We start from the raw sequence: 144,179 nt of genomic DNA on the forward strand, positions 1-144,179 counted from the left end.
CATCGAGCCGCAAGACCATTTTGTTGCAACTAACAAATTTAAAAAAAAAAGAACAAACAAATTACTTTGGTTGCAGCTTGACTTGTATATGTACTGTAGGTTATAATCTTGTGGTCTGCATCCTCCTCTTCTTCTACTCCTTCACTCTCTCCTCCTTTTCCTTCCACTTCTTCTTCTTCTTCATGGATTGTTCCTTTTTTGTTGGTTTTTCTCAATTCTCGCTGCAACGCCAATGGTAGTTAAGATTGGAGGTTGATCGATTTGAGAGTGTTTGTTTTAGGAGATCGAGGAGGTTGTGGTGAAGGAGGAGGAGGAGAAGGAAGATGATGATGAGGAGAAGGAGGTGGAGGAGAAGGGGGAAGGAGTAGAAGAGGAGGAGGAGTAGGACAGGTGTGATGTTTTCTCGGATATTCTAATCGGTCAGACATCCTCCAAGGCAATCATTACTGATCACCGCAGACTTTATCACCTCTTCTCTTCTTCGTCTTCTTCTTCTTCTCCTTCTTCTTCTTCTTCTTTTTCTTCTCCTTCTTCTTCTCCTTTTACTTCTTCTTTCTTCTTTCTTCCTCCCTCAAGACAGGTACAAAACATAGCTTAACAATGATTTCCAAAACTTCTATTTGTTTGAATTTATTTGTGAATGTTTTTTGCTAAATCCTGTTTGAACACACATCAGTTTTTGTCAACAAATAAAATGACATCTGTTTTTGGTGTAAAGGGTAGCTCTAGTATTTCCATCCCTTATACAAATAATGACGATAAGTCTGCCACTTCAGAATTCAGGGTTGTGTTGGGACCTTGATAAGCCCTGAAATGTCTTCAGTTCAGCTCAATTTACCCTTCATCTCCTGAGGGTGAAGCCACATGAACTCTAGGCTTGTGCATGTGTATGATGAAACGGATAATGGTTGAAGATTAATGAGATTGCAGCTTCAAGTGGGCACCGAAGCATCAGTAACTGATTTTCAAAATCATAGGGAGGAAAAATTTGGCAAGAGAAAATAGAATAGATTTTTTTTAATTAGCACCAGTAGCCTACTACTAAAAAATTGTATCCTTTGCCTTTTTCCTAACAGTCCTACATACAATCATAATCGTTTTCTTCCTCAACTTCTTCTTCTTCTTCTTCTTCTTCTTCTTCTTCTTCTTCTTCTTCTTCTTCTTCTTCTTCTTCGTCTCTATTCTTACCAAATTCTCACATCTCAATCATCGTATTCCAATAGAGTTTTTGATTAATAATACATTTTCAAATTTTTGTGTATATTTTATTCAAGTTTTGGTTATCTTCCCATATTTTATAATTTATGCTGATTCCCATTTCTATATATGAATTTCAATGATTCTTGTTTATACTATCCCCACACATGATACAGTATCAACACAATATGATACAGTATCCACTCAACTCGATACAGAACACCATATTTGATAAAAACTTCCAAACTGTGAATGAGATCTACAAACCATGGGATATCTTCTCATGCCACCATTCCTCTATCCATAGTATCATCATAAATGATACAGTATCACCACAATATGATACAGTATCATAACAACTTGATACAGAACACCTATAATTTGATAAATGAAAAACGTCCAAACTGTGAATGAGATCTACAAACCATGGGATATCTTCTTCTGCTACCATTCCTCCATCTATGGTATCACCATAAATGATACAGTATCACCACAATATGATTCAGTATTATCACAACGTGATACACTATCATCAAAACTTGATACACTATAATCACAACTTGATACACAACATCAATAATTTGTTTCAAAACTTCCAGGCTGAATGAATTCTCCATTTAGATCATTTCTCTATCTATGGTGTCACCATGAATGATACCATATCACCACAATATGATACAGTATCATCACAAATTGATACACTATCATTACAACTTGATACACTATCATTAAAACTTGATACACAACATCATTAATCTGATACAAAACTACCAGGCTGAATGAATTATACAAACCATCGGATATTTTCTTCTCTATGGTATAGGTGATATTCTCTGAGGCTGGTCTATTCTTTTAATATTTTCTAGGCTGGTTATGAATTGTGAGAAGGGAAGATACATTTTTTCTCTCAGTTTTGAAGGTGAGCAATCTCACAGGTCTTCGGACACCCGGCATTTTTGATTAAACCAACAGAGAGAATTTTTTTGGCCCTCGCGGTCAAACCAAGGCTATAATTTGGGTAAGGCTGCAATCATCTACAGACTTCTTCAAACAAGTGACGCCATGTTGATTTTGGAGGAGATAAGTGGTTGGTGAGGGGAACATGAGGAGAGAGAGAAGGAGGAGGAGGAGGAGTATGAGGAGGAGAATGAGGAGGAGGAGGAGGAGAGGAGGAGGAGGAGGTGGAGGAGTAGGAGGAGGAGGAGGAGGAGGAGGAGGAGGAGAAGAAGGTGGAGGAGGTGGTGATAAAGGAATAAGTGCAGGAGTAAAAGAAGGTGACGGAGAAAACGTAGAGAATATTTGTCACGATAAAAAAGTATATTTGGACAAGAGAAGAAAATGTGGAATATAACAGAAGGAGTAATAATGATGGAAGATGAATAATGAGTGCCGGTTGCACAAAAGCCGGTTAAATTTTAATCGTGATAAATTCCACAAGTACCAATCAGAGAAACCGTCTCATCAAAGAGGCCTTCTCTGATTGGTTATCGTGGAATTAATCACGGTTGAAATTTAACTGGCCCTATGAAAATTTAACCCTCACCTGATGTGTGAGATTACGTTGAAATTGAACAAATGCTTCTATAGTGAGGTCCACGTTATAATGACAGTATTTGATTAACATTGGTGTTGCTATCCTTGTCTATCATTCGACAAAGCAGGTAGTACTATTCTTTTATAGCTCAGCAACGATGCCAAATCTGTTTTTGGCAATGCAGAAATATAATTAATTAATGCAGAGGCAAGGCAACGCTGTTCTTCTATCTTTATTCACTGCCATGATAACGTGGACCTCACTATAGGTTCAAGATAGGGATAATATGATATAATGTAAATATTATTTCATGCATAACAGGATTTAATATAATGGGAAAAAATTTATAAGTAATAGAGTAAAATAAGTACACTCTTTATAGTGACATTTATCCAAAAAAATTCTCCTCCTTCAGGTAATGGTCGGATTCATTCTTGTCCTTTTCCTTATTTCTCTTCTCTTTCTCTGTTCTTCCTCTTTTCTCTCCTTTTCACTCTTCTTTCCTATTTATTAATCATTCTCCATATTCTACTATCATCATCCCTCCCTTCTCATAATTCATCATCTTGGTATGTTGTATTATTGACCGAGCGAAGTGAGGTCTAAGATTCAAGTCGACGGTTTGGCATTTCTCTTAATGTTCAAATGTTTGAATGTTTAAATGTTTATATGTTGCTCATTTACCTAAAAAATTACCTAGGTATAATTATTGATGAAGGATTCAAATTGAAAAGACACATTGATTATTTGTGTGAGCGATTAAAGTTTGTATCCTATAATTTCTATAAATTGCGGTCCATACTCCGATACCAATGTTAAAAATGGTTTACTTTGCAATTGTACAGTCCCTACTGCAATACGGTTAGTGGTTTGGGGGGGAGCATTCAACACTCATCTATTAGCTCTATTTGTAATACAAAAAATGATTATAAAAACAATACTAAATAGACCCATGATATACCCTTCTATTCAAGCCTTCAATGAAATTAAAGTGATGACAATCCGCCAGCTGTATGTATTGAACGTCTTTAAATACTTTCAGAGTAAAAAAAAATATTTTTTAAAATAAATAATGAACATCAACGAACCAGATACAATATAAATAAATATAAATGTTATGACTCAGATCTGACAATCATCCGTAAGCAGCTTATTTATATAGCACCAAAAATTATCAATAAATTACCTTCAGATCTCATTGTTCCATGTATCAAAACTGTCCCTAATAACATAAGAGATTGGATTTGCCAGAATTTTATTTTGATTTGAATATTTGTGATTTTTTTTCGTATAGGAATTGCGATTTGCCAAGATTTTTCTTTCCAATATTTTTGTGTTTTTTTTTTCTGTAGAAGTATTACGATTTGCCAGAATTTTTATTCAATTTGAATATTTGTTATTTTTTTCGTATGGGAATTACGATTTGCCAGAATTTTTTATTTTCAATTTAATATTTTGTGAATTTTTGTTTTTATAAGAATATTATGATTTTCCCTCTTCCCATTTACCATGAAATGCGTTTTATATACCTGTTTACACTGTATTTATGGATCACTATATGAATAAGAGAGTACCATAGTTATATAGTATATTAAGATACTCGAGAGAATTTTTTAATTTTTTTGTTGTGAATTCTGTTTCGACTCGATTCCTCGTTTCAGAATTTACTATTCTGTAAAAATATTTGCTTCTGTGCTAAATCAATTTAAATCAGGTTAAGCGTATTATAATTTCATCTCCTACTCCCACTGGCGAACAAGAGTCATCTTATGCCAGTGGTTTTTTCACTTACCGTTTATTATTATTACACTTTGGTTGTATTGTATTGTCATGTTGAGCTTTGTTTGATTCATGTACGTATATGTATTTATGAGTGTGGAATAAATAATTTGAAATTTGAAATTTGAATTTTGAAATTTACGGCGAAACGCGGTAATAGATTTTCATGAAATTTGACAGGTATGTTCCTTTTTTAATTGCGCGTCGACGTATATACAAGGTATTTGAAAATTTTGTATTTCAAGGATGATATAAAAGGAAAAAGGAGCCTCCTTCATACGCCAATATTAGAGTAAAAATCAGACTATAGAATTATTCATCATAAATCAGCTGACAAGTGATTAAACAGATGTGTGGGGAAGCCAATCTATTGCTGTATTTCTATAAGGTCTATAGTTTCAATCAGGTGATTGAGAATAACTTGTGGATGAGAATACTGCGTGAGGTCCACTGTTCACAGAACTACTAGTTATGTGTATGACATCACTTTGCAATGAGAAAAGTAAATAGTAAAGATGTATATAACAGATATATAATTATTAGCAAATTACAAAAATTTGTAGGCTATAATAATTGTATATTGTCAAAGGTTTGAAACCAATTCATTTTATCATTCGAGTTCACGTAGCTCATGGAATGTTGAAGATATGATTCTTATTGCCTATCTCTTGCTCTTCTTCTTCATCTTCTTCGTCTTCTTCTCCCTCTCACTCCAGTTATACAAGTACAGCAAGATAATAAACCCATAGGCGGAGCTGTGATATCAGGCAAACACCAATTTTGAGCAGAACTTTTTTCAAATTACAGCCATTAATCTTTCAACCTGTTCAGAATCACTCCTTGTCCAAACAACACCTTTCAATTTTTTTGATTTTCTCCTCCTCCTTTTTCTTCTTCTCCTTCCTCTTCTTCTCCTCGTTATCTTCTTTTTCCTCTTCTTCTTCCAATTCCCAACCCACTCATATCTGAACTTCACCTGCTCTGTTTCTTTTCGAATTCATCTTCATCTTCTTCAATTCCTCTTCTCATGTCTTCTTTTTATTTTTCTTCTTCTTCTCCTTCTTCTCCTTATTCTTATTCTTGTCTTCGATATAATCTTTTTCTAGTACTTTCTCTTGTTGTCCTCCTTCTACATCTTCTCCTCATCCTTATTCTCCTCCTAATTGTATGCTTATTCTTGGTTTTCGTCTTTCATCAATTTCCCCTCCTTCTTCTTTTTCACCATCTTCTTCTTCCTCTTCTTCTTCTTCTTCTCCTCCTTCTTCTCCTCCATTCCACTTCTTCTTCTGCTTTCTCCTTCTACTTCTTCCCCAGCATCTTTATCTCTCTTTATTAGTGGAGATTTCTCTCTTTATCTCACTCTATTTTTAGGAGCCGAATTTATACAGGCCTGTCCAAAGAAACATTTTGATTATATCTCACCATTTTCGAAACTACTAGAAAAGAATGTATTTCATTTTCCATACTTGGTTTTTCTTGATTTTCATCTTCTTTCCTTTTCAACTGTTCATTTCTTCTTCTTTCTTTTTCTCTTTGATGCTTGCCAATATTATTGTTCTTGTCCTGCTATTTCTTCCAGCCGCTTGCCGCCTCTGTTCCGCCTTGCTGTTCCGTGTCGATCACTCTGTCTGCTCGGCCGGATGATAGCGTGGCCGCGCTGAATGTCGGCGATGTCCTCAAGCAGGCGGTCTCCCCATTCCCCGATCAGCTCAAAATCACTCACGTCAACGCCCAATCACTCCTTTGTCACATAGATGAGTTCAGGTGCACTTTTGGTGATTGTGTTTCCGACATTATACTTGTTTCTGAGTCTTGGCTTAAGCCTGCCATCCCAAATCGACTTGTTGCACTTGATGACTACATGCTCATTCGTAATGACCGTTTACACAAAAATGGTGGCGGGGTTGCCGCGTACATTAAACGTGCTCTGCTCCCTGTACATAAACTCTCGTCCGATAATTCTCGTGCATCAAGGCCTGAATATATGTTTTTTGAAATTAAGAGCAATGGCGTCAAAATGTTGATTATCGGCACTTTTAGAGCTGATGGTACCCTATGAACATGTGGCTATCATGGGTGACTTTAATACTGACTTACTTGGACCTGACACTTATGACAAGGTGCAACTGACTACTATGTTCTTTGCGAATGGTATGACCCTGCTGCCTCTCCAAGCTACTCACCATACATCCACCTCGGACACGCTTCTAGATCTCGTAGCCGTCGCTGATAAAAAATCCGCTGTGAGCCATGGGCAGATCCCTTTCCCAGGAATTTCAGCACATGACTTGATCTACCTTGTTTACAACATTAAGCGACCTAAACCTAAACCGAAAATTATTACCTACAGAGATTACAACAATATTAACCTTCCTAATCTATTTAATGATACATTTGATCTTGATTGGCTGAGTATTTTCAATACTAATGATGTAAATCAAATGTCGAACATAATAAATGACAATATCCTCTTCCTTTATGAGAAACACGTCCCTCTTAAGACCCGCAGAGTAACCAGAGACCCAGCTCCATGGCTCACTGAGGAAATACGTCATTCGATGCGTGATCGTGATTATTGGTGTAAGAAGGCTAGGCAGTCTAAGATTCCTGATGATTTTAATCGTTACAAGTGCTTACGAAATTCGTGTAAGCAAATGATCAGGAACGCAAAGGCTGGCTTCTACCAAAATTTGATATCATCTAAGACATCATCAACATCATCATTATGGCGAGTTCTGAGAGGGATTGGAGCCAGCAAAGAGAGGCAGCCACCGACCGTTGCTCACTCACTTGACGCTCTCAATGACTTTTTCACTGATATCCCTGTAGGATAGGACCAAGCCCGTGCTTACTATAATTCCTTACCAAGAATCCAATCAAATGAAGACTTCTACTTTTCTGGAGTTACTGAGCAGGAGGTTTTTCTAGCTATTAGAAGAATTAAAAGTAATGCGGTTGGAGCTTATAGTATCCCTATCAAGTTTTTGAAAATCCTTCTTCCCATGATTCTTCCTTTCCTAACCCATCTAATTAACACCTCACTAATGACTTCAGTTTTTCCTGATGACTGGAAACGCTCTATTGTTATTCCTCTCAACAAAATTCCTAACCCTCTCACTCCCTCAGATTATAGGCCTATCAGCTTATTGCCTGTCCTGTCAAAGGTACTGGAGATTATTGCTCACTCCCAAATGAGTCTGTACATTCATGACTCTGGTTTGATTAGCGATTTCCAGTCGGGGTTCCGTAGTGGTCACAGTACCACCTCGGCCCTGCTGAGAGTTGCTGATGATATCCGCGGGGCTATGGATGGTAGACAGTCAACTGTTCTAGTATTAATTGATTTTAGTAAGGCCTTTGATTCCATTTTTCACCCCACCCTCTTGTATAAACTTTTTAAATTGGGATTTTCAAACACCACTGTAGCATGGGTAAGGTCTTACTTGCAGGGTCGGTGTCAGAGTGTGAGAGTGGAGGGTGTCTCTTCACAGTGGCGCAATGTAGATAGAGGAGTGCCTCAGGGGTCGGTCTTGGGTCCTCTACTGTTCAGCATATACATAAACGACGTGACTAGTTCTCTACTAGCAACCAGATATCATCTATATGCAGATGACCTGCAAATCTATAAACACTGTAATAAAAAAGATTTCAACATGACAGTAGATGAAATGAATGATGAATTTGTACGTTTACTTGATTGGGCAGGTAATAATGGGCTAAAGGTGAACGAGACAAAGTCAAAGGCAATCGTGGTTGGTTATTCGAGACTACTGAACACACTTGACTTGACAGATGGACCGTATATTACAATCAATGGCGTACAATTAGAGTACAGCTCAGACGTGAAAAACTTGGGACTCACTATGACTAAGACCTTGGACTGGACAAACCATGTGACGTTGACATGCAATAGGGTGATTGCTGGGATCAAGACATTGAAGAAGATTTCTGACATTATTCCTTTTTCAACAAAGGTTATGTTGGTGAATACCTTGATTTTCCCGGTTTTCAAATATTGCGACATTGTAACTACTGACATGACTGTTCAACTACAACAGAGGATGCAGCGAGCGCATAACTACTGTGTCCGCTTCATCTTCAACCTCAGACGTGACGACCATGTGACTGAATACTTTGACCGACTTGGACTCATGAAGCTACATGAATGTAGGTCATTTCATGCGGTTCTCTTTCTGCATAAAGTGTTAAAAACTCAGACACCCAGGTACATAGCTGAAGACTTTCACTTCTTGTGTGACATTGGTCGGGGTGGTACCCGGCATGGTTCCCATTTACTGGCTGTCCCAATTCATAGGACAGTCATGTTCAACAAGTCCCTTCTTGTGACGGCTTGTGGATTGTGGAACATATTGCCTGTTGAGCTGAGGCGAATTGAGGAGCCTCGTCGGTTTGGCGCGGCTGTTTTCAGGTGGATCAGGGGTGGTGTGGGTGGCTGGACCTAGCTCATGGTTCATTGGCCAGTTTTTCTTTCTTTTTCTCAAAACAATCAAATATTTATTATTTCTCTTTCTTCCTCTTCTTCTTCTTCTTCTTCTTTTTCTTCTTCTTTTTCTACTTCTACTTCTTCTTTTGTAACATTGTATTATTTTTCAGATTTTATTCTTTAATTTCTATTCATATCTTAATTATAAATTAGGTTTTGTTATTATTTTTTTTTCTCCATTGATTATTTTTTGTATTTCTATAATGTTTATTCACCTTGTTTGTATATATTATATATATTTATTTTCTTAATTTGATTTGTTTAATCTAGCAATTATTTAGCGCTGTATTGGAGGGTTGAGTGTAAGAGAGGGCCGGCTGCGCCCTAACTCCGCCCTCCTAGGTAAAAATAAAGGCAGCCATTCTATTCTATTCTATTCTATTCTATTCTATTCTATTCTATTCTATTCTATTCTATTCTATCCTATTCTATTCTATTCTATTTCTCTTATCTCTCCTTATCTCTCTTTATCTCTCCATCTCTCTTCATCACTCTTTATCTCTCTCCACCTCTCTTCATCTCGCTTTATCTCTATTTATCTCGCTTTTATCTCTCTTCATCGCTCTTTATCTCACTCCATCTCTCTTATCTCTCATTATCTCTCTTCATCTCTCTCCATCTCTCTCCATCTCAGTTCATCTCTATTTATCCCATTTCTATCTCTCTACATCTCTCTTCAATCCTCTTAAACTCTCTTCATCCCTTTTCAACTCACTCCATCTCTCTTATCTCTTTTTATCTCTCCTCCATTCATCTCTTTTATGTCTCTCTATCTCTCTTCATCTCTCTTCATCCCTCTTTAGCTCCCTCCATCTCTCTTAATCTTGCCCTATCTCTGCTTATCTCTCTCCATCTCACTATCTCTATCTCTGTTCACCTGGGACGTGTCCACTCCACCATGGATTGCGGATTGCCCTGTAATTTGAAACCTCGTTTACCGCCACTGAATTATTTGCATAATATTTTAATATTTGAATAAATAATTTCGATGAGATAATAGGCTGCCAAAAAACTGTTTCAAGCACAGGTGTTAGTTTTCGCTAGTAGCTCCAGGGTGGAAGCTTGATTGAAATTTTAAGAGCTTGTCCTTCTCCTTATCCTTCTCCTCCTCCTCCTCCTAATCCTTCTTATCCTCCCTCCTTCCTCTTCTCTTCTTTTACTCTTCCTCCTCACTTCCTTATCATTTCTTTCTCATTGTCATTCTTCAAATCTCCTCCTATTCCTCACCAATATTCTGAATAAAGTTTATACTCTATTTCAAACTCCCTTTTCTGCACTTCTTCCAATTCTACTTACCCCCCCTCCTCCTCCTCCTCCTTCTTCTTCTCCACCTTTTCCTTCTCCACCTCCTCTTCCCCCTCCTCTTCCTTCTACTACAACTCCTCCTCCTCCTCCTTCTACTACAACTCCTCCTCCTCCTCCTCCTTCTACTACAACTCCTCCTCCTCCTCCTCCTTATACTTGTTTCCTTTATCATCTATTTGTTTCCCTCATCCTTTTTGATTGGGTTTTCTATGCTGCTTCAAATTGCTACCTATACTAATTACAACTTTTTATTGGGATAACATTACTCAGGTAAAATTGGTTCTCCAGTATGTTGGAAAATATACATTGCAAATATAAACATAATTACTCATGGGAAATAATAAAGGGATCTATATATATATATAAAAGCGAAATGCCACTCACTGAATGACTGACTCACTCGCAGAACTAAAAATCTACCGGACCAAAAACGTTCAAATTTGGTTGGTATGCTCAGTTGGCCCTTTAGAGGCGCACTAAGAACGGATTTGGAAAAATTTCTAAAGATACGCCCAAAGTCTGCGTTTTTCCAGCGATTTTAAGCGTTTTCACAGCTTTATCGAGAACAATAATGAAGAGAAAATTTGTTACAGAGCTCAGCTGGGGTGTGATAATGTTGTGTTAGGAGGAATTTGAAATAACAACAAAGATACGCCCAAAACTAGCGTTTTCTCAGTTCTTTCATCATTAATAGACAGAAAATTTTCAAATTTTGTACAGCGATTTAGCTAGGGTCTAAAAATTTTGAGATGAGGTGATTTTAATATTTCATCAAAGATACGCCCAAAATCAGCGTTTTTCTCAGCTTTTCTGCGTTTCCTCAGTACTTTGACTTTCTGATGAAAAATGAAGGCGAGCGAAGCGAGCCCGCTGATCTCATTTTTGGACGATCCAGTCGGGGGTCCAGGCTAGACAGATATGGCGATCGAAGCGAGCCTGACGGTTAGTACATAATATTATCAACACGATATTCAAATTAACCATGCGAGTTCTATTCAAACTTCCCAATATACTAATCAGTCAAAAACTTGAAATAGTTGATAAACTCTAGAAAAGAGTTAAAACGAGTCTTTAATGATCCACTGGAATATTTCCATTTGGTTCTGTTTTCAACTCATCCAGATTCTAAATTTCCGGTTTATATATATTCTGAACTAGCCGTCAGGCTCGCTTCGCTTGCCATATCCGTCTAGCAGGGGGGCTCCGCCCCCTGGGCCCCCGACTGGATCGTCCAAAAATGAGATAAGCGGGCTCGCTTCGCTCGCCTGCATGTAGACCTCAGCGGGACCTCTGTACCGAATTTGAACTCGAAAAACACCTGTTACTATATCGGCGTATCTTTGGCGAAGAAAATTCTTCCACCTCAGCTAAACCTGTGTACTGATTTTTTTTAATATATTTCTATCAATTATTGAAAAAGGTGAGGAAACGCAGAAAATCTGAGAAAACGCTAATTTTGGCTAATTGGATAAATTGAGATTTAGGAGGTCCTGGATAAATGCATTCCAATCTTCAACTTGGTGCCAATCTATCAAAGTCAACTCAACTTAATGCCAACCTGACAAAATTTTTAATTTAGTTACCAGAACAACTGTTTCGGAGAGGTACTCTCTCTAGATTATAGTTCTATATTAACATATGGTATGGACATTTTCAATATTATAATTAAGAGATTGGAATAAGAAGAATATACATGCTAAAAGAACATTAAAACTTTAAAAACCACCCTTAGAGTTAAAATATCGCCAAAAGATTCTTAGTGCGCCTCTAAAGGGCCAACTGAACATACCTACCAAATTTGAACGTTTTTGGTCCGGTAGATTTTTAGTTCTGCGAGTGAGTGAGTCAGTCAGTCAGTGAGTGAGTGAGTGCCATTTCGCTTTTATATATAATAGAAGATAGAAGACTACAAACTGGTCAGGAATGATAAGTGCTGATGAAGTTATGAACATAACCTATTTATTTTATACTTCCAACAAAATTTAGGGAAGGAACAGTTCTGGCGCTAAGCCTTTTGTTTCTTTCTCAATAATCCAGAATGAGTTGAGAATGATATTTCATAATTATATGAAAATGTTTTTATTGGCAGAAATTTAAAATAATACATCTTAGAAATACATAATAAGAGCAATACAAATTGAAAGAATAATTAAGACGTTGATGTTGTACCACTGTACCACTTTAATGTATTCGAAACTAATTCATCTTACAGAACAGAGTTTCATACCATACAATCAAATTAATAATCATATTATTGCATTCATGAATATATAAATAAATGGAATTACATTCCATGAAAAACACGAGTTATCAAGGATATTTAAAGCATAAAATAAGTATTTTTTTTATTTAATCTATGTTCCAAGACAATGTTCTTCCACTACCACTATGAATTTTAGAGGTCCGAATAATCAAGGGTTTTCTCCTTAGTATCTTAGAGGGTCCTTGATAGCTTCATGACCCTAATGGACATTAAAGCCTGATAATAGGTTTTGTCTAGCTTTAAAAATCAACTTGATAGCATCATTATCGTCAAGTTAATTGACGGAATGGTACCTCTAATTGACTAATATCTTTTTCGGAGGCTATAAATACAATTCAGGAGACTATTAAGTGCCTAGAATCGTTAAAAAGCTATTAAATCCATCTGACCAATCAAAGTTTATGTTGGTTGACAAATGGCTGAAGGAAAACATTAAGATTAAGGTTAAGATTTTGGGTGACAATGGAATGTATACCTTGGTCCACGTTATAATGGCAGTGGAGAAAGATGGGAGATCAACGTTGCCGATCCTCTGTTTTGTCAATGCCTTCTATAGACGGTAGCTTTATTGATGTAATTGATAGAGCGAATTGAGGTCTAGGATTCTAGTCGTCGGTTTTGCATTTCTCTTTATGTTAATATGTTTATATTTTTGTTTATATGTTCCGCATATACGGCGGAACGCTGTAATAGATTTTCATGAAATTTTACAGGTATGCTCCTTTTTGAATTTTGCGTCCACGTATATATAAGGTTTTTTGAAATCTTGTATTGAGGATAATATAAAAGGAAAAGGAGTCTCCTTCGAACGCCAATATTACCGTAGAAATCAGACTATAGAACTATTGATCATAAATCAGCTGTCGAGTGGATTATTAATTGCATGCAATGACGCAATGACGCATGCAATTAATATCTCAATGTAACTTGGTAAAAGATCAGCTGTCGTGTGATCTATTAATTGTATTCAATGAGACTTGTAATTATTGATAACTTGAAATACCATAGTATTTTATCTCGACTTTTTTCTGCTTTCATTCTTTCAGCTCGGTGAACTTTTAAAGATAGTAGAATAGTTAGTTGTTCACAACAAAATGTTAGCATTGTCGGTACAACAACCCAAACAGCCATTAGTTGTTCTCACGCCAATATCTCGCCGACTCGACAGGACAGGACAGAATTTACTCTGATTAACAGAATTAGAGGAGGCTGTGGTTTATAACTGCGCGAAGCGTACTGTTCACAGAACTAGTAGTATTAATCCTTCATTCTCGTTTAAAATAACCAATTATATTTTATAAAACAATAATTTTTTTATAATTTAATAATGAATTTTCATTGACCTTCACTCTGTCAATTTCAATCTCCGTAAGATCAACATTTTGTATCATCAAGCCGCGCCTCCTTAGGTGTGCTTAGCCTTAGCTTAATCTGATAAACTATATTTTTATGAAAATTATCCAACAATCAGTATTTACATTTATATCTCAATATGTACTTCCTAGGCTATATGCTTAGTTAGTTGCTCAGCAGTTTGTATTTTTAGATATAGTTGATTGCAGCTTGCTGGGAAATTGAATGGTATATCTTCTTGTTGCTTAGTTTTCCGTTCTTATTCTAAATTTACAGCATTTCAAGTTCTACGACCCAAGTTTGGTCGTCGTTCGTACCGCGGCATTATTATTAGAATTGGAATTTTGTGAATCAGTAGAAAGATAATAGAAAAATAGATCCACCGATCTATAACCAATTATATTTTATAAAACAAGATTCTTTTATAATTTAATAATGAATTTTCATTGACCGAGTGAAGTTTGGTCTAAAATTCAAGTCGACAGTTTTGCATTACTCGTTATGTTTATATTTTATGTTCCGCATTTAGAGCGAAACGCGGCACTAGATGAAATTTGACAGGTATTTTTGATTTTTTTTTTAAATTTAACTTATTTTTGAATTTCGTGTCGACTCGTTATATAATCATATTTATGATATAACTACTATTATATAACGATTTTCACGAAATTTGGAGCATATTAGGTTCATGATATAAAAATACGATTGCACTAGGTCTCATCCTTGGGAAAACTCGCTGAACGACATTGAAAGGATAATTTATCCTTGGCTGAAACAGCTGTGAATAGTAAAAAAGTGAGTGAGCGAGTGAGTATGTGAAAAATCAAAATATCGCATCGCCGAAATTCATAAGATGACATATAGCCAGCTGTGAAAAACACGATCATTTAAGATAATTGTGTTCAGTCAAAGACCTTAAAGATGCATAGACTCACATGCAGCACTAGTGTCGTACTTGGAATTGAAATCCGCCATTGAGGGGGCAACCCATAAGATTATTACATACCAATGCCTTTGTGATCTATAGTATTACAAATAAATAGTATATAATACTCGTGCTAAAATACCCCAATGGCGGCCTTCAATTTCAAGTAAGAGCTATCATTGGGAAGGCATAGGCATAGTGGGTCTATATCTCTTTAAGGTCTTTTTGTTCAGTTTATCAATGAAATAAAAATAACTAGCGAAGCTACGTGCCCCGATATTGTAATATTAACTGTTCGTTCTCGCATAGAAAAATCAATTTTATTTTATTAAGCAAGAAATTATATTTTTCAATGATTCCAAAATGAATTTTCATAATATGAGTTGAAATGTTTTGTTAATTAATTATCAATTCTACTTTGTTAGAAGATGATCTGGCAACAGAGCAATGCGAGAAAGAGATAGCGCTATCCGGTTTGTTGAATGATAGACAAGGATAGCATAGCATTGCTGATCAAACACTGCCATTATAATGTGGACCTCACTATAGATGGAGATTCGATGAGTGCTAAAGTTCAAAAATTATTTGTCAGCCCGGGCTGAAGTCTTCAGGATGATTTACAGCATTTAATTTGTATTTTCGTTCAAAAATAATATTAGTATATTATTGACCAAGCGAAGTGAGATCTAAGATTCAAGTCGACGGTTTGGCATTTCTCTTAATGTTTGAATGTTTGAATGTTTAAATGTTTAAATGTTTAAATGTTAAATGTTTAAATGTTTAAATGTTTAAATGTTTAAATGTTTAAATATTTAAATGTTTAAATGTTTAAATGTTAAATGTTAAATGTTAAATGTTTAAATGTTTAAATGTTTAAATGTTTAAATGTTTAAATGTTTAAATGTTTAAATGTTTAAATGTTTAAATGTTAAATGTTTAATGTTTAAATGTTTAATGTTTAAATGTTTAAATGTTTAAATGTTTAAATGTTTAAATGTTAAATGTTTAAATGTTTAAATGTTTAAATGTTTAAATGTTAAATGTTTAAATGTTTAAATGTTTAAATGTTTAAATGTTTAAATGTTTAATGTTTAAATGTTTAAATGTTTAAATGTTTAAATGTTTAAATGTTTAAATGTTTAAATGTTTAAATGTTTAAATGTTTAAATGTTGAATGTTTGAATGTTTGAATGTTTAAATGTTTTAATGTTTAAAGTTTAAATGTTTAAATGTTTAAATGTTTAAATGTTTAATGTTTAAATGTTTAAATGTTTAAATGTTTTAATGTTTAAATGTTTAAATGTTTCAATGTTTAAATGTTTAAATGTTTAAATGTTTAAATGTTTAAATGTTTAAATGTTTAAATGTTTAAATGTTTAAATGTTTAAATGTTTAAATGTTTAAATGTTTAAATGTTTAAATGTTTAAATGTTTAAATGTTTAAATGTTTAAATGTTGAATGTTTAAATGTTTAAATGTTTAAAAGTTTAGATGTTTGAATGTTTAAATGTTTAAATGTTAAATGTTTAAATGTTTAAATGTTTAAATGTTTGAATGTTTAAATGTTTAAATGTTTAAATGTTTAAATGTTTAAATGTTTAAATGTTTGAATGTTTAAATGTTTAAATGTTTAAATGTTTAAATGTTTAAATGTTTAAATGTTTGAATGTTTAAATGTTTAAATGTTCAAATGTTCAAATGTTCAAATGTTCAAATGTTCAAATGTGTTTTTGGGCGCATTTATGGCGAAATGCGGTAATAGATTTTCATGAAATTTGACAGGTATTTTCCTTTTTAAATTGCGCGTCGACGTATATACAAGGTTTTTGGAAATTTTGCATTTCAAGGATAATATAAACGGGAAGAGGAGCCTCCTCCATACGCTAATATTAGTGTAAAAATCAGACTATAGAATTATTCATCATAAATCAGCTGACAAGTGATTACACAGATGTGTGGAGAAGCCAGTCCATGGCTGTATTTCCATAAGGTCTATAGTTTCAATCGGGTACTTGAGGATGAGTACACTGCGTGAGGTCTACTATTCACTGAACTACTAGTTAGTTGCATTTCACACACCTGAAAGGAAGTCAATGTAAATTAGAGAACAACCATAATATAATGCAAATTCCATTGAAAATATCAACTGAGACATAAGTTAGTCAGTAGCCCTACAGTAGCTATGATGAAGGTCAAAAAAAGGAAAAACTCATCAGAGAACAATTACAGGATATGTATATCCTGTAGATATGTAGATATTCATATCAAAATATGCAGTCTCCTGATATATGTATATCCTGTAGGCCGTAGTGTGAAAATAGGAATATCCTGTAAAATTATAGTGTTAACCTTTAGATCCCCCTCTGACCGAAAGGATATCCTCTCCTATTGATAGTAACAACATTTTCAATGCTAGCATAATTATTACCGCTGTATTATAGGAAGGTACCAAATAATTAAATTCAGTTTCGACAGAAAAAATTAATTGATTGTGTGTGTGACATTAAAATACAAGGGATAATTAACTTGATTATGTTTGACATTTTTGTTCAACACGGAAGTATAGTGACATTCACGTTAAAGTCAGTAGAAAAGATAGGAGGGCAGAGTTGCCGATTCTGTTACCACCGCCTTCTATAGGAGGAGAAAAAGAAAAAAGAAGGAGAAATAGAAGAACAAGAAGAGGGTGAGGAGAAGGAAGAGGGAAAAAAAAGATACTTTGGAGTATAGAAAAAGTAGAAGAAAAAGGAGAAGGAAGGAGATAAAGAAGAAGAAGAAAAAATGAAAAGGAGAAGAAGAATAAGAAGAATGTAAAGAAGAAGGAGAAGAACAAAAAGAAGAAGATGGAAAATAAAAAGAAGAAGAAGAATGTAGAGAAGAAGGAGAAGAACAAAAAGAAGAAGACGAAGGAAAACAACAAGGAGAGAAAGAGGAATAGGAAGAAGAGAGAGAACAAGATGTTACTATAGAGTGTAAAATAAGGAGGAGGAATGAGATAAAGAACAAGAAGAGGCTGTAGAAAAAGAAGAAGAAGTGGAAGAAAAAGAAGGGGAAAAAGAAGAAGAAGGAGAAGGATTGATTGATTGATTGATTGAGTACTTTATTTATGTAGATTACAATATATACTGGCTTATACACTTATATACAATAGCTTACAATACAGCAAAGTTATAGATGAATTTACATAATATAGACTAAGAAAATAATTATTGAACTGTATATAATATGAAAAAGTAATTTGTAATATAATAACTATAGATAATCATATTGTTATGCATCTACATAAATTGGCGGAGCTTTGGACATATCAATGTCCATTCTTCGGAAATAATATTAAAAATATCCTCCCCACTAACTCTCTAACAGAGGAGGAGAGGAAGAAGAAGACGAAAAATGAAAAGGAGAAGAAGAATACGAAGAATGTAAAGAAGAAGGAGAAGAACAAAGAGAAGAAGACGAAGGAAAACAACAAGAAGAGAAAAAGGAATAGGAAGAAGAAAAAGAACAAGATGTTACTGTAGAGTGGAAAAAAGGAGGAGGAATGAGATGAAGAACAAGAAGATGCTGTAGAAAAAGAAGAAGAAGTAGAAGAAAAAGAAGGGGGAAAAGAAGAAGAAGAAGAAAAAGAAGGAGAAGGAGGGAGAGGGAAAGAAGCTCGAGTAGGAGAAGTTGAAGCAGGAGGAGGAGTTGAAGGAGAAAATGGAGAATAAGAAGAAGAAGAAGAAGAAGAAGTAGGAGAAGAAGAAGAAGAAGAAGAAGAAGAAGAAGAAGAAGAAGAAGAAAAAGAAGAAGAAAAAGAAGAAGAAGAAGAAGAATGTAGAGAAGAAGGAGAAGAACAAAAAGAAGAAGACGAAGGAAAACAACAAGGAGAGAAAGAGGAATAGGAAGAAGAGAGAGAACAAGATGTTACTATAGAGTGTAAAATAAGGAGGAGGAATGAGATAAAGAACAAGAAGAGGCTGTAGAAAAAGAAGAAGAAGAGAAGAAGAAGAAAAAGAAGGGGGAAAAGAAGAAGAAGGAGAAGGATTGATGATTGATTGATTGAGTACTTTATTTATGTAGATTACAATATATACTGGCTTATACACTTATATACAATAGCTTACAATACAGCAAAGTTATAGATGAATTTACATAATATAGACTAAGAAAATAATTATTGAACTGTATATAATATGAAAAAGTAATTTGTAATATAATAACTATAGATAATCATATTGTTATGCATCTACATAAATTGGCGGAGCTTTGGACATATCAATGTCCATTCTTCGGAAATAATATTAAAAATATCCTCCCCACTAACTCTCTAACAGAGGAGGAGAGGAAGAAGAAGACGAAAAATGAAAAGGAGAAGAAGAATACGAAGAATGTAAAGAAGAAGGAGAAGAACAAAGAGAAGAAGACGAAGGAAAACAACAAGAAGAGAAAAAGGAATAGGAAGAAGAAAAAGAACAAGATGTTACTGTAGAGTGGAAAAAAGGAGGAGGAATGAGATGAAGAACAAGAAGATGCTGTAGAAAAAGAAGAAGAAGTAGAAGAAAAAGAAGGGGGAAAAGAAGAAGAAGAAGAAGAAGTAGGAGAAGAAGAAGAAGAGGAGAAGAAGAAGAAGAAGTAGGAGAAGAAGAAGAAGAAGAGGAGAAGAAGAAGAAGAAGAAGAAGAAGAAGAGAAGAAGAAGAAGAAGTAGGAGAAGAAGAAGAAGAAGAAGAAGAAGAAGAAGAAGAAGAAGAAGAAAAGAAGAAGAAAAAGAAGAAGAAGAAGAAGAAGAAGAAGAAGGAGGAGAAGAAGAAGAAGAAGAAGAAGAAGAAGAAGAAGAAGAAGAAGAAGAAGAAGAAGAAGAAGAAGATAAAGAAGACGAAGAAGAAGAGGGAGTATGGAAAGAGAACAAAATAAAAGAAGAATATACGTTTCTGTGATGAATTATTCCAGCTCACTTGGTAAGGTGTGACTACCTTTTCAAAGCATTATTTTAGAGCTGAGAATGTTGACAACATAAATACAAGGCACAGCTTGAATTATCGATACTGGTAATTATCGATACCTGCGATTATCGATAGTGGTCATTATCGACTGTCAAGAATCGATCTAACTACCTTTCACCATTTTTTGAAAATATGTGTCAAGATAAATTACGGCTTAGAATCTGCTTTGTCTAATCATAGACAAGGATAGCAACACCAATGTTAGTGAAGTGCTGGCTTAATAACCTGAATCTCACTATACTATAGTGAGGTCCACGTTATAATGGCAGTGTTTGATTAGCAATGGTATTGCTATACTTGCCAATCATTCAACAAAGCGGATAGCCCTATCTCACGCTTTGCTCTGTTGTCAGATCGTCTTCTAACAATGTGGATTTATTAATTGAAAAAATATTTCAACTTTATTACTAGTAGTTCTGTGAACAGTAGACCTCGCGCAGTTATAAACCACAGCCTCCTCTTATACTGTCCATCAGAGTAGATCCTGTCTGTACGTCGTGTCGGCGAGATATCGGTGTGAAAACGTCTAATGGCTGTTGGGGTTGATGTACCAAAAATGCTAACATCAAATCTAATCTCCTTCAAGACATACTGACAACAGGACAGCCTGAGTTGAAAGCAGAAAAGGTCGAGAGACAATACTATGTTATTCTTGTTGACCGAGCGAAGTGAGGTCTAAGATTCAAGTCGACGGTTTTGCATTTCTCATCATGTTTATATGACTATATATTTTTGTTTATATTCATGTTGCGCATTTACAGCGGAACGCAGCAATGGATTTTCATTAAATTTGACAGGTATGTTCCTTTTTGAATTTCGCGTCGACGTATACATACGGTTTTTTGAAATTTTGCATTTCAAGGATAATACAAAAGGAAAAGAAGTCTCCTTTGAACGCCAATATCACCGTGAAAAATGAAAATCAGACTTTAGAAATATTCATCATAAATCAGCTGTCTAGTGGACTATAAAGGTGCGTACAGATATATGCGACGCGAACATGAGCAATTCACTTTTAATCAGCTGACTATATCTGTATTTTTACAGAAACGGTAAGATACAGATATAAAAAGCTTGGCATCAGCTGATTAAAAGTGAATTGCTCATGTTCGCGGCGCGTAAATCTGTACGCACCTTAATACTACCCGATCAAAAACATCGAACATCTTGAAAATGTATCTTTACATCAACGTTAGTAGACAGTGATTTCTACTTACTTTGTCTTTCCATAAGCTGAGACCATGATTCTAGTTTGGAGTTTAGAGTTATTGATAGAAAACATTTTTTTCACATTTTCTTTTTTAATCTGATGATAAAAATTACAACAAATATTATTGAAAAGAAATTGATTTCTAAAATCATGAAAAGTGAGAAATGAAATTTGTAGGAAATAAGCATTATGGAAGTTTATTTTTTTAATTTCAACACACCGATTTTTTGCCAACACGACAACACAGATGTTCTCTGATGGGTTGATCAGAATGGCGTATCGACGGCAGCCAGACCTGATAACAGCGCTCACATTCCGGGACTGTAAGTAAGCCCGAAGACTTCAGCCCGGGCTGACAATAAATAATTTTCTCCTACAGTTAACTTGAAAAGTGGCCATTCCTGCACTGATTACAGAACGCAAAGAATCACTTTTCCGCTCTAGTGCGGGAAAAATTTGCAACAACTCCAGATTTTCAACATGGCAAAACAAAATAGTTAGTAGTAAATAGTTGGTAACAGTGAGGTGCACGTTATAATAATAACGATGGACAACGAGGACAGTCACCTTCATTCATTTACTACTACATTATTATTCAATTTTGGAAAATTTAGGTTTTTATTAATAATAAAATTACACAGAAAAACATTTGATGGATTTCAGGGAATTTTACCCAAAATTACCCACTTTTCATATTCAATGGTAACTGTAGGAAAAATTTATTGTGAAATACGTACGCAAAGTTCCTCTGCTGCACTCAAGAAGCCATTCCGCCCTCGCCTACGGCTCGGGCGTAAACGTTTCTTTCGGTGCAGCAAACTGTCACTTTGCGCACTAGTTGCACAAATAATTATTGAATATTAGCGCCCATCGAATTTCCATCTAGATGTTTACCCTGTTGTCAATATTTGCAGTAGCAGAAGTCTTCGGGGTGATTTACAGCATTCAATTTGGATTTTCAATTAATAATAATTATTAATTAATTAGCATTTCAATGAATGCAATATCTCAGTGATTTCCTTTTGTAAATGCAACTATAGTTGGATTCACTTTGTATTGTCAGAATTCCTTATGGGATGATATCAATGCTTCCGATTCCTCCAATACTGACAATATTATCCCTCTGTCTCCATGATGAAATTCACTCGATTCTATCAGTATTACTTATTAACTAGCAGGTAACCCGTGCTCCACAAGGATCCAATTAAAAACTTGATAACCTGAAAACTTGACGTACTAAAATCTTGAAGAATGCAAAATAGGCCAATAACCATCCTCAGTAAATTAAGAATCTATGTGTAAAATTTTAAGTTGAGACGTGAGACGTTGAGACGTAGTTGAGACGTGATGATGCGTCATTCGTTAATTTCCTATCCCCTACTTGTATAAGCCAATTCATTCCTTTATTATATCATAGACTAGCCGTCAGGCTCGCTTCGCTCGCAATATCCGTCTAGCTAGGGGGCTCCGCCCCCTGGACCCCCGACTGGATCGTCCAGAAATGAGGTCAGCGGGCTCGCTACGCTCGCCTGCATTTTTCATTTGAGCATGCTTCATTCCATCAGAAAGTCAAAGTACTGAGAAAACGCAAAAAAACTGAGAAAACGCTGATTTTGGGCGTATCTTTGATGAGATATTAAAGTCACCTCATCACAACATTTTTAGACCCTAGCTTAACCTCTGTCTAAAATTTGGACATTTTCTGTATATTACTTGATGAAAGAACTGAGAAAACGCTAATTTTGGGCGTATCTTTGGCGTAATTTCAAATTCCTTCTCACACAACATTATCAGACCCTAGCTTAGCTTCTGTACTAAATTTGAACATTTTCTGTTCATTTGTTCTCGATAAATCTGAGAAAAAGCAAAAAAAACGCTGGAAGAATGCAGATTTTGGGCGTATCTTTGGAAATTTCTCCAAATCCGTTCTTAGTGCGTCTCTAAAGGGCCAACTGAACATTCCTACCAATTTTGAACGTTTTTGGTCCAGTAGATTTTCAGTTCAGTCAGTGAGTGAGTGAGTGCCATTTCGCTTTTATATATATAGATCACTTATTATATTTTCAAACATCAATTTATTCTGGTGGAGAATATATCATTCTGGTAAGGCATGTACTAAATTGAGCACACTAGAGATAACTGGAGATATCTCAGGGAATCGTAGTCTGAAATTGTTTCAGACATTGTTTCATTGTTTCAGAAGTGGTTTTGACAATATAAATTAGTTTCAATAGAAATTTGGAATTATCATAGATAAAATTGTTATAATTACATTAATATTGTCATTAAAAATTGGCGGAGTTTGAAGATTTTAAAATAGGCCAATAACCATCCTCGGTAAATTAAGAATCTATATGCAAAATTTTAAGTTAATCAGTTGAGTAGTTGAGACGTGATGATGCGTCATTCGTGAATTCCCTATCTCTTACTGTGTATAAGCCGATTCATTCCTTTATTATATTATAGATCACTAATAATTATATTTTCAAACATTAATATATTCTGGTAGAGAATATATCATTATGGTAAGTCATGTACTAAATTAAGCTCACTAGAGATAACTGGAAATATCACTTTTGGTGTAGTTGAGAAGTTGATATTGTGGTAATTTTATTCATATTGAATGAAAAAGACTAAGAAATTGTCAAAAAACCACTGATTTATTGATAATTAGAAAGACCGGTTTCGGTTATTACACCATTGTCAATCTCTGATGAACTAAAACTAAATACAAGAGCGACAGAATTCATACTAAAAACTTTTAGTAGGCGAGTACTGCTATTGGTCGAGGGCATGAACGCCTGCCATTGGCCTGGCTAGACAGTCTCCTCCCACCCAACGGTGTGACAAAATGGCGGCTTAAGCAACAGAATCGCCATGATAATAAAATTTACTTTCAGTACAAAATAAGAACCAAGAAAACAAGTGTGAACTTGGTATTTTACTATCATGGCGATTCTGTTGCTTAAGCCGCCATTTTGTCACACCGTTGAGGGGGAGGAGACTGTCTAGCTAGGCCAATGGCAGGCGTTCATGCCCTCGACCAATAGCAGTACTCGCCTACTAGTATAAATTCTGCTGCTCTTGTAATTAGTTTTAGTTTATCAGAGATTGACAATGGTGTAATATCCGAAACCGGTCTTTCTGATTATCAATAAATCAGTGGTTTTTTGACAATTTCTTTTTCATTCAACTGGAGATATCTCAGGGAATCGGAGTCTGAAATTGTTTAATGGATTAGTGGTTTTGACAATATCAGATAGTTTTAATAGCAATTTGGAATTATCATGGATAATATTGTTATAAACATTAATATTGTCTTTAAGAATTGGCGGAGTTTTGAACATATCAATGCCCATTCTTTGGAAAGAATATTCAAAGTATCTTTCCCAGTAGCTCCCAATATCAAAGGAGAAAGAGAGAAGAAGGAGAAGAGAAAAAAAGAAGAAGCTAGCAACCACAACATGGTGATGAAAACACTTTTGCTTTTCTGAGCTTGAAAACAGATAATTCTCAGAATCCTATAGTGAGGTCCATGTTATAATGGCAGTGGATAAAGATAGGAAAATAGCGATGCCGATTCTCTGCATTAATTAATTATATTTCTACACTGTAAAAAACATAATTGGCATCATTGTGGACCTAGAAAAGGATAGTACCACCGGCTTTGTCGAATGATAGACAAGGATAGCAGAACCAAGGTTGATCAAATACTGTCATTATAACGTGGACCTCACTATAGCAACCACAACATGGTGATGGAAACACTTTTGCTTTTCTGAGCTTGAAAACAGATAATTCTCAGAATCCTAGCTAGAAACATCAGATGTTACTGAAACTATAAAAACATTAGGCGCCAAGGAAACGATTTGAAAAGAAGAAGTAGTAGGTGGTGAAGAAGACGAGAGGCGAGGAAGCAGAAGAAGAAGAAGAAGAAGAAGAAGAGGAATTCTTGAAATGTAAAACAAATGTTTTCGCACAGACCTTCTTGGGAAGCAATACTGTTTTCGACTGGGTGGACCTTTAACTGACCCAAAAAATTTGAGGACCACCCAAAAAGTCTCAAAATTGATCTCTTTCTTTTCTTTTTTGGCGTCTCTCGTCTTCTCTTCCTTTCTACTTTTATTCCGCCTTCCATTTATGCATTTCCTTTCTTTTTTTTTATTTATTTTCCCCCTATGACTCCAATAATAATTTTCCAATTTCATAATCAAGATTAGATTTATTTTATTTTATTATAATTTTTAGAAAGTAGCACTAATGGGAGAGAAAAACTAAGGATACTCCTTGTACTATTTCTCTCCCAAATTTAGATAATATTTTAAATGTCCGAAATAGGGTTATGGTTCCAATTTCCTAAAATTTAGTCCATTTTCACTAAAAAACAACAAAAACTAAGAATTTTAAATTTTAACGGTTAAAAACAGAATAAAAACCAAAAATATCACACTCAAATCACCATTAATTGGAACATTTTTGCGTAATTTGACAAAATTTAGAGCCAGAAAAAGCACAACTCACTTTTCAGAACGGCTAAATTATAAGATTGTCCTATGACTCCAATAGTGATTTTTCTTGAAGTAGCATCACTTTTTCGATAGATAGTTCAAAACTCCATTCCATACCATCCTTTCATATTAAGCGAGCAATTTCTGTATGTATTTATCTATAAAAACTCTTTACTTATATGGGCTATTTTGTACAAATTTATAAAAACAATATAAAAATATTGTAGTACCCTTCATTATGTACCCTTCATATGTAGTACCCAATTGAACGACAATAATTCATTTATTTGTATTTATTTATCTATGTATATATTTATGTTTTTATGTAAGTCCAAGGGATCTCGAACACGGCTCTAACGATTTTCACGGAACATACCAGGTTTATGATATAAAAATATTCGATTGCACATGGTCTCATTCCTGGGAAAACCCGCTGAAGGACAAAAAAGGATAATAATTATTCATCCTTGGAAAAACAGCTGATAATTTTGTCGTCTGTCGATAGAAATGAGTGAGCGAGTGCATGTGTGTGGGACTGAGACAAAATGATGACTCAGCTGTTGAACTATTGCAATCATTCAATCAGTTACTTAGTGCCGGTTGCACCAAAGCGGGTTAAAACTTAATCCTGATTAATTCCAGGAGAACCAATCGGAGAAGCCATCTCTGATCGGTTATCGTGAAATTTTTCACGGTTAAAATTTAACCGGCTTTCGTGCAACCGAGCCTTAGTGAGGGAGATTTTTGCATTCCACTGGGAATTAATCTCAATCCACTATGATTAAATAGAACCTTTCTGTATAAACTATGTATATATATATTATAATTTTCTCTTTCGTAATAAATTTTCTATGATTTTGTACTCCAGTGCGTAGCTCGGTTCCCCGATATTTATTACTAGTAGTTCTGTGAACAGTAGACCTCGCGCTCAGTGAGTTACATTTACCTGTTGTTATGTTTTCTCAAAAATTAATAAATAATTAATTATCAATTAAAAATGTCTAGAAAAAATCCTAAATAAACATAGAGCTTTCTGTCCTATATCGTACCGTGACGTGTCGTCCCGGAATGTGAGTGTGAGCGCTGTTATCAGGTCTGGCTACAACTGTCTACAACTTTGATGGAAAGATACAATTTTCAAGATTTTCGATGTTCTTGAACGGGTAGTATTATAGTCAACTACTGTCTACTAACGTTAATGGAAAGATACATTTTCAAGATGTTCGATGTTTTTGAACGGGTAGTATTATTATAGTCAACTGTCTACTAACGTTAATGGAAAGATACATTTTCAAGATGTTCGATGTTTTTGAACGGGTAGTATTATAGTCCACTAAACAGCTGAATTATGATGAATAATTCTATAGTCTGATTTTTACTTCAATATTGACGTATGAAGGAGGCTCCTTTTTCCTTTTATATTATCCTTGAAATACAAAATTTCCAAAAACCTAGTATATACGTCGACGCGCAATTTAAAAAGGAACATACCTGTCAAATTCCATGAAAATCTATTACCGCGTTTCGCCGTAAATGCAGAACAATAGACATTTAAACATTAAGAGAAATGCCAAACCGTCGACTTGAATCTCAGACCTCACTCCGCTCGGTGAATTATAATCTCATCTTTCGTAATAAATTTCCTATGATTTCTATGATAAATGTTCATTGATTTTCATAGAAATTTTCTATGATAATTTTCATTTTCTATGATAAATTTTCTACTCCAGAGCAAAGCTCGGTCCCCCGATATTCTATTATTAGGAAGAATCAACAATAATTATTGATATTAGATCAGATATACCGGGTGACTCAAATCACAGCTACCTACTCTAGAAGGCCATGTAGATTAAGATAAGATTGGTGAAAAAAGTGACAACAATGCCTCCCAGTCATTTCCACAGAATTTGAAACATGAATCTTACTGTACATGCTCCTGAGATTATTTGCTGCATAATCAGTCAATAAAAATTCTTTATTCTCACTTATATACCCCTCAATTGTCTTACAATCCTTGGGGCTATCATTTTATGGTCTAATTATTCCACCCTTAACACCGTACCTGTTTTATTACTCGGATTTCTTACACTTTTTCCAGTAAATTTCCAATCCTAATGAGGGGAACATCATATTCTTGATTTTATTTTGTGAGGAAGAAGAGTATTAAGAAGGTGAAGGGGAGGAAGAAAATTCACATAAGGAAATGGAGGAGCTGTGTCAGGGAAGGAAAGAAGCGAAGGTGAAAGATGAGGAAGAAGAAGAGGAGGATAAGGTAGCGGAAGAGGTGGAGGAGAATGAGGCTGAGATGGAGGAGGAGGAGGAGTAGGAATTTGAGGGTAGTGGGGGTAGAGAGACAAAGAAGAGAAGAAGTTGGAGGATGGGGAGGAGAAGGATGAGAATGAAAGAGGATGAGGTGGATAAGACGTAGAAGAAAAAGGTGGTGGAATAGCAAGAGTGGGAGAAGAGGACAAAGATGAGAAGGAGGAGTGGGTAGGAAGAGTTGAAGGAGGTGAAGGAGATGGAAGAGGAGGAAGAGGATGAGGTGGAGGATGAGAAGGAGGAGTAAGAGAAGTTGAATGAGAAGATGGAATAGGAAAAGGAGTATGAGCTGGTGGAGGAGGAGTAGAGGAGGGAAAGGATGAGAATGAGGAAAGGAAGGAGATGATGACGAGGAGAAGGAAAATACGAAGCAGTGTAGGAGGAGCAGGAGTAGGAGGAGATGAATGAGTAGGAGAAGGAGATGGAGAAGAAGGAGGAGGAAGAGGAGGATGAGGAGTGAGAGGGGGTGGAGGAGGAAGAGGAGGAGGAAGAGGAAGAGGAGAAGAAGGAATTAAATGATTTGAGGAGGAGGAGAAGGAAGAGTAATAACTTTTCTGAATAATAATTAATAGTCATGAAATGTGTTGACGCTCATGTATAAAATGTCGCCTAAAGGTGTGTCAGAGTTATTGAGCAATTTCAAGCTTCTGTAGCCTACCACATTCATAATGGGGGAGAGATTATAATGAGCTTCACAGGAAGGTATAACAAAAGGAATAGAAAAAGAAGTTTGAGAAGAAGAAGAAGAAAGAGGACAATGTAAAAATAACTATGGTGAGATTCATGTAATGTTAGTATAAATGATAGAAACGCAATGTTGCCACTTCTACATTCCCACCGCCTTTCCATGGTATCTCATTCACGATATACATTGGTGTTTCCAATTTATATTGTAGTTCTGAATTTTTAGTATATTGTTTGGGCACATAAGAGAACCAATTTTTTCCTGCAAAATTTCTTTGTGCTAGATACAGTGGCCCAAAAACCTCTTATTTTCGGTTTATTGTCCAGTTTCCAGCTATTTCAGCCAAATCTAGTAATAGACCAAAAAAATCCGCTCTCGTCTTTTTTTTAGATAAGGGTGCCAAACCATAACGTTGTAAGTGCCAAAATTTCGAAACTTCAGATTTCAACGTCATAACGTTGGAAGTGCCATTTCTCACGTTGTGTATCAACAAGGAATTGATATCAGTGCTCCTAGTGGAGGAATTTGCAACTGAAATTCTAGAAACGCCACAACGTTTCAAGTCCAGTCACATTTTATTTTACTCCTATAGTATCCAAGTAAATAATGTAAATATTTTTTCATATTATTTGAGATGTTTTTGTAATCAATAAAATGTCTTAATACACATTTCCATCTGTTATTTATTCATATGCATCATATCTCTGGAACATATTCCTTGCATGTTGATTACAATGGCTTGTTTCAGTTTTCTGCTTCTCCTGAACTATTTGTTATTTGGCACTTGCAACGTTATGGTTTAGCACCCTTCGATTATGAAACATAAATTGTAGATAGCTGAATTAAAGTTATCGCGGTATAATTATAAGATCCGATATATTTATTATTCCAATTCCAAATTTAATTTCAAGCATGTCAAAAAGTATCGTCCGATTCTAAACAGTTCCTGATGGTTCGGAACCCACCTAAAACTTCACCTGGATTATGAAATTTAAAAACCTCATCTCTCTCATCATCATTAGCCACGCACAAGCCTCATACTCGTGTGGGCATCACCCTCGGCAAAACAGGAAACTAAAATAGCTAAGGAGAAACAAGTCAAGACTCTTCTTTTCAAAACAGAGAATTCCACTTTAGGGAGTTATTTCTGGTATGCGGTATTTAAGTGTATATACCAACTATACTGTACATATATAATAATAGTAGGAACTAAGTTAGTACTAAAGCTTCTATAGCTTCCTTTTGCGTCCGTATACCTGATAGTCATTGGAATACCTGCACGCAAGCATTCACTGCATAGCACCTTGAACAGACATCATTGCAGAAAAGAACACCAATTATCCAATTAGGTTCGGGAAGGGAATTATTCTTTTTTATTCTTCCTTCCTCTTCTTCCTCTTCTTCTTCTTCTTCTTCTTCTCCTCCTCCTTCTTCTACTTCTACTCCTTCTTCTCCCTCGTCCTTCTTCTTCTCTTCTTCTTCTTCTTCTTCTTCTTCTTCTTCTTCTTCTTCTTCTTCTTCTTCTTCTTCTTCTTCTCTTCTTTCTTCTTCTTCTTCTTTCTTCTCTTCTTCTTCTCTTCTTTATTCTTCTTCTTCTTCTTCTTCTTCTTCTTCTCTTCTCTTCTTCTTCTTCTTCTTCTTCTTCTTCTTCTTCTTCTTCTTCTTTTCTCTTCTTCTTCTTTTCTCTTCTTCTTCTTCTTCTTCTTCTTCTTCTTCTTCTTCTTCTTCTTCTTCTTCTTCTTCTTCTTCTTCCTTCTTCTTCTTCTTCTTCTTCTTCTTATTCTTCTTCTTCTTCTTCTTCTTTTCTTTTCTTCTTCTTCTTCTTCTTCTTCTTCTTCTTCTCTCTTCTTCTTCTTCTTCTTCTCTTCTCTTCTTCTTCTTCTTCTTCTTCTTCTTCTTCTTCTTCTTCTCTTCTTCTTCTTCTTCTTCTTCTTCTTTCTTCTCGTCTTCTTCTTCTTCTTCTTTTCTCTTCTTCTTCTTCTTCTCTTCTTCTTCTTCTTCTTCTTCTTCTTCTTTTTTCTTCTTCTTCTTCTTCTCTTCTTCTTCTTCTTCTTCTTCTTCTTCTTCTTACCTTTTCTCCCTCTCCTCCATTTTTTCTTCTCCTCCTTCTTATTCTAATCCTTACTCCTTCTCTCCTGTCTTCTTCTCCTTTTCCTGCTTTCTTCTTCCTTTTCTTGTCCCAACTTCGCCACGACATTGCATGAAAAAGTCATTCTATTTTATTTAATTTTCCTCCTTTCTTCTTCAGCCCGTCCAAGTGAATATTATAGCTCATAAGTATGATATTATTTAATTGTACCAGATACTTTTACTGATACTGATTAGAAATATTGCATCCAGATTCAAAAAAAAAAGACATCGGATTGCCTATTAAATATAGTGTTTACGAACTCCCTATCAATACTCTGAGGAATTGTTCCTCTTTTTTTCTCTGAATTTTTCAAATTCAAAAAACAAAAAGGCGGCCATTACAAATTTTGTTTCCTGAATAACTCAGAAACCGTTGGTCTTACAAAAACTTCACAATGGAAACGTTTTTTAGTAAATCTAATCGCCTATCGATTGGTACTAGATTGTTTCAAAATTCTTCAATAATAACTGAGATATGGCAGCCTTAGTGGTTGGTGACCCATCTTTAGAGGGTTATGCAACGTTATTTTATTGTTTGAAATGACCTAAAATCGCTAAAATCATTAACATGCAATGCAAATAGAGATTGTTGCATCATTGAGGCAACTCTATCAGCATGCCTTGGTTTGCACTGCAACAAACTTTCAGTGGTCACCTATCACTAAGGCTGCCATATCTCAGTAATTAATATTGGCCCAATCTCAACAAATCTGGTACCAATCAATAGGCGATTAAATTCACTAAAAGAACTTGTTCTTGTACTTTTTTTATAAAATAAACGGTTTCCGAGTTATTTAGGGGCCAAACTTCAAATGGCCGCCATTTTGTTTTATGTATTTGAAAAATCATCATAATTTTTTTGTAGTTTTGTCCAGTTGTTGTGAATAATTGTGCGAGGTGTCAAATCCGTATGTTAAACTATTATTTAGAAAAAATTAATAAGTGAAAAAAGCAAATGGCCGCTTTGTGATTTAACTGAAGACTTCCGGACAATTTAAATATGATATTTAGATATGTTTTTTACCCAGGAACAATGCCCTAGAGTATTGGTAGGGAGCTCCTAAACACCCTGTACTATTCAGGTTTATGCTTCATCTAATCAAGAACCCATGATCAAATCAGACCAATCTTATCATGAAGTAAATCTGATAAAAAAATTCTTCATCCAATTTGACTCTACTATTGAAAAGGAAATTCATCCAATTACAGTAGAATACCAAGTTGCTCCCTAACAAATGTTTACCGCTATAATAAATGATGCCCTAACAAAAAGGTACTGTCACTTTTTGGGCTCTAACCCTTCAGGGGTTCTTCCGGGACCTATTGGGGCCAAAATTTTGATTTTGCACCTGTCGTCAGCAGAGGGTGAGAGGCAACCCTTTTTGGTCGTAACGGTACATTTCAGGGCTGTTTTGGAAACTGTTTTTTTCATCCATTTTCATAACCTGACCCTGTTGTGTTTCGAATATAATGAAAGTAGAAATATAATTCAAAAGTGAAATTATCTGTGATGAGATTCATGTTATGAAGTCAGCACCTGATTAACATTTGTTTGCTATCCTTGTCTATCATTAGACAATGCAGATAGCTCTATCCTTCTCCTACTCCGCTATGTTGCCTAATTTTTTGTAGTCAGTGTAGGAATATAATGAATTGCCAAAATATTTCATCTTAATTATTTTAATCATAATTAAATCTTGAAAAGAATAATTTTCCTGCTGAATATAATATATTTGATCATTCTCCTATCATTTTCATTGACTTCTAAACGTTGAAATCACTATTAGGGGATCTTCCAATATTTTCTGTAAAAAAATGTAAGTGGAGGAAAAATGTTGTGTACCTCACGAGTGAAAAATGCTTTTTCTCCCTCAGGGTAATTGTTGCCCTTGGCTTCGCCTCGTGCTTCAAACTTTTCCCCTCAGGGAGAAAAAGTGGTACTTTTCTCTCTAGATATACAAATAACTATTTGTTTGGTGGCGCGTCCACACTGGCCACGAGCAAACATTTTTTGTCATACATAATAAAATTCGTCTAAACTTTTTCAACAAACATGTTTGTCGAACATTCGTTCAGTGTGAACAAGGCTTTAAATCAAAGTCATGTTTACACCAGAGTTGACAAGTGAAATATGATTCTTTTTTTGTCCTTATAAATTCTACCAGATTGAAAGTAACTTGACATACACATGTTGTGCAAAGAATTATGTGTTTATAACACATGTATATGTTATGATATATATGTTAGCAATATATGATCAATCAGATTGAACTTGTAAGGACAGGAAGAGAAACATTTTGTTGACAACTCTGGTTTAAACATCGATTAAGAATTCTCCCCATAAAATTTCTCCCACAGTAATAAATTTCTGCAAATGAAATCGAAGAGTAGTAGCACTAGTTTTACCTTCAAAACTATGAACTACAAAGATTTAGTTTCAAAAGATATTTTCGAAAAAAAATCGGTCAAAAAACAGTTAACCTAGGCCTACCGTCTCCCCCACAAATTAGACCTTTTTTGTAGCTGAAGAAAAAACATTTTTCCAACTCTGAAAAGACCTCATCCCTTCTCATAAGAATAGTTTGTGATGAAAACATTTTGTAATCATGTGTTCCAAAATCCAGACCCTACAGTCAGATTCAATCTATTCTGTCAGTAATAGTTTATTTATCTATTTATTTCATCGACAAAATTAAAAATCATGATTATATAATATGATTGGGAGAAGACAACAGACATAGCCCAAAACTGTCTTCTCCCAAATTTTTAGAAATAAAAGTTTCAAAAAAGAATGAGGTTAAGATTTCACTTTTCAATGGGTGGCACTGTTGTACATTTATGAGGAATACTGACAGCAAAAAATAAACCGTAGACAGTTTTTCTATAGTGAGGTCCACGTTATAATGACAGTGGAGAAAGATAGTCGAACAACGTTGCCGATCCTCTGTCTTGTCAATCAATGCCTTCTATAGACGGTAGCTGATACAGGTTTATTGGTGTAATATCAACTGTTCATTCTTGTTTAAAATAGTCAACTATATTTTATTTAAGCAAGAAAATATATTTTTCAATAATATAATAATTAATTTTAATAATTAAGATGAAATAGTTTGTTAGTTTATTCTACATTGTTAAAAGACGATCGGCTTTATAGGTTAATTGATGCAATACCAGCTGTTCATCCTCGATTAAATAAATCAGTTATATTTTATTAAGCAAGAAATTATATTCTTCAATAATTTCATGTTCAAGATGGAATATTTTGTTAATTAATTATCAATTCTAAACTGTCAAAAGACAATCTGGCAACAAAGCGAGAAAGAGATAGCGCTATCCGTTTTATTGAATAATAAACAAGGATAGCAACACCATTGCTAATCAATAACGTGGACCACACAATTGCTGATACAGGTTCATTGATGTAATATAATCTGTTCATTCTTGGTTAAAATAATCAATTATATCTTATTAATCAAGAAATTATATTTTTCAATGATTTCTTAATCAAGATGAACTATTTTGTTAATGAATAATTATTTCTACATTGTTAATAGACGATCTGACAACGGAGCAATGCGATAAAGAGATAGCGCTATCCGCTTTGTTTGAATGATAGACAATGATAGCAATACCATTGCTAATCAAACACTGCCATTATAACGTGGAACTCACTGTAGGGAAGGCCATATAGTTAGATTCACTTACAACTGTCAGCTTTAGTTGAATGGGTGGCACTGTTGTACTTATATGAGGAATACTGACAGAACGAAGTGAACTGTGAAACGTTTTTTGAGGAAGTTTTTTGGGGTGGGTTTGAAATTTTTTCTGCCTGTTTTCTAGAACCGTTATGGAGCAGAAATATCTCTAGCAGTGATTTCATTTTCTTCCGATCCATTTAATTAATTTATACTTGACGTGGCTCTTGAACAGCAGGTGCCTTCAGAATTGGAAGATATTGTGGTTGAAAAATGGAATCAGGGATACCAACATTTCCTGGTTTGTCTTGTAATTTCCCTTTCATGGTAGAAAATTAACTGTGCCCCATGTAATTCATAATATACTGTATATTTATTGTCTCTCTTCTACTCGTAATATAAATAGAAATAAAAATCTCAGTACCCTCTTTTGAATTATTATTTTATCACAGTATGTTTCAATATTCATGCCATTTTCAAGTGATATCACTTAATGGGATTTGTATTTCTATTTATATAGGTACTGTATATTTATTATATTTGGAGTTATGGAAACTTGTATTGGTATCACTATTCGGTTGATAAATGAAACTGGTGACTCCCTGGGTTGGAGAACTCGCTCAAGAACTGTTGTATTGTAATCTTTGAAACCCGCAGCTTTCAATTATACAGAGTTGATGAAAGCAGCTAAATATTACTTTTCAGAAATTACTCTGTCGCTTCTTTGACCCTCATATGTGTCCAAATTCATTTTTTCAATGAGGAGGTGGTCATGTGATACATTAGTTCCAAGAGAGAATAAATACTCTTCAGTGTTTCTTACCAATTACGAACTGCTTGTTGATGATCACTTTCAAAAATAATACTTCAATTACGACAAAAATAAAATGGCGAAAACCGCACATTGATAACCCGAATCATTTTGTTGATATAAAAGTTGTAAATATGTTGTATATTAACCAGCTGAAATCATGTGTTAGCGCGTGTGTTAGCGCTCACACAGAGAGAGTTTATTGTAATTCTATTCTATTTACATTCTATCCTCTTCCTCACTGGGTTACATTGGGGAAGAATTCAATAGACACAGGTTCAAGAAAAGTTTATTTCCCTGGTTGGTTGATATTGGAGTGGAAAATTGTGAAAATTTAGTTAGACTGTAAATATTGAAACTTTTTTATTCTTCATTCTTCTCTTTACTGTTTTTCATTTTTCTAAAAATAACATTATTTTCTTATTATTATCCTTAATAGAACATCAATATTTATCTACTAATTTCATAATTTTGTTTGTATTATAAATTTTTACTAATTTTATTATAAAAAACTTCAATCCCATATCAGTGAATGAAGTTTGTAAATAGTAATAAATTAATTATAACACGCAATAAGCAACTAATTACTTATACCCCAACACATATAATTTATAGTGGGGTGTATATTTATTCATTGGAATTATCATTTTTTCATTGTTGAAACACCGCTGATTTATGTAGTTACATGATAATACTATATTATCAATATTCTAATGTTGCATTCAATCTTCATTGTAATTAATAAGTTTTCATAATATGTAAAATTTGTTGCATAATTAGCTGTTGTACTGTAATTTATTGTAGATTCGTGTATAAACCAGAATATATTGTAACTTATTTGAATAAGTAAATTTGAATTTGAATTTGATCTCACAAAGAGCCTCAGCTGATGTTATGAATGAATGAATGGGAAAACTGTAGTAATTGCATGCAATGAATTCTTCAGCTGACTAAATTATAAATAACCATAACATTTTATTTTCTCATATACTTCCATTGTTATTTTTAAAAGGACGAATGATTGAGTCAATTTTGTTGTCCAACGAACTTGACCTGTAAAAATGTTTGAAGAATACGTGTTCAAAATTTGAAGCTGATTGATCAATTCTTCTTAAAGTTATTGAAGAACATACAAACAGACGGACAACGACTTTGGAATTCAGTAAGTCAAAAGTGAGAACTCGCCAACGCTCGTTCAGTTAATTGTTGGGTCGAAAAGGAAGTTTAGATGGTACCTATATATAAATCTTATCTGAAATACTGACATAACAAAGTGAATCGACTTCCGAATTTCCTATACTGTAGTAAGATTGACTTTATTCTGTCAGCATCTCTCTCTGAAAACATCAACGTTTCTGTATCAACTAACACTGACATATTATAGTGATCTGACTATACACGTGTGTCTGGCTCGTTCCAATCCACTTCGGTGAAGTTCGGTTAACTTCGGTAATCTTCGGTTATCCTCGGCTATCGCGTGTTTGCTGGAAGACCACGAGACTGGGAGCGTTCATCAGTCGTGGTTCAGACTTCAAAGGGCTAGTACGCACGTGAAAGTTTAGTGAATCACTAAGTTCTTGAAGTTACGACTTCGGTTTCTTGTTGGTTAGGAGTTAAGTTGTTCCAATATTGGTTGAAATTCGGTATGAAATAGATGTGTTTGGAAAGTTTATTCCATATTAGTGCCATTTCGTTAAAAAAATTACTGTGTATGGGATTTTTGAAAATTTGTATATTGTGAGATGTGCTTACTAGGCCTAACACCAAGTAGTTACATGTGTGCTAATTTTGTTAGAAATACCCAAAAAATAAATGTGTAGTTAATCAGTGGTAAATATTCGTGGAATTTGTTGTCTGGAAGAAAATTGATTAATTTTCAACAAAGTGTTAACTTGTAAAATACTTAAATTGTGGTGGACCAATTTGAAATAATATTGCAAATCGAAGTGTGCTAAAAGTGTGGATTATTTTTCGTATTACATTCCTCACATTCTTCGTAAAATATTGAAGAAAGTACAGTATATAAAATTATTAAATGGAATATCTAAAAATTTACTTATCAAGGGACCCATCATTGTGTGACTGACTAATCTTTAAAATACAATCCAGAATTCAATATTTGTGAAACATTTACAAATGTACCATCTTGTGACTAATTTACATGATTTAAACCAACATCTTGTGGTTACCCAATTTTGTGACATATTCCCGATTTTATGACCTATCTTGTGGCAAAATACAGACCAAGTCTTCGTGACCCTATCTTGTGACACATCTTCAATTTGTGAATACTCTTCAACATGCAACCTATATTTTCGTGACATAGATCCATCGTCTGTGACACAATTCCTTCACTATTGTGACCCAAATTTGTGACACATCTTCAACTTGTGACTAATCTATAGAATGGAACCCACAATCTCGTGATATACATCGTTTGTGACACAATTCCTTCACTATTGTGACCCAAATTTGTGACACATCTTCAACTTGTGACATATCTACAACATGCAGCCCACAATCTCGTGACATACATCGTCTGTGACACAATTTTCCCCACAATGGTCACACAGTGTCTGACGGACTCCTGCACCATGACACCCTGTGGGTCAACGTTGGGTCACGGTGTGACCCCCAGTTCGCCGCAAGGTCACCATTTGACGGCTTCCTCACCACAGCCCACGCAGATAGATAGTGTCACATCCAATACAGGGTGCTCCACTACTGTCACATCGTCACAGTCGCAGAATGTGACGTCACCAGCGTCACAGCAGGGGTGCAAAAAGAGCGCGGATCGAAGGGTAAGTCACATTTTTTTAATTTTTTGGAAATTCTTATTTAATTTTGAGTTTTTGATGCTTAGGCATGATGCGTAGGGTATGTAGTGACCTATAGACTTACCTGTTATTCAAAGTATAGGCTAGGCAAGAAAAACTGAAATTCATTCATTTATTGTATAAAACACTATAATCATAATACAATTATGACATTGAAGGAAAAACTAGACTAAGCCTGTACTATTTCTCTCCAAAAATTTTGATAAAATGTTAATGTTGTCCAAATGTTAAGGCTATGTAATCACACACTGCTTCGTCACTTGATTTTCGGTCCAGGAATAATGAATTGAAAATTTTGAAGGTTGTTGAAGGCTACTCTGAATAAAACTATAGTGAGGTCCACGCTATAATGGCAGTGGAGAAATATAGGAGGAAAACGTTGCCGAACCTCTGTCTTGTCAATACCTTCTATATGTTATAATATAGGAAATATTGAGATGTTTGAATTGTAGTTATTTGTGCCTTTCTTTCAGGTTGTTGAACTGATCAATATTGAACTAAATTTTTCCAATATGAACTTTAGTGAACCTTGTTTTTGGTAATAAAGAATTTATTCATGGACAAAGTAAGCACCTAAATTTTGTGTTGTCATAAAAGATCTGATAACTTGCTTCTTATCCATCCAAATTTTTTCAGTCTCTCGTAATGAAATTAATGCAAACGTATTTATACTCTGTGCAAATTGGCATGTGCTCTGAGGGATTAGGCCGACCCTCCTACTACTGACACATACATATAGACAGACGGTAGCTGATACAGGTTTATAGTAGGCCTAATGTAATATTAACTGTTCATTCTCGTTAAGAATAATAAATTATATTTTATTAAGCAAGAAATTATTTTTTAAAATAATTTCATCATGAATTTACCTAATTAAAATGAAATATTTTGTTAATTAATTATCGATTCTACATTGTTAAAAGACGATCTAGTAACAGAGCAAAGCGAGAAAGAGATAGCACTATCCGCTTTGTTGAATGATGGACAAGGATAGCAATACCATTGCTAATCAAACACTGCCATTTTTACGTGAACCTCACTGTAGTGACCGATACACTCCTAAAGACTAGGTTAGGTTACTCTCAATTAAACAAGTTAAGAATTAGGCAAAATATCTATAATTAGATTCATGTTATAAAGTCAGCACCTGATTAACATTGGTTTGTTTTCCTTGTCTGCCATTGGACAAAGCACATATCTTAAACCAAGAATTAATGAAAACAATATAAAAATCTTGAAGTACCCTTCATTTTTGAAAACTTTGAATAGTTCAACAACTATAGTGAGATCCACGTTATAATGGCTGTGGATAAAGATAGAAGAATAGCGATGCCAATTCTCTGCAAATGTGAGTGTTAACTGAAGCTGATAGTCCTAGTAGTTGTTTTTGGTGAAGCTATGTGACGCTGGTAGTCTCTCATACTGTAATAGACAGTGTATAGGGTGTCTATGTTGCAAATGTGAGTGTCAACTGAAGCCGATAGTCCTAGTAGTTGTTTTTGGTGAAGCTATGTGTCGCTGGTAGTCTCTCATACTGTGCCCTTCCTTCCCTTTTACACTCCCAACAACACACAAATAATAGACAGTGTATAGGGTGTCTATGTTGCAAATGTGAGTGTTAACTGAAGCTGATAGTACTAGTAGCTGTTTTTGGTGAAGCTATGTGACGCTGGTAGTCTCTCATACTGTGCCCTTCTTACACTCTTACACTCCCAACAACACACTAATAATAGACAGTGTATAGGGTGTCTATGTTGCAAATGTGAGTGTTAACTGAAGCCGATAGTCCTAGTAGTTGTTTTTGGTGAAGCTATGTGACGCTGGTAGTCTCTCATACTGTGCCCTTCTTACACTCTTACACTCCCAACAACACACTAATAATAGACAGTGTATAGGGTGTCTATGTTGCAAATGTGAGTGTTAACTGAAGCCGATAGTCCTAGTAGTTGTTTTTGGTGAAGCTATGTGACGCTGGTAGTCTCTCATACTGTGCCCTTCTTACACTCTTACACTCCCAACAACACACTATAATAGACAGTGTATAGGGTGTCTATGTTGCAAATGTGAGTGTTAACTGAAGCCGATAGACCTAGTAGTTGTTTTTGGTGAAGCTATGTGACGCTGGTAGTCTCTCATACTGTGCCCTTCTTACACTCTTACACTCCCAACAACACACTAATAATAGACAGTGTATAGGGTGTCTATGTTGCAAATGTGAGTGTTAACTAAAGCCAATAGTCCTAGTTGTTTTTGGTGAAGCTATGTGACGCTAGTAGTATCTCATACTGTGCTTTTCTCACACTCTCACTTATATTATTATGTTGATCAACGTAATTTATTTCTTTATAATATAATAAAGGAGAGAACTGGCTTATACACGTAGGGTGTAGGGAATTGACCCATCATCATGTCTCAACTACTCAACTGTTCAACTTGAGATTTAACGTATAGATTCTTAATTTCCGAGGATGGTTATAGGCCTACGTTCAATTCTTCAAGATTCCAGTACGACAAGTTTTAATTTTGTCAAGTTCTTAATTCGACCCTTGCGGAGCTCGGGTTACCTGCTAGTCTATAATCTAAAATATAAAAAAAGGATCGGTTTATACACGTAGGGGATAGGAAATTCACGAATGACGCATCATCACGTCTCAACTACTCAACTGATTAACTTGAGATTTTGTATTAGATTCTCAATTTACCGACGATGGTTATAGGCCTATTTTCAATCCTTTAAGATTTCATTACGTCAAGTTTTCAGTTTGTCCAGTTTTAATTGAACCATTGAGGAGCCCGGTTACCTGTTGTTACCTGTGCCCGAACGTAGTGAGGTCTAAGTTTTAAGTCTGTATGTAACGCAATTACGGCCAAACGCGTTGATAGAATTCGATGAGATTTGGCAGGAATACTCCTTTTTCAACTGCGCATCGATGTATACACAAGGTCTTTTCAAATTTTCCATTTCAAGGATAATATGAAAAGAAAAGGAATTCCTCCATACTCTGATATCATTATATATATATTATATATATATATATATATATATATATATATATATATATATATATATATTGTGATGAATCTTTCAAATAGATCTCATGAAAAGAGAGAAAAAATTGTGATTACCTTTTAAAATGAAAGAATTTGCTAAAGGAATAGTTAGCGACCGAGCGATAAAGCTTACTTATCTATAACTGTATATTTGATAAGAGTACCGTTCTGTACTGAATATTTTTCTAGGAAAATTATTCAATAAAATTATAATTATTTTGCAAATAAAGCACAAATTATTTATGAATCGCTCACCGATTTTGAGGTTACACTTGTTTACTATCGATCAGATGTTTTTAAAAACAGTTCGAACGCAGCTGACTGATTCAAAGCATTGTCAAATATCATACCGGTTCTCATGCAAGGTAAAATATCATTCCTAAAAATTATAAAACTATCAATAAAGGATCAAGAATTTCAAAATAAAAAATAAAATGTATGTATTATTGTTGAAATTATTTATTATTTAAGAAATTGTATTATGCGTCAGGTCTTACTGTAACTAAATAGGTCATAGCATGAAATTATATTATTGATAAAATGGCAGAAATTAATTATAATAATCTCAAACCTAATAAAAATTGTACAAGAATATTAATTTATTAATAATTTAATTCAACTGAACCACATGGTAATTAAATCTCTTTGGTAGGTCTAAACCAATCACAGTGCATAGAAATAGCACCAAGACGGTGATCGTTTGAAAGCACCACACGTTAATCTGTTATCAGACACCAACCCTGCCTTATCAGTTACACTAGCACATGTACATTGTATGAGAGAAACTATGTCTAGAAGATTAAGCAGTTTTAAGAATTACATAAATTAAATTATTATTGTAATTAAAGGAATTGTATTCTACTACTTGCCACTGACGTCATGTTTACGTCACAAGCGTTCTACCAATGGCAAATTTTTATGCAAATTATTACATTGAGATTATGAGAAGCAAGGTCTAGCCTAAAAGCTTAGAGAAAACAGCAGCACTTCCCTTTTGAAATCCTTACCGTGTAGATCTCTTTCATAGTTACCAAAGACCTATTTGTAAAATTTCTTGTTCGATTTTTAAATGTTCTATTTGTGAGCCGATATTTTTAGGCCAATTTATTTGTTATTTGTAAATTTCTGTTTTCGTCAATCGATAAATTTAAAAGCTTAAAGTAAACTATCCCTTAATTAATTCGGTGAAGGAGATATTTAAATTAAAATTCCCCACGTGCTGAAACCAAAGCCTGGATTGCCGCCGATCAAACGATTTTTGATCTAAAGAAGAAAACCACGACCGCCAAGGAAATTCACGTGAGTTATAAGTTTTAAAAGGGGCCCCAATCTACGCTTCGAAAATATTTCAGTGCAGAAAAACATAAATTTTTCTTCGTTAAGTTATTGGCCACGCCGACAAGCGCTTTAGCATTTAAGAGCCTAGAATTTATTCACATTTAATTTATAAGAATTTGTAGTTGATTAACTATCCTCCGCTGCCTGAACCACGACCCCGAACATTTTAAAAAAATATTTCTATAATTCATTTTTTCACTATTTTTTCAAACTGTTAAATTTTATCAATTGTAAAATTCTGTTGAATCACGCATGGTATCATGCAAGCACAAGAAAATTTTTAACTATTCTATCAATGCTAAATTATTATCAACCTGTGAATCAAATTCTGAATCTGCACTGTATGATTACATATTTTATTATAATATATTTCAGTTTTATTAATTCGCTTTCTGAGTTCGATTATTTCTTAAGCCTGTCAATCATTGTGTCTGATACGTTCTATATCATCAAGAACCGATCGAATACGATCATTGGAATAATTGAATCAAGCTGGATATTGGAACAGGTCTAAGTGGATGTAGCGAGTGGGGTCAGATCGAGATATTTATTCTTTGTCCTTACCTGCTCATATATCAGCTTTTATCTGTTACCTACCTCGAATTTGGAGCGAACTCATCAATTGTACAGCAGTGGCAGCCATAGATCATATAAATTCCTACAATAGAGCTTAAAACCCGACAAGACTCTGTTCTCGAAGTATATTCTGAACGATATTTGGTCCAAATACCGTATTTTAATCCTTCAGAACTTATTAGAGACGCAGTCCCGTAAATTATCTACATCGGGATTTTTGCTCGACCTGTATGATTTTGTATGCTCATTCTTCACAGGTAATAATTTTAAGGTATCCGTATTCAGTGTTTAGCGTCCGCTACACTACTTATAAAAATTTCATCACAATACAATTTGTCATTAGAAGAATCAAGGGTGAGCGAGCGTTTAGGCCTCCCGCGATTCCGACAATTGTATTGAGTCTTGTAGTGAGTCAATCAGTCTGGTGTTCACTCAGCGTCCTCACACGCCATTGCAAAATCTATAGCCACTACACCACTGACTCAGTGCAAGATTCACCTACATGTGTGAAGCCGTTAAAAAACGCACCACATGATTTGCCGGCCCAACGTGAGGCATTTAATACAGCATTACATCACCCTACGTGTGTTGTCCTATCCTTGGAGGTGAGAGTGACTCCCCCAGGAAGAGCTCCACATGATTTGGCGCCCAACAGTGATAGGCATTGAAGAGGTGGATAATCGACTGCGAGGATTATTTAGTTGCTCAGTATACTATAGCGCTGACAACGGGAAAATTTTTTTTTGAAAAATTCATGGTTGTGAATTTCTTCAATTTTAATATTAACTGTTCACTGTTATATAAAATGACAAGAAGTACCATACCCAATTTTTGAACGGAAAAGAAATTTATCGATTGATGAATTTTTAGAGAAAAAATCGAACTCAGAATTTTATTATCGTGTTATTCGAAAATTGGTCGTACTATAAGTCATAGGTATAAGAGATATCATAGGAAAGGTCATATTATTTGAAGAATATTAGGTCTATATTGAAACAATTTATAAATATTTACAGAAAAGAGGATTGAAGTTATTTACAGTTTTAAAAGTTTTTAAAAACATAAAGAGGGAAGTAAAATTAAATCACGGATATATTGCGGAATAATTTAGCAGAGTATCACTGCTTTTATATAAAATTTTGCAAAGAATACTAGCCCTATATATAGAATTGCGGCAAGAAATTTTAAGAGTAAAATATTTATAATAATAGTAATAATAAATTATAAGAGGCGTACCTGTATTACCGCATAAGTGTTCACTGTGTATCCTGTGTGTTCGTGTCATTTTTATGTTAATGATATTGCTAACTTGACTCATTTTATCGCTGAACACGTTGCTAAACCACTTTTTCTGTATTTCACTCACTACGAAGCTATAACAATTTCTATTGGATTTCTTATTAATTATTTTGTATATCACATCAACACTTTCACGTTTTTTATTCACTGCACACGTTCGTCGCGTTATTCTCTCACAAACCATGGCAGGAAACGACCAGGTCAATCCAAGTCTGTCAGACACCGAGGACATCTCACCCGACTGTTCGCCGCCATCCGCATCTGCCACCGCATCCGCCGATTTCCATCCCAATGTACTGGATGATTTATCTTCGACACAGGTGGAGGAGAGCTGCATCCTAGTGGAAGATCCGTCAGCAGCCCAAGAGCCGGAGGACGAAACATCGGGAGAGCATACGGACGACGACGCCCCAGAGACAGGAACTCCCATTTCTCGTACCGTTGCTCGGATGAAGAACCAGCGGATGACCGTTAGATGTACACCCGATCCCGCCATGGATATGGACACCCTCCTGAAAGCAATAACCAAGATGAATGAGAAAACAAATGAAGCAATAAACAACTTAAATAAAAAATGCGACCAAACAAAAGAAGAATTAAAGGAAGACAACAAACAAATAAAAGAAGCATCGAAGAAAACAAATGAAGCAATAAACAATCTGAGTAAGAAAACCCAACAGTGGAGGGAAGAAATCAGACAGGCAAGGGAAGCCGACAAACAAGCAAGAGAAGAATTAGAGAGGGAAATCCAACAGATGGAGAAGGCAAGTGAACAAGATTTTGAAAAATCAGAACAAAGGTTGAAGGAAGCAGCGGAAGAAAGCAAGATATTAGGACGGCAAATTGAGGAGAAGTGTCATGCAAAGGAAATCAATATTGGACCAGAGACTGAACCCACGCATGCGGAAGTAAACACACTCGAAGGAGAGGTCATAAAACAGACAAACGAACGTGACACATATATGGAAGACCAACCTACCGAGAGTGTCAAGACTGAAGTCGCGCCGCACCCCGCCGAACGCCGAGAGGGACTGGACGACATCACCAGCCAAGCCGAGGACATCATCCATGGCATAGAGGGACAGCCCGTACCACCGCGCGCCGGACACCAGGAATCCAAGGACGTTGCCCGCCGAGTGGAAGAGCAGCCCGGACCGCCGACCGCACGTATCTCCCATCCACCGAGGACAGCACCTGCAACACATCAAATCAGTATCCATCAAAAACAAACAGAAAACAACATCAGAACAATTAAAATCCGCATAAAATCAAGACCACACACAAGCAGCAAAACCAAAACAATTCAAGAAAGAAGAAGAATATCTAGAAGAACCTACAACCACCGCAGTCATGTCCGGTTAAAGTCAAGCCGACTGTACACCAGCATGCAGAAAAGGAAAATATTATCAACAAGAATCCACACACATCACCGGCATGTAAGGTTTAAGAATAGCAAACTGCATGTCACCGGCCGACCAAGAAGAAATGAATTTGTAGGAAATGATCTACACCACCGGCACATTCGTTTTAAGCCAAGTTTTAATAAAACGGATAGTTGCAAATTGGAATTGGACCTTGAATGACACCGAATCAAATTTAGATGGGGGCTTGAGGAAAGAATAATACTATAATTAACTGAAACTACGTTCGTGGATTATATCAATTATCAAAAACTTCATAATCACAGCCTACACATCGAATCACATCTTTGCATACTAGCATCTTTCTACTGCAGCCTAATCAACATAACCTAAACTTCGCCGCATCTCAGCTAATAAGGAAATATCAACAATCCACATTAAATGAAGAAATTATTATCAACTTTAATAACAGAAGAAAATAAAACTGCAAAATAACATTAAAAATTTACCAACCTGATCAAGCCATCAGTCTCGTGCTACAGTCATCACCGAAACAATCGCCTAGTATCATCTGCACAACTGAAAAATAGAAACAAGAATTATAGCATCCACGGAAAATAATTGTAAATTAGAAATAACATGAAATTAGTAGTGAATAGGAGGAAAGAAAATAAACAAAGTTTATTTGAAAAAATGTGTAAATCTAACCTTGAAATACAGAATCAATAGAAAAAATCTATTCAGAACCAAAGCCTGTTCGATAATTTTCCTCGTCACGCCAACCAATGTGTACGAAATCATAGAGTCAATGTTAATGGAATCAAAGCAATATCGTTAGTTAATTATTGTAACCTATTATTTAATGTGAAATTATAAGAAAAAACGCAAACAAAAATATATATTTATGTTAATTTGCACGAAATGCGCATGTTCTATGTTATATAAATGTATTGCTAAAAAAGCCAAAAAGAAAATGAAATTCTTACCTTTAAATGTGAAATTTATTACTGTTGCATCAAAAGATCATGAATTGTAATTCAAATTGATAAATGTAATCTTAAAGACTTAATATTTGTAACCAACATTGATAAAAATCAAGAAAGCCATTTCAAGTGTAACCCTGTTTGTACGCAACGTACTAAGCGCAAATAAGAAATTGCTCGAGTCAAACGGTAGACGATTGTCAAGTCACCGAAGTAAAATCACACTCTCACCCAATTTATGTAAAAGCCAAACCAAAGAGTCGAAACTTGTAATAACCATGAAAAAATGATGAAAATCTATATTTGTTGCAAATACTGTTCAAATCTTAAGAAGTAATATGTGAAATCTTGTATATTTGTTATAGTTATGGGTCTGCTCATAAGCCACCCGTGAATGGAAGTTGTGGAGTTGTTTTAATGAAGGATCCAAAGAGACCTCATTAATTATTGTATTTCGATTGTATCCAATGAAAGGAACAATCAATTATTTATTTTTTCGTAGCCAAAAGTGCACGATATATTGTTTTCAGTGTTAAGTGTTGAGTTTTCGTAGAAGTAAGGAGATGAAATAGTGTATTCATCACAATATCGGATTTTTCAAATAGTCATTGTTTCGACTCGTCTCCCAATTACCTATTTAAAATATCCTGGGGGCTTTTGTGTGATGAATCTTTCAAATAGATCTCATGAAAAGAGAGAAAAAATTGTGATTACCTTTTAAAATGAAAGAATTTGCTAAAGGAATAGTTAGCGACCGAGCGATAAAGCTTACTTATCTATAACTGTATATTTGATAAGAGTACCGTTCTGTACTGAATATTTTTCTAGGAAAATTATTCAATAAAATTATAATTATTTTGCAAATAAAGCACAAATTATTTATGAATCGCTCACCGATTTTGAGGTTACACTTGTTTACTATCGATCAGATGTTTTTAAAAACAGTTCGAACGCAGCTGACTGATTCAAAGCATTGTCAATATCATACCGGTTCTCATGCAAGGTAAAATATCATTCCTAAAAATTATAAAACTATCAATAAAGGATCAAGAATTTCAAAATAAAAAATAAAATGTATGTATTATTGTTGAAATTATTTATTATTTAAGAAATTGTATTATGCGTCAGGTCTTACTGTAACTAAATAGGTCATAGCATGAAATTATATTATTGATAAAATGGCAGAAATTAATTATAATAATCTCAAACCTAATAAAAATTGTACAAGAATATTAATTTATTAATAATTTAATTCAACTGAACCACATGGTAATTAAATCTCTTTGGTAGGTCTAAACCAATCACAGTGCATAGAAATAGCACCAAGACGGTGATCGTTTGAAAGCACCACACGTTAATCTGTTATCAGACACCAACCCTGCCTTATCAGTTACACTAGCACTGTACATTGTATGAGAGAAACTATGTCTAGAAGATTAAGCAGTTTTAAGAATTACATAAATTAAATTATTATTGTAATTAAAGGAATTGTATTCTACTACTTGCCACTGACGTCATGTTTACGTCACAAGCGTTCTACCAATGGCAAATTTTTATGCAATTATTACATTGAGATTATGAGAAGCAAGGTCTAGCCTAAAAGCTTAGAGAAAACAGCAGCACTTCCCTTTTGAAATCCTTACCGTGTAGATCTCTTTCATAGTTACCAAAGACCTATTTGTAAAATTTCTTGTTCGATTTTTAAATGTTCTATTTGTGAGCCGATATTTTAGGCCAATTTATTTGTTATTTGTAAATTTCTGTTTTCATCAATCGATAAATTTAAAAGCTTAAAGTAAACTATCCCTTAATTAATTCGGTGAAGGAGATATTTAAATTAAAATTCCCCACGTGCTGAAACCAAAGCCTGGATTGCCGCCGATCAAACGATTTTTGATCTAAAGAAGAAAACCACGACCGCCAAGGAAATTCACGTGAGTTATAAGTTTTAAAAGGGGCCCCAATCTACGCTTCGAAAATATTTCAGTGCAGAAAAACATAAATTTTTCTTCGTTAAGTTATTGGCCACGCCGACAAGCGCTTTAGCATTTAAGAGCCTAGAATTTATTCACATTTAATTTATAAGAATTTGTAGTTGATTAACTATCCTCCGCTGCCTGAACCACGACCCCGAACATTTTAAAAAATATTTCTATAATTCATTTTTTCACTATTTTTTCAAACTGTTAAATTTTATCAATTGTAAAATTCTGTTGAATCACGCATGGTATCATGCAAGCACAAGAAAATTTTTAACTATTCTATCAATGCTAAATTATTATCAACCTGTGAATCAAATTCTGAATCTGCACTGTATGATACATATTTTATTATAATATATTTCAGTTTTATTAATTCGCTTTCTGAGTTCGATTATTTCTTAAGCCTGTCAATTATTGTGTCTGATACGTTCTATATCATCAAGAACGATCGAATACGATCATTGGAATAATTGAATCAAGCTGGATATTGGAACAGGTCTAAGTGGATGTAGCGAGTGGGGTCAGATCGAGATATTTATTCTTTGTCCTTACCTGCTCATATATCAGCTTTTATCTGTTACCTACCTCGAATTTGGAGCGAACTCATCAATTGTACAGCAGTGGCAGCCATAGATCATATAAATTCCTACAATAGAGCTTAAAACCCGACAAGACTCTGTTCTCGAAGTATATTCTGAACGATATTTGGTCCAAATACCGTATTTTAATCCTTCAGAACTATTAGAGACGCAGTCCCGTAAATTATCTACATCGGGATTTTTGCTCGACCTGTATGATTTTGTATGCTCATTCTTCACAGGTAATAATTTTAAGGTATCCGTATTCAGTGTTTAGCGTCCGCTACACTACTTATAAAAATTTCATCACAATACAATTTGTCATTAGAAGAATCAAGGGTGAGCGAGCGTTTAGGCCTCCCGCGATTCCGACAATTGTATTGAGTCTTGTAGTGAGTCAATCAGTCTGGTGTTCACTCAGCGTCCTCACACGCCATTGCAAAATCTATAGCCACTACACCACTGACTCAGTGCAAGATTCACCCTACATGTGTGAAGCCGTTAAAAAACGCACCACATGATTTGCCGGCCCAACGTGAGGCATTTAAATACAGCATTACATCACCCTACGTGTGTTGTCCTATCCTTGGAGGTGAGAGTGACTCCCCCAGGAAGAGCTCCACAATATATATAATCTACTCTGAAGATAGGATTAGTCAGACTATAGAATTTTCCTCTTTAAGACTTTATAATGAGTTGTGTTTCTTCTGGCTCTAAATTTTGTCAAATTACGCAAAAATGTTTCAATTAACGGTGATTTGAGTGTGATATTTTTTTTTATTCTGTTTTTAACTGTCAAAATTTAACATTCTTAGTTTTCGTTGTTTTTTTAGTGAAAATGGACTAAATTTTAGAAAAGTGAAACCATAACCCTATTTCGGACATTTAAAGTGATATCTAAATTTGGGAGAGAAATAGTACAAGGAGTATCCTTAGTTTCTCTCTCCCAATAAGTGCTACTTAGTAGAAATTATAAATAAATTAATAAATAAATAAAATAAAAATCGAATTATTCACAATCAATTAGCTGACAAGTGGATTACACAGATGTTCTGGAGAAGCCTTGTCTATTCCTGGAAGGTCTAAGACCTTAAAGAGTTATGCATCTGCAAGGTTTTTGGTTTCAATATTTCGTTTTCAGTCATGATATTATTATGCGTGCTTATCAGTATCAATATTCTCACTTTTGAAAAAACTAATTTGATAGGTGATTGAAAAATATAATCAATGAACTGAATAATGCTGGAGAAATTATACTATTTTTGATTGTAAAAAATCTGGTGTGGCGCACTCACACAACTTTCCTTGACGTTATGAAAATTGATCACCTGACGCTAGTGTACACGCGCATCTCAAGTCTACTATTCAAAGATTTGTGCCAGCTGGTGACAGGACAATAACGCTGGAGACACACGAAGTCTGCTATCTCTTCATAGTGAATTATTTAATAGAATCAACAGTTGCCAACAGTTTGCATTTGAATAATCACATTTTCTCAAATTTCAAGCTTATTTACAACTAGCTGTCAGGCTCGCTTCGCTCGCCATATCCGTCTAGCCAGGGGGCTCCGCCCCCTGGACCCCCGACTGGATCGTCCAAGAATGAGATCAGCAGGCTCGCTTCGCTCGCCTGCATTTTTTCATTTTTATCATATTATATTAGGACAATCCAGTCGGGGGTCCAGACTAAACGTCTGGCTAAACAGATATGGCGAGCGAAGCGAGCCTGACGGCTAGTAATATAATATTCCCAGGATTGAAGTAGCAGTGCCCAATCATTTTTTCCGCGATAAATGCATTTAAATCTTCAACTTGGTGCCAACCTGACAAAATTATTAATTTAGTTGCCAGTTAACAACTGTTTCGAAGAGGTACTCTATCTAGATTATAGTTCTATAGTAACATATGATATGGACATTTCAATTCTAATTAAGAGATTGGGAGAAGAAGAATATACATGCTAAAAGACGAACTTTAAACCCTTAAAAACAACCCTTAGAGTTGAAATATGGCCAAAAGATTTCTTAGTGCGCCTCTAAAGGGCCAACTGAACATACCTACCAAATTTGAGCATTTTTGGTCCGGTAGATTTTAGTTATGCGAGTGAGTGAGTGAGTGAGTGAGTGAGTGAGTCAGTCAGTCAGTGAGTGAGTGCCATTTCGCTTTTATATATATATATATAGATTTTAGGTGAAAATGTTACTGGACATTAATTGAAGAGATTTTCATGCTCAATCTTTTCCACTTGGAAATTTTTTTAAAATTATATCTGAGACCTGATTTAGGAAAACTAAACCTGAAACTAAATTTTAGGATAACTAAAATCAAACTTTGCATAGATGGGGTGGAACTCCTGAAATTTTTACAGATATGGGACTTGTGGCAGTTGATAGTCCTTATCAATGACTATTATAGGTATGAATTTGATCAAAATCGTTGGAGCCATTTTCGAGAAAATCGCGAAAAACCCTGTTTTTGACAACATTTTCGTCATTCTAGCCGCCATCTTGAATTGCATTTGTTCGAAATTGTTCGTGTCGGATCCTTATAGTGTCATTCCGTTAATTGGGAGATGAGATATCGTGTACACAGACGCACATACACTCATACACACACACACACACACACACACACACACACACACACACACACACACACACACACACCACACACACACACACACATACTGGAACAAGGTAACAAACGGGGAGGTGAGAAATGAACATACATTGCGGGGAGGCTGATTTACACACATTTACACACATGTTGGAGACTTAATTTTTGTTTTAGAAAGTATATTAATATGTGTTCAATACAGTTGTAACTTTTTTTTTCTGTTAACTTGAAAAAAAAATTACGCATTAAACCTACAAAAAGGGGAGAAATGTGTGTACACTTTCACTGAACAAACCGAGGAGAAATGTGTGTACACTTCCACTGCACAAAGCGGGGAGAAATGGTTTGTACACTTCAAACCCACATTCCGGGGAGGAATTGTGTGTTTAGTTTAACTTACAAAGCGGGGACAAAACCGGTTCTTAACACAAGTTCTGGCTGCAACACTTATTTCGATATTTACTATTCTATTTGATCATAGGATACAATATCGTATGGGTCTTCGAAAGCCAGTTACATGCACGTCGATTTTTGTACGATTGTTTTTTGCCATCCTTATGAATTCGAATAAGTGCAACTTGTCAAACATCATCTGTTTGATCTAATAGAATTTTATAAGGACGGTAAAAAATCGATGTGTATGTAACTGGCTTTTACTAAACAGGCTTCACGAATTACAATACGATAATAGGATAGTTGATACAATACATGGTTTTAATTCAGATTCATTCATTGATAGAAATAAAAGGAGATTCCGGTGTCGATAGCATCGAAGTCGCCAGGCTGGTCTGGATCATTTATGAATTTCTCAGTATGCAGTATCCACTCAGCAGCTCTTATACAAACACAAACATTAGTTTCGTTTTACTTGGAATAGTAAGACATTATTTCATTATGTCCATTATTACAATAGATCAATTCAGATCCAGTTAGCTGTTAGAGTAATATAATGTAATTACATTCTATACTCACTGTTCAGATCAGCACAATGTTTATAGCCTACTGTATGCAGTGAGTATAGAATGTTACATTCTATACTCACTGACTGCATATTTATACTGTGTAATAGATTTTATTGATTGTTGCAAAGATTTTAAGTCAATGATTCAACAGGAAATCCATGGTAATATTCAACGATTTCAACCTAATGAATTAGATTGTTGTATGACAAAATTGAAATCCCGACAACGTAAATAATTCAGTGAAGTTAACTGTACAAGGTTACTTTTTCTCGTATTTTATTGAGTGATAATGGGAGATGATTTCTGATTCCATATTTGGATTCAACCTTTTGAAGTTTGAAACTTTCAAAGCTGGAATTTTTTTTTTAAACTAGAACTTTTAGGGCCGGTTTCCGAGCTCAGGATTTAGCTAAGTCCCAGACTCTAAACAGCAATAGTCAGAAAATTGGCTTTCCAAAAGGTCAGCTTTTATAATAGAAGTCTTAGTTTTTATTTTCTCATTTCTATAATTGGAAACGTTTTTCCTTGACGGAATTAGACATTCCTGAATAATTCAAAATAGCTGAAACTTTACACTATTTTCTCTTTATTTTATTTTGTGTTCAATTTTCTAGTTTTTCGAGATTTAATTCAAACGTGACTATGACAATGACTGCGACTACGCCCCGTCTTGGAAAACCAAATTTCTGACTCCAGCTGTTTAAAGTCTTGGACTCAGCTAAATCCCGAGCTCGGAAACCGGCCCCTAATGTTTTAAAATGTTCATGTTTGAACTTTTCAAGAGTGTTTAAAAGCTTCTAAAAACCTTTACCTGTGAGGCAGAAGTATTATTATCTTAGTAGGTACATTTTTACTAAACATAACTTTATGATAATGTAAAAGCTATATTAAAAACTGCTGTAACTCCCTTGTTTTTGGGTATTTTCGAAAATGGGACTTACGCTTTAAAAAATTTGGGGTCGCTGAATCCAAATCCGAATACTTTGAGAAAAGTAATGAGTCATACTCTGAGCAAACGCGTCTGAAATTTGAGATCCCCTTGTGAAAGCCTTCGAGCTGCGAAATATGAAATGATCTGAAATATGATCTTCAGGAGACGGGATTCTGCCGTGTGAAACTAGCCTAAGAAAAACACGACGGCCTTGTTCACTCCCCCCACCATGACTTCTCAGTAGCTTGACCCTAACATTTACATGATCCTAGAAAGTAGTCTACACCTATGTTCACAGAATAATTCAGAATAATGTATCCTATTTGAAAGAGTGGATGCATGCAAAAAAAAAACAACTTTCAAAGATCCATGTTCATCAAGCCTTCTGTTAACTGCAAGAGATATTCTGTATCTTTGTGAGTATCTTTGGGAGGCTCCTTTTCCTTTTATATTATCTTTGAAATGCAACATTTTGAAAAACTTCGTATATATGTCGACGCGCAATTTAAAAAGGAACATACCTGTTAAATTTCATGGAAATATATTGCCGTATATCGCTGTGAATGCGCAACATATAAACATAAAGAGAAATGCACAGCCGTCGACATGAATCTTAGACCTCACTTTGCTCGGTCAATTATATACAGTGATGTCGGAGTAATGAGGGATTCCTTCTCTTTTCATATTATCCTTAAAATGCAAAATTTGAAAAAAACCTTGTGTATTAATACATCGACGCGCAGTTGAAAAAGGAATATTTCTGCCACATCTCATAGAATTCTATCAACGCGTTACATACATACATACAGACAGACAGACAGACAAAAGAAAATCCGAGTTAAAACATAGACCTCACTACAATAACTAAATTATTATGATGTAAAACTTTTGTGGGCTATTATTAATTATGCTAGGCTATTTTTGAGACTTGAATGCCAAGCTGAAGATTTTATTACTTTAGATTACATCAAACACTCAATGGAATTATCGAATGTGCATCCATTCACTAAGAGATTGTAAGTGAGCGAAAAATCTAACAAAATAAAAAATAGCAAAGGATAACATAATATTAAACGAACATGACTAATTACAATAAAATATTGTGATGCGAAACTGTTGTAAATATTATTCACATAAAAATTAAAAATAATTTTACATCTGCGTAGATTCTGTGAAACTGTGACCGCTCTCTTCTCTCTAGCCACTTACTTTTAACTTTAGCTTTTATCTTCTCCATTACCCTCTCCCACGTTGCTTCCCACCCCCTCCTGAAATTTGCTGCTTGCCAGTTGTCCGCTGTTATCGGCAATTCAATATCAAACTCACTTAATATCCGTCTCCATTCAGAATACCAACCACACTTTTATCTTAAACAATGCCTTGCGATCAATGTTCGATATCGGTCGCCAGGTATCTCAAAAGAATTCAATACATATTTTATATGAACGCTCAAAGTATACAACCACAAAATTTCCTTTCCTGTCACTAAGTATACTATATAATTTGGCGTATTACACGGTAGTCCAAATATTTTCTTGACAAACAAACTCAGAAATTTTTCTAGTTCTTCTCTCTCCGCATATCCCCATACCTGCGCCGCATATGTTACAACTGCTTTACTTATCGAATCAAAAATTCCTCATTTCATTGACAGAGGTGCTTCATCATTCAAAATGAGTCTTCGCCATACACTATTAATCCCAAATCTGGCAGCTGTTATCTTACATTTAAAATGTGCGGTTAGGGCAAGTCTTGATGAAAAAACAACTCGCAGGTATCTGTACTCATTCACTGTTTCAATAACTTCATTTCCATAGTACCACTTCTCTCTTTCTCCCAATCGTCCTCCTCTTCTGAAAACTACAATCTTGGATTTAGCCATGTTCACTGTGAGATTCCACCTTATGCAATATCCCTTTAACTTATTTATCATTGACTGCAGATGTCGAGGATTCTCAGACAACAATACCACGTCATCAGAATATAACAGCGAATTTATCAGCCTCTGCCCAACATAATATACCTCCACCAATAACATCACTCAAATCATTCAAAAATAGTGTGAATAGCAACGGGGAGAATACGCATCCCTGTTTTAATCCATTTCTGGTTTCAAAGTATTCTGTTAAGTTACCCTCCACGCCATGCCATACAGGAGACTTCGTATTTCTATATAGACTCCTCAACATCGCAATAAATTTAGTCGACACTCCAATTCACTCAGTTTAAAAAATAAAGCCTCTCTGTCCACACTATCGTAGCCCAAAAAGAAACAGTACAACTTCTTTGTAGGTCTATTCAACGTTTTCATTACTATATTGAATAGAACAAAAATATTATCAGTAGCCGAATAAACTCTCCGAAAGCCACACTGATTCTCTTTAATAATCTTTTCTCTTTCCTCCCACAACTGCAACCTTCTCAGTAAAATAAATGAAAATACTTTAGCGACAGCATTTATAAAAGATATGGCTCTATAATTATTCACTTCATTAGTATCACCTTTTTTAAGCAATGGAAATATAATTGAACGTGGAAACCCTGTTGGTATCTGTCCACCTCTGACGATGGCATTGGAAAAAGTCAAAATAATCTCATTGTAATTTTTTGACGCATTCTTGTAAAACTCAGCAGGAACTCTGTTATCACCTGGAGCCTTATTGTTGCGCATTGTCTTGAAGGCACTTTCCAATTCATTCATATCTATGTCTTTGTCAAGAGTTTGATCTTCAACATTCCTCGCCGCATAATATGTGACTACCCCGCAAACTGATCCAAACACTCGTCTGAAGTGTTCAACCCAATCCTCAGCACTCACAGTTCCCGAAATCTTGAACTCTCTACACTTGAATTTCTTTATCAGAGCCCACAAATCACTGGAATCCTTGACTCTTCTGAATTGTTCTTTTATATCGCTGTAATACGCTTGCCTTTTACTCTTACATAGCAGTTTGTATTCCTTTACTACCTTCATATAATTTTCTCTCACCTGCTCCGAATTTGATTTTCTAAACACATTCAATAGGCTGAACACTCGCTTTCTCATAACCGCACACTCTTTGTCGAACCACTTTTCTCTCCATCCTTCTCTCTTTCTATCAGGTTGGGGCACATAATTTGCAGCTCTATATACAAGATTATTTAATACTTCATAAGTCTCCTCACTACTCTCGGGAAGACCATTTATTTCTCTACAAGCATTGGTGAGTTTAGATATATATTCATTTTTCCTCGCTTCCTTCCATTTCAACTTCGGTAAGAGTGGTAAAATTGTGCTCTCTCTTTCTAGAGTATCAACCGTGATTAGCGTAGCTTCAATTGGGAAATGATCAGATAAAAATTCTGGCACAATAGAAAATTTTCCAACTATTTGCGCTAATTCGACAGCCATGCAACATAGATCTATTACGGAAGACCCTCTGCCTATAAAAGTAAAGTCTCCCCACCTATTTCCACTTATCCTTCTATTCATAATGATGAAATTAAAAACCTCACAGAACTCCAATATTTTCTTACCTTTCATATTAATCACCTCATCCTTTGACTCTTGCTTATTACTCAGTGCATTTCCCAATTCTATTACATCTGTTAATTCCGACATGTCCTGTCCATTTCCTATTCTACCGTTAAAATCTCCAATTAAAATCATATTATTTCTATTATGCTCTTGCACTATCATAAACTCCCATAATGTATTGAATTCTCTCTCCCATTCCATGTCTCCTCCACCACTCAGGTAAATTGGAACTATATAATATTCATCCCGTTGTCCTGCATTCATGTGAATAACTTTCCTCTCAAGCGCATCGATTACCTTACAAAAACTCTCTATTCTTTTACTAATTTCTATTAACTTTCCTCCCTTTGCTCTACCTCAGTTTGATTCTCCAACTGCGAATTCCCAGTATAAATTGTAATCTGGAAAACAGTTTTCAAAATACAATTGCTTTCCTCTTTCAACAAACGTCTCCAATAGTACAAAAACATCATAATTACAAATAAAATTATATACTTGAACAATCTTACCACTTAATCCAGCCACATTGTACGCTACTATACTCAACTGTCCCTTCTCACACGGACTGACGGCGTTATCTCAGCGGTTGCGGTCTTCGTCCTCGCCGCCTCGCTCCTCCTCATCACACATGCTCCCGCTCACGGCCCGCATCACACTCTCATCGAACATGCTCCCGATCTTCTGCAGTCCATCCTCTCCCTCCGAGACCAGTCCATTCTCCTCATCCAGCGTGAAAACCCGACTATTCACGATTAAACGATCCACTTCAACCGATACTCTCCTCTCACTCCCGGAACTTGTTTCTTCAACTCGCCAAGCACCCGGAAAAGCTTTGATCGTCGTTTTCTTGTGTCGAAAGCAAAGTCTTTATGAATCACAAACTGTGTACCCTTCAGCTTCCTACTGTTTCTCGTGATGAAATGGATGTCCTGATCGTCCGGAAAATGCGCAATGATTGGCCCGTTATCTATTTTCTTGCCCAATGCATGTGCTCGATTAACCCAGGTACCTGCTCGTGCCCCCAAATGACTCACACAAAAGTCTTTGACAGTTCTCACGTAATCCACTGTTGCACATTCATATTTCAGCCCGCGAAAAATTATATTGTTCCTTCTCGATCTATTTTCAAAATTTTCCATCTTCCTGATTATGAGATTATTCTGAATTTTTTGAGCAACAATTTGATTTCTTAACTGTTAATTCTCGACAGAGAGTTTATTCACTTTTTCAATTAGACCATTTAAATCCACCTTTGTAGCTAGCAGCGCGAGTTTTTCATCCATAGCCTTACTAAACCGCTTTTCAAAACGGTCAAATAGTGATTCAATAAAGTCTGAGTTCACATTACCGGAAGCTTTAACACTTGGGTCTGGAGCACGCTTTTTCTGTTCCATCTCTTCGAGCTCAGGCGAACTTTTAGCACGAGGACTCTTCTTAGCACTATCGTCCGGTGAAAAGTATTGTTAGATACTGTTCTTATTCATTCAGCTTCGAATATTTCGATTCACTTGAGAACAATTTCACAAATAAAAAACAAATTGATAATTCAATTTATTACGAAAGAACTTTTAGCTCTAGGTCTCTTTTTAGCACTACCGTCTGGTGGATACTGTTTTTATTAATTTAAACTTTGAATATTTCGATTCACTTGAAAACAATTTCACAAATAAATAACAAATTGATAATTCAATTTATTACGAAAGAACGTTTTAGGTTAAACATGCACTAATTGAACCGATTAAGCACGACCCGTCCGGAAACTTGAGATAAGAGAGCAAAACAATTCTGCGACCGCTCCGTTCAACAGCTCACTATCAACTTCTAATTTGAGAACATACGATTTGAAATCGAAAAGTTGTCAGTTGTAATTGGGGAATGATTTAAAAAAACCAAGAATACTTTTATTTTCCATAACTGTACTCATAAAAAATAATATGATAATATATTTTATATTCAAATGAAACGTTTAGTTTTTAAATAAAAAAATTTTTTTGAGCCCCAAAATCCGTTGGAGAGTTACCGAATTGCTTGATCAAGAGATTCAATTGATTGATGATAAAGTTCAATTGCGCCGTGAACATAGAGAATTTGATCTTCATCAAGTTCAAATGTTTGGAGACAAAAGTCGTGTTGCCAATACATACATAGAAATGATTCTCATTAATCATTCGTGAACAGTACAGGGGAAATAATTTTCACAATTGAAAATAATAATTTCACACATACAAAGCCTATGGAATACTGTGTACGTAGTACAGTATACTTTCCTGCTCAAATCAAACCTGTACTGTAGGCTACAGAAGAGTCACGACATGTCAATTGGAAAATTTTCTCATTTTCAAATGTCTGCTCATGATATGATATCTTCTCATTTACATTTGACGATTTCTCAAATACAATTCACTACTCTCATTACATGTGTGATGACTTCCTAAATACAATTGACTATTCTCATTTAGGCTACATCTGACATTCTCTCAATTACAAGTGACTATTCTCAAATACAATTGATACTTTCTCAAATTAACTTTTTACTTTCTCAAATAAAATTGGAAAAGGTGTTGTGACTACTATTTTTTTTTTTTGAGCAGGGTATGATTACTAAATATTTTCTCCGGAACAACGTCTTTTCACAAAAAGTGAGCATGCCGTACACAAGTAAAATATTCAATCCAAGGTTTACAAGAGAGTTTTTGCAAGGATTGACAGACACAGAAGAAAATGTCAATATGGAGAGAAACTAAGAGACAAATTTCATTTTATCATAGGCTATCCTGATCTTGAGATACAATGTTAGGTTAACAAAGTTTGAGGCATCCGCTTCTCTAAAACAGTAAGTGAATTCTCAGTGAAGCCTGTTCAAGAATATAAACTTACTGACGTGCTATTCTTGAATCTTACAAGCCTCCCATCCGCATCATTCTAGCAATAACCCAAATTCAATGCGGAAAATTCTCGGGAAATTGTGTTACCAAGTCACCATTGATTGTGATGAACCTAATTTGGCGTTGAATTGTAGAGGATTTTATTCTCTTGGAAACAGTTCTGGATTTTTTCACTATGAAAGGTTTTTGAGTTATATGGAGAAAAGAACAGGTATTTTTAACACTGTAAGGTTAGCAGAGGGTATTTTTTTGTGAAGAATCATTTTCAGACTATTTGTACCAAATAACTAAAAAATCAGTACCACAATACATTCTGGCAGCATGTTTCCTCGCTCCCTTCTCATGTCTCAAGTGAATGAACAGAAAAATAAACTATGAATTCGCTAAGCTGTGACTCAATGAGTCTGAACGAAAAAGGAGATAAGTTGCTGATTCATAAATTCACGGCAAGCCCCATAGCAAACCAGTTACTTCGAACAGTGAAGGAGACAATGGAGATATGCAAGTACCCCGCATTGTATGCTCAATCCGTAAATGAGTTTTGTGTAAGTGTGTATTAGCGATCGTAGCACAACGTGGTGGCAATTTTGGAAACTGGAGTGTATCCCAATTAGGTGGAGTACTAACAAAATGGGGAGATTTTTTTTTATTACGTTTTTACATGGTTTTAAGCATGTAGAAGTGATTTTACTAAAATTGAGCAGTGACACTACGGGGTCTCCCCTTAGTGTACACACCTCCCCTTAATGTGCTGTGTATACTTGATTGTCTCCCCGTATTATACCTTGTTCCAACACACACACACACACACACACACACACACACACACACACACCACACACACCACACACACACACCACACACACACAACACACACACACACACACACCACACACACACACACACACACCACACACACACACACAACACACACACACACACACACACACACACACACAACACCACACACACACATATATATATATACAGACCAATACCCAAAAACCACTTTTAGAAATTTAGAAATTGGGGTACCTTAATTTTTTTCGGAAAGCAATACTTTCCTTACCTATGGCAATAGGGCAAGGAAAGTGAAAACTAATTTGATATGTGATTAAAAAATATAATCAAATGAACTGAATAATGCTGAAAAAATTATGATATTTTTGATTGTAAAAAATTAATTTTCATTAGATGGAGAGATTATCACGGAACTGCATGAATCATATCATATGGAATACAAATTCAAACGTCAACTGAGTTTGTTAAAATTTCAAACAGGTGACATCAGACACTTGTGGATGAGAAAACTGCGTGAGGTCTACTGTTCACAGAGCTACTGGTTGTATTAATTTTTAATTCGAGAGAGTTTTAGTTTATGGTTCTTTAGTAAGGTCGATAAGGTCTCACCTCTATATTATTCATAACGTTCTAATTAATTTTTTCGTTGTTTTTTATTCAGTGAACTGCTATTAAAACTGTGTTATTGTTTCAAAAGCAATGTAGATTCTACACCTGTTATTTCAAACAAATGGTTTTACACCCTCGGAAACAATTAAAACATCACATTAATAGTCACGGAGCACTAAATTAGATATTGTGAAATAGAGAATAGAATAAGGAGAGATTGAAGGATAATAGAAAAAGGGGAAGAATATTGAAATATTAAAAAGACGATATTTATGTTGAGGATTCATAATAAAAAAATATATTAACTCATTTTTTAATTTCCAACGAGATTTTTTGTAGTAGAATTAATTGCGTCTTCAACTCCTATAAACTTTTTTTTCTAGTTCTTCTTCGTTGTTGTTGCTGTCTTCTTCTCCTTCTTCTTCACCCTCTTCTTTTTCTTCTTCTTATTTTTTACTTCTTCTTCTCCTTCTCCTTCTTCTTCTTCTTCTCCTCCAACTCCTATTCCGCCACCACCTACTTCTTCAACTCCTTCTCCTCCTCCTCATCCGCATACTTCTTCTTTTCCCCCACATCCTTCTCATTATCCTATTCCTTCCCCTCAGCCCTATCCTTCTACCAATCCTTCTTCTCCTGCTCCCTCTTCCACTCGTCGTCTTCCTCTCCTCTTTTCCTCCAACTTTCTCTTCATCTCCTTCCACCTCCTCTTCCGTCTCCTCATACTTCTTCTTCTCCTCCTTCTCCCACTCCTCTTTCTCATCATCTCCTCCTTCTCCCACTCCTCTTTCTCATCATCCTCTCATTCCTCCACATTCAAACCCTCCTTCTCCTCTTCCTCATCCTTCTCTTTTTTCCTCATTCTCCTCGTTTATTCCTCATCGTCCTCCTCTTCCTTTCTTCTCTTCCCATTCCTTTTCCTACTCCTCCTTTTCCTTCTCCTCCTCCTCTTCCACCTCCTACTTTTCTTATCATCCTTTTTCTCTTTCTGTTCCTCCTGTTCGTCATTATCCTCCCCTTTCTCCACATCATCCTCCTTCCACTCCTTAATATCTTCCTTCTCCTTCATCTCCTCCTCTTCTTCATCCACCCATCCTCTCACTCCTTCTTCATCCTTCTACCTCCTCCTCCTCATCCTCCTCCTCCTCCTCCTCCTCCTCCTCCTCCTCCACCCTCTCCTACCACTGCTCCTTCGTATTCTTCTCCTCCATCTTCTCCTCCTTCTCCTCCTCCTCTCCTGCTTTCCTCACTTCTCTTCTCATCCTTCTCCGCCTTCTCTTCCTCCTCTCCTGCTTCCTCCCACTTCTCTTCTCATCCTTTTCCTGCTTCTCTTCCCCCTCTCCCTCATCATCCCACCCATTCCTCCACCTCCTCCTTCTTCTTCTCCTCCTCCTCCTTCTTCTTCTCTCACGTATTCTTCTTCTTCATCTTCTCCTCCTCCTCCTACTCTTCCTACTTCTTCTCCTCTTCCTCCACTACCTCCCCCTACTTCTCCTACTTTTCCTCTCATCCTTCTTCTGCTTCTCTTCCTCCTCTTCCTCATCATCCTCCCCTTCCATCTCCTCCTCTTCCTCATTCTTCGTATCCTCCTCCTCTTCATCCTACTCCTCCTTCCATGAACACTCTACCCATATATTCCACTGCGGAACCTGTTCACTTAACATAAATATTTTCTAATCTTGAAACTTTTATTGTCAAAAGAGTGGCAACAGATATTAAAGGGCAAGAAAAGGTCTGATGGGTGTTTGGGCCCGTCTTCACAATCCATGACAGCAGTTTTGAAAGTTCTTAATAATTTCGGATGAGGATTTTAAAGATAAAAAAACCCGGCCTCTGACATCTTAACGATCAGGAAGAGAAAGAAAGATATAATATATATTTTTTAATAGGCAAAAAAATGGTTGGGGTCGCGGCTTCCTTTGAGCTTTATTGTTCAACTTTCTGATACTCATCATATTCTTCTTCTTCTTCTTCTTCTACTTCTTCTTCTTTTTCTTCTTCTTCTTCTTCTTCTTCTTCTTCTTCTTCTCTTCTTCTTCTTCTTCTTATTTTTCTCCTTCTTTTTTTCTCTCCTCCTCCTTCACCAACACCTTCTTCTACCTTCCCTTCTATACCTACTCTTCCTTCACCACCTCATCATCGTCTTCATACACTTTCTTCTCCATCTTCTTTTCCTCTCTTCTTCTTCCTTCACTTCATCTTCTTCATCTTATACTTCTTCATCTTTTTCCTGACTTCTCCTTTTTCTTCTTCTTCTTCCCCTGTCTTATTTCTTTTATCCTTCTTATTCTCTGTAGTTTTCTTCTTCTTCTCCATCTTATTGTTGTTGTTCTTCTCTATCTTGTTCTTCTTGGAGGAATATGCAGACTTGGTGAAAGAAATATAAACGAATTATTTTGTCCACTTTTTGTGTAGTTGAGAAGTTGATATTGTGGTAGACTAATTATTCATATTGAATGAAAAAGACTAAGAAATTGTCAAAAAACCACTAATTTATTGATAATTAGAAAGACCGGTTTTGGTTATTACACCATTGTCAATCTCTGATAAACTAAAACTAAATACAAGAGCAGCAGAATTTATACTAGTAGGCGACTGACAATTAGGCGACTTATACAAGTAGTATCGCCTACAGGTATAAATTCTGCTGCTCTTGTATTTAGTTTTAGTTTATCAGAGATTGATAATGGTGTAATAACCGAAACCGGTCTTTCTAATTATCAGTGGTTTTTTGACAATTTCTTAGTCTTTTTCATTCAAAATTATTTTGTATTAAATATTGAACTGATGTAGGGTGTAGTGGAGGAGTAAGAGAAGGTTACATTAAAGAAGAGAAATGATGATGATCAGACAGAGAGAAAGAGAAAACGTCAGATAGTGGAGGTAAACAAACTATCATTTGGTTCAATAAGAAAAATGGGATTGGATAAAGAAATTCCTGAAATGTCTTGTTCAGCTCTATGTACCCTTCTTTCCTTGAGGATGAAGTCACTTGAGATCTAGGCTTGTGCATGAGCGTAATTATACTGAAGAGCGAGAGAGAATGTGTGTGTGTGAAAGAGATCAGATTAGATTAGATTAGTTATTAAGTCATCTAAGTTACAATATAATATCGGGGAGCGAGCTTCGCTCTGGAGTACAAAAGCATGAAACATTTATTATGAAAGAAGAAATTATAATAACATTTATAACATTCATTCAGAAATGTTCTATCTAATCACAGTAAATTGATAATGCAAAAATTTCCCTCACAAAGGCCCAGTTTCACAAAAGCCAGTTATATTTTAATCCTTATTAACTCCACGTGAACCAAATCAGAGAAGACCATTTCAAAAAGATGGATCTACCGGAATTAATCAGGATTGCAAATAACCCGGCTTTTTTGCAACCGGCACTAAGTACCTGATTGAATGATTACAAGAGTTCAACAGCTGAGTCATAATTTTGAAACAGTCCCACACACATGAACTCGCTCACTCACTTCCAACACCAACAGACGACGAAATAATTATTATCAGCTGTTTTTCCAAGGATGAATAATGATTATCCTTCCAATGTCATTCAGCGAGTTTTCCCAGGGATGAGATCTAGTGCAATCGAATCTCTATATATTATAACCCTACTATGCTCTGAATTTCGTGAGAATCGTTAGAGCCGTTTTCGAGATCTGGTGATATACAAATATATAAACATATAAACACAAGTTGCTCGTTTAATAGTATAGGATTATATATACTAATTATAACTGACAGTATATCTACAGTTATCACTCAACAAAATAATATAGCTCATTTATTTGTAGATACAATCTAATAATATAATAATATCATACAAATAATATAAATATGATTAAGAAGGAACAACAGGCTTGGCCCAAAACTATTTTATTCCCAAATTTTGATAACTAGTAGTTCTGTGAACAGTAGACCTCACGCAATTTTCTCATCCACAAGTATCTGATGTCACCTGTTTGAAATGTTAACAAACTCAGTTCACGTTCGGTTTTGTATCCCATTTTTATACAGTTTTGTGATAATCTTTCCAACTCATAAAAATATTTCTCAACTATTCCAAAATTAATTTTTTTTCAATCAAGAATATTAAAATTTCTTCATCATTATTCAGTTCATTATATCATTTTTTATTTTATTTTCAACGATAAATTTGTTTTTCAAATGTGAGAATATTGATACTGATGGGCACGCATCATAAAAAATATTGAAATAGACACGGCCAGACATCTGTGTAATGCATGCAATGAATAAATAATCACTTGTCAGCTGATTGATTATGAATAATTCTATAGTCTGATTGATCCCATCTTCAATTTGGATGAAGTAGGCTATAGTGATTTCAGAGTATGGAGGAATTCCTTTTCTTTCCATATTATCCTCAAAATGCAAAATTTAAAAAAAACATTGTGTATATATCGACGCGCAGTTGAAAAAGGAATATTCCTGCCAAATTTCATCGAATTCTATCAACGCGTTTGGCCGTAATCGCGTTTCATACAGACAGACAGAAGCAAATCCGAGTAAAAACATAGAAGTTTAAAAAGGGGGAGGTGGAGGAGAAGGAGAAGGAGCTGTAGAAGGAGGAAGAGGAGTAGGAGGAGGAGAAGGTTGAAAAGATAAATAGGAAGAAAGAAAGGGAGAAATTTGATAAAATTGTTGAAGAAATAGTAATAAAAAAATTGAAATTGACTGTCTAAATTGAACATTTGGAGTGGAATGTAGAAGCTCTAATGGGAGAATGAAGAGGGGAAAACGGGAAAGGAAAGTACAGGAGAAGGCAGAGAAATGAAGAAAGAGAATAAATGCACAAGTAGTGATCACTCACTCACTCACTCACATCGCTCTATAGACCAATCAAGAATCAACCCACCCACTTCTTCTTTTTTCTCTTCTCGCTTCTTCTTCAACTTCTTCCCGCAACCGTCCTCTATTTTCAACTGTCAAGAGCTTTCCAAGTATCCTAAAACATCTCATTAAGAATAAGAAATCGATTGGGACTGAGAACAGAACCACGTGTTACAACTTCCCAAATTAATCTCACCTGGTATCTGATAGATAAAAAATGCTCTAATTTGCATATTATCCAGCTAAACACATATTTTATGCATATAGATTGCAGGTTTACTCAACAGATTGACATGTTAGTTTATGGTCCTGTTTTAGAGTTGTCAAACGCTTTCGATAGATCTATGTTAACCTGTTTTTGTTTTGTTAAGTGTAATGAACTGGTATCTGACAGATGTAGCAATCAAATTTATATGCACCGATTAAGTCTACTAATACAAATGTGAATGGAATCAGAGGGTCAAGTCTACTATGGTGAGGTCCACGTTATAATGGCAGAGGAGAAAGATAGGTGAAGACCGTTGCCGATCCTCTGTCTTGTCAATGCCCTCTATGGAGAATAGCTAATACCGGTATATCTGAAGAATTATCAACTGTTCTTCCAGTTTGGGAAAAATCAATTATATTTTATTCTTCAAGAAAATATTTTTTCCAATGATTAAGCAAGACATTGCTATGATTGAGATTGGATACTTTGTTTATGTATTATATTTCTATATTGTTGAAAAACGATCTGGAAACACTGCAAAGGTAGAAAAGGATAGTGCTATCCTTAGCGAGGAGGTAGAGGATAGAAGTATTCGTTATTCGTCGATAGAATAAATGATTAAATAAAACATTCTTATAACTGAGAATATTCCGTTAATTAATTAATTAGACTATACAGTATTTCATATATTGTTGAGAACGTCTAGCAACGCTGCAGAGGAGGAAAAGGCTAGCACTATCTGCCTCGTCGAATGATAGACAAGGATAGCAACACCAATGTTAGTCAAATACTGCCATTATAACGTGGACCTCACTAGAGGGAGCAGTGATTCGTACCATATGCTGGTATAGACTAGCCTTCTATTCGTCTTTTTTGTCATTGAGCTATTGTGTGTTAATCAAAGCTTGTAAAGCTTATATTATGCGGGTTGTCGGGTATCTAGGGTAGCTTTTAATAGGAATTAAGAGCAGTGAAGTGATTTCTAGTTCTTCAATTGTCAAACAAGAGAATCTCTTTTCAAAGAAACCCTCTCTCTCGCTCTCTCTATCACTCTCTCTCTTTCAAAAATGATTTTAAATTTGTTTCCGATGGTAGGAGGATAGTTGCTTCCCATACTAGAACTGGTGCAAATACTCTCATGATACCTAATCATCGAACTATCTATCCAAATACTATCTATTCCAAATCGTTCCTTGTCAGTGCTTGTTGTGAATGGAATTAACTTCCCAACTCTATTAGATGCATAGAGAGCTAAGCGGGCTTTATCCTGTCTTTGAAAAAGTATCTTTTGGAGAAAATGACTGAGTCTATTCAACCCTAGAGCACCGCATGACAAATATTCTAATCTCTCTTTCTTTCCATTCTTCATCCCATTCTTTATCCATTTTCCACATCCCATCTCCATTCTACATAATACATACGGTATTCATCTTCCCATCTCAAGATTTTCTGTTCTTTAGTATTGTATATTGTTAATATTAACCAATCAATTTCTGAAATTCTAATTAAATCCCACCCTATAACATTTGTTCCATTTATCTCATTTTAATTATTAATGCGATATTGTATCCACTATCATTCTATATTTCATTCATTCATTCATTCATCCCATAATTCCAAGATTCAAAACAACTAGTTTTCAAATTATTAAGTAGAGTTTCTTATTTGAACATTACTTCGAGTTATAATTCTCAACAGCTCTAATTCATCACAACCCGGTCGTGTGTTATTTTATATCCTTTTAAAAAAATCGACAATTATTTGTTGAAACACTGCCGATTTATGAAGTTACATCACATTATCATATTATCGTTATTCAATTGCATTCAATCTTTATTCTCATTGCTTTATTTTCTATACTTTGAGAAATTCGTTGAATAACTAGCATTATCGTCATTTAATGTAAATTAGTGTATAAGCCAGTGAATATTGAAACATATATAAATAAAGAAATCTAATCTAATCTCTCTCTCTCTCTCTCTCTCTCTCTCTCTCTCTCTTTGCAGGAAACCTATTCTCTTCTTATATAACTTTCCCCCTCACCCTCTAGGTCTTGTCAGACCTGACAATGTAAGATGTATAAAATAAATATCAAATATCTCAGCTTCTAACCCCTCACACAAGGAAATGTTACTAGTATTCTCTGCCATAAAAAATGTATACGATTGTTGGGAATTAATTAGAAATTACATTTATCCAAATACTAGTTGATGAATAATTATTATTAAAATAAAATCCAAATTGAATGTTGTGGATTTGGATTTTAGTTTGATATAATTATACGATTGTTTTAAACTCAAAATAGTTTTATTCTATGACACTGCTGACTGACTGCCCTTTTTTAGGATTTGATTATGAGTCCTTTTCCCCAAAACATGTCAAGGACGCAGTCTGGAAAACCCCAACTCCCCTGTCTTACAATAAAGTTGATGAAACCTATTTCATGTTAAAATTAGGAACTGTCTAAGCACGTTTAATTATTTTAGTTGCTGTGAGTAAGTGAGATACCAGTAATGAATAGGTTGAACGAGTTTTCTATAGATATCTATAATGTTTGTATCTGGATTTTTCTGAGATCTTCCTGTGAGCAAATATATAGATCTTTATTTATAACTGGTAGGTAATCCTGGTTCAATTCAAAATTGATAAACTGGAAACTTGACCGAGTGAAACCTTGAAGATTAGAAAATAGGTCTGAAGTCATCCTCGGTAAATTAAGAATCTATATGCAAAGTGTGAAGTTAATCAGTTGAGTAGTTGAGACGTGATGATGCGTCATTCGTGAATTTTCCATCCCGTACATGTATAAGCCAATTCCTCCCTATATTATATTATAGATTTCAAGTTTATCAGTTGAGTAGTTGAGATGTGATGATGCAGCATTCGTGAATTTCCCATCCCGTACATGAATAAGCCAATTCTTCCCTCCATTATAGATTTGAATCTATCCTAAACATAATTTAAGTTTGCATCATGTTTTAATATGATGAAAAAAGTATCACATTCATCGTTTTCCTAGATAAATTGCATTTTCCTACAGTTACCTTGAAAAGTGGCCATTGCTGCACCGATTACAGAACGCAAAGAATCACTTTTCCGCTCTAGTGCGGGGAAAAATTTTTCTGCACTCCAGATTTGCAACATGGCAACGCAAAATACTTAGTAGGTTATATGGAGCAACAGTGCAGCAAAATAAAAATGAAGTTGGTAACAGTGACTGGGCTGCTATAGTGAGCAGAGGTGCAACGAAGCGCAACGAGCAAATTATTACATTATATATTATAACCAAGAACAACATTTTTATTCAATTTGACAATAAATTAAGGTTTTTATCAATAATAAAATTACACAGAAAAACATTTGATACATTTCAGGCAATTTTACCCATAATTACCCACTTTTCATATTCAATGGTAACTGTAGGAAAAACTTAATGTGAAATACGTGCGCAAAGTTCCTCTGCTGCACTCAAGAAACCATTCCGCCCTCGCCTACGGCTCGGGCGTAAACGTTTCTTTCGGTGCAGCAAACTGTCACTTTGCGCACTAGTTGCACAAATAACTATTTCAATAATTTTATCATGAAAATCGTGGTGTAAATTGTTTTTCTGTACTATTACAAGTTCAATATTTATTATTCAACGAAAATCCAAATGAAATGCTGTAAATCACACCGAAGACTTCTGCTACTGCAAATATTGACAACAGGGTAAACAGCTAGATGGAAATTCGATGAGCGCTACTATTCAAAAATTATTTGTCAGCCTCGGAATCGAACCCGGTACCTCCCGGGCTGACAAATAATTTTACTTTCCTTGCCCTATTACCATAGGTAAGTAAAGTATTGCTTTCCGAAAAAAATTAAGGTACCCTAATTTCTAAATTTCTATACATTTCAAGGTCCCCTGAGTCCAAAAAAGTTGTTTTTGGGTATTGGTCTGTATGTGTGTGTGTGTGTGTGTGTGTGTGTGTGTGTGTGTGTGTGTGTGTGTATGAGTGTGTGTGTGTGTATGAGTGTATGTGCGTCTGTGTATACGATATCTCATCTCCCAATTAACAGTATGACTTTGGAATCAAAGTAAAAAAAAATTGGTACGTACAAATTTGGAACGTAAGGTCCTTACAATATAAGGATCCGACACGAACAATTTCGATCAAATGCGATTCAAGATGGCGGCTGAAATGGTGAAAATGTTGTCAAAAACAGGGGTTTTCGCGATTTTCTCAAAAACGGCTTCAACGATTTCGATTAAATTTATACCAAAAATAGTAATTGATAAGCTCTATCAACTGCCACAAGTCTCATATATGTAAAAATTTCAGGAGCTCCGCCCCATCTATGCAAAGTTCGATTTTAGATTCCCAATTATTAAGCTTCAGATAAAATTTAAACAAAAAATTTTGAAAATTTCTACAATTAATATTGAGTAACATTTTCACCTAAATTTGAAAATAGACTCGAAATTCGAGAAAATTAGATTATTCAATTGCAAAATGTTGGCAACTGTTGATTCTATTAAATCATTCACCATGTAGAGATAGCAGACCTCATGTGTCTCCAAAGTTATTGCCCTGTCACCAGCTGGTCAAATCTTTGAATAGTAGACTTGAGATGCGCGGGAACACTAGCGTCAGGTGATCAATTTTCATAACGGCATGAAAAGTTGTGTCAGTGCGCCACACCAGTTTTTTTGAATAGTAGCGCTCATCAAATTTCCATCTAGCTGTTTGCCATGTTGTCAATATTAGCAGTAGCAAAAGTCTTCGGGGTGATTTCCAGCATTTAATTGAGATTTTTGTTTAATAATAATATTATTAATTCATTAGCATTTGAATACATGCAAAATCTCAGTAATTTCCACCTGTAGTTCAATATTATTAATTATTTTCTTTATTTTCAGACCAACAAACCGATCATGGAGAAGAAAAGAAGAGCGAGGATCAACAACTGTTTGAACGAGCTGAAAGCGCTGATTCTGGACGCCATGCAGAAAGACGTGAGTAGTTATTTTATTCTCAAATCTTTTTATTCCACAAACTTTAGTTTCATTTAAACAATCAAGCGATCTGGATCAAAAATACTATACAAATACGAATAACCAGATTTTGTCTCTACAGGTACCAAAATAGAGTTGATGAAAATTCAATTAAAAAGTCATTTGGAATTTTGAATTACAATGATTTTGACCTGGAAGTATTGTAAATACTCGCGCTTCGCGCTCGGCAGGGGCCTTCGCCTCCTGCACCACCAGTGGGGAGGGTTAGTAGCCTTCGCGCTTCGCGCTCCGGCTGGGAAGCGGGCTTCGCCCGTTAAATCTAATTTTATGACTGTATATGGTTGGATAGCAGCCTCCGCGCTTCGCGCTCCGGCTGGGAGGCGGGCTTCGCCCGCCTGATCGCCTTTTATGACTGTATAGGGTTGAATAGCAGCCTCCGCGCTTCGCGCTCCGGCTTATTGTAAATATTCACTTTGAACATTTACTTCAACGATTATAGAAATCAGATGAAAATTACTGAAATATTGCATCTGTACAAATGCCAATGAATTAATCCTGTTATATTAAGCAAGCAATTTCTGTATATATTTTTATATTTGGCTATTTATGTCCAACGGATCTCGAAAACGGCTCTTAACGATTTTCACGAGATTTGGAACATAGTAAATTTATCATATAAAAATTCGATTGCACTAGGTCTCATCCCTGGTAAAACTCGCTGAAGGACATGAAAAGGATAATTATTATTCATCCTTGGAAAAACAGAATAATTTCGTTGTCTGTTGATAACAGAAGATGCGTGTGCCTGTGTGGGAGAGAGGCAGAATTATGTTCAGATGTGTAATCAATCAGCTTTTATCACGACAATTATTATCTAGAATAATATTTTAATCCACTTGATCAAAATAATCTGATTTGTTGACATGACATGATATATCATTCTAAACTAGTAGTTCTGTAGTACTAGTCCTCACGCAGTATTCTCATCCACAAGTACCAGATGTCAACTGTTTTAAATGTTAACAAACTCAGTTCACGTTTGAATTTGTATTTCATATGATATAATTCATCCAGTTCCGTGATGATCTTTCTATCTGATGAAAATTAATTTTTTAGAATCAAAAATATTATAATTTCTCCAGCATTATTCAGTTCATTCGTTTATTTTTATTCACCTATTAAATTAGTTTTTTAGAATGTGTGAATATTGATACTGATGGGCACGCATAATAATACCATGACTGCAAAACAAAATATTGAAACCAAAGACCTTAAAGCTGCGATTAGACCAAATTAATTTAAAAAATGTTAATAACTCAATCCTTTTAGATTATATTAGATTGAACATAACTTATCATACACATGATGAACATATGTGTTTGTCAACTTCCGTTCAATCTAATAGAATCTATAAGGATTAAGTTATAACCATTTGGTTAATAACTTTGGTGTAAACCCAGCTTAAAGATGCATACCTCTTTAATGTCTGATTGGAACTATAGACCTTATACAAATACAGTAATAGACTGGCTTCTCCACACAAATCACTTGTCAGCTGATTTGTGATGAATAATATTCTATAGTCTGATTTTTACTCTAATATTGGCGTATGAAGGAGGCTCCTTTTTTTCCTTTCATATTATCTTTGAAATGCAAAATTTCCAAAAATCTTGTATATACGTCGACGCGCAATTTAAAAAGGAACATACCTGTCAAATTTCATGGAAATCTATTACCGCGTTTCGCCGTAAATGCGCAACATATAAATATATAAAACATTTAAACATTAAGAGAAATGCCAAACCGTCGACTTGAATCTTAGACCTCACTTCGTTCGGTCAATTAGAGTATATCATAACTTTCAAAGTTAATCATCATTTTACAGTTTTAAGTGATTAGTGAGTGTTATTTTGTTTTTTTAATTTGGTTGGTAAACAATCTTAATCAGAACTTTTCTGTTTTCAAATGTTTGGTATGGAAATTGGACCTGAATTCAAGTGTATAGAACATAACCTAATTTTTGGACTATATACGTTTATACTATACTATAATATAGTGTATGAATTAAAATTCGGGGAAGAAACAGTTTTGGGCTGTGCCTGTTAGTCCTTCCCCAATCATTTTGTAGAATTGTGTTTTGTTTATCAATAAATAAATAACGAGCGAACCTTTGTTCCACGATATTAAGTATTATTAAACGAAAATTATTAAAAACAAAAAAATGTCCATAGAATTGAGAAGAAGGATGTAGAGAGAATAAGGTAAAGAAAAAAATTAGGAGGACAAAAATAGTTCACGAAAAACAAGGGTAGTAAAGAATGGAAATAGTGAAGAGGAAAGGGAACAACAAAATTTGGTAGAAAAGATAACAGAATTGGAGAAGTAGAGAAAAATGAATTATACATACAGGAAAATAAATACATGGATTATTATATACAAGATTCATAGATGAAGAGAAAAATGAACAGAAAACTATTCTAGAGAAAAAATTAACTCTCAAAATTGGGAGTGTCTATTGACCAGATATCAAATATTTCTCTTCCGCAAATATCTGTAAAATTTATGGCAAAGAAGAAGAAGAAGAAGAAGAAGAAGAAGAAGAGAAGAAGAAGAAGAAGAAGAAGAAGAAGAAGAAAAGAAGAAGAAGATGGAGAAGAAGAAGAAAAAGAAGTAGAGACGAAGGAGTAGACGAAGAGAGAGAATAAGAAGAATTATTGGTCCCAATCGATTTCTTATTCTTAATAAGATGTTTTAGGATGCTTGGAAAGCTCTTGACAGTTGGAAATAGAGGACGGTTGCAGTAAGAAGTTGAAGAAGAAGAAGAAGAAGAAGAAGCAGAAGAAGCTGGAAGAAGAAGAAGAAGAAGAAGAAGAGTTACAAGAGAACAAGTAGTGGAAGATGAAAAAAAAGTATTTGAGAAGATAATCTCTTGACCTGTTCATTCTATAAGGCACGTGTAGTTTAACATGAGACTATTGGCTATTTTCTGAAGATTATTTCCTGATAGAATTATGATTATCTTGATTGCATAGGACGATGCTATTATAATAACATTAGAATGCTTCTATGATGGGCGAACATATTTTCTTCAGAGCAAATGTTGTCTATGTTTTAGTTTTTTTCCATAGTAGAAACGTGTTGTATATGTTTTATTTTGTAGAAGTATAAGGATTTAAGCTTACGGTATTCGGTACATTCTATTCGTATAGGAGGAGGATTAAATCTAGCAAATCATATATTGGAATCGTGTCTAGGACCGGTTTGAAAGAGGTGGATGAGTGGTATGAGAATAGTATGAGGAGGAGGACGAGAAGGTTGAGTAGGTGTAGAAGTGGGAAAGGGGGAGGGGGACTAATAGATGGAGGAGGATGAGGAGTAGAAGAGAAGGAGCAAGAGGAGAAGGATGAGTAGAAGAGAAGGAGGCAGTGGAGGAGGAGGAGAAGAAGGATGAGAAGTAGAAAAGAAGGAGGAGGAGGAGAAGGATAAGGAGTAGAAAAGAAGAGGGAGCAGGAGAAAAAGGATGAGGGGTAGAAGAGAAGGAGGAGGAGAAGGATGATGAGTAGAAGAGGAGGATTGATTGATTGATTGATTGAGTACTTTATTTATGTAGATTACAATATATACTGGCTTATACACCTTATATACAATAGCTTACAATACAGAGGAGGATGAGAAGGAGGAGTAGAAGGATGAGTAGTGGAAGAGAAGGAGGAGGAGGAGAAGGATGGGGAGTAGAAGATAAGGAGGATGAGGAGAAGGAGGTGAAGAAGGATGAGGAGTAGAAGAGAAGGAGGAGAAGGAGTAGAAGAGAAGGAGGATGAGGAGGAGAAGGATGAGGAGTAGAAGAGAAGGAGGAGGAGGAGGAGATAAGGATTAGGAGTAGAAGAGTAGGAGGCAGAGGAGGAGGAGGAGAAGGATGAGGAGTAGAAGAAAAGGAAGAAGAGGAGGATGAGTGGAAAAGAAGCAAGAAGAGGAGGAGGAGGAGAAGAAGGATGAATAGGAGTAGAAGTAGCGGGAGGAGGAGGAGTAGGAGTAGGAGGAGAAGGAGGATGGAAGGAAGGGTTAGAATGTAGAAGAGGAAGAAAAAGAAGAAAAAAGAAGAAGAGGGCAAATAATTTATGAATGTTGAAAGGATTATTGATGAAGAATTATGGAATCTGGTTTGTGAGATGGAGTGATTATGATAATAATATTGCCAAAGGACTATCAATAAGGAAAGAAAGATCTATGCTAGGTGATTAGGCAGGCTATACTGGGAGAGATTGATTGATTAGGTTGATTCCAATTTTTAAACTATTTTTATTTGAAAGTATATAACATCATGTGTACTGTGTCCTGTTCAAGAATCTGAGGAATTTGATTTTGATTGAGTTATATTCATCATAGGAATGTTATTAATGTTGTTGAATATTCTCTGTTTGCTGAACTCCGTATACATTTTTGTTCACAGCCAGCCCGCCATTCCAAACTGGAGAAAGCGGACATCCTTGAGATGACTGTAAAACACCTGGAAACCATCCAACGCCAGCAGTCAACCATGACCACCATCACAGATCCCCACGTCCTCAACAAATTCCGGGCTGGATTCAGCGAATGTGCCGGAGAAGTGGGGAGGTTCCCAGGTTTGGAGCCTCCAGTGCGTCGACGACTCCTTCAACATCTCACCAACGTGCTCAACACATCCACAGGAAACGAGGGAACATCTGCTATTCAGGGAAATCCTGTGAATCCTACAGGAAATTCATCGAATCCTGCAACAGTTGCCAGTCAGGGAAATCCTGCAGGAGCCACATCTGCTGCAACCATACCCGGTCTTCAGGTACATATCCTTCCAGCAGTGACCAATGAAGGTGCCACAACACCCTTGGTCACCCAGCAGAGCATACTTTTCAGCACCACAGGGAATGGTGCAAGTCTACAGCTAGTCCCCACAAGACTACCCAATGGGGACATTGCTCTTGTGCTACCTTCAAACCAACCCAACCATCAGAGCCAGTTGAATATCAATGTGAGTACTGGTAACACAGTAAGTTCTGCAAAGGTTGTTACTGGGAGCTCTAGGACAACTGTGGGAGCGGTTACTGTCCCTTGTACTGTTGTCCCTGGTGCCTTGTCACCGTTACCAATGTTGATACCAATCACAAGAAACAGTTCTCAACCGAATGGAACAGGTTCTCCAACTGTTCCATCAAGTACTGTTTCAACATCTTCAGTTCCATCTTCTACACCATCAGTATCTCAAGATTCTCCCATCACCATTCCTTCAATACCATCTTATGTTCCCTCTTCAAGCTCAGCTCCTGAAACCAACACCTCAAAAGCGGCAATAGTTGTGTCATCAGATGATGAGAATATCTCTGTAACATCAACAGTGTCATCACCTCCAAACAATGAATCATCAAGTTCCTCACCTGGAAGCAGCCTAATTACTTCTCCCAGATACTCCACAGCTGTTTCAATGAATACCCCAAATGTGAAACGACTTGATGGGGAGAGCATGGTGTCAAATGATTGTGCACCAAAAAATCAAGTAATTGATAGAAAGTTTCTTGGAGAAACTGCTAATTCCACAACTTTTTCTACAAGAGGTTGTCAGAATATAGGGTTCAATGGAGGGAACATGGTGGGTTCTTCAGTTCCACCAAGAACCTTGCAAAGTGGGGGAACTTTTATGCAAGAGGATGCAAGTCATGGTAATATTTCACCAAGTAATTCAGAGAATTTTTCTGGAGAAAACACAAATGCTAGTGGCTCTACGCAGAGAAAACCTGCAGTGAATTTCACTGGGGAGAACACAACTTCTAGAAACAGTACATCAGGAGTAACACCAAGTTTCTCTGTGGAAAACAGGATCACTAGTAACAGTACACCAGGAACTACGGAAAATTGTGTCAATTTTGCTGCAGATACAGCAATCCTAACCAACTTCACACCAAGTAATCCTTTCTCAATCAATAACAGACTGCATAAAGAGGAACAAGAGACCATTTGTAGGAATCCCACTTTACAAAACCATCCTCCAAGCCTTAAATTAGCTGGGGAAAGACTGATTCATCTCCCAAATACATCATCTCTTCCATCCCTTGTTTCTCCAGTATCTTCCTTTGCAGGCTCTGTGAGTCCAGTGTTGAGGCATTATCCCCAAAACCACAGATTGCCAATTGCGGATGTATCAAGTTCCATTGGTCCAGGATTTAGGCAATCCCATAGAATATCAAATACAGATATAGCTCCTCCAGTGAGTCCAGAACTGAGGCAACCTCACAGAGTATCAAATACGGGTTTAGTTCCTCTGGTGAGTCCAGAATTGAGGCAACCTCACAGAGTATCAAAAATGGATTTAGTTTCTGTAGAAAGTCCAGAACTGAGGCAACCTTACAAAGTACCAAATATGGATGAAGTTTCCCCAATGAGTTCAGAATTGAGGCACTCCCATAGTGTACCAAACACAGATGTAATATCTCTAGTGAGCCCAGGATTGAGGCAACCCCATAGAGTATCAAATGACGATGAAGTTTCCTTAGTGAGTACAGAATTGAGGTACCCTCAACAAACTCATAGATTACCAAGTAGGGATATGTTCTATCATGAACAACATGACCAAGCTATGAACATTGATATGGGGGAACAGCAACTGAGGAACAATAATTCTTTGTTACAAATTGCTCCAGCACATGTATTCCAAAGTAGGTTTAATGGAACACAAGGTACTGGTCTGGGAGTTGATCAGAATAGAGGTTATGTGAGTCCACCTATGACGAGGCCTCTGTGTCTGGTGAAGAAGACAGATGATGAAGAGATGGAGGATGATATGCCTTGGAGACCTTGGTAGTTTTCAAGATTACTTTCCAAAACATGTCACTAAAAGTAATTCCAACTATAGCAGGCTGATCTTAAGGCTGATATCCAACTTAGATGTGTTTATCCAAGAAATGTGTTGGACTTTAATCATAGGTTGCCTATATAGTGAGAAATCATTTTCTAAATTGGAGGGAGCTTGATGCAACCTCATTCAATAATTCAATTTGGGTGATATCTGAGATAATATGTGAATCAATATACCATGTATTCAACAATAATTCTGTAAGTTTATGCCTAGATGGTACTATAGATAAAAGAAAGCACCAGTAGATATCCCATGGTATAGAGGGCATTTATGTTCCAGTTTTTAATGTTAACTGAAACCGATAGTCCTAGTGGTTGTTTTTGGTAGAGCTATGTGACGCTGGTAGTCTCTCAAACTGTACCGTTCATACACTGTCACCCCAACAAAACAGTTAATAATGGACAGTAGTCGACAGTAGTCAGCTTGAAATTTGGAACATAATCGACCTAATCCATGAGATATCTTCTTATCCTATCTTTTCTTCATGATGTTACTGATTTCATTACACTAATTTTTTTGATGAATTTATTGTAAACTGAAATTTCAAAAACATTCCCTGATGAATATATTCATACCTCTGTAAATAACTATATCTTGCTGTTAATAACCAACTGTTATACTTAGCTGTAAATAACCAACTGTCTTTCATAGAATAATTTCAAGATCTAGAATAACAAATCCTCTTATTATGTTAAGTTATGGTCAAGTGTGACTACATAATATATTTTCTAGATATTTCTGAAAGAAGCCTTCATTGAGAGTTGCTCTACTAAAATTTGACATTTATTCAAATGCTCTGGAGGTACTCAGAGTGTATGTGATACCTTATCAATTACGTTGAAAAATTTCATAATATTTTTTTTCAATTCAAAAAATAGTTTATCTATCTGGTTATTTTTATATATTTTTATGTGGTTATTTCTGTGGCTTGGTGCAAGAACCATTTTGATGTCAAAATATCAACTTTCTCACAAATCAGCTTTAAAGTTCACCTTGTATTTTCGAACTACGGCATTTCGATACGGAAATTCGAGTGCTAGGAGTGCAGAAGTCGACATTGGTAGTTCTGGCACGGAGTATGAATGACAATCTAAAAACATATTTCCTCATTGGTAGTTTTTGCACTCTGAGAGTGGAACTAAATCATGACATTGGTAGAATAAATTTTATACCTTTCTATTGCTTTGAGATAGGACATTGGCACTTCTGGATCTGAAAATAATCGATATTAGTGTATTGAACTCATTTTTGAAAAAAATTGACATGTGTAGTTTTCGCACCAAGCCACAGATTTATGTCCAACGGATCTCGAAAACAGCTCTAAAGACTTTTACGAAATTTGGAACATAGTAGGTTTATGGAAGGAAAATTCGATTGCACTAGGTCTCATCCCTGGGAAACTCGCTGGAGGACATTAAAAGGATAATTCATCCTTGGAAAAAACAGCTGAGACTCTCGTCGTCTGTGGATAATAAAAGTGGGTGATCGAGTGCATCTGTGGGAAATCAAATTATCTCATCCCCGAAATCCATAAACTGACGTATAGCCAGCTGTAAAATAGAAACGTCATGACCTTCCTATAATAAAAAATATTAGTCCTTCTCCAATCATTTTGAAGAATTGTGTTTTGTTTGTCAATAAATAAATAACGAGCGAAGCTGGGTGCCTCGATATTTTTAGATTAAACAGATGATGATGTTTGCCAAGCTCCGTTCAATCTGATGGAATTCATGAGGATGGCAAAAATCTAACCACCAAGAATCGATGTGTGTATAACTGGCTTTTCCCTGTTATTATCGATTTAATAAACTCTGGGCCAGTTGCACGTACGTCTGTAAAATACGGACATTAATGCTGATTAACAAATCAGCGTTAGTTTTACGGATGTATTTTTGTTCCACAAAGATCGGTTAGTTTTTTATCCTGATCAAGTTTCCCGGTTAACTAACTAAGATTTTAAAAGTTTCACAATCTGACAACACTGTAATTTAACCGACAGATGTTATTATTCTGAAGAAATGCCACATAATTGAGGTTATGTTATTGAAGCGGTGTCATTCAATAGGCATGCGTCATAAAAATGTTCTGTCTGTCGCTAGTGTCCAGTGCTATTTGCAGAGGAACCAGATCGAAAACTAACCTCAAAAATCAGAATATAATTTTAAATGCTAATATCCAAAGACCTTGAGGATGCATATATCTCTATACATCTATATATCTATATATCTCATATCTCTATGCAGATATCTCTTTAAGGTCTTTGCTAATATCAGCTAAATTCACTTCTCTATTTTATTAACGGATGAAATTCATGCATACATTTCGCTCATACTTTGAATTTTATTATTTTTTTTACCAACAAGTAATTGTAAGACATCTATCAGTTGGTACCTAATCGGAGTTAGTTGGATTTAATTTCCCGTGAATGGCTTGTTAAAAATCTTTTACGTCGATTTGTTTAACCGGCGTAATTTTTCGATTTTTACCTTTGTGCAACCAAATCTCTGTTTCAACTAATCGCGGTTAAAATGGTGCCAACTAGTCAGAATTAAAAATTGTTTACGCCGGTTAGTTTAATCGGCGTTATCGTTTGAAATTTCTGTTTTTGTGCAACCAAAATCGGTTAGCACTAATCTCGATTAAAGTATAGCATTTAATCGTGATTGAACGTTTACCGACGTACGAAAAACTTGGGGTCTATGTGGCTCATTCAGAAGAATTATTTATTAAAAAAATGTATTCAAATTTCCTCTTTTAATCAATATCAAATGACTTGGAGAAATTATTTATTTATTTATTGCTGTGTTGCTATCCTGTTATTATTAAAATCAAATTTATGCGATAAAAAATTGCATTTCCAATCCATGAAAGTTTACAAAAATTGTGTAGCCTACTCCCAGACCTCATACCAGTGAGTTTCTAAAAAAATGTATTCAAAATTTCCTCTTTTAATGAATATCAAATAAGTTCAAACGATGAATTATCTCTTCTTATCTTCAACTTCTGCATTCTATCCCTTCCCTCCGTCCTCCTCTACCTCCTACTTCTACTCTTCTTCCTTCTCATCTACTCCCCATCCTACTCCTCCTCCTCCTTCTCTGCCTCCTACTCTTCTCCTCCTAATACTTGTCATCCTCCTCCTCCTCCTCCTAATCCTTCTTCTCCTCCTCCACTTCCTCCTTCTCTTGTACTCCTTATCCTCCTTTTCCTCCTCCTCCTTCTCCTCTTCCTCCTTCTCTTCTACTCCTCATCCTTCTCCTCTTCTACTCCTCATCCTTCTCCTCCTCCTCCTCATCTTCCTCCTTTTCTACTCATCATCCTCCTCCTCTTCTACTCATCATCCTTCTCCTCCTCCTCCTTCTTTTCTACTCCTCCTCCTTCTTTTCTACACCTCATCCTTCTTCTCCTCCTCATCCTCTTCCTCCTTCTTTTGTACTTGCTATCCTTTTATTATCAAAATCAAATTTATATGATGAAAGATTCCCGAGCCATAGAAGTTCACGAAAATTGTTTACCTCGAGATCTGACTTAACCTATTTCAGTTGTTTTTCTTGCAGAAAAACGTTGAAAAAACTAATAAAAAATTCAAAATGTAACCCTGAATACCTGAATACCTCTGTAACCTGTTATAGAGCTCACAAGCGCCTAACAATGGACCCATAAATCTTCAAGTTAGTGACAATTCCAGAAGCTAACATTCCACAAAAGGAATTCTATACACTAGAGTGAGGTCCACGTTATAATGACAGTGTTTGATTAGCAATGGTATTGCTATCCTTGTCTATCATTCAACAAAGCTGATAGCGCTATCTCTTTCTCGCTTTGCTCTGTTGCCAGACTGTCTTTTAACAATGTAGAATTGATAATGAATCAACAAAATATTTCATCTTAATTATGAAAATACATTATATAATTATTGAAATATAATCATTTCTTGCTCAATAAAATAGAATTGTTTATTTAAACGAAAATGAACAGTTGATATTACATCAATAAACCTGTATCAGCTACCGTCTATAGAAGGCATTGACAAGACAGAGGGTTGGCAACATTGTTCTTCTATCTCCTCCACTGCCATTATAACGTGGACCTCACTATATAGATCTCCATATTACTATATTTTGCAGCCAGCGAGGAGGTATATAAACTATACAACTACTCTACATTAGGCCTATATGTATATGATTTTTACTCTACATATTGTTTTTATTATATCCTACTAATATAATAATAATAATAATATCGATAATAATATAATATTATTATTATTATTATTATTATATCCTACTATATTAAGCTAGCAATAATTTCTGTATTATGTTTAATGGATCTCGAAAACGGCTCTAACAATTTTCACGAAATTTGGAACATAGTAGGTTTATGATATAAAGATTCGATTGCAATAGGTCTCATCCTTGGGAGAACTTGCTGAACGACATTAAAAGGATAATTCATCCTTGGCTGAAACAGCTGTAGATAGTGAAAAAGTGAGTGAGCGAGTGAGTATGTGAAAAATCAAAATATCGCATCCCCGAAATTCATAAGATGACGTATAGCCAGCTGTGAAATAATGAACACGATCATTTTAGAGAATTGTGTTCTGTTTATCAATAAATGAAAATAACGAGCGAAGCTCGGTGCCCCAATATCAATACTACTATAGTAGAAAGAAATAAAAATCTAATCTACCCTTTTTTGAAAGAATTGTTCAATTACGACATATCACATGTTTCGACATATTATGTCATTAACAAGTCAATGAATTTAAGAAAAGGGTACTTAGATCTATATTCCCTTCTATTTGAGAGTATTATTCAATCACTATTAAATTTAACAGACTTTTGTGCAACCGGGCCATAATTTTAAAATTGCTACAGATCATACAGTGGTATCCTCACTATTTAATTATAATTATTCTTATAATTTATTGAAAGTTGTAATTATTTTGTATAATTTATCAGTTGTAAGTTATATAATCAATCTATTATTAGTATGTGATGTTAAGTGCCTAATTACAACAAGATTACAGTTGTCTTCCTATTATGTATAAATAAATAAAATATATTATTTTGTAATTGTTGTAACTACACTATAATTATTCATAAACTATTTATATAAGTTTGTTTAATATAGTAGTAATTATCATAATGTTTATAGGAGAGATTCAGGGTATCGTATATAGTTTTTCATTTATAGTGAAATAACGTGTTAGTTAACGTGTTAATAAAGTCTGAGACTGTGAAAGAACTTTTAAATTTTTATCAAAAATAATATAAATCTATTAATATATTTTAAAATAATAATTTTTATTAATAAAATAATCATTGAATTTGCATAAAAAATACTATTAATCCTACTTGTGATATAACATTTTCAAGATTCTGTACCGGTTGCACAAAAGCGGGTTAAATTTTAACCGTGTTTCCACGAGAACCAATCAGAGAAGCCGTCTTATCAGAAAGGCCTTCTCTGATTAATTCTTGTCAAATTAATCACAGTTAAAATTTAACCGGCTTTTGAGCAGCCGGGTCTCTGAACAATAGATTTGTTACTATAGTGAGGTTCACGTTATAATGGCAGTGGAGAAAGATAGGACAACAACGTTGCTGATCCTCTGTCTTGTCAATGCCTCCTGATGTTGATGTATCTTGTTCATTCTCATTTGAAATAATAAATTATATTTTATTGAGGAAAAAATTATATTTTCTCTAATTCCATAATGATTTTCTATAATAATTAAAGAGAAGTATTTAGTTTATTAATTATTAACTCTACATTGTTGAAAGACGATCTGGCAACAGTGCATAGCGAGAGAGAGATAGCGCTATCCGCTGTGTTGAATGATAGACAAGGATAGCAATACCATTGCTAATCAAACTCTGACATTATAACGTGGACCTCACTATAGAAAGAACTGCAGCATAAATTAGAAGAGTATAGAAAATTTGCTAAATGGATGGTAGTATTTTTCCATATATACAGTAATTAGCCTACGAGATCCTATATTTTTTACTATATACAATGTTACGAAATGTTAAAAAAAATGTTGTCAAAAACTTGAATAGCATATCATTTTCTTAGTAAAGAATTGTATGTACTCTATATTATCGATATTAGAATTAATATCAATTATTGTAACAAAATAAATGTATTTTCTATTAGAGAAATAATTCATGTATTATCTTTTGTATAGAAGAGATTGAATATAGTATGTGATTATTGGAAAAAACTTCTTTGATGAAGTTGAAAACTTGGAAAGTATACCATTTTTCAGTAAAGAATTGGATGTTCTCTGTATTATTTATATTAGAATTGTTAGGAATTGTAACAAAATAAATGTATTTTTAATAGAGAAATTCGTGTTATATATTTTGTGTGAATGAGATTGAAGATAGTACTGAATGAGTATTTGAAAAAAAAACATCTTTGAGAGATGTTGATTTTTACGAAAACTACCCTATTTTGTTTTGTTAATAAATGAACTAATCCTGTTGAAAATTCCTAATTCGAAATGTATTTTATGATATTATTATTATTGTGTACTAGATTTTGTATCAAAAGTTGTTAGCCGTTATGAAATATTATATAAAAATGTTCGAAAATCATAACTATTATTTGTATACTATGGAATCGTATTGTAGATTACTATTCGAAAGGGCATTCTATGATAAAACAATTCTATGGCAAATCAATACTGAATTTCCTTGATTAAAACCTGTGTTTGAACCACTTCCAATATAGACAAGGATAAAACTCCAATGTCTGTCAGGTGCTGGCTTTATGTCTCTTGTTAGACGAAGAATTTTCACATGATATTTTATCATAATTATAAAAATCTGGTGTGGCGCACTCCCACAACTTTCCTTGCCATTATGTTATTTGCATTATACTCATAGGTGATTACTCGAGTGATACTCGTTGTAATCTATCACAGCATGATGTACCGTATTATTTCAAAATTGATCACCTGACGCTAGTGTTCACGCGCATCTCAAGTCTATTATTCAAAGATCTGAGCCAGATTATCGTGTGACAGGACAATAAGGCGGAGACACACGAGGCAGTTAGAATCAACAATATTACCTCTCTCTCTTTAAGTTTGCATTTGAATGATAACATTTCTCAAATTTCGAGTTTATTTTCAATTTCAGTTGAAAATGTTACTGGACATCAATTGTAAAGATTTTCATGCCCAATCTTTTCCACTTGAAATATTTTGTTTAGATTGTATCTGAAGCCTGATAATTGAGAATCTAAAATCAAACTTTGAAATTTTCCATTTCAATTGTATCTGAAGCCTAATGATTGGAAATCCGAGGTCAAACTTTGCATAGTTGGTGCGGAGCTCCTGAAATTTTTACAGATATAGGACTTGTGGCAGTTGATAGAGCTTATCAATGAATATTTTAGGTATAAATTTGTTCAAAATCGTTGGTGCAGTTTTTGAGAAAATCCCATAAACCCTGATTTTTACATCAATTTAGCCGCAATCTTAAATTGCATTTGATCGAAATTGTTCGTGTCGGATCCTAATAATGTAAGAGCCTTAAGTTTCAAATTTCAAGTCATTCCGTTTATTAATAATAATAATATCGAGTGACATGGCTGGCTCAGGTCTGGTGTCAGAGTTTTCAGGTCGCAACTGATCAATTTCAGGGCCTCTGACATGACCCAACGACTGCTTCTTAGTAGGCAGCTGGGACCGACTGCTTAACGTGTCCATCCGAAACACGGGAGAGATCGGAGATAAATATCTATTGCGAGATGAGATTTGGTGTACACAGACATACCCTACACATACAGACCAATACCCAAAAATCACTTTTTTGTACTCAGGGAACATTGAAACGTATAGAAATTTGGGTACCTCAATTTTCTTCGGAAATCAATACTTTCCTTACCTATGGTAATAGGGAAAGGAAAGTAAAAACAATATAATGATGAAAATTATACATGACTTTATAACGTAAATCTCTTGTTAGACGAATAGAAGAATAAATACGAAGCTATTAGACGCAGTCCAAAACTTAGATAGCTCACATTTTTCTCAATGATAATAATCTGACAGTTTATGCTAATACCTCAGCTTCATTCAAATCTAAATTATAGACTACACTCTGAAGAGCTTTCCATTCACAAAAATGTTCACCTTTCACTTAAAACTGTCAGCGTTGTTTGTATAGGAAGCATTAATGCCATCCCATAAGGAATACTGACAATAAAATGAATCTCACCGATGGTAAGATTCACTTTAAACTGTCACTGCATTCCTGATGAATTGAATCAATGCCCCTCATTCAACCCATGTGACAGATTTACGTGAATTCCACTGTTTATAATTTTTGTAGTCTTGAATAACTGTTTTGAGATTCACAAAAAATTCAGCTTCTACAGTTGGAATGTATTCTTTTCTATTATATTTGTGTTTAGAGAACTATTTTGATTGGTGTAACGGGTTTGAAATAACTGTGGATTATTCAAATCTTGGATTCAAAATTGGGCAACACTTAAGCTGGGTTTACACTTTACACCGGAGTTAAGCCTAGTTTATACGATGCCAATTGGCGAGACAGTTGTATTTGGACAATTTATTGTCATCTCGTGGTGGCGGATTGTCGGAGGCTAGACCAGTTAAACGAGAAGATACGCGGCCAACTATTGGCACGGCAGTTGACAGCTAAACATGGCCAAGCTCTCTTCATCTGTTGTGGGTACGCGACTAGGTGCCACCACGACAACTTCACACCCCGACAACCTGTCCCCTTTTAAAACCGGTTTTTAGGGGACAAGTAGACGGCTACCCTCTGTTGTGACTGAACTGGCAAAAGCAAAAACAAGACAGCGTTACTGGCCTACACCGTTCACACGGCGCCAATTGTTGCTCGCTGGGCCCAATTGACTGCCCATAGCCTACTCCCGGAGACAGTTGAATTTCGGGGCAGTTGACAAGACAATTCACCTGAAGTGTTTATACGAAGACAATAATTTCATTCCAGTCAGTTGCCATATGACAATTGTCTCGCCAATATATTGGCATCATATAAACTACGCTTTAATAACCTTTATAGCTTTAAACATCTTTGTTATTAAATGATGTTAATAACAAAAGTCATTAACATTTATGTTGATAACATTTTCTTCAATACCAAGGAATTTTCTGTTATCAACTTTAGTTGACGATTCAGTCAAGGAAATACCTTTTTGTCATAGTCATTCGATTTCAGATGTTTTACATCCATGAAATCAAGCCGGTAAACAGCTGATTGTAGAACAAATAAACATATGATTCTCATTACAGTATACTATACTGTAATAAAATCATATGTTTTCTTTACAGTCGAATATGTTTCCTAGTTCCGAATTAGGAACGGCAAAACTGGTACGTAAACCGCCTTTTAGCGCTCCAGGTGGAAATTTTTCCAACTACAACCAAGAAATTCCTGATTCGAAACTTGTAAACTAGGTTATGTTTGTAGAATGCATGTAGTAATGTCAATACAAGCAGGTAATGTTTTCTGTTTCTCAATTATTCTTTTCTATATTACTATGACAAAAAATAGTGTAAGTTACTTGGACGTGAATGTCTTTTGCAGTGCTCGAATGAAATTCTAGTCTCGGCTAACGCCTCGACTAGAAACATCATTCTCGCCTGCAAAAGGCCTCTTCCCATCCTTGTGACTTAAGATACTATTTTGTTAATAGCCCGTGTTATTAACTCCGGTGCAAACGCAGCTTTATGAAGTGGTAAACATAACTTTGTTTTGGACAATTTCTATCTAAATTTGGGGAAGGAACAGTTCTGGCCTGTTGTTCCTCTTCCAATCATTCATAGTTGAGAATTATATTGTATCTAAAAATGTATAAATTTAATATGAATAGATGAATCGGAAGAATTATAAATCCATTTGTGAAAAGATAATACAAAGGGATGGATGTGTAAACTTTATTAATTTATTCTTTATTTATCAAGGCAAATAAACGAGACACATAGAAAAAAGTAGGTTTAAATCCAAGTCAAAATGTTTTCAAAACGGTGGAAGCGGCTCTGAACAAAGAGGTGATAATGATAACGATAATTACCTTCCAGGGTCGTCTCTGACTATGCTTCCGTCAGAAAGAGATAGAGTGAGTGAGAGAGTGGAAGAGAAAGAGAGAAGAAGCCATAGGGAGACACAGTGAGGGAATGAGAGCGATAGAAAGAGAGAGAGAGAGTGAGTAAGAGATTGAAAGAGTTCATGTGACTAAAAGAGAAGAATGAAAAAATTACAAAACAAAACACATGCATTCGTTGAAGAGAGAGAGAGAGAGAGTGTGAGTGAGAGGAAGATAGATTGATAGAGTGAGTCGACTGAGATAAAAACAAAAGAGATATATAATAAGAGTGGAATGAGTGAATAGTACAGGAAGAAAGAGAAAAAAAAAGATATGATAAGAGTTGATAGTACTGTACATTCAAAAGTCATTAGATTAGTGCAAGTCATCATATCACGTGTGTTGGAGAGAGAATGACTGATTTTGAAAAAAGGATGAGACTATGATGAGAAGGAAGAATGAGAAGTTGTAGAAGTACAAGTAGAAGAAGAAAATGTAGTAGTGGTAGTAGTAGAAGAAGAACAAGATGAACTATATGAAGAAGAAAAACAAGAAGAAGATGAAGTAGGAGGAAAAGAAGAAGAAGAAGAAGAAGAAGAAATGAGATAAGAGTAGTCTCGTGCATCACAGCAAGGTCATAACAATCACCTTGACTATATATCCGCCACTACAATAATTAGAGCATGACTTCAAACTGAATGACGTACGCAAATCTTTACTGTTTACCTCAACTATAGCACAAGTTAGCTACAAATAGACTTCATCAATAGAAGTATTCATCAATACAATAGTATTGATATGACTGGGCGAGAGCGACCTGCCTACCCCAAAACTGATCTACTCACACATTTTATAAATAAAATATAGTGAATAATAGTGAAATTTCCAAAATACTCGAATACGCCATATTTTTACTGCTAAGAATTTTAGTCCAATTTTATGTAAAAAATGAAGAAACATATCAATGTAAACTTTTTTTTTACTTCTTTGATTTGTACCTCTTCCACTCCTACTGAGTTTTCAAAATTTTTCTATCTTTTTTTAATTGACCGAACGAAGTGAGGTCTAAGTGTTAAAACTCAATTTGCATCATCTTTGATCTTTGAACTTAGTGCGTTGCCTGATCTTTGAACTTAGCGTGTTGCCAGTATAGCCAACGTTTGGCAGATTTAGTCTGCATTGTTTTCAATATTTGTATCTTTGTAATAATTTCAATTTGTTGTCTAGTATTAGTTGATTAATTTCAAATGTGTCCTTTTTCACTTGCTTTGAATAATATTTGTGTTTTGTATCTTTATTCTTGCATTTCTCACTTGCGTAAACCGTTGTAGGTAGGTTTTGCTCCACTCGGTTTGCCGTGGCACTCGGTGTGCTGTTTCTTTGTTTTCAACTCGATTCCGGAATGTGGAATTTGGCCAGCTCTTGTTTCAATTGTCGAATTTGATTTAATTCCAGCTGAATATTCAGTACTTTCATGTTTCATTGGCATATTTGCGATAAATATTGGCCTAATTCAATCAAACAACTTGTATGTCTTCACGGATTGTGTTTGTATCTCAAACTTCTGGTAGGTGTAACCTCACTTCAATTTGAACACGCTTTTCTGAACTCAATTTTCAGAATTTAGTTTAAAGCTCTTTCCAATTTTACATTGTTCATCTATTTCAATCCTTTTTAAAAGATGTTAATTTAGAATTTTTGTTTCCATTGCATTTCTGCAAATTCCAAGATCATCAAGAGTGCTTGATGTTTCTACAAATCTTTTCATATTCTTGTTTTGAAACTCTTTGTACTCTGAACTCTGTGTAGTTCAGAGCGCTGTTGCTACAGTCAACATATTTTTCTTACCGTAGGGTATTTTCTTTTCCTCTGTCCACAGTTTGGATTTTGAGAAACTCAATCAATCTCTCTCTACATCTCTCGAATCAATCTGCTACCGAATCTGTTCTACAATTCTACCTACGATCGAATCTACCGATAAAGGTCTGCAGTCTCTATTGACAGTCGAAATTGCATCCACTTTGGGGTTCCACATACCCTCCCACTCACTTGGTCGACTGTGCAATTTAGCATTCCACTTTGGGGTTACGTATACCCTCCCACTCTCTGGCCGGTATGGTGATGATGATTTCCATTGCCGGAGCATTTCTTACAAATGCCTACAATCTTCGACAGCTTTCGACATCCTCAAGACATTCAGGTTGAGTAATTGTATATTCATCATAAATTTGTAATATCATCCATTCTTATTCATTCATACTGCTATTGTTCATTTACTTATATAGATTTATCTTACTTATAGCTGTGCCTACAAAGGCAATCAAAGAGTTTGTAGTTTGTCATTTCAGGACATTGAATAATATTCAAAATTTTGAATACAAAATCATTTTATTTTTTGAATTTGTTTTTTTTTCACATTTTTAAAAGTCTTTACAATTAGCATCACATTCAACTTATGTATTTTGAAACTTACATCACAATTAATTCAACAATAAAAATAACAATTATTCACTATTTGATTTTGCAATTATTCGCATTACCTATTGTTTTGGTAGGACGAGTTGTATTCAGGACTCAGCCTACCTGGTCCTCTATTAATTTTGCTACCAGAAAAGTTATTTTGATAGATATTAGGAGTATATTTATCATTATAAGTTTGGCCGTCTCCGGTCCGGATACTTCATATTGACATATGCTTAGAAAATACATTTATTCTTATTCATTATTTTACATCAATTGTGTAATGATTATTGTCTTATACTTTTATTCATAGTGTTTATTTCTGTATGTTCAAGGGTAATATTTGTATGGAGTTGCTCATACTGATACATTCAACCAAGCACTTATGTCATTGTTCCCAACAATTGGATACAACACCAGTAGCCATCCAGTGTAAGAGGAGGTCGAACATTTTCAATTGAGGTATCGTTTCAATTTTCAATATGCCTCCTAAAGGCAAACGAAACAGCCTTCTCACTGTGAGAAGTGGCATCATTAAAAATCTATCTTGGCTTTATACTGAATATTTCAATTTTAAAATCAATGATGAAATAGATTTTCAAAAACTACTAGCAGTCAAAACTAAATTGCTAAACTTTGAGCAGCATTATGAAGAGATAAGCCTGGAATTTGATTCAGATGACATTGATGACAATGAACATCAAATTGTCACAGAAAAATTTTTAATGTTAATTGCTAATGTAAATACAATTTTGAAAAATTATGATTCACAGCAGCAAGTTGCTACATTTCAAGCACCGGCAATGGGACATCAGCATCACCATCAATCGCCATCTGCTTCAGTGACTGCTAATAATTTCAATTCTCTGCCTTTGCAACCCACTATGCCTATTTATCAAGGTCTACAATTACCAATGGTACCGTTACAAGAATTTTCAGGTTCCTTTGATTCATGGCTTGAATTCCGTGATACCTTTTCCAATATGGTTATTGAAAACCAAACTTTGGCTCCAGCTACAAAGCTGTATTATTTGCGCAAAGCTCTCAGTGGTGAAGCCCTTGCACGCATTCAGAATATTCCTCCAGGGAATGGAAACTTTGAGCTTGCATGGAATCTGCTTACACAGAGGTACAATAACCCCAGATTAATTGCAAGTACCCACATTCAAGTATTGAATCACCCCCAGCACTCAAGAAAAATTGTTCCAAATCTCTTAGAGCTTTCATTGATCACTGTAAATGTCACATTAATGCTTTAGAAGCGCTTAAATTGGATGTTCAAATTAAAGATTTACTTTACATGCAAAAAATCACTTCTCAACTTGACTCTAATATCTTGCGCGAATGGGAAAAACGCATTGAAATAAATGAAATCCCTACTATGGATAAACTGTGGGAATTTCTTGAAAATCAATGTAAGGTAATGGATGCTATTTCATCTCATAGTCCCTCAAATCCACCAACTAATCAAAAGGTTTTTACTCAAGCTACTTCAAATGCACACAATGTTAGGCAAAATACTCGTCCTTTTGCTCAAAATAATACTCTGAATAATTTTCAGCCATCAGTATCCTGTCAATTTTGCAATGATCGATCTCATGGGATTTTCAAATGTGTCAATTTTTCAAAGATTCCCATCAATCAACGTTATGATGCAATCAAAAGGAAAGGGTTGTGTTTCAATTGCCTTAATCCTTACACTGACAATCACAACTGCTCTTCAAAGAGATGCCAAAAATGTGATAAGCGACATCACACTGTTTTACATGATTCCTTTACTAGCAATTCAGGAGGTAAGAATGTTGTTTCTAATGTGATTCAGTCTCAGAATGAGTGCACCGTTTCTAGTGCCCATTCATCTTCAGCATCAAATTCAGTTAGCTCACAATCTGATAATTCAGAAACAACAGTTGTTTCACATGCTGCTTCATCCATCATTTCTAATAATAAGTCATCAGTTCAAGTATTACCTACCGCAGAGGTTCTGGTTGTTAGTTCAAATGGTGAATTAATTGCATGTAATGCTTTAATGGACACAGGAAGTGATTGTTCACTCATCACTCAAGAGTTGGCTGATAGATGAGCTCTTCCTTCTCGTCATGTAACTAATCTGATTAATGGAGTGTCCAGTATGCAAGCCAAATCTACAGTTGTTCACTCAGTATTAATAAAATCATCTGATCATACTTGGTCAACGCAACAAGAATGTATTGTTGTTGAGAAATTTGCCTCATGTATTCCTCGTGTCACAATTGATCTTAACTATTACAAGATTCCAAGCAATATTCGACTTGCAGATCCAAATTTTCATAAATCTAAGAAAATTGATATCCTATTGGGTATTGACGTTTATGCCGCAATCATGACTGGCAATCAAATTATTGTGTCACCTGATGTTCCAATCCTACAAAATACAAAACTTGGCTGGATTGTTTTTGGCTCTTGTCAATTACCTAAATCAGTGTCACTCAAAAAATCATCTAATCAATTTGTTACCAATTTTGTCTCCACAGCTGAAGTCTCCAATCAGTTGGAAACCTTCTGGAAGCTGGAAGAAGTCTCTTCAGTTATTCCTGTCTCTCCTGAGTGTGCTAGGGTTGAAGCACACTACAAAGAAAATACCATCAGGCATGAAGATGGTCGTTTCCAAGTGTCCTTACCTCGCAAGGATTCATTTGCCACCCTTGGTCATTCAAGGACTCAAGCTATGAAACGTTTCCATTCATTGGAAAAAAGATTTCTTAAAGAACCTGAGCTCAAACCTCAATATGTTGAATTTATGCAGGAATATGAAGATTTAGGTCAAATGCACCCTGTACGGCCACCAGCCCCTGAGGAACAAGTCCATTATATTCCACATCACGCTGTCTTCAAGCCCGACTCCACTACAACCAAAACAAGAGTTGTGTTTGATGCTAGCGCCAAAACATCAACCGGAATTTCTCTCAATGATGATCTTCAATTTTTGTCACCTGGGCATTTTCTCATTGCGCGCCCACTCAATGCTTTGCCTTCTCATAAGCAGAAATTCAAACATGTGAATTTTCTTGCACGTTGGAATAGACTTGCTGAAGTCACAAAGGAATTTTGGCAACAATGGTCTGAAGAATATTTAGTTACTCTTCAGAAAAGACATAAATGGTCTTTTTCATCACCCAATCTTCAAGTTGGCACTCTTGTGCTATTGAAGGATCCTGAGACACCACCAACACTCTGGAAGCTTGGACGTATTACAGAGGTTTTCCCTGGCTCCGATGACAAGGTTAGAGTCATCCAGGTTCTAACTGACTCTGGTGTTTTCAAATGTTCTATTGCTAGTGTTGCACCTCTGCCATTAGATGATAGGGAATGATGCAAATCTCTTTAACATATTTTTTCTTTCTTCTTTGTTTTACAATTCTTCTAATTGCAAAACAGGGCCCAGTCTATGTTAAAACTCAATTTGCATCATCTTTGATCTTTGAACTTAGTGCGTTGCCTGATCTTTGAACTTAGCGCGTTGCCAGTATAGCCAACGTTTGGCAGATTTAGTCTGCATTGTTTTCAATATTTGTATCTTTGTAATAATTTCAATTTGTTGTCTAGTATTAGTTGATTAATTTCAAATTTGTCCTTTTTCACTTGCTTTTGAATAATATTTGTGTTTTGTATCTTTATTCTTGCATTTCTCACTTGCGTAAACCATTGTAGGTAGGTTTTGCTCCACTTGGTTTGCCGTGGCACTCTGTGTGCTGTTTCTTTGTTTTCAACTCGATTCCGGAATGTGGAATTTGGCCAGCTCTTGTTTCAATTGTCGAATTTGATTTAATTCCAGCTGAATATTCAGTACTTTCATGTTTCATTGGCATATTTGCGATAAATATTGGCCTAATTCAATCAAACAACTTGTATGTCTTCACGGATTGTGTTTGAATCTCAAACTTCTGGTAGGTGTAACCTCTCTTTCAATTTGAACACGCTTTTCTGAACTCAATTTTTAGAATTTAGTTTAAAGCTCTTTCCAATTTTACATTGTTCATCTATTTCAATCTTTTTTAAAAGATGTCAATTTAGAATTTTGATTCTATTGCATTTCTGCAAATTCCAAGATCATCAAGATTGCTTGATGTTTCTACAAATCTTTATTTCATATTTTTGTTTTCAAACTCTTTGTACTCTGAACTCTGTGTAGTTCAGAGCGCTGTTGCTACAGTCAACATATTTTTCTTACCGTAGGGTATTTTCTTTTCCTCTGTCCACTGTTTGGATTTTGAGAAAATCAATCAATCTCTCTCTACATCTCTCGAATCAATCTGCTACCGAATCTGTTCTAAAATTCTACCTACGATCGAATCTACCGATAAAGGTCTGCAGTCTCTATTGACAGTCGAAATTGCATCCACTTTGGGGTTCCACATACCCTCCCACTCACTTGGTCGACTGTGCAATTTAGCATTCCACTTTGGGGTTACGTATACCCTCCCACTCTCTGGCCGGTATGGTGATGATGATTTCCATTGCCGGAGCATTTCTTACAAATGCCTACAATCTTCGACAGCTTTCGACATCCTCAAGACATTCAGGTTGAGTAATTGTATATTCATCATAAATTTGTAATATCATCCATTCTTATTCATTCATACTGCTATTGTTCATTTACTTATATAGATTTATCTTACTTATAGCTGTGCCTACAAAGGCAATCAAAGAGTTTGTAGTTTGTCATTTCAGGACATTGAATAATATTCAAAATTTTGAATACAAAATCATTTTATTTTTTGAATTTGTTTTTTTTTCACATTTTTAAAAGTCTTTACAATTAGCATCACATTCAACTTATGTATTTTGAAACTTACATCACAATTAATTCAACAATAAAAATAACAATTATTCACTATTTGATTTTGCAATTATTCGCATTACCTATTGTTTTGGTAGGACGAGTTGTATTCAGGACTCAGCCTACCTGGTCCTCTATTAATTTTGCTACCAGAAAAGTTATTTTGATAGATATTAGGAGTATATTTATCACTAAGATTCAAGTGGACGGTTTGGCATTACTCTTAGGGCGATTGAATGTTTATAATTTAAATGTTTATAATTCAATTAAATGTTTATATGTCTATATATTTATATGTTGCGCATTTACGGCGAAACGCGGTAATAGATTTTCATGAAATTTGACAGGTAGGTTCCTTTTTTAATTGCGCGTCGACGTATATACAAGGTTTTTGGAAATGTTGCATTTCAAGGATAATTTAAAAGGAAAAAGGAGCCTCCTTCATACGCCAATATTAGAGTAAAAATGAGATTACAGAATTATTCATCATAAATCAGCCAGTCTATTACTGTATTTGTGAAAGGTCTATAGTTTCAATCAAAGACATTAAAGAGGTATGCATCTTTTACCGGGGTGAACACCAAAATTATTAACAAAATGGTTATATCTTAATCCTTATAGATTCTATCAGATTGAACGGAAGTTGACAAACACATATGTTCATCATGTGTATGATAAGTTATGTTCAATCTAATATAATCTAAAAGGAATGAGTTATTAACATTTTTTTAATAAATTTGGTCTAATCGCAGCTTTAAGGTCTTTGGTTTCAATATTTTGTTCTGCAGTCATGGTATTATTATGCGTGCCCATCTGCCCATCAGTATCAATTTTCTCACATTCAAAAAAACTAATTTGATAGGTGAATAAAAATAAACAAATGAACTAAATAATGCTGGAGAAATTATAATATTTTTGTTCCGTGATCATCACGGAACTGGATGAATTATATCATATGAAATACAAATTCAAACGTGAACTGAGTTTGTTAACATTTAAAATAGTTGACATCTGGTACTTGTGGATGAGAATACTGCGTGAGGTCTACTGTTCACAGAACTACTAGTTTTTAAAAGGTTGTACGAGTTTCAACTATTTGCTTCACAAGCAAACATAATTATATCAAAAATGGATCTTTCTATTATCCCCCAAGATTTACAAAAAATGAATTATAAATGGGTTCGTTTTGGGAGGATGGAGTCTCTATGATAGTAGCTCCTTTTATCTCTTCTCCTTCTTCTTATTTTGCTTCTTCCTCTCCTCCTATTTTTTCTTCTCCATCTTCTTTTTATTTATCAGTAGACCACAAAACAAACAGTAAATTCAGCTTCCTCAACCACTAAACAAGAACAAGAAATATCGAAGACACCTCATGCTGTGTTCCGTTTTACATTTATCTCCTCTATCTCTCTCACTCAATCCCTCCTTTCCTCTCACACTCCCTCTCACACACACTCCCTCTCTCTCCTTATCAGCCTTCCTTTTTTTTCTTCTCCATTTTCCTACTTCTTCTCCTTCTTTTTCGTCATCTTCTCCTTCTTCTCCTTGTTCTTCTTTTTCGTCGTCGTCTTCTTCGTCTTCTTCTCCTTCTTCTTTGTCTCCTTGTTAGTAGCCATGTGTCAACTGGGGCTGCCAATTAGTAAAAGCTCACTGACGTGAGAAGAATTAACGACTCTCCGCCACCAACATCTTTTGCTTCTCCCTTTTTACTGTCTGTTCATCTGTTATCACATTCTTCTACCTTATCTTCTTCTCCTTCTTCTTTCAACTCCTCAAATGTTCTTCACAGTTCTTTGTTGTCACATTCTTCCACTTCTTCTTCACAGCTACTTCACAGTGTTCTAGGCTTATTCTCAGGGGCGAGGCGTGACTTTTTGGCTCAGTCTTCTCCAGGAACATTCAGTTGAAAGTTTGAATTAAAGCTGCACCCCCTCCCCTACATGAAAGATAATGTTTCATTTTGGACGATTATTTATCGAGCAAGATAACATCTAGTATAAGATAAGCTTACTATTCAAAATCCTAGAGTTGAAAAGTCTAGAACTTGGCTAAATCTCAAGCTCGGAAACTGGCCCTCAATAATTAAAATTGATTAAAAAAATTGAAATGAAATTCTTTATTGATTCATATAACAAGTACATCATCAAAAATGGCGGAAAGAAAACATAAGGTAACATTGTGCTATTCCTCTCCCAAATTTAGATAAGGTTACACATAGTCCGAAATAGGTCAAGTATTGTAGTTGTTCACTTTACTAATATTTCAGTTCTTAATTATTTTCACAAATTTTTAAATTTAAATTCTTCAAAACTAATCATGGAAGAAATAATAAATATCAATAACAAATTGCAAACAAAATAATTATCGTACGGTTTGCAACACTGTTAGTTCACTGGAGCATTTTTTTCTCAATGAAAATATGAAGATAAATTAAAACTCAAGGAGAATTTTTATTTTTTAATTTTTCCATGAAAATTACATGATTTCATTAATGGAGAGAAAAGATGAACGTTATGTACCATGTGTCGAAATTGAAACAAATTTTCAATTCAAAAAAATAATCACTCTGAACGTTCAAAATTGATGTAATCAAAAATAAACTATTCGAATAGTTCACAATTTTTAATTAACTTGGAAATTTTGTTGTTCAAGAAATCACAACTTTCTATTTGAGCACTAGCTCCTAAATTCTATTACCAGCTGAAATTGTAAAAATCCAAACACAGCTGTGCTTGAAAAGAAAATACCTCATTGGAACCGTACGAATCAAAACCTGATATGTATGAAAGCTTCATTCGTTTTCGGCAAAGAACCGAACCGAACCGAACTGAACCGAACCGGATGAAACCGAATTGTGTGAATCTAGCCTCAGAATGACTTCTAGAGTCTTTGTCATCACGAATGTTGGTGATGACAGCTTCTCATAGACTTTAGACTTATCCTGGATTTTTCCGAGATTTTCCCTCTATACAGAATATATCTCTGGCTTCTTCTCATTTCAGTAGAACCTCTATAATTTGTAGTTGTCAGGACCCAGCGTTTTCTACGAATTATGGGAGGTAGGAATTATAGAGGCAGAGGATGAGATGGAGAAGAGGAGGATTCTAGTACTGCTTTTGATTCCTCCTCTACCTTATTTCCCTCTTTTAGCTTCTCTTATTTCTTATAATATATTCTTCTTCCTCATTTCATCGTCCGGATAAAGATTGATTGATTGATTGAGTACTTTATTTATGTAGATTACAATATATACTGGCTTATGCACTTACATACAATAGCTTACAATACAGCAAAATTATAGATGAATTTACATGATATAGACTAAGAAAATAATTATTGAACTGTATATGATATGAAAAAGCAATTTGTAATATAATAACTATAGATAATAATTATATTGTTATGCATCTACATAAATTGGCGGAGCTTTGGACATATCAATGTCCATTCTTCGGAAATAATATTAAAAGTATCCTCCCCACTAACTCTCTACCAAGAGACAGAGAGGGTGTGAGAGAGATGAAATAATTATTGAACTGTATATGATATGAAAAAGCAATTTGTAATATAATAACTATAGATAATTATATTGTTATGCATCTACATAAATTGGCGGAGCTTTTGACATATCAATGTACATTCTTCGGAAAGAATATTAAAAATATCCTTCCCACTAACTCTCTACCGTACAAGACGTACTAACTTCTAACTCACTAACTCTCTACCGAGAAGAGAGACGAGGAGGGGAGGATGGGACAGATGTATGAAATAAGGAAGAAGGATAATAAGAAACACCTTAAACATCTTCCTCTTCCGGGTCCTATCAATCGTCATATTCCACGTTCTCCACCCCCTCATCCTCCCTCCTCCTCCTCGTCATCCAATCCCTCCTCCAAAATCTCATGCAAAACAATATTCTAAACCAAAATGCTACATCACCCTTCATTCATTCTATTGCTCTATTTATCTTTTCTTTTTCCACTTTTTGTGTAGTTGAGAATTTTATATTGTGGTCATTATTCAAATTAAATAAAAATACTAAGAAATTGTCAAAAGACCACAGATTTATTGATACTTGGAAAGACAATAGATTAGACTCTATCTATTACAGATGGAATTAAATAGAGAATGCATTTATTCAAATGTTAATTAATATATAATTATTATTTAACGAAAATCCTAAATAAATGCTGTAAGTCACCCTGAAGACTTCTGCTACGCGCAGACATTGACAACAGGTTTACACTAGATGGATGAAATTCGATGAGAAACTACCCAAAATTGGTTGCCAGCCGGGAATCCGGGTTATCACCAAACTGACAATCTGGATAGCAGCGCTCATTTTATACGAAGCCATAGCGGCCACCAGTTACAGATGGAATTGAATAGAGAATGCATTGTCTTCGGGTGATTTACAGCATTTATTTAGGATTTTCGTTGAATAATAATTATATATTAATTAGCATTTGAGTAATGCATTCTCTATTAATTCCATCTGTAACTGGTTGGCCGCTATGGCTTCGTATAGAATGAGCGCTGCTATCCAGAGATTGTCATTTGGTGTAAGGGTAAGCATTCCTGACTAGCAATTGGGATTACCGGGTTCGATTCCCGGCTGGCAACCATTTTTGGTAGTAGTTTCTCATCGAATTTCCATCTAGATTAAACCCCTGTTTTTCAATGTCTGCAGTAGCAGAAGTCTTCGGGTGATTTACAGCATTTATTTAGGATTCTCGTTAAATAATAATTATACTCTATTTATTCTTTCTTCAACACCTCCTCCTCCCTTCCTTTCTCCTACTTATCTCATCCATTCTCCAAAATCTCATGCAAACACTTCTAGACCAAAAAGCTCTATCACTCTTCCTTCATTCTAATCTTAACTTATTCTAATATTGTCTCTGTTCAAGCTCCTTGATTTTTTCTCTGCAAGCCATAAACATGCGCAAACGTCACTTTAGCGACAACTGCGCATGTTTAGAAGACAATAGGACAGGCACCTTCACTCCTAAATAGGCAGTAAATGCTTCTTCCTCTCTGAAACAAGATTTATTTCTACACTCATGCTTTTCTGTAGGAGACATATATGAGATAAGGTGAAGAGGAAGAAGAAGAAGAGGAGGAGGAAGGAGAAGAAATGGTAGAAGAAGAAGATACAGAAGACAGGAGAAGAAGAAGAAGAAAAAAAAGGAGATGAAGAAAGTGGAGGTGATGAAGAATAAGACGACAAGAGAGGTAGAAGAAGAAGAAGAAAAAGAAGAAGAAGAAGAAAAAATAAGGAGAAGAAGGTGATGAAGAAGGTCAAAGTGATGAAGAAGACGATGATAATGATAGGCAGGAAGATGAAAGGATAGTGTGAGTAGTGAGTGCGAGAAGAAGAAGAAAAAGAAGATAACGGAGGAGAAGAAGGGGTTGATGAGAGAGGAGAAGATGAAGAAGGAGATAAAAAGACAGAAGAAGAAGAGAAGATAGAATACTAATACAAAAAGAAGAAGGAGATGACGGATAAGATGAGAAAAAAATCAGTTTTTATTTTCTCTGCTCAACACATCAACACCGTTCAAATACACCCAGATTATTTTTATCCCATTCCCAAACATTTAATTGCGTGGTGAGAAAGAGGTGTGAGAGAGAAAAAGACAGAGAGAGAGAAAGCGATTGAAATAAATAGAGAGATTGATAAAGTAATAACAGAGAGATTGATTGATTGATTGTGTACTTTATTCATGTAGATTACAATATATACTGGCTTATACACTTATATACAATAGCTTACAATACAGCAAATTATAGATGAATATACATAATATAGACTAAGAAAGATATTATTGAACTGTATATGATATGAAAAGCATTTGTAAATATATAACTATAGATAATATTATATTGTTATCATCTACATAAATTGGCGGAGCTTTGGACATATCAATGTCCATTCTTCGGAATATATTAAAACTATCCTCCTCACTACTCTCTACCAAGAGACAGAGAGGGTGTGAGAGAGATTGATTGATTGATTGACTGTCTTTATTAAAAACCTAGGAGGGTGAAGTTAGGGCGCAGCCGGCCCTCTCTTACACTTAACCCTCCAATACAATTCTAAGTAAAACTAAAACACTGTACAACAAAGATTATGAATAAAAAAAATAATTTTACAAATAATAAAAACTTCCAAATACGAATGAAGGAAGAAAACAAAATTAAAATTTCTTTCTAATTTGAATCAGTGAAAAGAATACATAGAAGAAAGAGGAAAGTGGAAAGTGAAAACGGATAAACGTCAGTTCAATCCATAGATCTTTCGAGCGAAGTAGAAAGAAGAAAGAGAAGAATAAATTAAAGAGAGAGAGAGAGAGAAAGTGTAAGTAAGTGTAAAGGAGAATGAAGCTGGAGAGAAACAGAGGAGTGATTGGTATTGAGTGAGAGATAGTTTGTGTGAGAGAAGTTACGAAAAAATGGTGGAGAAGAAGAACAAATGAGAAGGATTGCTGTGAAAAGAGACAGAGAATGTTGTAGGGGATGTATAAACAATATGAGAAGAAGAAGAAGATGGAAGAAGAAAATGCAGAAGAAGAAGAAGAAGGAGAAGAGAAGAAGAAGATAAGAAAGCAAAGAAGAGAGAAGAGAAGAAAAATGAGATGAGTGAATGACGCTGTTACTAATACTGTGTTATTATAGTGGTAATAATGTTGGGATGATGGGTCACCTTATAAGCTTTAAAACTCACTGTGTGTGGTCCCAACTGTATTATGCGTTTGACCAAGAAGGGGAGAGAAGACCAAGAAAAAAAGAAGAAAGAAGAAGAAGAGAAGAAAAAGAAGAAGAGCAGAAGAAGAAGATGATGATGAAGAATTCAGTATTTTTATTTGTCAATTTTGACTTTCCTTGCCCTATTACCATAGGTAAGGAAAGTATTGCTTTCCGAAAAAATTAGGTACCCCATTTCTAATTTCTATACGTTTCAAGGTCCCCTGAGTCGAAAAAACTGGTTTTTGGGTATTGGTCTGTATGTGTGTGTGTGTATGAGTGTATGTGCGTCTGTGTACACGATATCTCATCTCTCAATTAACGGAATTGACGGGAATGTTGTCAATAACAGGGTTTTTCGTGATTTTCTCGGAAACGGCTCCACCGATTTTGATCAAATTCATACCTAAAATAGTCATCGATAAGCTTCATCAAACTGCCACAAGTCCCATATCTGTAAAAATGTCAGGAGCTCCGCCCCTCACTGCAGATAGATTCCCAATTATCAGGCTTCAGATACAATTAAACAAAGAAAAAATCAAGTGGAGTAGATTGAGCATGAAAATCTCTACAATTAATGTTCAGTAACATTTTCACCTAATTTGAAAATAAGCTTTAAATTCGAGAATGTGATTATCCATTGCAAACTGTTGGCAACTGTTGATTCTATTAATGATTCACTATGAATAGATAGCAGACCTCGTGTGTCCTCCAGCGTTATTGCCCTGTCCCAGCTGGCTCAATCTTTGAATAGTAGACTTGAGATGCGCGGGTACACTAGCGTCAGTGATCAATTTTCATAACGGCAAGGAAGTAGTGTGAGTGCGCCACACCAGATTTTTTATAATATAACTTGCATCGTTTACCCTAATAGTCAATTGGCTTGTCAATAATTAAATCTCTGGAAATAATACATTCCAAAGATTTATATAAATTGTCCAAGAGCAGTAAACTACGGGAGCTCCTGAGCAGACTTATAAAAACTTTATCTAAGTTGTATTCTAAAAACCACAACCAGACTTATATATTTTTGCACTCATGCTTTACCGACTGCAGCCAAGCCATGCAAATCGTTATTCATAAAAATAACGTCAGAGCATCTACATAAATTGGCGGAGCTTTGGACATATCAATGTCCATTCTTCGGAAAGAATATTGAAAATATCCTCCCCACTAACGCTCTACCAAAAAACATTATTATTATACAGAGAGAGGGAGAGACAGAGAGGGTGAGAGAGTGACAGAGAGGGTGATAAATAGAGTGTAAAGGAGAAAGAAAGCAAGAGAGAAACATAGAGAGTGTCTGGTATTGAGTGAGAGACGAAAAAATGATGGAGAAGAAGAACAAATGAGGATTGCTGTGAAAAGAGACAGAGAATGTTGTAGGGGAGTAGAAAAAATATGAAGAAGACGAAGATGGAGAAGAAGAAAATGCAGAAGAAGAAGAGGAAGATGAGGAAGAAAAATGAGATGAGTGAATGACGCTGTTACCAATACTGTGTTATTATAGTGGTAATAATGTTGGGATGGGTCACCTTATAAGCTTTAAAACTCACTGTGTGTGGTCCCAACTGTAATATGCGCTTGACCAAGGAGAAGAAGAAGAAGAAGAAGAAGAAGAAGAAGAAGAAGAAGAATTCAGTATTTTTATTTGTCAATTTGACTTTCCTTGCCCTATTACCATAGGTAAGGAAAGTATTGCTTTCCGAAAAAATTAGGTACCCCATTTCTAATTTCTATACGTTTCAAGGTCCCCTGAGTCGAAAAAACTGGTTTTTGGGTATTGGTCTGTATGTGTGTGTGTGTATGAGTGTATGTGCGTCTGTGTACACGATATCTCATCTCTCAATTAACGGAATTGACGGGAATGTTGTCAATAACAGGGTTTTTCGTGATTTTCTCGGAAACGGCTCCACCGATTTTGATCAAATTCATACCTAAAATAGTCATCGATAAGCTTCATCAAACTGCCACAAGTCCCATATCTGTAAAAATGTCAGGAGCTCCGCCCCTCACTGCAGATAGATTCCCAATTATCAGGCTTCAGATACAATTAAACAAAGAAAAAATCAAGTGGAGTAGATTGAGCATGAAAATCTCTACAATTAATGTTCAGTAACATTTTTCACCTAATTTGAAAATAAGCTTTAAATTCGAGAATGTGATTATCCATTGCAAACTGTTGGCAACTGTTGATTCTATTAATGATTCACTATGAATAGATAGCAGACCTCGTGTGTCCTCCAGCGTTATTGCCCTGTCCCAGCTGGCTCAATCTTTGAATAGTAGACTTGAGATGCGCGGGTACACTAGCGTCAGTGATCAATTTTCATAACGGCAAGGAAGTAGTGTGAGTGCGCCACACCAGATTTTTTATAATATAACTTGCATCGTTTACCCTAATACTCAATTGGCTTGTCAACATTTCAATCTAGTTAAATCTTAAATTCTACCAAGATTTTCACAATATTCAATCATTTATTTCCAAGAGAATGTATCATGATCCTTGAAATATTAGAATGATATGATCCTTGAAAATGATCAAATTAGTTATTGACCGAACATAGTGAGGTCTATGTTTTAACTTGGATTTTATTTTCAGATGGAATTGAATGGAGAATGCATTTATTCAAATGCTAATTAATATATAATTATTATTTAACGAAAATCCTGAATAAATGCTGCAAATCACCCCGAAGACCTCTGCTACTGCAGACATTGACAACAGGGTTAACAGCTAGATGGAAATTCGATGAAACTACTATCCAAAAATTAGGTGCCAGCCCGGGAATCGAACCCGGTACCTCCCAATTGCTAGTCGGAAAGCTTGCCCTTACACCAAACTGACAATCTCTGGATAGCAGCGCTCATTTTATATGGAGCCACAGCGGCCAACCAGTTACAGATGAAATTGAATAATGATGGATTAAAGATGGATTTTATTTTGTCGGTATGTATGTAACGCATTTACGGCCAAACGTGTTGATAGTATTCTATGAGATTTGGCAGGAATATTCGTTTTTTAACTGCGCGTCGATGTATACACAAGGTTTTTTGAAATTTTGAATGTTGAGGATAATATTAAAGGAAAAGTAATTCCTCCATACTCCGATATCACTATACTCTTATCAGATCTACTGTGAAGATGGGACTAATCAGACTATAGAATAATTATTCATAATCAATCAACTGACAAGTGGATTACACAGATGTCTGGAGAAGCCGTGTCTATTTCTATAAGGTCTATGGTTTCAATATTTTGTTTTGCAGTCATTGTTTTTACGCGTGTCCATCAGGATCAATCTTTGACCAGTTATAGAATAGACACGCCACATTGTATATTCATACTGAAAGTCGATGGAGCCAACTTCTACTGCCATATCGTCAAATCGTGACGTCAGCATCGGATAGAGAACTTTTCTGTAGAGTTTGTCTACATTGTTTTCCATAGCAGATTGTGTCTATTCCAGCGGGAGCGCAGCGGGAGTTTACCATTTTAATGAATAATAATTTACATCCTTCTGAAATAGACACAATCTGGAAGTTTTCTATCCGATGATGACGTCACGATATGGCGATATGGCAGTAGATGTTGGCTTTAGAGTCTAGACTTCCCAGCGTGTTTATTCTATAACTGGTCTAAGGGTTCAATATTCTCACATTTGAAAAAAAATTAAATGAATTGAATAATGCTGAAGAAATTATAATATTTACATTGAGAAAAATTAATTTCCAAATATTTTTATCATATGGGAAGATTATTACGAAACTGGATAAATTATTATATGGAATACAAACTCAAACGTGAACTGAGTTTCTTAACATTGTAAACAGGTGACATCAGATACTTGTACAAAGACCTTAAAGATGGATAGACTCACATGCAGCGCTAGTGTCGTACTTGGAATTGAAATCGGCCATTGAAGGGGCAACCTATAAAATTATTACATACCAATGCCTTTGTATTCTACAATTTAACAACTATATAGGTATAATATCTCATGCTAAAATACCCCAATGGCGGCCTTCAATTTCAAGTAAGAGCTATCATTGGGAAGGCATAGGCATTGTGGGTCTATATCTCTTTAAAGTCTTTGTTCTTATGGATGAGAAAACTGCGTGAGGTCTACTGTTCACAGAACTACTATTCTAGTTAGGTGTAGTTATCTAATGATCATTCTCACCTATTTCGTTTACCTCCTACACCAGCCTCTTTGTTGTGATTTTTCCAACTACTAGCTCTGTGAACAGTAGACCTCGCGCAGTTAAAACTACTGCCTCCATCAGAGTGGATTATGTCCGGTCCTTAGGTGTCGGCGAGATATCGGTGTGTCAACAACTAATGGTTGTTTCAAATGTTGTATCGACAATAATTTTTAATATTAATTATAATTATTATCATTAGAATGTGTTGTAAACAACACAATAATAATTTGTTGTAAACAACTATACTACTACTACAGTATCGAGTATCATCAAAAGCTTACCGAGTTGAAAGCAGAGAAAGGTCCGAAGAAAATACTATGATACTTCAAGTTATCAATTGCATGCCTCACTGCATCTAATCAATAGACCACACAACATCTGTTTTTTCACTTATATACATTGAGATATTGAATTGCATGCGTCATGGCATGCAATTTATAATCCACTCGACAGCTGATTCATGATGAATTATTCTATAGTCTGATTTTTACTCTAATATTGGCGTAAGGAGGAGGCTCCTTTTTCCTTTTATATTATCCTTGAAATGCAAAATTTCCAAAAACCTTGTACCATATACGTCGACGCGCAATTTGAAAAGGATCATACCTGACAAATTTCATTAAAATCTATTACCGCGTTTCGCCGTAAATGCGCGCAACATATAAACATATAAACCTAAAGAGAAACGCAAAAATCTGGTGTGGCGCACTCACACAACTTTCCTTGCAGTTATGAAAATTGATCACCTGACGCAAGTGTTCACGCGCATCTTATGTCTACTATTCAAAGATCTGAGCCAGTTGGTGACAGGACAATAACGCTGAGGACACACCAGGTCTGCTATCTCTTCGTAGTGAATGACTCAAAAGAATCAACATTTTGCAATTGAATAATCACATTTTCTCAAATTTTTAGCTTATTCTCAATTTCATGTGAAAATGTTACTGAACATTAGTTGTAGAGATTCTCATGCTCAATCTTTTCCACTTGAAATATTTTGTTTGAATTATATCTGAAGCCTGATAATTTAGAATCTAAAAGCAAACTTTGCACAGATTAGTGGAGTTCCTGAATTTTTCACAGATATGTGACTTGTGGCAGTTGATAGAGCTTCTCAACGACTATTCTAGGTATGGATTTTATCAAAATCGTTGGAGTCATTTTCGAGTAAATCGCGAAAAACCCTGTTTTTGACAACATTTCTGTCATCTTAGCCGCAATCTTGAATTCCATTTGATCGACATTGTTCGTGTCAGATCCTTATATTGCAAGGACCTTAAGTTCCAAATTTCAAGTCATTCCGTTGATTGGGAAATGAGATATCGTGTACACAAACACACACATACAGACCAGTACCCAAAAACCACTTTTTTGGACTCAGGGGACCATGAGACGTATAGAAATTTAGAAATTTTAGTACCTTATTTTTTTCGGAAAGCAATACTTCCCTTACCTATGGTAATAGGGCAAGGAATGTGAAAATCGTCGACTTGAATCTTAGAACTCACTTCGCTCGGTCAATAATATCATAGACAAAGGATAAGCTATATTTCTTGTCTCTGATAATTTTATATAAAACTTCACTTTGAAATGTCCACGCGAACTGGAAACTGTCACCTGACCTAAGCCAGGTCACTCGATATAATATTATCATAATTATTACCTCTTTGTAAGATTACAAGGCAAAAAATCTCGTGTGATATTGTTATTTCCAGAAAAATACAATTCAGTTAAACTTCAATTATCCGAACTCCGACCATCCAAATCGCCGATTATCCGAATCACTTTCAGAAAAAAATTTGTACAAATAGTCCAAGTCTATTATTCTTCCACCTGCGAAGCCAGTGTAGTGGAACATGTGAAAATATCATGAAAAATAGTGCAATATCAAAATGTAGCTTTTTTCTCTCTAATGGAAATAAAAAAAACTCCTATTATCCGAATATTTGATTATCCGAATGGGTCCCGGTCCTTATTAATTCGGATAATTGTTCTACTGTATTAAAATCTATAATTGACCGAGGGAAGTGAGGTCTAAGATTCAAGTCGACGGTTTGGCATTTCTCTTAATGTTTAAATGTCTGAATGTTTGAATGTTTAGATGTTTGAATGTTTAATGTTAAAATGTCTGAATGTTTGAATGTTTAAATGTCTGAATGTTTGAATGTTTAAATGTTTATATGTTGCGCATTTACGGCGAAACGCGGTAATAGATTTTCATGAAATTTGACAGGTGTGTCCTTTTTTAATTGCGCGTCGACGTATATACAAGGTTTTTGGAAATTTCGCATTTCAAGGATAATATAAAATGAAAAAGAAGCCTCCTTTATACGCCAATTATATTAGAGTAAAAACCAGACTATATAATTATTCATCATAAATCAGCTGACAAGTGATTACACAGATGTGTGGAAAGCCAGTCTATTGCTGTATTTCCATAAGGTCTATAGTTCCAATCAGGTACTTGTGGATGAGAATACTGCGTGAGGTCTACTGTTCACACAGCTACTAGTATATATTATGATCGTTATAAATGATCAGATTAACTTTTTTACCGATATTATTTAATATTTCTCTACACTTCTTCACCTCATGTGATCACAAAGTGAAAGGGATCCGACTCACCGGAAATAAAAAAACAATATTGATGAGAATAACAGTATAATACAGTTGACACGGTACTCCAGGGAATATTATAAAAAAGGTGCACCCTTGGACCACTTACATTTTCAATATACATTTTTTACCAATGTTAACATAATCTGAAATCGAAAACACGCCATATCCGGTCTCACAGAGGCCGTGCTTTAGTGACATCGACTTCAATCTGTCAGCATTGTTTGAATGGGAATCTTTAATGGTGGCTATGAGAGATGCTGACAGTTTAAAGTGAATCACACAATGAGAAATCCAATAATTCGATATTATCATTGGGGGGATATGCCATAATATTATCATGTAACAGGTAAAAAAACCTTACAAAGATAATCCAACAATGGATTATGCATCCCTTCTTGAAAAATACTTTGCCTCTGTCCCTACTTCTCCTTTTTCTTCTTATTCTTCTCGCTTCTTCTTCTTCTTCTTCTTCTTCTTCTTCTTCTGCTTCTTCTTCTTCTCCACCATCTTCTTTCCGCCCTCCAACACCCACGCAAGATTGGATGATATTGTTGAAAGAAGGTGCGTACCACCCTAGAAATTTTGAGGAGGCTTTCTGGATCACCTGTTTTAAAAGCATTGTAATGTTGGTCATGGGAATTGAAAAAAAATGATAGGTGGAGGAGGAAGAAGAAGACGAAGAAGAAGAAGAAGGAGCAGAAGAAGAAGAAGAAGAAGAAGAAGAAGAAGAAGAGGAAGAAGAAGAAGAAGAATAAGAAGAAGATGAAGAAGAAGAAAAAGGGGGAGAAGAAGAAGAAGATGTTGATGAAGAAGAAGAAGAAGAAAATATTTCGAGAGGTTGTTCCTACGGTATTTAGGGGATGGAAAAAGCTTTTAGTGGGTTAGATACTGGTTAGATAATACATGGGAACTATAAGATAAGCGGATGTTCTATTTTCAAGAGATATCCCAGTTTTTTTTTACAATATTCCATTTTTTGTTCACTCTTCTTCTGATTTCACTTTTTAAAAGGGCGGAAGTGAATTATTGAAAATCGATTTCCGTTGGGGGCGTGTTGTAGTGAAAGCTACTGTAGACTCTGTAGCATATAACAGTCTCACAATAAATTTACAGTTACAACAGTTTTACAATCCACAGTTATGTACATCTGATACTGTATTTACAGTTATATAAGGTAGGGAAAGAAGTGATTTTTTATTCTCATCCGGTCCAGAAAAAGTATTATAAGAATATTGGACAAAATTTAGGAACAGAAGAAGTTATGGGTTAACACCTGTTTCTTAATTCCAATGTTGTAATTTTTATCCCATGTTTAATAAATTAATAATTAATCTCAAAGTATCAATTAATCTAACCTCATTCTTTTTCGAAACTTTTATTTGTAAAAATTTGGGAGAATACAGTTTTGTGCTATGCTTGTTGTCTCCCAATCGTAGTATATTTATTATAATTTGTGATTGTCAATGAAATAAATAAATAAATTATTTAAAACAAATGATGCAATTTATGCTCAGGATTATGTCCCTATGAAAACTGCTGTTTATAGTTCTCATGATGAAATCTATTATTCTCTGATATTCATATAATTATAGATTTCTTTGTCTGTTCTTATTTCAACTTTTCAACAATGGAGGATTATTGATCATTTATATAGTTTGCAGATTATTGGAATTATAGTGATTTTTTTCAAGTTCTCTGTCATTCCAAACAGAATTTCAAACAGTTTATTTCTCATTCCTGATATGTTTGGAAGATAGGATATTGTAGTATACCTCAATCTCTAATAAAGGAAATCATTTTGTTGGCTCATACAGCAATATTATTCATTACTTTCCTTGCCCTATTACCATGGGTAAGGAAAGTATTGCTTTCCGAAAAAATTAAGGTACCCCAATTCTAAATTTCTATACGTTTCAAGGTCCCCTGAGTCCAAAAAAGTGGTTTTTGGGTATTGGTCTGTATGTGTGTGTGTGTGTGTGTGTGTGTGTGTGTGTGTGTGTGTGTGTGTGTGTGTGTGGTGTGTGTGTGTGTGGTGTGTGTGTGTGTGTGTGTGTGTGTGTGTGTGTGTGTGTGTGTGTGTGTGTGTATGAGTGTATGTGCGTCTGTGTACACGATATCTCATCTCCCAATTAACGAAATGACTTGAAATTTGGAACTTAAGGTCCTTACAATAAGAGGATCCGACACGAACAATTTCGATCAAATGCAATTCAATGGCGGCTGAAATGGCAAAAATGTTGTCAAAAACAGGGTTTTTCGCGATTTTCTCAAAAATGTCTCCAACGTTTTCGATTAAAGTTATACCTGTAATTGTCATCGATAAACTCTATCAACTGCCACAAGTCACATATCTGTAAAAATTTCAGGAGCTCCGCCTCATCTATGCAAAGTTAAAGTTTGATTTTAGATTATAATTATCAGGCTTCAGATACAATTTGAACGAAAAATTGCGAGTGGAAAAGATTCAGCATGAGAATCTCTACAACTAATGTTCAGTAACATTTTCACCTAAAATTAAAAATAAGCTCAAAATTCGAGAAAATGATATTATCCTATTGCAAACTGTTGGCAACTGTTGATTCTATCAAATCATTCACTATGAAGAGATAGCACACCTCGTGTGTCTTCAGCGTTATTGCCCTGTCACCAGCTGGCTCAAATCTTTGAATAGTAGACTTGTGATGCGCGGGAACACTAGCGTCAGGTGATGATCAATTTTCATAACGGCAAGGAAAGTTGTGTGAGTGCACCACACCAGATTTTTTCGTTTGTTTCAACTTTGCATGATTCATGACAATGGAGGATTATTGATCATTTATATAGTTTGCAGATTATTGAAATTATAGTGATTTTTTTCAAGTTCTCTGTCATTCCAAACAGAAAACAGTTTATTTCTCATTCCTGATATGTTTGGAAGATAGTTTGTATATATTGTAGTATACCTCATTCTCTAATATAGGAAAGAATTTATTGGCTTCTACACCATTATTATTTATTATTTATCTATCGGATAGGCCAGAGTAAACAATACAATAGTCAGAAAAGGAAAAACATGCTATCGCGTTTCAAACACGTACGGGATAGCAGCATTATCACTTCTCAACTACTCAACTGATTAACTTGAAATTTTGCATATAGATCCTTAATTTACCAAGGATGGTTATATGCCTGTTTTAAATGCTCAATAATCTCAGTAGGTCAAGTATTCAGTTCGCCTAGTTTTTAATTATACCCTTGTGGAGCATGGGTTACCGGCCAGCCTATGAATAAAAAAGCGAAATAGCATTTAGCATAAACTAGCTGATTTTAAACAAGCGATAGGCTACCTTGAACTGGACTGAGAGGGATCTATAAAAGACATCCCTATTTCGCAATATTCAGTCACACCAAGGGTTGCTATCCTCATCATCATCATCATCTTAAACATACAAACACTCAAGGATAGTATACAATATACTATATACCATATACTATATACTATAGTATATTCTATATACTACCCTTGACAACCACTCCCCCACATGCCCTGTCATGCTCCGGTGAATATTCTCAATACAGTTTGGAGTTCCTAGAATGTAGAGTTTCGCGAATGTTGTCATTGTGGAGAATCTAAAGTTTGGGGTATTTTGAGGCGTACCAGGCTGGTCAATACATTTCCACTTGACTGGTCAACACCTTTTTCAAAAAAAGTTTTCTAAATAGTGAGGTCCTTGTTATAATGGCAGTGGGGGAGGTAGGAGAACAGCGATGCCGATTCTCTGCCTTCAATATAATATAGCTGATACCTGTATATCTGAGGTAATATCAACTTGAGGTAATATTCTTGTGGAAAATGATCAATTAATGTATATATTTTTATATACATCCCCATTTCGCAATATTGTATCACATCCAAGGATAGTATCAAAATAATAAGGTTATTATACATCAAGAGAGTATATTTTTAAGTGATTACATAATAAATTTACATTATTGAGATAGAATATTTTGCAATTGATCGAATTTTTTCATTGTTAACCTTCCGGCAGTCTTGCTGTTGTAGAAAGTACAACAGTGTCAGTTTTTTTGCTGCACAAAACTATTGAATGGGGTGGTGTCAGTGAATGAGTCACCTATGCAGTCCAAAACTTTCCCCCATCACTCCACTGAGTTGCAGTATCAACCGAGCAATGGTTCAGTCTCTAGGTGCCATTTAGTCACCACAGTGCATAAGTCGCACTGTGCATAAGATGGGTAAAGGTGCGTACAGATATACGCGCCGCGAAAATGAGCAATTCATTTTTAATCAGCTGACTATATCTGTATTTTTACAGAAACGGTAAGATACAGTTATAAAAAGCTTGGCATCAGCTGATTAAAAGTGAATTGCTCATGTTCGCGGCGCGTAAATCTGTACGCACCTAAAGACTGTATTGGGGAACTGTAAACGAACCAATATAACACAGAATTGATGGCTTTGCTCGATGTACCTTATTGGGCTATGATATGATAATCATCCAAATGTTCATAGGCGTAAAATAATCCAAGAAGATGGAAAAGTGATTATACAATCAATTAATATGTTTTGACAGTAAACAAAGTACATAACACTTGGAAAATCGGATGTTGTAAAAAATACAACACGTTACTGCTGTGATTGAGTGACGTGTGATTGAGTAGGGCGCGACTACCGGAAGGTTAAAAACGATCTAGCAACGTTCCACCGTTCCACAGTTAGAAAAGGATATCGCTATCTGATTTGTGGAATGATAGACAAGGATAGCAACACCAATGCTGATCAAATACTGATATTATAACGTGCACCTCACTTTAGTGGATAGAGATCTTCCTTAGCAGCCTAGAATTCCCGGGTTCATATACCCAAGTATGGACAAAAGTTTTTAGCCATGTCACCCCCGTGATATCGGATGGGCACGTTGAACTGAAGTGTCACAGAAATATATATTTCATGCTTTTATTGTATAACTAGCAGGAAAACCTTGCTTCACAAGGGTCCACTTAAACAGTTGACTAAGTGAAAACTTCAGCTACATAAATCTTGAAGAATCAAAAGGAGGCCTATAACCATCCTCGGTAATTTAAGAATCTATATGCAAAATGTCTAGTTGATTAGTTGAGACGTGATGATGCGTCATTCGTGAATTTCCTATCCCCTACGTGTATAAGCCAGTTCTTTCCTTTATTATAATATTATAGACTGGCAGAAACCCCCGATAGGCTCTGATAATTAAAAACTTGACAATACTGGAAACTTGACCTACTGAAATCTTGAAAAATTTTAAATAGGCACATAACCACCCTCGGTAAATTAAAAATCCACATGCAAAATTTCAAGTCAATCAGTTGAGTAGTTGAGACGTGATGATGCGTCATTCGTGAATTTCCTATTCCGTACTTGTATCAGCCAATTCTTTCCTTTATTATATTATCTATATAATAAGAGAGAGAGTAAGGTTGTGTTTGTTGGCATCAAAACATGTCAACTTGTGGACTGCATACCGGGAATAATTCAGATCTTCAAATTTTGCACATAGATTCTGAAAACATCAATCTTGTGCATCTCGAAGCCCGAATTTCAATTTTCCTTCTAGATTTTTCAGAATTGATGTTGGAATATTTAATTCATGGGACATGAATACATACCATATTATGTTAATATAGAACTATAATCTAGAGAAACTACCTCTTCGAAACAGATCCTAAAATTTTTCACTTTTTGTGTAGTTGAGAAGTTGATATTGTGGTAATTATTCATATTGAATGAAAAAGACTGAAAATTGTCAAAAAACCACTGATTTATTGATAATTAGAAAGACCGGTTTCGGTTATTACACCATTGTCAATCTCTGATAAACTAAAACTAAATACAAGAGCAGCAGAATTTATACTAGTAGGCGAGTACTGCTATTGGTCGACGGCATGAACGCCTGCCATTGGCCTAGCTAGATCTTAAAATTGGTAACTAAATTAATAGTCAGTCCAATTTTGTCAGGTTGGCATTAAGTTGAGGAAGATTACTGAACAAGATTTGAGTTATGTCACTTTATTATGTTAGTACCAAGTTGAAGAACATATCTATACTATAATAAAGGGAAGAACTGGCTTATACACGTACGGGATAGGAAAATTATGTTTTACGCATTATCACGTCTAAACTACTGGACTGAAATCAACTTTAAATTTTGCTTATATAGTTTCTTAATTAACTGAGGATGGTTTATGTCTACTTCAAACTCTACAACATTCCACTCAGTCAAGTTTTCAGTTCGCCAAGTTTCAAAAAGGACCCTTGTGGAGCACGGGTTACCTGCTAGTAGATTATAATTTGAGCCGTCAATGACCCTCACGACTTTTGTACATCAGCTGTGACCGACAGTTCAATAATTATATCATTATAATATAGTTTCACGAAATAATAGAATAAATACATCAAATAGAATAAATTGCTCCCTATATTGTTAGACCTTTGGAAATTATAATAAATAGTTGCTTCAGTCATGGATACTTTCCAAAACGCTTTAAAATTGCTAGAATTATACTAATACATAAATCGGGTGATAAATCAAATCCAGCGAATTACAGGCCTATTAGTTTATTAAGTAACCTGTCAAAAATAATGAAAAGACTTTTAAAAAAGAGATTGATGGACTATTTGAATAAGCAGGACATCATAGCAGCGAATCAGTTCGGATTCCAGCCAGGGAAATCAACTAAGGATGCTGTTATGTTGTTAGCAGATTTAGTTAACAGGAACTTCAATAAAGGATCCAAAACAGTTGCAATATTTCTAGATTTAGCTAAAGCTTTTGATACCATACCTCACTTAACTTTGATAAATAAGCTTGATGGCTGTGGAATACGTGGACTGGCTAAAAAATTAATTTTGAATTACCTGGAGGATAGAATGCAAATTATGACCTTAAACAATAGAACAGATACACGCAAGCTGAAAAGCCATGGCCTACCTCAAGGTACAGTCATATCTCCCTTATTGTTCCTAATCTATTTAAATGATCTCAAATTGAATATTCCAAACACAACAAAAATATCTTTTGCTGATGACACAGCGTTAATATTCACAGGTGAGTCATGGAGGGAGGCATATGAGAATGCAAATAAAGGTTTAGCTCTGGCCAAGGCATGGTTTGATAATCACACTCTTACATTAAACTTGCTTAAAACTGAATTTATTGCTTTCTCCCCAACTTCGATCGGCGAGCCACCTCCTGATCTCGTATTAGAATGCACGACCACAGAATCAATACCCCTATAGGTGAGACAAATTGTTTGTGTCAAAAAATAGAAAAAATAAATTCTATAAAATATTTAGGAGTAATGGTTGATTGCCACTTGAAGTGGAATTCTCATCTAGAGTATTTGATTTCCAAATTGAAATATCTGATATCGGTTTTCTACAAAATAAATTTATTGAATGATGTGAACATAATAAGAACCATCTATCATGCCTATGCTCATTCTTTGTTTCAGTATTGCATAGAGGTTTGGGGTGGTACTTTTGACTCCCATTTCAATAAAATTTTCGTTTTACAAAAACATATAATCAGGGCAGCCCTTGGGAAACCTAGACTTTACCCTAGTAAATGTCTCTTCATAGAATTTGGAGTTCATACACTGAGACAGGTTTTTGTTAAAAACATCATAATTCACATAAATAGAAATAGAGAATTATTAACCCTAAATACCAATCCCTATAACATTCGCCCTTCAGTAAACAATTTATTTAATACATCATTTAACAGATTAACAATAAATAAACATCAGTTCTCATTCTATGTAGAATTTTATGCCAATAGAGTCCCAAATCATTTTATAACTAGCAAACTTACAAAAAAGCTTCATATAGAAATTGATGAGTGGATCAAGAGAAATATTTATTTTCATCTCTGCTGATGATAGGCTGTTGTTTTCTTGGATGATAATGAAGATGTTCCTATTAGGTTGATAATTATTACGTTTTAGGATAGTTTTTTCTATTTTCTAATATTATGATGGTAATATTTGTCCTATTATATGTTGCTCTATTTTTGATGCATCGAAAGCCAAGTGCTTTTATCTCTTTGTTGTGATTGAATGCTTATTGTCCTAAGAATGTATTCTCATCTTTAGTTCATTTATTCAATTTGCCTTTTTAAGATTAATTTCGAAAAGCCTAGTATCTCACGTTAACTTTTTTCTATGTCATGAGTGAATTCATCTTTATTTATTTAATCTTTCCATCTTTAAACTCAAATTAAATTGTCTAAAATTTAAAGCCTTACAAAACTCTTTTTTGTCTATAAATAAAAATTATCTATTTTATTTTATCCTTTCATTTTAAGCTATTCATTTATAAATTTATTTTTTTTCTATTCTTTTGTTTTTTGTATTAAATCTATTGCTGTAAATGCTGAAAATAGAAAATGCTTTCCTTGTGAAATAGAACTCACTGCTGGCGCTCAAGTTGTACTTCTGCCGGTAGTGCCAAAAAAAAGTTAATAAGGTGCTATTATTAGGCCAAGATAGGCTTACAAGTATTTTTATTTGATAATATTAAAAGTTGTATTGTGTCAAATTTTGTATATATTGTTTTTTGCACTTTGTTGCTTCAGTCTGCATAAGAATTTTGTATTTGTAATTTGTTTTTTTTGGCAATAAATAAATTCAATTCAAATAGATCCCCAAATTCCCATGAATTCCATTAATAGATTCGTGTGGGGTCCACAAAGGGTCACCTTCAAAACACCGACCAGACTCTATTTATCCTGAAATTTATTCCCAGTCACGAAATTCTCCAAGACTCTACTTTCACGAGAAGCGGGAAGGAATTAACCACCTGCCTTAAAAAGATGATGACGTATTTCTATACTGCAGTGAGGTCCACGTTATAATGACGGTGGAGAAAGATAGGAGAACAATGTTGCCGATCCTCACTGTCTTGTCAATGCCTTCTTGACGGTAGCTGATACAGGTTTATTTATGTAATATTTATTGTCTCTTTCCTGTATAGGGCTACTTGTAATATAAATATAAAGAAAATAAAAATCTCAGTACCCTTTTTTAAAATATTTTATCACAACATGTTTCGGTCATTTATAACCTCATGTTGTTCATCATCACTTGAAAATGGCATAAATGTCCGAAACATGTTGTGATAAAATATTTTAAAAAAAGGGTACTGAGATTTTTATTTCCTTTATATTAATATTTATTGTTCATACTTGTTTGAAATAATCAATTATTGACCGAACGAAGTGAGGTCTAAGATTCAAGTCGACGGTTTGGCATTTCTATTAATGTTTTAATGTATATATGTTGCACATTTACGGCGAACCGCGGTAATAGATTTTCATGAAATTTGACAGATATGTTCTTTTTAAAATTGCGCGTCGACGTATATACAAGGTTTTTGGAAATTTTGCATTTCAAGGATAATATAAAAGGAAAAAGAAGCCTCCTTTATACGCCAATATTAGAGTAAAAATCAGACTATACAATTATTATTCATCATAAATCAGCTGACAAGTGATTACACAGATGTGTGGAGAAGCCAGTCTATTGCTGTATTTCCATAAGGTCTATAGTTTCAATCAGGTACTTGTGGATGAGAATACTGCTTGAGGTCTACTGTTCACAGAACTACTAGAATTTTATCAATCAAAGAATTCTATTTTTCAATAATTTCATGAGTTTCCATAATAAAGATGAAATATTTTGTCAATTAATCATCAATTCTATATTGTTAGAAGCCGATCTGGCAACAGAGGAAAGCGAGAAAGAGAAAGCGCTATCCGCTTGTATAATGATAGACAAGGATAGCAATACCATTGTTAATCAAACACTGCCATTATAACGTGGACCTCACCATAGTAGATCATGACAAATTTCTATACTATGGAGTGAGATTCACTAAATTGTGGCAGCATTCCTCATATTATGATGCAGCATTAATGCTTCTCATTTAACCAATACTGACAGTGAAACTGACTATAATAGTGAGGTCCACGTTTTAATGGCAGTGTTTGATTGGCAATGGTATTGCTATCCTTGTCTATCATTCCAAGAAGCATATAGCACTATCTCTTTCTCACTTTGCTCTGTTGCCAGATCGGCTTCTAACAATGTAGAATTGATGATTAATTGACAAAATATTTCATCTCAATTATATAAATTCATTATGGAATTATTGAATAATATAACTTCTGGCTCAATAAAATATGATTCATTATTTCAAACGAGAATGAACAATAAATTAATATTACATTAATAAACCTGTATCAGCTACCGTCTATAGAAGGCATTGACAAGACAGAGGATCGGCAACGTTGTTCTCCACTGTCATTATAACGTGGACCACACTAACGTTGGAATTCAATTAGAAGTTAGAACTGTTAAGCCAGGTAGCACAAAAACTAGTTAAATTTTAACCGTGATTAATTTCACGAGGGCCAATCAGAGAAGGCGTTTTTGGAGAGACGGCTTCTCTGATTGGTTCTCGTGGAATTAGTCACGGTTAAAGTTTAACCGGACTTTGTGCAACCGGCACTATGTGTTGATTATATAGTGGGAAAGCATTGAAGGGGATATCTGACAGTTTTAAGTGAATTTGACTATAGGTTGTACGTGAGGAGACATTAATTTTTGTTATTAGACTTGGAGATTTTCGTCTTTTTTTAGAATTTAGAATGGTTGATGTTTGTGATCTGTCTGGTATTTGCTTCTAATGGAGATGTTTGTAGACGAACATTTTATTTTTCTTTACTTCTCCTCCTCCTACTCCCCCATCACCACCTGTTCCTTCTCCTCCTTCTCCTCCTTCTCCTTCTCCTTCTATTCCTCCTTCTCTTTCATTGAGGGTAAAGTGTAAGAGAGGACCGACTGCGCCCTAACTTCGCCCTCTCAGGTATAAAATAAAGGCAGTCATTCTATTCTATTCTATTCCTCCTATCGTCATTTTCCTCCTCAACCTCCTCCTTCATCTTCTTCTCCTCCACCTACTCCTCCTCCTCCTCCTTCTCCTCCATCTCCTTCTCCTCCTCCTTCTCCTCCATCTGCTACATCTCCTTATCATTATTCTCCTCTCCTACTTCCTCCTTCATCTTCTTCTCCTGATCCTCCTCTACATCCTCCTTCTCCTCCATTACATTTTATTTATTTTTATTCATTTTATTTTATTTATTTATTGTATAAAATACTATAATCATAATACAATTATGACATTGGAGGGAAAACTAGGCTAAGCCTGTACTATTTCTCTCCAAAAATTTTGATAAAATGTTAATGTTGTCCAAAAGATAAGATTATATAGTCACACACTGCTTCGTCACTTGATTTTCGAAATCACATCTTCCTTCTTCTTTCTTCCTTCACCTCTACCCACTCCCACCCATCCTCTACTAAATCCTCCACCTAATCCTCCTCCTCCACCACAACTCATCCAGATCTACTGAAGTCCACGTTATAAAGTTGACACCTGATTACATTGATTTACTCTCCTTGTCTTTCATTGGTTAATTGATCGTCCTTTTCTATTTTTCAACTTTGCCAGTTTGTTTCTAAACAATGAAGAAATATTATAATGATTTGCTGAAATATTCTTCTTCTGATAATATCTCAATTATGAAAATGCATTATGAAATCATTCAAAAATATATTTCCATGATAACTGACACTAGGGGTCGGTTTCCGAGCTCGGGATTTAGCTAAGTTCTAGACTTTAAACAGCTGGAGTCAGAAAATTGGCTTTCCAAAACGGGGCTTAGTCGTATTAAATTTTGAAATACTAGATAATTGAACACAAAATGGAATAGAGAGTAAATATCGTAAAGTTTCAGATATTTTAAACTATTCAGGAATGTTTCATTTCGACAAGAAAAAATCTGGTGTGGCGCACTCACACAACTCTCCTTGCCATTTTGAAAATTGATCACCTGACGCTAGTGTGCACGCGCATCTCAAGTCTACTTATAAACGAAGATCTGAGCCAGCTGGTGACAGGACAATAACGCTGAAGACATACGAGGTCTGCTATCTCTTCATAGTGAATAATAGAATCAACAGTTGCCAACAGTTTGCAATTGAAATAATAACATTTTCTCGAATTTCGTGCTTATTTTCAATTTTAGGTGAAAATGTTACTGGACATTAATTGTAGAGATTTTCATGCTTAATCTTTTCCACTTAATTTTTTTTGTTCAAATTTTATCTGAAACCTGATAATTGGGAATCTAAAATCGAACTTTGCATAGATGGGACGGAGCTCCTGAAACTTTTACAGATATGAGACTTGTGGCAGTTGATAGAGCTTATCAATTACTATTTTTAGTATGAATTTAATCGAAATCATTGGAGCCGTTTTTGAGAAAATCGCGGAAAACCCTGTTTTTGACAACATTTTCGCCATTTCAGCCGCCATCTCGAATTGTATTTGGTCGAAATTGTTCGTGTCGGATCCTTATAGGAGATGGACCTTAAGTTCCAAATTTCAAGTCATTCCGTTAATTGGGAGATGAGATATCGTGTACACAAACGCACATACACTCATACACACACACACACACACACACACACACACACACACACACAAAGAAATTTAGAAATTGGGTTACCTTAATTTTTTTCAGAAAGCAATACTTTCCTTACCTATGGTAATAGGGCAAAGGAAGTAAAAACGTTTCCCATTTTAGAAAAGACGAAATAAGGATCACCATAAAAACTGCGACTACGCCCCGTTTCGGAAAGCCAATTTTCTGACTCCACTTGTTTAAAGTCTAGAACTTAGCTAAATCCCGAGCTCAGAAACCGACCCCTAGTGTCACTTAGCTAACTGACGGGATTATCAGTTAGCTGAATCCTGAGCTCAAAAAGCAGCCCTCGAAATATGATAATCTATCATTTTCGACAAAAATTCTTAACAATCAATATTATCATATTATAGATTATATATACTGGGATGACTCGAATCATGCTATCTAAAACAGAAGGCGTCGGAGATATCGGCAACGCTGTAGTCCTACCATATTTCTACTGAATTTATAACGCAGATCTCATCATAGAGAATTGGTACCTATAATCCACAAAACCAATATGCATGCATGAGTCCTATAATCATGATCCCAGTGTGATGACCTTCAATAAGGAGAAAAAAATACATGAAGAGAATATTACAGCCACGGCACGTAGAAGAATCTATACAAATAATAACTAGAATTGATATGGGAAGAAAAACCAACAATATCTAACTAATGAGACCTCATGCAAAGGGGAATGGAGATTTTTTATCTGATATGGTCAACCGCAATATAAAGGTATCTATCAAGGTGGTGATGGTTATTCTTCTTCTTTTCCTCATCATCCTCCTCCTACTCCTCCTCCTACTTCTTCCTCTTCCTCTTCTTCTTCTTCTTCTTCTTCTTCTTCCCCCCCCTCCTCCTCCTCCTCCTCCTCCTCCTCCTACTCCTCCTCCTCCTCCTCCTCCTCCTCCTCCACTTCTTCTTCTTCTTCTTCCCGCTTCTTCTTCTTCTTCTTCTTCCCGCTGTTTCTTCTCCTTCTCCTTTTTCTCCGTTTTCCTCTTCTCTCATTCCTCCTCATCCTTCATCTTCTTCTTCCTGCATCTTCTGCTTCTTCTCCTCCTCCTCCTCCTCCTCCTCCTCCTCGTCCTTCTCATCCTCTATCTACTTTTTCTTCTTCACGTCGTCTTCTTCTTCTTCTCCTCCTTTCCCTTCGTCTTCTTCTTCTTCGCCTCCTCCTCCTTCTTCTTTTTCTTCCAGCATCTTCTGCTCCTTCTCCCCATCCTTCTCCTCCCACTCCTCCTGCTCCTCCTCCTCCTCCTCCTCATCGTCCTCTATCTACTTTTTCTTCTTCACGTCGTCGTCTTCTTCTTCTCCTCCTTTTTCTCCGTCTTCTTCTTCTTCGCCACCTCCTCCTCCTCCTTCTTCTTCTTCCAGTATCTTCTGCTCAATCTCCCCCTCCTCCTACTCCTCCTCCTCCTCGTCCACCTCATCCTCTATCTACTTTTTTTTCTTCACGTCGTCTTCTTCTTCTTCTTCTCCTCCTTTCCCTTCGTCTTCTACTTCGCCTCCTCCTCCTTTTTCTTCCTCCAGCATCTTCTTCTTCTTCTCCCCCTCCTTCTCCTCCTACTCCTCCTCCTCCTCCTCGTCTTCTTCCTCCTCCTTCATCTTCTTGCAACCCCCCTATTTAACTCATTTCTGTAACACAAATTCCCAATTACGATATCAGTATTATAATTTGAAAGAACTCTCTCCATTATTGTGCCTTACTGATTTCAATCTACCAGAAATTATACGTGTATCGATTCTGATATCGATGTTTGTTCAGTCGATATCTGACTTGTATGTTATTACTGGATGTAGTTTTGGAGTTCAACCCTTTTTTCTAGACCTGTTTGTTATGCCTACTGTAATTTCTATGCTATATGGTTAGCGGCAGGTGTCTTGTAGCATTTGTTTAGGTTTGAATCGATATGTAGAATCTACAGCTGAACCCGAATCTTTGAAATCTGGAATAGTTCTATTATAACTAAAATTTTTAATTTATTGTGATACATTCTGTGATTCATTTAGAGTATACCAACCTTCAAAATTTTAAATCATCATTCCTGGACCGAAAATCAAGTGACAAAGCAGTGTGTGATTACATAACCTTATCTTTTGGACAACATTAACATTTTATCAAAATTTTTGGAGAGAAATAGTACAGGCTTAAATAAAATAAATAAATGTTCATTTCCCAAAAAAAAAACTAAAACTCCAACATCAATTACAAAAATATTGGATAAATTACAATGTTACATACAATAGTTAGTTACAAAAGATTCTTATAATGTGTTCTCTACTTGTTTAGTTTTTTCTGTATGGAAATTGACCTACTCCACTATGGCGTACCATGTTCTAGAGTAGGTTTTGTTAGTTTTTTGTGTGTATTATCAATATATTATAGGCTTAGCCTAGTATTTCCTCCAATGTCTTGATTTTATTATGATTATAGTATTTTATACAATAAATAAATAAAATAAATAAAAACTATTAAGTATATCGTGTCCATCTGAGAGTACATAGAGTAGAATAATTATTATTTCCTACAGTTACGTTGAAAAGTGGCCATTGCTGCACTGATTACAGAACGCAAAGAATCACTTTTCCGCTCTAGTGCGGGAAAAATTTTTCTGCACTCCAGATTTGCAACATGGCAACGCAATAGTATATTTCGCACCTAGAGCAGAAAATGAGATTTTTCCAGCTCGAAATCGGTTTTCAAGTCCGAGGCCGTAGGCCGAGGACTAGAAAAGATTGAGAGCTGGAAAAACATTTTTGCCCGTGGTGCGAACGATATTTTTCGCCACACTACAGGTATTGCTGACAAAATAAATAAAGAATACAAAATAAAGAATACTCGTTAAGCTATCGTACCTATCTCTTGATTTTAGTGGTAGAAGATTTGCAGTCAGGATTTCAGATTCTTTTAAAATTTCACTTGGAATACCACAGTCATCTTCAAGCATTTTTGAAAATTCGGAATGCACTAATCAACAATAAATAATTGAATAAAACTGGTTGCGAAGCGAATTAGTTTGATTCGAAACTGGAACTAAAATCATGGCGACTTCAGCTTATTATGAAAGTGGACACTCGCCCGATCTAGCGGATGACTTATTAATAATAATTAGCGCGTTGTTTCCAGCCATAAGCGGCTGGAAAGAGACAACTTTCTGGCCTAGACCGGAAAAGAAACCCTTTTCTGACGTCGTCTGCAAACAAGGTCTTTCAGATCTACGTAGGGACTGGAAAACAGCTGCTTTCTGTGCAGTGTGGCGAAAAATACTTAGTAGGTTATATGGAGCAACAGTGCAGCAAAATCAAAATGAAGTTGGTAACAGTGACTGCTGTGGCTGCTATAGTGAGCAGAGGTGCAACGAAGCACAACGCGCTAATTATTATTCATTATATTATTTTAACCAAGGACAACGAGGATTTTAGGATTAAGGTTTTTATCAATAATAAAATTACACAGAAAAACATTTGATGCATTTCAGGCAATTTTACCCATAATTACCCACTTTTCATATTCAATGGTAACTGTAGGAAAAACTTAATGTGAAATACGTGCGCAAAGTTCCTCTGCTGCACTCAAGAAACCATTCCGCCCTCGCCTACGGCTCGGGCGTAAACGTTTCTTTCGGTGCAGCAAACTGACACTTTGCGCACTAGTTGCACAAATAACTATTGTTGGTTGATCTAACTAATCGAAATTAACTGATACGATAATTATCAACATTATTGGTGAAGGCTATGCAAAGGCTAAAATAAACTTTCTACTGGTGATATTTTTCAAAGTCGAACCTCTCTATAACAAACCTCAACTTGACGAAATCCTCTACACAACGAATTTTTACCTGGTCTCATGACATTTTAGAGTTTTGGCTGCTTATTTACCTCTATTTAACGAATTTCGGACCTCTCAACAACAAAGTTTTTTCTTGACTTCAACATACAAAATGTAGTGTGTATAGGAAGTAAACGGTTATTTTCAAGGAATTGTTTAGTTTCAGCAGAAAGGTCAATAGACTGAAAATAATGGCGATTCAGGTAGGAAGAAGATAGGATGGTAGACAGTCAATAGAGGGTGAAACACAAGTCGGGAATTGAATTCCAAGAACTTGTCATTATTGTAGACAAGGCAGGTGAACGACTGAACTTTCCCATTCTTGCTTTTGTCACACATCTCAATCCTTTGAACTGACTATGATGATGATGATGGCTGTGACAAACCTGAGGAGAAGAACCCGTCAGATAGATCAAGAAGTTATAGAGGCTTTCAAAATTATCAGGCAAGGATTAAAACTGAAAAATAGTGTACCAGACATGTCTGTTTTAATAGATGTGAGTCGTTTATCGAACATGATGTTTTTATTCAAATGCAAAATTCAACAGAAAATTACTCACTTTTCCTAATATAAAACATTAAAAAATGGGAAAGTTGAGTTATTATAGTATTTATAGTGAAGTTATTGACAAGATAACCGTATTTTGCGTTCCATCTAATAGTAATGTAAAAAGTTGAAAAATATTGCTACAGAGTATGTACTTTGATTAAACTCTACTAATAGTACAAATCAAGCTTTCTGGAAATAAATTGGTGAGTTTAATTACTTATTACATTCTATAAATATTTAAAAAAAAGTTTTTTTAAACAGCATGAACTTTCAAATTTCCATATCAATATTGGCCTAATAGGTACCCTACCGTTCACAATGATATGTTTTATGTACCATATTCATTTATTTACCGCCGTGATACGACATTATAAGATCCATAGGATCGTGGCAGTTTTCTTGACAGAACCTCTCAACAACGAAAACCTCTCTGCAGCGAACTTTTTCTCGGGATAATCTACTTTGTTATACAGAGGTTCGACTGTATCAACATTATTGGTGAAGGCTATGCAAAGGCCAAAATAAACTTTCTACTGGTGATATTTTTCAAAGTCGAACCTCTCTATAACAAACCTCCACTTGACGAAATCCTCTACACAACGAATTTTTACCTGGTCTCATGACATTTTAGAGTTTTGGCTGCTTATTTACCTCTATTTAACGAATTTCGGACCTCTCAACAACAAAGTTTTTTCTTGACTTCAACATACAAAATGTAGTGTGTATAGGAAGTAAACGGTTATTTTCAAGGAATTGTTTAGTTTCAGCAGAAAGGTCAATAGACTGAAAATAATGGCGATTCAGGTAGGAAGAAGATAGGATGGTAGACAGTCAATAGAGGGTGAAACACAAGTCGGGAATTGAATTCCAAGAACTTGTCATTATTGTAGACAAGGCAGGTGAACGACTGAACTTTCCCATTCTTGCTTTTGTCACACATCTCAATCCTTTGAACTGACTATGATGATGATGATGGCTGTGACAAACCTGAGGAGAAGAACCCGTCAGATAGATCAAGAAGTTATAGAGGCTTTCAAAATTATCAGGCAAGGATTAAAACTGAAAAATAGTGTACCAGACATGTCTGTTTTAATAGATGTGAGTCGTTTATCGAACATGATGTTTTTATTCAAATGCAAAATTCAACAGAAAATTACTCACTTTTCCTAATATAAAACATTAAAAAATGGGAAAGTTGAGTTATTATAGTATTTATAGTGAAGTTATTGACAAGATAACCGTATTTTGCGTTCCATCTAATAGTAATGTAAAAAGTTGAAAAATATTGCTACAGAGTATGTACTTTGATTAAACTCTACTAATAGTACAAATCAAGCTTTCTGGAAATAAATTGGTGAGTTTAGTTACTTATTACATTCTATAAATATTTAAAAAAAGTTTTTTCAAACAGCATGAACTTTCAAATTTCCATATCAATATTGGCCTAATAGGTACCCTACCGTTCACAATGATATGTTTTATGTACCATATTCATTTATTTACCGCCGTGATACGACATTATAAGATCCATAGGATCGTGGCAGTTTTCTTGACAGAACCTCTCAACAACGAAAACCTCTCTGCAGCGAACTTTTTCTCGGGATAATCTACTTTGTTATACAGAGGTTCGACTGTATTAACATTATTGGTGAAGGCTATGCAAAGGCTAAAATAAACTTTCTACTGGTGATATTTTTCAAAGTACTCCGATTTGTATATCATCAAGCTATCAAAATAAGAAAGTTTTCTCAGATAAACATTTTTTTCGATCATTGATTTTTGAGATATGAGCGCCTAAAGTTTAAATTTTTGGGACAGAACATTATTCAAATTCGGTAAGAGATAAATCCATGAGATTTAGAGGATAAATTCTCCATGAACTATTTCATTTTGATAGCTTGATGATATACAAATCGAAATACTGGAAAATATCACCAGTAGAAAGTTTATTTTTAGTCTTTGCACAGCCTTAACTAATCAATATTGTGTCTCTTGATTTCACAATAGAGAAAAGAGAGCATAAGAAAATATCTCATGGTTAAGGTCGTTGGAGTTCCAAATTTCAAGCCGATTTCTTGTTAACTCAAGCCGATTACTGTCGACTACTGTCTATCATTACTCTTTTGTTAGGGTGAGAGTGTGAGAATGACACAGTATGAGAGACAACCAGCGTCACATAGCTTCAACATAAAGAACTATCGTTGTTGGTTATCCATCTTCTTTTCACTATTATTATTGCTATCGTATTTCATAAAACTTTAAAGTGGAAAAATACTCACATTCTTTGATGTGGCGACGTCCATTTCGTGCTGGTATTGCACATTTCTAAGCCAAACAGAAACTGGAGCATTTAAGGTTATGAGGGTGAAATTCGGACATAAAAAAACACTCACACACCCTGAAATAAATAGCAACCTCGAAATACTCCACTAAACCCACAAAAACAGAAAATAAAATGTACTAGAACATTTCAAAATATACAAGTACACCAAAAAATATTCTAAATGACCAAATCAACTTTTCCTCCCACATCCTGTTTGACAAACTCATTTAAATCCTCCTCCATTAACCGCCAAAACTCCCCAAATTTCACCCTCATAGCCTAAAATACTTCAGTTTCTGTTTGGCTTGAAAATGTGCAATACACGAAACGGACGTCGCCACATCAAAGAATGTGAGTGTTTTTTCACTATTCTTTAAAGTGTTATGAAATACGATAGCAATAAAGAACTATGAGTGCTATCGGCAGTGAATTTGGAACATAAACGCCTTGTACCATAGATCTTTTCTCTATGATTTCTCAGGAAAATTTAGGATACAGGTCTACATGGATCTATCTAGAGCATTTGACAACTTCAAAACATTTCCAACTAAACTAAAATCCCTTACGATACTTTCATTCTATATTCAGTATATTGTGCATGAAATATAGTTCTTCTTTTTGATTAACATGCAAATTGAAGTGATATTCATTGATCAGAATCCATAGATGGAACTTATTCAAGAAGTGGTGTCTCAAGGTCATATTCTTGATCCCAAAAGATTCTATGTAATAGAAATGGTTTTCTTATTCTACTATCGATTAAATAAAATTTATAGTACAAGCTAAGCTCCGTTTTCCTCTTTTAGATTATTATAAAGAGTGTTTACTGGGAACCGCATGGCTTTAAAAAGTCACAATTTTTTTAATGTTGAACAAAAACTTTATTTTTCTCACAGAATGTGTTCTAAAAACTTGGAACTTTTCTTCTGATTGAATACATGTTACCAGACGTTCCCTGAAGTTACGCATCGCATCTCGTAACATAGCTCAGCTCGTGGAATGGCTTGGATTTCTCTTGGAAACAATGTTACGAGATGCGATGCGTAACTTCACGGAACGTCTGGTAACATGTATTCAGTCAGAAGGAAAGTTCCGAGTTTGTAGAACACATTGTGTCAGAAAAATAAAGTTTTTGTTCAACATTTAAAAAATTGTGACTTTTTTAAAACCATGCGGTTCCCAGTAAACACTCTATATCTTCTATTATTGATCATTGTAATAATTAGGTCATGTCTGAGGCCTGAAATTGATCATTTGCGACCTGAAAACTCTGACACCAGACCTGAGCCAGCCAGGTCACACGATATTTTTTATTTTTTATTGTAATAATTGTATTGATAAAATTGCTATTACTTTACATTGTTTAATTTGTGCTTTTATACTTATTTCACTATTGATTCGATTGCAATTGCTTTCTTTTCTTGAATTTGTACTGTTAGTTTATATTGATCGTATATTACTTTTATATTCATTATGGTCTGCTTATTTTCACTTTCCTAGCCCTATTACCATAGGTAAGGAAAGTATTGCTTTCCAAAAAAATTAAGGTACCCCAATTTGTAAATTTCTATACGTTTCAAGGTCCCCTGAGTACAAAAAAGTGTTTTTTGGGTATTGGTCTGTGTGTGTGTGTGTGTGTGTGTGTGTGTGGGGTGTGTGTGTGGTTGGTGTGTGTCATAACGGTAAGGAAAGTTGTGTGAGTGCGCCACACCAGATTTTTGTACTTCTTCCCATTTCTATACTTTATTCATAATAGGTGTAACTGTTGAAAATCGAATGAATAATTAAGATGATAATTACTTTACTTTTTCGTGTCCGGACATTCTCAAAGTTTTCCAGCCCAGAAGTGGGCTGGGTCTTCTGCAGGTACATTCTCCCTCCAGAGGTCGTCAGCTGTGCAGTGAACAGGGCACAGCAATAAGATGTCATCATCAATAAGATGATAAAGAATTACACCGTTGAATATTGAGGATTGACTTTGAGAAGATTGTAATTTGTATATTCTAGATTTTGGTTACAGAGATGTGGAAATATCGACATACAGCTTGAGGTGGAACCCAAACCACCGTGAAGTGGATTTGCAGCTCATACTTTGGAAATTCTATTACCCTTGCCAAAATTTTTTTCATCCCGATATTGTGTCTTGATGTATGAATAATATATACAGAATGTTCTGAAAATAGGTGTCCATAAGTCAGGGCGTGATTCCGCACATCAAAACAGGAAAAAAGTTCTAATAAACATAGGTCCGAAAATGCTTAGTTACGAAGTTATACAGAGTGAAAAATTTAGTCTGAATTTCAGTTCCCCTGCTGAAACGAAGCCCTACGGGTATTTGTTGGCTGTTAATCAAGATGTACAGTTTAGCGTACTTAATGTAAAATGAATTGAGAAATTGGATATAACCGTTTCCAGACCTTTAGCTACAGTAATTTTCAAGATATGTGACGAAATACGCGAAACTTGATCCAAAAAAACTAGCTCCTGTTTTCAACAGACAAAATCTTCCAAGCTCTCTATTTTTCATGCGTTTTGTATGTAATTAAGGATTATTATTATTCTAAGGTTGCATTTGTCTATTATAGACTTATTCTACATTTTCCTCTTCGAAATTAAATTTTTTAGAAAAATATTTTGTGATTATTGTAGATTTAACATAGTATATCTGCAACAAACCATAAAGGAACTCGTTTTTCGAGACCAAGTTTCGCGTATTTCGTCACATATCTTAAAAATTACTATAGCTACAGGTCTGGAAACGGTTTTATTCAATTTTTCAGTTTATTCTACATAAAGTACACTGAATTGTACATCTTATTTAACAGCCAACAAATACCCGTAGGGCAGGGGAACTAAAACTTAGACGAAATCTTTCACCCTGTATCACTTGATAACTAAGCATTTTCGGAGCTATGTTAATTAGAACTTTTTTACTTTCCTTGTCCTATTACCATAGGTAAGGGAAGTATTGCTTTCCGAAAAAAATTAAGGTAGGTAACCCAATTTCAAAATTTCTATACGTTTCAAGGTCCCCTGAGTCCGAAAAAGTTGTTTTTGGGTATTGGTCTGTGTGTGTGTATGTGTGTATGTCTGTGAACACGATAACTCAATTCCTAATCAACCGATTGACTTGAAATTTAAAACTCAAGGTCCTTATACCATGGAAGATTAATAAAAAATTGACCGAAAAAAATCCAAGAAAGAGAAACTAGCCAAGAGGTATTGAAGGATAAACATTTTTTTCTAAAAAATATGTCTGATCACTTAGGATGGGTTTTTACCTGCCAACTATCACATTTTCTTGTTGTTGTTCTCTTTTTTTTCTTCTTCGTCTTCTTCTTCTTTTTCTTTTTCTTCTTCTTCTTCTTCTTCTTCTTCTTCTTCTTCTTCTTCTTCTTCTTTTCCATTCACTGATTCACACGCAAGCTGTCATCACAAGATGGAGAGAAAAATCGAATTTTTTTCTCCAAAAATAGAGTTCTTCTCCATAATTATATAATCTTTGATCTTTACTGGTTGCGTGCTGGAGTATATTGTCTGGAGTATGAATTATCATCTGTCGCTAGGGCTGGCGGCTATAGAAAGTGTAGTTCACATAATGGGGCGACGTCAGTATACACCAGCGTCAATCCCAGACACATCAAATATATTTTTTCAATGATTGATTAATAAGCCAATCAGAGAGCTTCCTACCCTGCCAACTCGTCTGCAAATACCTTGATAAGACGCTCCGTTTGGCTTAGCCCTAGGTGGGTTCCGAACAACCAGGAACTTATTTTCATTGAAGTCAATTGTGAAACCTCGTCTGAAGAAAAGAAATTTGAGACCAGTGATCAGAAATTTGATCTTGATGTTTGACAAGTTGTTCGCAGGCTGTGTAAAAATATAATGAACTAGCCGTCGGGCTCGCTTCGCTCGCCATATCCATCTAGCCAGGGGGCTCCTCCCCCTGGACCCCCGACTGGATCGTCCAAAAATGAGATCAGCGGACTCGCTTCGCTCGCCTGCATGTAGACCTAAGCGGAGCCTCTGTACCGAATTTGAACGTTTTATGTCAATTTGATCTCGAAGAACACCTGTTACTATATCAGCGTATCTTTGGCGAACAAAATTCTTCCACCTCAGCTAAACCTGTGTACTGAATTTTTTTAAATATATTTCCATCAATTATTGAAAAAGGTGAGGAAACGCAGAAAAGCTGAGAAAACGCAAATTTTGGACGTATCTTTGGCGTTATTTCAAATTCCTTCTAACACAGCATTATTGCACCCCAGCTGAGCTTCTGTAGTAAATTTGAACATTTTCAGTTTATTAGTTCTCGATAAAACTGAGAAAAAGCTAAAAAACGTAGATTGCGATCCAAAACCGTTCTTATTGCGTATCTAAAGGGCCAATTGAACACACCTACCAAATTTGAAATGTTATGTCATATTTTTATCATATATTAGGACGATCCAGTTAGAGGCCCAGACTAAACGTCTGGCTAAACGGATATGGCGAGCCTTTATTCCCAGGAATAGCTCTGATTGAAGTAGCAGTACCCAATCAATTTTTCCGCGATAAATCAGGACGTCCTAAATAGGTATTTAGGAGGTAATGGATAAATGCATTTCAATCTTCAACTTGGTGCCAACCCAACGAAGTCAACTCAACTTAATGCCAACCTGACAAAATTTTTAATTTAGTTACCAGAACAACTGTTTCGAAGAGGTATTCTCTCTAGATTATAGTTCTATATTAGCATATGGTATGGACATTTCAATCATAATTTTAAGATTTTGGAATAAGAAGAATATAAATGCTAAAAGACGAACTTTAAACCCTTAAAAACCACCCTTAGAGTTAAAATATCGCCAAAAGATTTCTTAGTGCGCCTCTAAAGGGCCAACTGAACATACCTACCAAATTTGAACATTTTTGATCTTTATAGATAATATGATTACTCTTTACCATAAATAATATTCGATTTTATTTGAGTGATACCTTGACTAGGCTATCTATTCTTTCAATTTCACAATTCTACTAAAGATCAGTTATTTACTTCAAAATTATTTTATGGTGCAAAGACACGACGTCATAAGATATAAGATATATGTGCCTCCGATCATGAACGTTACGGGAGATGTTAGCTCTTCTCGCGTTCCACTCTTGCTCCCCGGTCGATCATCAATCGATCTGCTCGAGTGACGTTCGGTTGCGGAGCAGAGCGGAAGTCCGTACGCACCTTAAGAATCTATAAACAAATGACATTTCAGATCAAATATACCAGGTTGACTTGAATCACAGCTATCTTCAAGGTGCATCAGAGAAACTTACTCATTTGAAAAAAATCCCGCGCGGTAAATTGGTCGTGTAGAGTGGCAGGAGGGGTCGCATCTGGAGGGGGAAGTTCTCAGTTTATCCTCCCTCAAGTAAGTAGCCATCATGCTCTGGTCCAGTAAGCAGCGGGCCTTCACAGTTGAGAACTTCTTTTCTAATAGTCGATCGGGTGCGACATAAGTTAATAAGAACCTTTCGAAATAAGTTAACCTACAACAGAATTGGATTATGGCCAGGAACAAGTCTGTGGGGAGGAATTTCAAATCGAGTGCGGAAGGTGATCAACCGGGTCGATGTCAAATGAGGCAAACGACAGAAGATTTGCACTTGATTTGAAATTCCTCCCCACAGACTCGTTCCTGGCCATAATTCGATTCTGTCGTAGGTTAACTTATTTCGGAAGTGTGGAAGTGTCTCTAAACCCAGAAATGGACTTCCAACGAACCATCAGAACTCTTGAAAAGCTCGAAAGAGTGAGGCAGTCAGTTGTGCTTTCTCCCCGGCGTTCATCTCGCAAACATGAAGCTGCTATGGCGATTTCCGACTTTCCATTGAAGACCTTCAATTTCATCTCTATAAATTGGCATTTGCTCAAGAATTGACAACGCGATTTTGTTGCCGGTGAGAATGCATGTGATATGCTGATTGACAACCTGCCTGAAGACGTGATCATTTTGTTTTTCAGTGACGAGGCTCATTTCCACATGCGTTTCCTCAATGTGATTTTTTTATAGGGCTATTTGAAATCTCTGGTTTATGTTGATCGACCACGGACCATAGCACACCTCACGAACAACATTGTGACGCCATTGCCAACATACCGATTAATATGATTGGGTCGCCGTCTAGTTGTCACCCAGACTACCTGACACCTGGTCATTTTGACCACAGGCGACAACCTGTACCATCATAAAAATATAGCATTGCCGTCAAGTTGTCACCTCGACTATTTGTCACCTACTGGACCGAAGATGCCAACTAGTCATGACCGTAAACGACAACTTGACACCTGGCACCCTCGCGTCAGGGTGTCCCCCCCCCCGACTAGTTGTGATCTCCTTAGAAAAGAGACAAGTAGACGGGGACGGCTCACGTCAACCTGTCCCCTCAAAACTGGTTTTAAAAGGAGGACAGGTTGACGGGGTGTCAAGTAGTCGGGGTGTCACCTAGTCGCGGTCCCACTGCAATGAGTGTATAAGAATTTCAAAAACCGAGTTCATCAGTGTATGAGCAATGGGGGTCGCCATTGGTCTAGTGTAATTTCCAAGACTACATGGAAAAAATTGGGAAATAGTATTCCTATATAAAAAAAGATTAAAACAATAAATAAAGTACTTTCTATTGACCTTTCAAATGAATAATTTCAATTATTAATTTTTATGTATGTATCCGAATTTAAGTGCAGTTGCATATACTTATATTTTATTTTTTGGAAAGCTTTTTTGTATTTTATTTTGGCAAATAAATACATTCATTCATTCAAAGTTAAATTCTCTGGCGCACCTTGTACTACAGAAGGCGGTGGAGAAGGAGAAGTGACAACAATGCCTCTCACCTTATAAGATGGATCACACTTCACAATTCTACAAAAAAACACCTCAAACAATCTAAACTTACAAGTTGAAACATGTTTTCCACAATAACATGTGGACAGCTGTAGTATGCTCTTCCTATTCTCTTTCTTCCCATTCTTTGCTTTCTTTCCTTCCATTCTCCTCTTCTCCTTGTGATGAACAATGAAGGACAAGCATAGATACATCGAATAGACAATGCGGCGGTCTACAAAGGTAAATAATGTATCTGACACCTCTAGCTGCTTCATACAAATTGTGTAGAGAGGTCGGCAAACTGGCTCAAAGAGACTGTTTCCTCCTCTTCTTCTTCTCTTCTTCTTCTTCTTCTTCTTCTTCTTCTTCTTCTTCTTCTTCTTCTCTTCTTCTTCTCCTCCTCCTCCTACTCCTCCTCCTCCTTCTTCTCCTCTTTCTCCTCCTTCTCATCCTTCTCTTCCTTCTCCTCCTTCTCCCCCTTCATCCCCTTCTCCATCTTCTTCTCCTACTCCTTTTGGTAGTGAGTTAGTGGGAATGATATTTTTTATATTCTTCCCGAAGAATGGACATTGATTTGTCCAAAGCTCCGCCAATTTATGTAGATGCATAGCGATATAATTATCTCTAGTTATTATATTACAAATTGCTTTTTCATATCTCATACAGTTCAATAATTATTTTCTTAGTCTATATTATGTAAATTCATCTTTAATGTTGCTGTATTGTAAGCTATTGTATATAAGTGTATAAGCCAGTATATATTGTAATCTACATAAATAAAGTACTCAATCAATAAATCTCCTTTTTCTCCTCCTTCATTTCCTTCACCTCTTCTTCCTCCTTCACATCTTACTCTCCCTTCTCCTCTCACCCTCCTTCTCTCCCTTCTTCTACTTCTCCTCTTTCTCCTTCATCACTTCCTTTACATCTTCCTCCTCCTTCTCCTCTCTCTCCTCTTTCTCCTCCTTCACCCCCTTTTCCTTCCTCTTCTCCTTCTCCTCCATCTTCTCCTTCTCCTCCATCTTTTCCTACTCATCCTTCTCCTCCTTCCCACCCCTCTCCCCCTTATCATCCTATTCTCACTCCTTCTCTTCCTCTTCACCCTCTTCTTCCTCCTCCTATTCTTAATCTTTCTCCTCCTCATCCCACTCCTTCTCCTCCTCATCCCACTCCTTCTCCTCCTCATCTGGCTCCTCCTCTTCCTCCTCATCTTCCTCCTCGTCTTACTCATCCTCTTATACCTCCCTAGTCAACACTCACCCCTATATCACGCCTGAACAAAAAGATAGGTCCAATTCAAAGCTACGCCGCCCCATTTGAAGATGTCCATTGAAAACAGAAATCCACAGAAAAACACAACTGGAGATATTCGTCAGCGAAAAGTTCAAAGAGAAGCGGAATCTTCAAAGTGCTTGTTGAGAAAGGAGACAGACGAAGTTTGAGTGAGAGGGAGAAGAAGATATGGAGGAGAGGAAAATAAGGAGCTGAAGGGAAAGTGGATAAAGGAAGAATTGATAAATGAAGGAAGAGAGAGTGGGTGATAATGAGGACTCATAAGGAGGATAAAAAGGTAAGGGTGCGAACAGACTGTCGAAAAATAGTCGTCCGCATACTCCGCATCGAGCCGGAATGATTTGCTAATAACACTGTGAAATAGGAGAAATCACTTTGGGATTTCACATTGTTGATTCTTGTACCCAGCAACTTTTCGATTTTTCTACAAAAAATATTATTATTTTTGGTCGTAGAAACAGAATTCAAACTTCTATGGACTCAGTGAGTCTAGTAGATTATTATATTTAAAAAAAATCTGGTGTGGCGCACTCACACAACTTTCCTTGCCGTTATGAAAATTGATCAACTGACGCTAGTGTTCCCGCGCATCTCAAGTCTACTTTTCTAAGATCTGAGCCAGCTGGTGACAGGACAATAGCGCTGGAGACACAGGAAGTCTGCTATCTCTTCATAGTGAATGATTTAATACAATCAACAGTTGCCAACAGTTTGCAATTGAATAATATTATTTTCTCTAATTTCGAGCTTATTTTCAATTTTAGGTGAAAATGCTACTGAACATAAATTGTAGAGATTTTAATGCTCAATCTTTTCCACTTGAAATTTTTTGTTCAAATTGTATCTGAAGCCTGATAATTGGGAATCTAAAATAAAACTTTGCATAAATGAGGCGGAGATCCTGAAATTTTTACAGACTTGGGACTAGTAGCAGTTGATAGAGCTGATCAATGACTTTTATAGGTATAAATTTGATCAAAATCGTAGAAGCCGTTTTCGAGAAAATCTCGAAAAACCCTGTTTTTGGCAACATTTTCGCCATTTTAGCCGCCATCTTGAATTGGATTTGATCGAAATTGTTCGTGTCGGATCCTTATAGTGTAAGGAACGTAAGTTCCAAATTTCAAGACATTCCGTCAATTGGGAGATGAGATATCGTGTATACAGACGCACATACACTCATACACACACACACACACACACACACACACACACACACACACACACACACACACACACACACACACACACACACACATACCAATACCCAAAAACCTCTTTTTTGGACTCAGGGGACCTATATAGGGACCTATAGGGGACCTAATATAGAAATTGGGGTACCTTGAATTTTTTCGGGAATCAATACTTTCCTTACCTATGATAATAGGGCAAGGAAAGTAAAAATTAAATATCTCGAAATTAACGATTCAAGTTTTTTGATTCAGGGAATTAATAAGCAGGCAATCAAATGCCAGTGACCCTTCGAAAGGTGTGAAGAATGGGTTCCGGTGACTAAACTCTACCAGTGTGAACAGTTGTATGCAGAAGCATATGCGCCATTACTATCGCTCTCCTCTGAGAATGGACAGGTTCTATCAGAAGACTTGAATTTAAAAAGAACATGTTTCATCTTTTTGGGAACTATCGGCCGATGAAAATATCCACATTGTGAACCCAGCCAACGGAGTGCAGACTTTTGGAAGTGAATCATCCATTGTCGAATAGTCTGTTTTTTTTTCGGAGAAGGTCTTGACCAGTCAAGTGAAAAAGTATTGGTTGAAATGGTACGCCTCAAAATGCCCCAAACTTTTGATTCTTCACAATGTCCACATTCTGAAGATCAAATTCACAACACAACTCTGAACTCTATTGAAAATATTTATCGAAGCATGGATGGTTTATGTGAGGAAGTGTTTGTATTTCCAAGGCGTGCTATACGTAGTGTATTATGTACATATGGCATCCATTATCTATATAATATCTATCTATATATATAAAAGCGAAATGGCACTCACTCATTGACTGACTGACTGACTCACTCACTCACTCACTCGCAGAACTAAAAATCTACCAGAACAAAAACGTTCAAATTTGGTAGGTATGTTCAGTTGGCCCTTTAGAAGCGCACTAAGAAATCTTTTGGCAATATTTTAACTCTAAGGGTAGTTTTTAAGGGTTTGAAGTTCGTCCTTTAGCATCTATATTCTTCTTATTCTCTTAATATATAATTGAAAAATGTCCATACCATATGTTAATATAGAACTATAATCTAGAGAGAGTACCTCTTCGAAACAGTTGTTAACTGGTAACTAAATTAATAATTTTGTCAGGTTGGTATTGAGTTGAGTTGACTTTGTTAGGTTGGCACCAAGTTGAAGATTGAAATGCATTTACCGCGAAAAAATTGATTGGGCACTGCTACTTCAATCAGAGCTATTCCTGGGAATATTATATTATTAGCCGTCAGGCTTGCTTCGCTCGCCATATCCGTTTAGCCAGACGTTTAGTGTGGACCCCCCACTTAATCGTCTTAACATATGATAAAAATGCTCAAATGAAAAATGCAGGCGAGCGAAGCGAACCTGCTGATCTCATTCTTGGACGAACCAGTCGGGGGTCCAGGGGGGCGTAGCCCCCTGGCTAGACGGATATGGTGAGCGAAGCGAGCCTGACGGCTAGTAATATAATAAAGGAAAGAGCTGGCTTATACACGTAGGGGATAGGATATTCACGAATGACGAATTATCACGTCTCAACTACTGGACTGATCAACTTGAAATGTTGTATATAGATTCTTAATTTACCGAGGATGGTTAAAGGGCTATTTCCAATTCTTCAATATTCCAGTAGGTCAGGTTTTCAGTTTCTCAAGTTTTTACTAGACTCTTGCCTAGCACGGGTCTCCTGCTAGTTTTATATTACGAGGGCTATTTTTTTTCAACTTCCGATGAGGTATAAAAAATAAACTAGTGAGAGTAATTGAATGAATTTATTATCAAAAGTTATTTACATTATTAGTTACTTCTCAACATAGTCACCATTCAGATTGAGGCATTTTTCATACCTGGGTACAAGCTTCTTAAATACCTTGTTCATAGAAGTTAGCCGCCAGTGATTTGAGATGGTTTTTCATAGCATCTTGCAGCACATCGTCTGTTCGGAAGCTCTGCCCTCCTAGCATTTTCTTCAGTTACGGGAAAAGGTGATAGTCGCTTGGTGCTAAGTCTGGGCTATATGCCGGATGGTCATAAACGTCCCATTTAAATCCGTCAAGAAGATGCTTCGTCACAGCAGCACTGTGAGGACGGGCGTTGTCACCCTTGGCCCCCTTCATCATGAATGTCAATTCGTCCATCTTTAAATTTCCTACACCAATCACGCACTGCACTGTCACTCATAAAGCTTTCACCATATACTCGTTTCATTCTACGGTGAATTTCTGCTGCGAATAACCCTTCAGCTTGCAAAAAACGAATTACACTTCGCAACTCACACTTGGCGGGAGATTCTATCATATTAGCCATGTTTATGTGTCGCTAGATGAACTGGTAATGACGACAGATGGCCGAAAACGAGTGAGGTTATAGTGTGAGATGTGCATAGTCAGCTGCCGTGCATTGTTGGCCAATGCCGCTCGCATTGCCATCTAGCAGCACGATCGGAAGTTGAAAAAAAAATAGCCCTCGTATATTAGTGAATTTTTATCGAAATGATTTCTTGGATTCCTGGAAGGAAAGTGCAAACACAATTTTTTTCAAGACCAAAAACCAAGTTTTGCAAAATTCAAAGTTGGAGCGAGAACTAGACTACTATTTGCTGTCAGCACTCCTTATGGATAACTCTAATGCTTCCCGTTCAATCAATGCTGACAGATGACAAAGAATCAACTTCTATAGTGAGGTCCACGTTATAATGGCAGAGAAGAAAGATAGGAGAACAACTATGCCATTCCTCTGTCTTGTCAAAGCCTTCTACAGACGGTAGCTAATACAGGTTTATTGATGTAATATTAACTGTTCATTCTCGTTTAAAATAATCAATTATCCTATCATATTAAGCGAGCAATTTCTGTATATCTGTTTATATTTTTATATTTTGTTATTTATGTTCAACATATCTCGAAAACGGCTCTAACGATTCTCACGAAATTTGGAACATAGTAGGTTTATGATATAATAATTCGATTGCACTAGGTCTCATCCCTGGAAAAACTCGCTGAAGGACATGAAAAGGATAACAATTATTCATCCTTGGAAAAACAGATGATAATTTCGTCGTCTGTCGAAACAGAAGATGCGTATGTGGGAGAGAGAGAGAGTACTATTTTTAGCTGTGTGATCAATCAGCGAGAAATATTATCGACTACTAAATATCATCATATCATCAAGAAATTTTTAATTGACTTGATCAAATAATCTGATTTGTTGACATGACATCATGGCAATCATTCCAAACAATAATAGTATCATAGTATAGTTTATACATGTATCATTATATAGTTTATAGTTCATAGTTTATAAGAGTATAATAGTAGTTTTCAAAGTTATTCATTATTTGACAATTTTAAGAGATTAGTGAGTGTTATTTTGTAATTCAATTTAGTTTTTTAATAATATAAATTAGAACTTTTTGTCTTTAAATGTTTGGACTGAAAATTGAACCTGAATTCAAGTGTATGGAACATAACCTACTTTCTGGACTATTCATAGTGTATAAATCAAAATTCGGGGAAAAAACAGTTTTGGGATTTTCCTGTTAGTCCTTCCCCAATCATTTTGAAGAATTGTGTTCTGTTTATCAATAGTTCATAAATAAATAATGAGCGAAGCTCGGTGCCTCGATATTATTTTATTAAGTAAGAAACTATATTTTTCAATAATTTCATAATGAATTCTCATAATCAAGATGAAATATTTAGTTGATTAATTTTTTTTTCTTCACATTACTATTGTTATCTAGTCTTGAGACTAATGAGCAAATTTTATCAAACCTAATTTACTAATTGTATATAATATGGACTACAGTGAAACTCTCTTTAGAATTTTCTTACTGCTACCTACTAATAATTATTATGTACATCTATTAACTGTACTACTTAAGCTAGATTTCACTCAATCACTGCTCTGCTTTTTCACTAGACACCACTTTCACTGCACACCAAAAATTAATTATTGATTAATTATTAATTCCACTTTCTTAAAAGTCCATCTGGCAACAGAGCAAAGCGAAAAAGAGATAGCGCTATCCGCTTTGTTGAATGATAGACAAGGATAGCAATACCATTGCTAATCAAACACTGCCATTATAACGTGGACCTCACTATAGCCGGAAATGCAATTCGATACACTGCAGTCGGTAGACTTCTCTTTGATGATGAGAATACTGCTGATTTTACTGGGTTGTCGTTCTAAATGTTTTTCTAAAAGTCTCTACCATTGGTATCGTTTTTGAAAATCGTGTCTTTTGGGGCGCCAAAGTCCCTCAAAGGTTTGGTGGTCGCCCTTTTCGAAAAAGGTCAGAGACCTTACAGGCAAAATAGAATCGGCAACGCTGCTCTCCTATCTCTCTGCCTATCTTTGGTAGAGAGTTAGTGGGAAGGATATTTTGAATATTCTTTCCAAAGAATGGACATTGATATGTCCAAATCTCCGCCAATTTATGTAGATGCATAACAATATTATCTATAGTTATTCAAAATTGCTTTTTTCATATCATTTACAGTTCAATAATTATTCTCTTATTCTATTTTAGATGTAAATTCATCTATAATTTTGCTGTATTGTAAGATATTGTATATAAGTGTATAAGCCAGTATATATTGTTGTAATCTACATGAATAAAGTACTCAATCAATCAATCAATCTCTTTCTTGGTAGAGAGTTAGTGGGAAGGATATTTTGAATATTCTTTCCGAAGAATGGAAATTGATATGTCCAAAGCTCCGCCAATTTATGTAGATGCATAACAATATTATCTATAGCTAATACCAATTGCTTTTATCATATGCAGTTCAAAAATAATTTTCTTAGTCTATATTATGTGAATTCATCTATAATTTTGCTGTATTGTAAGCTATTGTATATAAGTGTATAAGCCAGTATTATATTGTTGTAATCTACATGAATAAAGTACTCAATCAATCAATCAATGAATCTCAACTGTTATTATAACGTGGACCTCACTAAAACATGAGAACTGGACTTCAACAATGCAAAAAGCACAGGACTTGGGTTCATGGACTCATGGGTTCAGGTAAAGAGAATGGCCTATAGGTTTGCATTCATATATTTATTCTCTTCGTTTGTCTTCGTTATCTATGGTTCAGGCCCATTGAATTGGGCTGCTGATAAGTTTCAATTGTATACCAAGTGTTGTGCCTATCCTTTGTTTTCTATGAATTGTTCAAATTCTGAGAATTGTACATACGCTCTATTCTTCTACTTCGTCTTCTCCTTGATCTTCTTCTTCTTCTTCTTCTTCTTCTTCTTCTTCTTTTCTTCTTCTTCTTCTTCTTTTCTTCTTCTTCTTATTCTTCTTCTTCTTCTTCTTTTCTTCTTCTTCTCTTCTTCTTCTTCTTCTTCTTCTGCTTCTTCTTCTTTCTTCTTCTTCTTTTCTTCTTTTCTTCTCTTCTTCTTTTCTTCTTCTTCTCTTCTTTCTTCTTCTTCTTCTTCTTCTTTTCTTCTTCTTCTTCTTCTTTCTTCTTCTTCTTCTTCTTTTCTTCTTCTTCTTCTTCTTCTTCTTCTTCTTTTCTTCTTCTTCTTCTTCTTCTTCTTCTTCTTCTCTTCTTTTTCTTCTTTCTTCTTCTTTCTTCTTCTTCTTCTTCTTCTCTTCTTCTTTCTTCTTCTTCTTCTTTTCTTCTTCTTCTTCTTCTTCTTCTTCTTTTCTTCTTTTCTTCTTCTTCTTATTTCCTTCCTGCTACATTCTAAAAATAATTTCACTTACCTCCTATCCTCAAAACTACTCAATCAACATATTCACGCACAAGCCTAGGATTCATTGTGGGTATCACGCTCAGCTCCCTCAAGTTTTATGTTATACTGCAGTAGATCAGGATTTTGATATCAGATGGTTGAAGTGGTTAGACCAATTAAACAGTGTCATACTATAAATAGAATAAAAACACTTCACTTATATGGGCTACTTTTGTGCATATTTATAAAAATAATTTGAAAACTTGTAGTACCCTTCATTATTAAAAACTTTGAAATATTTCAACAAAATATTTTAATGTTTTTAAAAATAAAGGAAATAAAGGGTACCACAAGTTTTCATATTGTTTATACTAATTTATAATGAAAATATGTAGCGTCTTATAGCCTAAATCAAAATCAACT

The 144,179-nt window shown here is 35.3% G+C and overlaps 2 protein-coding genes across 3 annotated transcripts; one reads left to right on the forward strand and one right to left on the reverse strand.

Moving 5' to 3' along the window:
• The first annotated feature begins 36,731 nt into the window (after positions 1 to 36,731).
• LOC111059980 (mucin-5AC-like) lies at positions 36,732 to 81,586 on the forward strand. Its single transcript, XM_022347606.2, has 3 exons — positions 36,732 to 38,002; positions 71,491 to 71,586; positions 76,037 to 81,586. Exons 1-3 carry the CDS (start codon positions 37,763 to 37,765, stop codon positions 78,416 to 78,418), a joined length of 2,718 nt encoding a protein of 905 aa, XP_022203298.2. The 5' UTR covers positions 36,732 to 37,762; the 3' UTR covers positions 78,419 to 81,586.
• Positions 43,976 to 46,352, reverse strand: LOC120354198. Of its 2 annotated transcripts, none has more exons than XM_039440816.1 (2): positions 45,282 to 46,047; positions 43,976 to 44,814 (listed from the first exon to the last, which is right to left on the reverse strand). In XM_039440816.1, the coding sequence occupies exons 1-2, from the start codon at positions 45,520 to 45,522 to the stop codon at positions 44,774 to 44,776; spliced, it is 282 nt and encodes a 93-aa protein (XP_039296750.1). In that variant the 5' UTR covers positions 45,523 to 46,047; the 3' UTR covers positions 43,976 to 44,773. The 2 variants fall into 2 exon arrangements, with proteins under 2 accessions (XP_039296750.1, XP_039296748.1); XM_039440814.1 differs by adding an exon at positions 46,177 to 46,352 and having other exon boundaries at positions 44,704 to 45,496.
• Positions 81,587 to 144,179: the final 62,593 nt, after the last annotated feature.

Source organism: Nilaparvata lugens, chromosome 14 (genome assembly GCF_014356525.2).
Source record: "Nilaparvata lugens isolate BPH chromosome 14, ASM1435652v1, whole genome shotgun sequence".
Lineage (NCBI taxonomy): Eukaryota > Metazoa > Arthropoda > Insecta > Hemiptera > Delphacidae > Nilaparvata > Nilaparvata lugens.

What these genes read in the sequence shown, in the direction of transcription:
- LOC111059980 (XM_022347606.2), top strand. Translation starts at nt 37,763, where the DNA reads ATGGTCACACAGTGTCTGACGGACTCCTGCACCATGACACCCTGTGGG. An exon ending in AAAAGAGCGCGGATCGAAGG is followed by an intron (nt 38,003 to 71,490) that starts GTAAGTCACATT and finishes CTTTATTTTCAG; the next exon opens with ACCAACAAACCGATCATGGA. An exon ending in TGGACGCCATGCAGAAAGAC is followed by an intron (nt 71,587 to 76,036) that starts GTGAGTAGTTAT and finishes TTTTGTTCACAG; the next exon opens with CCAGCCCGCCATTCCAAACT.
- LOC120354198 (XM_039440814.1), bottom strand. Translation starts at nt 45,480, where the DNA reads ATGGGAGATACGTGCGGTCGGCGGTCCGGGCTGCTCTTCCACTCGGCG.